Raw genomic sequence first — 121,896 nt, 5'->3', positions numbered from 1 at the left:
AGCAACAAAGAAGAGAATGTAGATGAATAAAGTAGCTTCATATGATTCAGCTGAGACTGTGGAAGGGAAGGATAAAGACTAATGAGACACACAGAAGATTAACCAAGAATATGCATCCTATCTCCTGAGTATGGAAATGAGGCTATCTCTGAGTGACCCCTGTAGCAAGTTAGGATCTTTTGCTCCCTCAATTTTCTACTGTGATGGCCACATATAAGGCATCATGGCAATTAACAAAAAAGCCAATTAATCATGATTTAAACCATAAGAGCTTTCATTATTGACTTGGTAAGTTCAAAGCTGGCCAACTCAGAGTAGTTTTGGAAACCAAAACTGTCACCAAGAATCCAGGGTCTTTATTCTGTTCTGCTATCTTCAACTTGTTGCCTTTCATTCTTAGGTTGATTGCCTCGTGATTCCAAAATGATTGCTGCAGCTCCAAACATTACATCTTCATAGAGTAATATCTAGAAAGAGAAGGAAGCAAGGGGACAATAAACGCTTTCTTCTCCAGCATTTTTCTGTTACGAAATAACTCTTTCCCAGAGGCTCCCTTAGACATCCATTTATACCTCATTGACCAGAACTGGGTTGCATGTCCCCACCCTAGATTAATTAGTGGATAAAGAGATTAAGAGTGCCATGATTTAGTTAGATCCAGCAAGATGTATCTGCTGGGGCTGGGTTCATAATTGCACATCAAAATTGGCCTCCTCGTTGATGGAGCCAGTGTGTTCTTTCTAACAAACTGATGATGCCACTGTTATGCCTGAAATTCTTCTACGGCTCTTTCTTGTCTATAGGGCAAGTAGAAGTTCCATGACTATTTATGCTTCTTCATGTCAGCTCTTCAATTTCACCCCCTCCTAATCTGCCAAGGCATGCTGTTTCAGATCTGTGGAATTAGCTGAGATTCCCGGAATGCCCCATGCTTGTTGCTCCTTCTAGTGCTTTGTATAGATGGTCTCTTCTGGCCTTCCACATTGTCTTCATAGCAACTACAACTTATCTTTCAAATATAAACTTAAATGCCTCCTCCTCAGAAAGCCTTCCAGGGTGTTCCTCCTCGGTTTTCTCAAAAGTGCCCTGTTTATACCCCTTTTATGACATATACAGCCCTGTGGTAATTACTTGTTTCTTCATCTATCTCCTTCACTTGACTGCAAATCCCTAGAACTTAGCCCAGTACCCAGAATGAAGCAGCCACTTAAAAAGTGACGATTAAGTGAAAAATCCCTATGGTTGTGTGCTTTCAACCTCAACCAGGTCTTTATTGGTTTGATTTGTTGCTGGTTAGATCCTGACCGTGGGGACTGTTTCAGACACTCCTCATCCTGCCACAGCATAAAGTCCAGTCTCCGTCTCTCTCATCCTCAGCAGATGATCTTAATGTCTACTTTTTTATAAAAAGAATAATTGCCATTTTATTTTTTTCCAGAGGATAGTTTTCCATCCTTAAGACTGAAAACACCTTACACAGGCTTTCGCAGAGGTCACGGAACAGCACCCGTAGGTCTAACTCAGAGAGGGGTATTGGATCCTTCTGGGCTTCATGACAACGACTCCTGACTACTTTGCCATGAATGGCACAACTCATATCACAATACAGTTTCCATACAGCTGGGAAGCACAGATTTTGAAGACACTCACTTCAGAAATGGCCCTGATGGCTATGGCCTCTACTTTGCTTTTAATGACGAGCTTAATGGCCTTGTCCATGGGCACACATTGGGTGCATTTGTACCGGGAACAGGCTACATGTGGCCTTGGCCCTTTTTGGCACAACCATTGTTTCTTCTTTTGTTTTTCTTTCTTTCTTTCCTTCTTTCTTTCTTTTTTTTTTTTTTTTTTTTTTTTTTTTGAGACAGGGTCTCACTTTGTCACCCAGGCTGGAGTACAGTGGTGTGATCTTGGCTCACTGCAGCCTTGGTGTCCAGGGCTCAAGTGATCCTCCTGCCTCAGCCTCGCACATAGCTGGGACTATAGGTGTGCGCCACCACACCTGGCTATTTTTGTATTTTTGGTACAGACAGGGTTTTGCTGTGTTGGCCAGGCTAGTCTCGAACTCCTGGACTCAAGTGATCTGCCCACTTCAGCCTCCCAAAGTGCTGGGATTATCAGCGTGAGCCACTGTGCCTGGCCGTTGTTTCTTCTTTTCTTTGTCATCTTGGAAGTGAGGACCTGAGAGAGCTTACCTTCTATTTAGAGTTCACTGAGACACTAATTTCAGGGTCTTCAATGTTTCTTCATTAACTTTGACCCTCATTCTCAACATCTAACATTTCTGTTGCTCACTCTCTTCATCTCACTCATCTCAAAGGAAAAGGTCTCTCTTCTCCCTAAGGACCTCACGTCCTCCACCCCCTCCCTGGACCTCTTTCTCCAGAATCTTCTATCTTCCCTTTGATACCTGTTAGCACTCTGGTCTCCTCCCAACCCTAACACACCCATCAGACTGGATACCGTTGCACTGTCTTACATTTCAAAACATTCCTGTCCTGTTGTCAATGCCTCAAACCAAGCCCTTAGAGCAGGGGTTGCTAGAACTGGTAGCTCAAATACCAGATAGTCTATAGGGGTGTTTTACTCAACTTTCACGGTGTTTCTAAAAGTGGGAAATTTCACTTAAAAATGAGGATTCCAGTCTTTTCCATAAAGGTCACACAGGTGACTGGTCTGGGCCACCTTTTCTACATGGCAACAATGATGTGGGCACAGCCTTTAGCTGCTACCTTTGGGTGGGGCATGTGGTCACCAGGTTGTCAGAGTATCCTTCGTGTAAGCATTTGAATTTTCAGTTGCCTAGAGTTGTGGTTTTGTCCCTGTCTTTTTTTTTTTTTTTTTTTTTTGAGATCGAGTCTTGCTCTGTCACCCAAGCTGGAGTGCAGTGGTACAATCTCGGCTCACTGCAACCTCCGCCTTCCGGGTTCAAGCGACTCTCCTGTCTCACCCTACCCAGTACCTGGCACTACAGGCGCGTGCTACCACTCCTGGCTGATTTTTTTTTATTTTTTATTTTTAGTAGAGACGGAGTTTCACTGCGTTAGCCAGGAGGGTCTCGATCTCCTGACCTCGTGATCCGCCTGCCTTGGCCTCCCAAAGTGCTGGGATTACAGGATTGAGCCACTGCGCCCAGCCTTGTCCCTGTCTTTCACCTGGAAGTGCCCTCTTGAAAGTCATCGGTGATTTCTTAGTCACGAGATGCACAGGTGTTTGCTCCATCTCCATTGTCCTTGTACTCTCTGGACCTCCTCACCGTCTCTCTAGAAACGACACCCTGCTTGGCTTCCTTAGAACTTATGTTCCTGGTTCTCTTAGATTCCTAATGCCATTTTTTTTAAGGTACACATGTGAACACAAATTTGCAATAGAAAAGAAAACACGATATAATATAAAATTTTAATAGCTGACAAATACAAAAACATTATATAATAAAGAAAAAGAATGTTTTTACTCAGTAATTGCCTGACACACCTTTATAATTTTTTTTCCTACTAATTTTGGCTTCACGTTCATTGATAACCTTCTCATATGGTGATTCTTAATATCTATCTTTTTTTGTACAGGAATGTTTATTGCAGCATTATTTCTAATACCAAAAGGTGGAAACAACCCTAATATCCATCAACTGACAGATAGATCAACAAAATGTGGCGTATCAGAGCTGTGTGCTGGGGCTCACGGATGTAATCCAAGCCACTGGGGAGGCTGAGGTGGGAGGATTACTTGAAGCCAGGAGTTTGAGACCAACCTGGGCAACATAGAGAGACCCCATCCCCCCAAAACAAAAACCAAAATGTGGCAATATACATGGAATGGAATATTATTTGTCGACGAAATTAAGTAGTGATGCCAGCCACAACATGGGCAAACCTTCAAAACACTATGCCAAGTGAAAGACACAAAAGACCTCAAATGACATCGTTATTCCATCCATGTACAGCATCCAGAACAGGCAAACTCATGAGACAGAAAGTAGATTGGTGGGTACTGGGGGCTGGGAGGCAGGGGATGGAGGGGAAAGGAGTGGTAGCTAATGGGCCTCTTTTTCTCCCCCAGTGTTTTTTATTGTGTTAAAGTTCACATAACATGACATTTATCACTTTTGACCATTTTTGCTGGCTGTGTTCTTTCTGCCTCCTAAATGAAGGCTTCTCCTAAGGTCTGGTCCTGGAATTTTCCAGCTAGGATCCCACTCATCTTCATGGGATGAGTGGAATCATGTGGCTTTTGCCATCCATCCCTTTTTATGAAGAGTTGCCAAATTTCTCTCTGTCCCTGTCTCTCTCTCACGTTCTTTTCACACATCTCCAATGATCTGACGGAACTCTCCTCCTGGATGTGTTTCTAGCACCTTATATACATAATATCTGAAATACAACTTGTCATCTTGCCTCCGTCCCCCTCCCCCTAACCAAACCAGGTCCCTCTCAATTAATTAGCTGTCGATGGAGTTCTATAGTAACCCTTTCCTTTGCACATCCCCTTCCTTTGACCTCCACAGCATTTCTTCAGGCCTTTATAACACCTCGCCTCCCAACCGGTCTCCCTGCCTCCTGCCTCTCATCCAAATGTCCTTCCTTGCACCCTGGAAAAATTATCTTTTTAAAACATTGCTGTGATAATGTCTTTCTCCTGCTCTCTATTCAGCAACTGAGGGAATGGGACATGACGATTAGTCCGGATTCTTGTCCACTTTCATCTCAACAATCCAGTTACATTTTACCCTCAAAGCAATGACAACCCACCTTTCCCACACCACTGTTGCTGCTTAAAGGACTGTTAGTGGATCTCTATCACTCGAAGAAGAATTTCCAAAGGTTCTGACCTTCAACCACCCAGACCCAGCCAGATTTCCGACCTTATCTCCCGCCGCTTTTTGACACCTACCTAACATCACCTGGGCAACTTAAAGAAACCTCATGCTTTTTCTTCCTTTGCTGATGCAGGTCTATTGTTTAGAAGGTCCTCCCAGCATTCATTGAGGCCTTTCTCAAATGTCTTACTGGCAATGCCACCTGTCACACACATTCTCGCATTGTATTTATGCCCAGGTCTTTTCTGGCTCACTATATTGTATGCTGTTTGAGAGTAGGGACTGACTCCTTTTCTATCCTTTGTCCCATCAGAGTGCTCAACATGTGATATTCTTTCCTTCAACAACTATTTATATAAAACTTCCATAATGGCAGGTACTGAGCCAGGGCCTGGCATGCAAAGATGAATGAGGCATAGTCCCTGTCTTGATTCAACCTAATGAGAATGACACATGAACACATGACTATAAAGTTGGCTGAGGCCAGGTGGTGGCTCACGCCTGTAATCCCAGTACTTTGGGAGGCCAAGGCAGGAAGATCACTTGCGACTAGGAGTTCAAGACCAGCCTGGGCAACATAGCAAGACCCCATCTCTACAAAAAATTTTAAAAATTAGCCAGCAGTGGTGGGGCACAACTGTAGCCCCAGCTACTCAGGAGGCTGAGGTAAGAGGATGTCTTGAGCCCAGGAAGTTGAGGCTGTAGTGGGTCATGATTGCACCACTGCACTCCAACCTGGGTAACAGAGTGAGACCCTGTCTCTAAAGAAAAAAAAAAAGTAAAGTAGGATGAGCACAGTAGATGTATACACAAAGCATAGGGAGGATTTATTCATGGAGGATGACTGAGAACAGGAAAGTGAGGCCTCGGAGGAAGTGACATTTGAATTGGGCACTAAAGGAAGAAGGAGCAGAGGTGAGCAGGGGAAATGACTAAAGTAAAATTTAAGCCTCATATATATATATATATATATATATATATGGCTTAAATTATATATATATTTAATATAAAAATATTTATATAAAAACATATTTAGTATATATATTTATACATAAAACATATATATATATATATATATATATTTTTTTTTTAAGGAGACGGGGTCTCACTATGTTGCCCAGGCTGGACTTGAACTCCTGGGCTCAAGCGATCCTCCTACCTCAGCTCCCCAAGAAACTAGGACTGGATGAGTTTGTGTCCTTTGTAGGGACATGGATGCAGCTGGAAACCATCATTCTTAGCAAACTATCACAAGAACAGAAAACCAAACACCGCATGTTCTCACTCATAGGTGGGAACTGAACAATGAGATCACTTGGACTCAGGAAGGGGAACATCACACACAGGGGCCTATCATGGGGAGGGGGGAGGGGGGAGGGATTGCATTGGGAGTTATACCTGATGTAAATGACGAGTTGATGGGTGCAGCACACCAACATGGCACAAGTATACATATGTAACAAACCTGCACGTTATGCACATGTACCCTACAACTTAAAGTATAATAATAATAAATAAATTTAAAAAAATTAAAAAAAAAAAAGAAACTAGGACTACAGGTATGCACCATTGCGCCTGGCTTAAGCCAGCTATATTTATAACTTACTGGCAATTATGATGAAGGTAGCAAAAGTTGAAGGATTAGCTCAAATGCATTTAGATTACATAGGTTTTAGTTTGGTATGAAACAGATGAGAGTTAATACTATCACCCAAGGATAGATTCTACCAAGGGAAATATGTGGGAGAAAAAAACCAACTTAAATTACTCTAATTCTTGGTTGTTGACTCCCTCCAACACATACATTCCTTTGTTGACAAATGAATGTTTTAGATGAGCATTTGTTTATCACAGACATTTAACAAAGAAGGAGAGCAAACTGACAATCAAGATTGGGTGCAGATCAGAAAACCAGTAAACAATGTCTTTTTTTGAGACAGAGTGTCACTCTGTCGCCCAGGCTGGAGTGCAGTGGCAAGATCTTGGTTCACTGCAACCTCCACCTGCCAGGTTCAGGCAATTTTTGTGCCTCAGCCTCCCTGGTAGCTGGGATTACAGAAGTCCACCACCACACCCAGCTAATTTTTGTATTTTTAGTAGAGACGGGGCTTCGCCACGTTACTTCATGGGCCAGGCTGGCTAGTCAATAATGTCTTACACGTATTGCAAGCGTAGGATCTTCCGTCCAGAAATGAAAGATTTTAGAACTCTTCCATTTACTGAATATGACTTGAACAGCATTATCATCTGCCAAGGCTGAAGTCACTGCTAAAATGGCTTCCCTAATATAAGACAATCCCCAGACTCTGTCTCTATCAGAAGAATGACCTTTGATTTCATCTCTAAAATACACAAGCTTTATTTGACTAAGGCAAACGAAAGAGCCAGAAACTTTAAATATAGCTTATTTCATTTGATCATCTTAACTAAAATCTCTTTCTATGTGAGAAAAGACTTCCCCATCAATTTTTTTTAAGGGACATTTAGCTTCAAAAGCTTTTATTGCTTTCTTTTTCTCTATTGTAAGAATATTAAGTCAAGCATTTGTGGGGAGACATGCAACAAAAATGCCAGCATTAAATTAAGTGCTGCTGATTTCCAAAGGGACCATTTCTGCAGTAACAAGTGGTTGCTGCTGTTTTCACACAAACGCCAATAAATAGTCACAGAAACACAGTACATGGGTAGTGATCAAAAAATTATTTCCTCATTTTAAAGCTAGTTCTGAAACAACACAGAATTATTGTGAACACGAATAATTAGACTTGACAAGTAACCAATTTCCGTAGAGTCACAGGATTTTCAGCCTCCTGCCAAGGGAGCCTTATGTTCTGGCATTGGTCATACTTTCTCATCTGCTCCGAAGCCTCAAAGTCATCACCCAAGATCTTGGTAATTTAAGCCCTGACTAGCCAGGTGTGGTGGCTCACATGTGTAATCCCAGCACTTCGGGAGGCTGAGGCGGGAGGATTACTTGAGCTCAAGAGTTGAAGACCAGCCTGGGCCACATAGTGAGACGCTGTCTCAACAAAACATAAAAAATTAGCCAGGTGTGAGGGCATATGCACCTGTAGTCTGAGCAAGGTTGAGGTAGGAGGATCACCTGAACCCAGGAGGTTGAGGCTGCAGTGAGCCGTGATCATACCACTGCACTCCAGCCTGGGCAACAGAATGAGATTCTGTTTCGAAAAAAAAAAGTTAAAAAAAATTTAAGCCATGACTAACTTGAATATTTTATTTTATTTTTATTTACTTATTTATTTTTAAATTTGAGACAGAGTTTTGCTCTTGTTGCCCAGGCTGGAGTGCAGTGGTACGATCTCGGCTTACAGCAACCTCTGCCTCCCAGGTTCAAGTGATTCTACCTCAGCATCCCGAATAGCTGGGATTACAGGCACCCGCCACCATGCCTGGCTAATTTTTGTATTTTTAGTAGAGATGGGGTTTCACTACGTTGGCCAGGCTGGTCTCAAACTCCTGACCTCAGGTGATCCGCCCACCTCAGCTTCCCCGAAGTGCTGGGATTACAAGCATGAGCCCCCACGCCCAGCCGACCAACTTAAATATTGACTGTTCATCTCTCACCATAAACATTCTTATTGTTAAAATTAAGCACTGGGCATCAATTGTTACACACCGATCTGAGCGAAGTAGCCTGTCACAGATGCCTTGTCATCCCAAACCCCAACCCTGTGAAGCAAGTCTAGCTTACCTACTGGCGTGGGAGGGCTGCAGGGAGATGGGCAGGAATGTGACCCAGGTGCTTCTTGGGCTGCCCTTTGAACCACATCCATGGAACTCTTTGCCTACTGGTGATAAGTGCCTCTGCACACTGATAAGCACCATTTAGAAACACCATTCTGACAACCATCACTAGGCCACTGTGAGTGTTGTTGAATTCTAGATTTTTCCCTGGGGCCGATCGTTTTGCAGTAGGTCTCTTGGGCAAATCCCAGTTCTGTAGTTGGAGGACTGTAAATTGTATAGAATTTGGGAGAATTTCTTTTTCTTTTTCTTTTTTTTTTTTTGTTGCTAGATAACAAATTAAACACATCAGAGGATTGAAAAGCCTCTAAGTTGTTTGTTGTTTTATGGGGAGGAGAACAATGGATTCACCAGGCTGAATTCCTAGTGCCTGTTTGCTCTTTGAAGCAGTTTGCAGGTGAGCGATGGTGGCAGTGGCACACACAGGGAACTGAAGTTGGGATGCACAGTGTTTCCCATTCTTCCTCCACTAAAGTAGGACCGCGGGCCTGGGAGATGCCAGGCCTGAAGGATCCAGCTGCCTCTGGCTTCCAAGGCTGGTGTAATGGCTCAGTTCTCACAGAAGTGCTGACAGAATATGACAAATAGAAAACAGATGTGAACTGACCTTCCAAAAATGTATTGCAAGGCTTCTTAATCTTCACAGGAATTCTTCAGAGTGAGAGACGCCACCTGCAGGCAGCAATGCTCATGGCATCTTAAAGGGTTGATGTTTCTGCCTGTGATCCCCTCGCTAGTTGGCCACAACTGTTCTTCTTACCCATTGCCCTCTCAGACATCTTTCTCTTGGTATCCATGTGTGAAATGCATGGATCCCCGACTGGCCAGGGGATCACAGGCAGTGAATCCTTTCCCTCACCTGTCCCCCTACACAGTTTTGGCTTTCATAGTTATAGCCACCTTTTCCTATGCATTGAGGCTGTTCCTCTCCCATCTTTGCCATTGGATCTCTACTTGCTTTGAAATTGTTATCGTCGCTGGGTCCATTGCTTGCTCCAAATACCTGTTTGTTTGTTTTTAAGACAGGATCTCCCTTTGTCGCCCAGGCTGGAGTGTAGTGGCATGATCTCAGCTCACTGCAGCCTCCGCCTCCCGGGTTCAAGAGATTCTCTCACCTCAACCTCCTGAGTAGCTGGGACTACAGGTGCCCACCACCATACCTGGCTAATTTTTGTATTTTTAGTATAGACGAGGTTTCACCATGTTGGCCAGGCTCTCAAACTCCTGATCTCAGGTGATCGGCCCGCCTCAGCCTCCCAAAGTGCTGGGATTACATGCGTGAGCCTCTACACCTGGCCCCAAATACCTTTTTGACACTAAATGTTGCTTTGGAGCTACTGAGTACACTGGAGTTTTGCTCACTGAACAACTTAAGTTAGATCTACTAAGTAGAGGGGTGCAAAGGGCAACAGGGGAATCAACATCCCCTGTTTCTTTCTCTCTTACTGCCTTCCCGGTCCCTGGCTTCTAGGTCAAAGTGCTGTTCCTTATGTAGGCAAGTGTGCGTTCAGCAAGCATGATTCTGTGGCTTTTTTAATTGCTCAGTGTATGTTCCTTGTGAACACCTGCATGCATCCTGCAGGAATTTAGGTAGCATTTCCCAGATTTTTGTCCCCCTATCACTATAATACATTGATGGAGACCTTCTTTCTTGCCAAACTATTGATATCCCAAAAAGAACTGATGGCAACATTTCCACTGAGAAAGAAAGCCATGTAAGTACAAGGCAGTGCGAATTCATTCCCAGTGCCACTGATGAGCAATCAACTACATCACCCCAGTTAATCTCAAATCCATCTGGCTTCAAAGTCTAGGCACTTTTCAGTGGGCCAAGCCAGGTCTCACTTTGGAAGTCAAGGGGATTCTGTGCTTAAGAAGTCAGTGCACTGTCCGACCTCCAGACGTTATATGCCAAGAAAGTCCCATCTTATTTTGAAGCAAACTCAATAAAATGTTCTGGACAGAAGTGGATAGAGTTCGTGGAATCTGAATCTTTTCCTATACCTGTGTCACTTAAGACTAAATAATTTGTCCAATTTTGGGGACAATAAGAAAGGTACTCTTTGGGCATATGGTGGCTCATGCCTGCTAGTCCAGTGCTTTGGGAGGAGGCTAAGATGGGAGGTTCACTTAAGGGCAGGAGTTTCAGACTAGCCTGGGCAACAAAGTGAGACCCCGTATCTACAACAAAATTTTAAAATTTGCCAGTCGCAGTAGCATGTTCCTGTAGTCCCGGCTACTGGGGAGGCTGAGGTAGTAGCATCACTTGAGCCCAGGAGCTTGAGGCTACAGTGAACTACGATTGTGCCACTGCACTCCAGCCTGGGTGACACAGCAAGACCGTATCTCTTTTAAAAAATTAAAATTAAAAAATACAATTAAAATGTTCTCTTTTTCAGAACATGCAATCATTGTTTAGATATTTGAGTTCTGCAAATGAATAAAAAGTATCAAACATGCAATTTGTATGTATTAGCTCAGTAGAGAGTGATGATGATCTTGTGAGATGAGCAATAGCATGTCAATTTTAGAGAGCAGATAAATGAAGTTTATAGATGTCATTTATCTATAAATGGGAGAGCAGGATTCAATTAGACTTGTCTGTAACAGGGGCTACAAAATTTTTGTATTATAGCCCTTTGATGGAAATGTAAGCAGGAGACTTTCTTGAAGCTGTTTGCATAGCTACCTCAAGCCTTTTCTTTTCTTTTCTTTTCTTTTCTTTTCTTTTCTTTTCATGAAGTCTTGCTCTGTTGTCCAGGCTGGAGTGCAGTGGCATGACCTCAGCTTACTGCAACCTCCGCTTCCCAAGTTCAAACAATTCTCCTGCCTCAGCCTCCCGAGTAGCTGGGACCATAGGCGTGCACCATCATGCCTGGCTAATTTTTGTATTTTTAGTAGAGACGGGGTTTCGTCATGTCGGTCAGGTTGGTCTCGAACTCCTGACCTCAACTGATCCGCCCATCTCGGCTTCCCAAAGTGCTGGGATTACAGGTGTGAGTCACTGTGCCCAGCCTCATTTCTTTACTTAGTACATTTTGGGTTAGATTGAGGGAGGGATGGAGATCGGGGGGGTTGAAGATCTCACTGCAAGCTACTTCTTAGGCTGCCATTTCTTCTGTGACTCTAAGATCCACTCTTTCAACTGATATGTTTTACAATGTGAGATCCCAGGAAGAAAATTTTAAAGACAAATCTGCAATTAGTAGTTTTTTTTTTTTTTTCTTTTAGAGACAGGGTCTTACTTTGTTGTCCAGGCTAGAGTGCAGTGGTGTGTTCACAGCTCACTGTAGCCTCAAATTACTGGCTAATATTTTTTTAAAAATTTGTTTGTAGAGACAAAGTCTCACTATGTTGGCCAGACTGGTCTTGACCTCCTGTCCTCAAGTGATCCTCCCACCTTGGCCTCTCTCCGTGCTGGGATAGTAGGCATGAGCCCGGCGCCCAGCCAATTAGTAGACTTTTGGTCAATAGATTTAATGAACCCAAACTTCTACTCTCTGCCAGTGTTTCTAGTTCATTCTGTGTGACCACCCCTAGCACACTTAGGATCCAGCAACATCTGGGTTTTTTTTCTTTCTTTCCAATGTCCTGCTTTCTCACTTCTAGGTCTTTCTTTGCACATGCTCTTCCCTCCCCCTTCCACCGCTGCATTCTTTCCTCCCTATATCCACTCTTCCCCTGGCTAACTCCTATGAAGCCTCAGCTTCAATGTCACTTCCTCCAGGTGGCCCTCCTGCTCTCCCTCCAACGTCATCCTATTCTAACCCTCATCACACCGCCATCTTCAGGAAAGCACTCTGTAGCCCAAGCCTGTGCACTTGAATCTTGACTTGCCTGACTGCACAACTTTGGGCTGCCAACTCTCTCAGAGTTTGACTTTCCTCACCTTTATTTTTATTTTTATTTATTTATTTATTTTGAGATGGAGTCTTGCTCTATCGCCCAGGCTGGAGCGCAATGGCGCGATCTCTGCTCACTGCAACCTTCGCCTCCCGGGTTCAAGAGATTCTCCTGCCTCAGCCTCCCGAGTATCTGGGACTACAGGCACCGGCCACCACGCCCGGCTAATTTTTTTTGTATTTTTAGTAGAGATGGGGTTTCACCAAATTGACCAGTCTGGTCTTGAACTCCTGACCTTGTGATCTGCCTGTCTCGGCCTCCCAAAGTGCTGGGATTACAGGTGTGAGCCATCGCGCCAGCCTTTCCTCACCTTTAAATGAGGACAATAGTGGCACCTGAGCCCTTGAGATAAAGTTCAGGCTCACTGAGAGAATACCTTTCAAGCGCTTAGAGCCAGCCTGACCTGCAGGGAACCTTCCATCCACGTCAACTCTTATGTTGTTTACATTAATAGAAGAGAGACTGTGAGCAAATTGGTTGCCACAGCACCCCAGCACATGGTATAGTGGCTATGAATATTTGCTGGATAAATGAATCTGTAGTTGCACGGACATATTAAGTGTACTGCTCCTGACCCTCATCACCTCGTATCTGGACTCCGAAATAGGCTCCCGTCCCTCAGCCCTGCTTCTACCCTTGCTCCTTTCTAAACCAGTCAGAGGGATCTTTTCCAGGCTGAAGTCAGATCATGTTGCTCTTCGAGTTTCCTGTCTCACTTGGAATGAAAACTAAAGTCCTTGCAATGAACCCCAAACCCTTGCGTGGTTTGGTTCCTAGTATCCACCATGACCTCATCTGCAATCTTCCTCTTGCTCACTTGGCATCAGCCACAGTGGCCACTGGGGTGCTCCCCAGACACACCAGGAAAGCTTTCGCTTCAGAGAGTTTGCCCTGGTCGTTTCTTCTGCCTGGACCATTATTCCCAGAGAAAATGGCCTGCTCACTCCTTCACCTCCTTCATGTCTCTCTCTAATGCCACCTTCTCAATAAGGCCTGCATGGACCACTCCATTTAAAGTTGCAACCCTGTCCACACTCCCCTTCAGTACTCCCAACTCTCTTCCCCTGTTCAAATTTTCTTTTTCCTGTATCATGAAACACCTTCTAACTTAACACTGTAATTAGTTAATTTATTATTATGCTTATTGTTTATTTTCTGACTTTCCCTTCTAAAATGTTAGCACTACAATGGTACGGACATTTGTGTGTTCGTTGACATATTCACAAGCACTTATAACAGTACCTGGGCCTGGCATGGTGGCCCATGCCTATAATCCCAGCACTTTGGGAGGCTGAGGTGGGAGGATTGCTTGAGCCCATGAGTTCGAGACCAGTCTGAGCAACATGGCGAAACCCCATCTCTACAAAAACTACAAAAATTAGCCAGGTGTGGTAACACAGGCCTGCGGTCCCAGCTACTCAGGAGGCTGAGGTGGGAGGATCCCCTGAGCCAGAGAGTCGAGGCTGCAGTGAAATGTGATTGCACCACTGTACTTCAGATTGGGTGACACGGTGAGACCCTATCTCAAAAACCAACTAACAACAACAAAAAAACAGTACTTGGCACACACAAGGTGCTTAATACGTATTGTTAAATAAATGGTTACCTATAGATACACACATGCATGCTTATGCACAGCTATACATAATTTCTGTTTATAGTTACTATGGTTTAATAGGGGCAATTCTTCCAGGTGAGGAAAGCAGACTTTTCCGGTTGCAGTTTCGACATAATGTCCTAGAAAGATTTCATTTAAATAGACTTTTTCAATAACAGAGGCATTGCACAAAGTCCCTTATTGGTGCAGCCTCAACATTTTCTTTGGCGGTTTGGACGCTCTGCCGTCTAGGCTGTGGCCCTGTGCATGTGGTCTTGATGGAATGCCCTGATTAGTTATGAGATGTTCCCGAGCAGCCCGGGGGAATAGCTTGTTAGTTCAAGTCTCACCACGGAAGGTTTCTCATTAGCAGTTCTCTTGAAATTCTTCTTGGGCCGTTTATGTCCTCCGGCGACTCAAAACAGCAAGCTTGCTTATAGTTTCTTTTGTCAATCTGTTTCCTTATCGACTGCTAAAAATAAAGTGGTTGTTTCTTAAATTATGATGACAATGGTCATTTTGACTAAAGGTTTCCATCCTCATTCCAACAATTATGTGGCACATATAATAATTTTTGCCTGACTTCTGTTAAAAATAAACTATGATAGGAGTATGTTAACTGTGTAGAATAAGTTACAAGGCAGTAGATTTGGGCTCATTCTAAGAAGTTTTAATAAGAAGCTGAGAAGAATATAGAATGAGCTGACTCTTAATATATAGAATTTCCTATTCATTGGAGAGGATTTATATGAAAAGCCCAGAAAAGGCAAATCTGTCGAGGTACAAAGAAGATGAGTGGTTGCCTGGAGCTGAAAGTGGGAGTAGGGAGTGACTGCAAATGGCAAAAAGGCTTCTTTAGAGGAGACAAAAATACTCTAAAATCAGATCGTGGTAGTGGCTGCACAACTCTGCAATTTTACTAAAAACCATTGAATTATATGCTAACATGGCTGAATTTTATGGTTTGTGTGTTAGTTTGCTAGGGCTGCCATAATATAGTTTCACAGACTGGGTGGCTTAAACGGGAGAAATTTTCTTACAGTTCTGGAGGCTGAAAGGTGATATATATATATATATATATATATATTTTTTTTTTTTTTTTTTTTTTAGACAGAGTCTCACTCTGTTGCCCAGGCTGGAGTTCAGTGGTACAATCTCGGCTCACTGCAACCTCCGCCTCCCGAGTTCAAGTGATTCTCCTGCTTCAGCCTCCTGAGTAGCTGGGACTACAGGTGAGCACCACTGCGGCTGGCTAATTTTTGTATTTTTGGTAGACGCAGGGTTTCATCACCTTGGCCAGGCTGGTCTCTAACTCCTAGCCTCAAGTGATCCGCCCACCTCAGCCTCCCAAAGTACTGGGATTATAGGTGTAAGCCACCATACCTGGCCAAAAATAACTTATATTAATTGAGCATTAACTAGGTTCTAAGTCCTAGGCTAAATACTTTACAAACATCTCTCAGTTGATCTTCCGAATAACACCATGATGCAAGTATGATTATGACCACTTTAAACACGAGGAAAGTAAGGCACAGAGAGGTTAAATAACTTGCCTGTGATCACAAAGCCAGTGTGCAACAAAGCCAGGATTCAAACCAAGTAACTTGACTCCAAAGCCCACACTCTTAATCCCTATTAAGAGTGAACAATAAGTATACACTGAAGTCGAGGCTGCAGTGAGCTGTGATCACACCACTGCACTCCAGCCTGGGTGACAGAGCAAGACCCGGTCTCAAAAACTACAGTGTCCAGATAGGCCAGGCACTGTAAGTCAGTCGTCTGAGATACATATTATAATCTCAATTGTAAACAAGAGAAAACCGAGCCTCAGAGAAATCCAGTAACCTACTCAAGTTCACACAATCTGGAATTGGGGTTCTCTAAGCCCTAAGTAGTTTCTAAATATTATGACATTTCTAATGATATGCAACTGTGGGTCTTGCTATTTTTGATGGGCAAGCTCTAAGACAGGAAAAGGCCCCCTGACACACAATAGATGCTCCAAAAACAGCTGTGAGAGGAATGAGAACATATTGAAAGGCCTAGTCTGGGTGACAGAGCAAGAGCCGGTCTCAAAAAAAGAAAGAAAAGAAAAAAGAAGAAGCTGAGATCCGGCCACTGCACTCCAGCCTGGGCGACAGAGCGAGACTCCGTCTCAAAAAAAAAAAGAAAAAAAAAAAAAGAAAAGAAAAGAAAAGAAAAAAGAAAAATTGGAAACAATCTAAATGTCTAATAATAAAAGAATCATTATGGTATAATCACAGAATGGAATAATATGCAGTTCTTGTTGATCATGTTTTTAATTATTCTAGATAAAGTTCACAACATATAATATTAAGTGAAAAAAAGCAAAAAATAAAACCAGTTACATGGCCGTTCACAGAAAAAGAAATGTAGATGAACAATAAGTATATGCAAAAATACTCACTCTTACTCAGAATTTTTAAAAATGCAAAGTAAAACAATAAAATGCCGAGCCTGGGCAACATGGTGAAACCTTATCATAGTGGCACACACCTGTGGTTCCAGCTACTCAGGAGGCTGACGTAGGAGAATCACTTGAACCAAGGGGGTGGAGGCTGCACTGAAACACTTTCCTGCCACTGCACTCCAGCCTGAGCCACATAGTGAGACCTTGTTTCAAAACAAACAAAATACTCAAATAAACAAAATTGACGTAATACTTTCATCAATGAGATTCACATTGAGTTGCGCAGGGTGTGGAGAAGCAGGTACTCTAACACACAGTTGTTGAAAGTATTATTTGGTACAAACTTTTGAGAGAAATTTGACAATATTATTAAAAATTTAAGGCCAGGTGTAGTGGCTCACGCCTGTAATCCCAGCACTTTGTGAGGCCGAGGCAGGTGGATCACCAGGTCAGGAGATCAAGACTATCCTGGCTAACATGGTGAAACCCTGTCTCTACTAAAAATACAAAAAATTAGCCAGGCGTGGTGGTGGGCACCTGTAGTCCCAGCTACTAGGGAGGCTGAGGCAGGAGAATGGTGTGAACCCGGGAGGCGGAGCTTGCAGTGAGCGGAGGTTGCGCCACTGCACTCCAGCCTGGGCGACAGAGTGAGACTCCATCTCAAAAAAAAAAAAAAAAGTAAGATGTATACTCTTCTTGACCTAGCAATTTTACTTCTAGAAATTTGTCCTATAGAAATACACAAATATGCAAAGATGGTCATTATACCACTGATTGTAGTAGCAAAATAATTGGAAACAAATGTTTATCAATAGCCAAATGATGAAATAAATTGTAGAACATTCATATAGTAGAACATGGGCAGGTCTTAAATGATGCAGAGTTGTTGTATGTGCTTATTTGCAAAGTTAGCTACATCAGTCAAGATCCAGCCAGGAACACAAAACTCATGTCAGATAATTCAGTAGATGGAATTTAATATGGTGGTCCTCCCGTATTCACAGTTTTGCTTTCCATTTCAGTTTTAGTTACCTGTGGTCAACTGCAGTCCAAAAATATTCCATGGAAAATTCCAGAAAGTTTCATAAAGTTTCAAATTGCACACTGTTCTGAGTAGCAGGATGGAATCTCTTGCAGTTCCACTCCATCCTGCCCAGGGCATGAATCATCCCTGTGTCCAGCAGATCCACGCTGTCTGCATTACCCGCCTGTTAGTCACCTAGTAGTCAGCCCGTTATCAAATTCGCTGTCGTAGTATCCCAGTGCTTGTGTTCAAAGTAAGCCTTATTTTACTTAATAATGGTCCCAAAGTGCAAGAGTAGTGATGCTGGCAATTTGGATATGCCAAAGACAAGCCATAAGTGCTTCTTTTAAATGAAAAGGTGAAAGTTTTTGACTTAATAAGGAAAGAAAAAAAATTGTATGCTGAGGTTGCTAAAGGTCTTCTTTAGTAAGAATGAATCATCTATCCATGAAATTGTGAGCAGTATATTGTAATAATTGTTCTATTTTATTATTAGTTATTGTTAATCTCTTACTGTGCCTAATTTATAAATTAAACTTTATCATAGACATGCATGCATAGGAAAAAAATAGTGCTTATAGAGTTTAGTTCTATCTGAAGTTTCAGGCATCCACTGGGTGTCTAGGAATGTATCCCTCACAGATAAGGGTGGGAACTACTGCATAGGAATCAATTACAAAGGTTTAGAGGCAAAACTATTTGTATCCAGAAAGTGGTAATCTGGGTACATGGGCTGCCCTGCAGGCTTTGACACAGGCAGGTGGTGAGTGAGAAGAGCAGGGCCAAGATTACTCTGTCCAAGGCCATATCTTCCTATCTCTCTCTGCTTCTTTCTGTGTATCAACTTCAATCTCTCTCTGTATACCAGCTTTCTGCTCTTCTCCATGCACATAGCTGTACCAGCTCTAGTTCAAGAATTAGCGATAGCTGAAGATAATCCCAGGAGACAGTCTGATTAATCCAGATTGGGTTAAGCACCCACCCAAGTCCAATCAAAGTAGGGGGAAGGTTCACATAATATAAACATGGCCACAGAACCCACCTTTGTGAGTGGAGGGTTGCAGTTCTCACCAGAGGAACCTAGAACGGAGAGATCCTATCTACTGTTGACAATATGGGTGTCTTAGTTCATTTTCAACTGCCAAACAGACTGGGTAATTTACAAAGAATAACAGACTGGGTAATTTACAAAGAAAAGGCATAGATTTCGCTCATGGTTCTGGAGGCTGGGAAGTCCCAGGGTATGGCACTGGCAGCTGCTTGGCCATCTGGTCAGAGTCTTCCTGTTCTATCATCCCCTCGATGAAAGCAGAAAGGCAAGTGAGTGCAAGAGCCAGAGAGAAAATGAGGGCCAAACTCATCTTTCATCAGGAGTCCACTCCCACAATAACTAACCCACTCCCAAAATAACTAACCCACTCCTGAGATAACAGCTTTAATCCATTCAATGAGGGCTCTGCTCCCAAAGGTCTCACCCAACACTATCATAGTGGCAACCAAATTTTAACACAAGTTTTGGAGGGGACATTTAAACCATAGCAATGAGCAACTGCGTTGGTACTAATGCCATCTAACAGAGCAGGAAATTCACGATGGGGAGAAGTTTGAAATAGGAGATGATAACTTAAGCTTGGAACATGCTCAATTGAGGTGCCTGCAGAACATCCAAATATATAATTTAGGAGGTAACAGAACAGAGAGTCTAGAGCTCAGCATGGGAATTTGTGCTGGAAATCTAGACTTGTGACAATTAGCGTAAAATTGTGTTTGAAACCAAGGGTAAGTAAGGGGAAAAGAAGATGGTTCAGAATAGAACCTTAGGGAATAAGACACATTTACAGAATGAACAGAGGAAGAGGAAATGCTGAAAGAGACTGAGAAGAATTGGGCAAAAGGACTGGAGGAAAAAAAAGAAACAAACAAACAAAAAATCATGGTGAAAGAGACAGAAGAAAGAGAAAGGAAGTTTCAGGTAAAAGAAAGTGGTCAATTTTGTCAAATGCTTCTGAGAGGTCATATAAAATAAGCCCTGAAAACTGCTTGTTTGGATGTGGTCCCAAGAAGATATCTGATAATTTGGGTATCAAGGTGAAGGAAGAAGCCAAATTGCAATGCACTTAGGAGGTTAGGAAATGAATTCCTCATGATATAATTCCCTTGCCACATTCATGAACAGGTAGGTGACAAGCTTTGCATAACATTAAATAGAAGAAATAAACCATTGTGCTTGTATGTCACGGTTCTTCTGCAAATTCCGCCCCCCGTTTTCTTCTTTTTGAGACAGTCTTGCTCTGTTGCCTAGGTTGGAGTGCAGTGGCACGATTTTGGCTCACTGCAACCTCTGCCTCCCACGTTCAAAGGATTCTGCTGCCTTGGCCTCCCAAGTAGCTGGGATTATAGGCGTGCGCTACCACGCCTGGCTAATTTGGGTATTTTTAGTAGGGACGGGGTTTTGCCATGTTGGCCAGGCTGGTCTTAAACTCCTGACCTCAGGTGATCTGCCTGCTTCAGCCTCCCAAAGTGCTGGGATTACAGGTGTGAGCAACCACACCTGGATGCAAATCCCTTTTAACAGGGTAACTTGGACTAATCTCGTCAGTTCAGAACATTTACAAAGGCCAAATCTCAGGTTTTTACTTTGAATTCACAGAGCAAATCACAAAGGTCCCCTTGGGATTGGTGATTCTTATATACTCCCAGTCTAGAGAAACATCAGAACAGGGGCCAGGCAGCTACAGTCCTTGCGCTGCATCTGGCTTGCTGCAAGGTTTTGTATGGTTTGCTTATAAAGAATATTTTTTTACATTTTTTCAATGTTTGACAAAATATCAAATCATATAATGTCGTGTATCACAAAATTTCAGTGTCTATAAATAAATTTTATTGGAACTCAGCACTCATCTATGTCTGACTGCTTTTGTGCTACAATAGCAGAGTTCAATACCTATGACAGAGACCATAAAATGCTTACTATCTGGCCCTTTTCAGAAAAAGTCTGTGGATCCCAACTCTAGACAATTAGACAGGGCAGTCCTGGAACTTTAGGTTGCTCTTTGGAGATGTAAAAATAGCTTAGTTATTGTCACCAAACCTCAACAAAAAGCATACTATATATTTGTTTAATTTCCTAAAATTTTAGGTATAGGAACAACCCTAGCAGAATTAGGCCCACACGAATGGCCCCATTTTAGGCCAAATCTCGGGGTTTTCACTTTTGACATGTAGTGAGCTATGTACTCATTTGTGGTGTCTTGGAACACAACTGGACAAGACTCTGTGCCTGGCATTGGGACAGGCTAGAATAGAGAGAGGAAAAGCCAAGATCTGTAACTAGACTTAGGCCCTGGTGTGGAATAGTTCCAGGACGGGCCCTGGAAGTTAAGTGGCAGGGAACAATAAAATGCCGTGGAGCACTTCCCAGATGAGAGGCCTACCAAGGGCTTTATACACACTTACCAAGATAAACAAGACCAACGGCCTCCTCTTTCACCAAAAAGCTTACCGTCTGAAGAGTGGGAATACAAATCTAGGGTTAAAATCCTAGGTTCACAGCTGGATCTGGGAGATCACCCATTCCAGTCTTCCCTTTCTGGGTGAGTTGAATACCATGAAACAGAGGCAAGCAAGATGCTAAGGTAGTTTAAAGGAGGGTGAGCTTACTTGCCGGCAGGCAATTTCAGCCTGGAAGGAAGGAAATACTTGAACAAAAGAAAGTGGAGAGTGTGAGAGACAAGAAACCTCAGAGTACGTTTAAGGAACAGCATGAAGATCCTACTGGCTGAAATGGAGGGTGTGTATGAACTAATTTTTAACTTACAAATTTACTTTCAATTTCCAGCTGTGCACAACAGGAGGTCTTTTTTAGATTCAACTAAACATGAACTCACAATCTGGACCACACTCAGATACTGCAGCGGATACTCCAAAGGAAGCATAGATTGCCACTGGGCCATGGACATGTCCTCCCAGGACTCCCTGCAGCAGTCCACCCAGCAGCGCTGCTTGGGTTCCCACAGCAAGATCCTTACTGGCCACCAAAGGTTGAGTTCTCGTGCAGAAAGGGAAACAGTTTTGCCAGCCCTTTACCCATGCTCCCCAACACCAGCTCCAGTTTCATTGCTTTCCCCCAAAATAACTCCTGGTAATATTTTTCTGAGAATTTACATGAAATTATGTAGATATAGGTAGACATTTGGTTTATATCTATTTTTTCACTATTAAAACAAGCAACGAACATCCTTATGTACACATGAAAGTATTTCCTATCAGTGAAATTACTTGATCAAATGGTAAATTTTCAATTTTTTTTTAAGAGACAAGGACTCACTATGTTGCCCAGGCTGGAGTACAGTGTCTATCCACAGGTATGATCCCACTACTCATCAGCATGGGAACTCTGACCTGCTTCATTTCTGACCCGGGCTGGCTCACCCCTCCTTAGGTAACCTGGTAGTACCCTGCTCCCAGAGGTCACCATATTAATGCCAAACTTAGTATGGACACCAGATCAGCATAGTGCACTACAGCTTAGAATTCCTAGACTTGAGCGATCCTGCCGCCTCAGCCTCCTGAATAGCGGGGACTACAGGCACGCACCACTGCACTCAGTAACTTTTAAATTTTGATAGGTAATATTAAGTGGCTATTAATCTTAATGCACACCAACAATGTATGAGTACCAATTTCCTTTCACTCTCTGTGACTGAATATTAGACATCTTTAAATTTTGTCTTTACAATGAACCAACAATTGTCTTTTGTTAATTTGCATTTCTCTGATTACTAGTGAGTTCATACACCCTTTTTTTTTTTTTTTTAACTTTTTAAATTAGAGAGGGGGGTCTTGCTATGTTGCCTAGGCTTTTCTCAAACTCCTGGGCTCATGTGATCCTCATGCCTCGGCCTCCCAAAGTGCTGGGATTACAGGCATGAGCTACCATGCCTGGCCATATGCCTTTTCAAATGTTTATTAATCACCATTTATATTTTTTGTATGTGATCATATTCTTTGCCCATTTTTCTATTGAATTGACTTTTTTCATTGATTTGCAGGGGATATATATATATGGCATATATATTAATGTATTGTTTATATACACACGATATTTCTATTTTATTGAGTATTATTAGATATGTAATGGAAACTATTAAAAACTTTTGATCAGTACAGCTTGGTGGCTAAGTGAATGTCAGGGCTTTGGAGTTAGACTTGTGTCTCAGCTCTATGACTTCCTAGTATGTGACCTTGCGCAAAGCACTTAATCTCCCTGAACCTGTTTTGCTAAGTGGGGATGATAGATGTACTCACTGGCTTGTCTTGAGTATGGGACACATAAAGTATTCAGTAAATGGTAACACTTAGCTTTCTTTTTTTAAATTGAGATATAATTCACATACCATAAAGTGTAGAAGTCAGTCATTTTTAGTATATTCACAAGGTTGTGCAAGGATCACCATTATCTAATTCAAGAACTTTTCCATCACCCCTACCTAAAAAAATTCTGTACCCAGTCACTCCCCATCCTCCCTTCCCCACCCATCTCCTGGCAACCACTAATCACTTTCTGTCTCTATGGATTTACCTATTCTGGATGTTTCATATAAGTGGAGTCATACAGTAGGTAGCCTTTGTGTCTGGCATCTTTCATTTGGCATGTTTATAAGGTTCATTCTGCATGTTTAGCACATCATTCATTTTTACTGCTGAGTAATAATCCATTGTACTGATACACCACATTCGATTTATTCATTCATCAGTTGATGGACATTGGGATTGTTTCCAATTTTGGCTATTCTGAATTATGCTGCTATAAATATTCATGCACAAGTTTTTGTGTGGACATGTTTTCAATTCTCCTGGGTATATATCTAGAAGAATTTTGAGGTCATATGGTAACTCTATTTTTTTTTTTTTTTTTTTTTTTTGAGATGGAGTTTCGCTCTGTTGCCCAGGCTGGAGTGCAGTGGCCGGATCTCAGCTCACTGCAAGCTCCGCCTCCTGGGTTTACGCCATTCTCCTGCCTCAGCCTCCTGAGTAGCTGGGACTATAGGCGCCCGCCACCTCGCCCGGCTAGTTTTTTATATTTTTTAGTAGAGACGGGGTTTCACCATGTTAGCCAGGATGGTCTCGATCTCCTGACCTCGTGATCTGCCCTTCTCGGCCTCCCAAAGTGCTGGGATTACAGGCTTGAGCCACCGCGCCTGGCCTATGTTTAACATTTTAAGGAACTCTGAAACTTTTTCTACATCAGCTGCGTCTTTTTACATTTTTACCAAAAATATATGAGAGTTTCAATTTCTCCACATCCTAATCAGCACTTATTATTGTCTGTCTGTTTTATTGCAGCCATTCTAGTGGATGTAAAGTGTTATCATCATTTTGATTTGTATTTCCAAATGATATTAAGCATCTTTTTATATTTTTATTGGCCATTTGAATATCTTGTTTGGAGAAATGTATATTCAAATTTTTTGTCAATTTTTTTTTTTTTTTTTTGAGACAGAGTCTCGCTCTGTTGCCCAGGCTGGAGTGCAGTGGTGCGATCTTGGCTCGTTGCAACCTGCGCCTACCGGGTTTAAACAATTCTCCTGCCTCAGCCTCATGAGTAGCTGTGACCATAGGCGCACACCGCCACTCTCGGCTAATTTTTTTTGTATTTTTAGTAGAGACAGGGTTTCACCGTGTTAGCCAGGATGCTCTCCATCTCCTGACCTCATGATCCACCCACCTCGGCCTCTCAAAGTGCTGGGATTACAGGCGTGAGCCACCGCATCTGGCCAAAGCACAAAAGTTTTTAATGATGAAGATCAATTTGTCTTTTTTTTTTTGAGACAGGGTCTTGTTCTGTTGCCCAGGTTGGAGTGCAGTGGCATGATCCTGACTTGCTGCAACCTCCATCTACTGGGCTCAAGTGATCCTCCCAACTCAGCCTCCCAAGTAGCTGGGACTACAGGTGCACACCACCATGCCCAGTTAATTTTTGTATTGTTTTAGTAGAGACAGGATTTTGCCATGTTGCCCAGGCTGGTCTCGAACTCCTGGGCTCAAACAATACACCCACCCTGTCTCCCAAAGTGCTGGGATTACAGGTTTGAGCCACTGTGTCCGGTCAATTTGTCTATTTTTTTATTTGGTTGAGTGTACTTTAGGTGTTATATTCCTAAGTATTTTATTGTTTTAGATGTTATTATAAATGAAATTGTTTTTTTAATTTTTATTTTCAGATTGTTCATTGCTGGAGTATGGAAATAATTGATTTTTGTATATAATCATTCATCCTGCAACTTTACTGCATCCATTTATTACCTCTATTAGGTTTTTTTTTTTGGTGTGTGTATTCCTTAGGGTTTTCTTTGTACAAGATTATGTCATCTCCAAATAGAGATCACTTTACTTCTTCCTTTCTAATCTGGATGACTTTTATTCCTTTTGCTTGCCAAATTGCTCTGGCTAGAACCTCCCACACAATGTTGAATAGATGTGGAAAGAGTGAACATCCTTATCTTTTTCCTGATCTTATGGGGAAAGAATCCAGTCTTTAACCACTATATATGATGCTTCCCACTGAGGAAGTTCTCTTATATTACTAATTTGTTTAGTGTTTTTTTAATCATAAAGGGGTATTGGATTCTGTCAAATGATTTGTCTGCATTTATTGACATGATCATGTGTATTTTCTGTCCTTTGTTCTATTAATATAGTGTATATGTTAGTTCATTAAGGCTGCCATAACAAACTATCACATATGGGTATTTGGTATTTATTTTCCCACAGTTCTGGAGGTTATAAGTCTGAGATCAAGTTGTGGGCAGGATTAGTTTCCTGAGGCCTCTCTCCTTGGCTTGTAGATGGTTGTCTCCTCCCTGTGTCTTCACATAGTCTTCCTTCCATGAGTGTCTGTGTCTTAGTCTCCTCTTATAAGGACACTAGTCAATTTTCATGCTGCTAATAGAGACATACCAAGATTGGATAATTTATAAAGAAAAAGAGATTTAATGGACTCACAGTTCCACATGGCTGAGGAGGCCTCATGGTGGAAGGTGAAAGATGAGCAAAGGCATGTCTTACATGGTGGCAGGCAAGAGAGCGTGTGCAGGGAAACTACCCTTTATAAAACCATCAGATCTCATGAGACTTATTCACTATCATGAGAACAGCACAGGAGAAACCAGCCCCCATGATTCAGTTACCTCCACTGGGTCACTCTCACAACAAGTGGGAATTATGGGAGCTACAATTCAAAATGAGATTTGGGTGGGGACACAGCCTAACTATATCACCAGTCGTATTGGATTAGGGCCCAACCTAATGATTATAATTACTTCTTTGACACTATCTTCAAAAACAGTCACAGTCTGAGGTACTAGGGGTTAGGGCTCAACATGTGAATTGGAAGAGGGACACAATTCAGCTCATTATAGTATATGTGTACTTATTGATTTGTATATGCCAAACCAACCTTGCATTCCTGAGATAAATCCCACTTGCTAATGGGACTTTTTATCCTTTTTATGTTGCTGGATTTGGTGTGTTAGTATTTCATCAAGGATTTTAGCAGATGGCCAGCATTATTATCCTCTTTATTCTTACCATTCAACATGCTTTTACATGTGCTATGTCATTTACTCTTAAACAGAATTCCGTGAGGTAGGTAGTATGTTTACCACAACAAACTGAGGCTCAGGAAAGTTTATTTTCCCCTAATTATAAACTTGCAGTAGTACATAGTATAAATTGGAATTAAAATTACAGATGGGGAGAACATTTAGGGAGATGAAAGAAAGCAGGATTTGGTGAGAACAAAGAGAAACTTTGTATGGATGGAAGTTTACAGAATCAATTTGAATAGCATCAGTGATCTCAATGATGTAAGAACTGAGATCATCTGCTGATGTGCAGAATAAGAGTAAATAGATTCGTGGTTTCAATTCATGCATGTAATTAAACCAAATAGGAGTGACAATTCTCATTAATTTTGAGAACATGATTTAACCAGATTAACTGGTGGGAGAATGAGCCAAAATTTTAGTAATAGGAATTTGACTACCTCAGTAACAGTAAACCTCAGCTTACAGATTCCTTCTTTCTTGGAAAGTTTGTTTCCCAGTTGATTTCCAGTTTGCACACTCTTCTCTAAGCTTTGGGGGAGCTGTACCATGACTGTTCAGTCAGGAAATGCTGAATTAAAATTGAATCTCTGGTCCCAACAGATTGTGTGACTCTGAAAGTCATTTAATTTCTTCATGACTTTACTCCCTTATCAAATGAGGGAATTAAGTTAGATGATTAGCTCCCAGCTTTATGACTCTATTCATTTAGTGAATAAGCAGACTAGTGATTCAGTAGACTGGAAATTTTCAGACAGCAACAATGAAGAATTTACTAAGGGTAGACTAAGGAATTACTAAAGAGCAATGAAGCCTTGTTGAGAGTAGAGAACAGTTAACTCAGGATAGCCAGTGAAAGTGAGAAAAGTAAACAGCTAGGGTGGAGACTGGGGAAGACTACCTAGAGTTGGGGACTGACATGAGGCACATTACATAAGGCTACTGAAATCTAGGTGGTCAATTGGTTAAAATTTATCTTAAGTAAAAATAACTAAGAATAATTTAAAAGCCAGATCAGAGAGTCCAGACTGGGGCAGGATACAGATGAAACCCATACGTTTAACTGCTTATTTTTACATTAGGATCATAATGTTATTTATCCCAGTTCACTGGACAATGCACTGAAGAGCAAGGACTTTACCCATAAGTCCCTTCAATAAAGTTCCTGAAGGAGTCCTGGCCCTGGTCCCTTACATCATTTACAGGTCATGTTTAATTTCTTTGAACTGTTATATGATACTTCATCATAGGAGGCAATGTTCCGATAATCAAGACATCTGTTTTTCCTTTTCATTTAATTTTTAAACTACTTTTATTCTCTTTCACTCAAAGGAAATGCATTCTTATTTTTTTAAAAGCTAAATATTTAGACACATAATGAAGATAGTTACAGTCCCTATAATTCTTCCTGTTAGGATTGGTGATGATTCATTCCTCCAAGTTACTTTTATTTGCTTACTAACATATTACGTACAAACATTGAATTATAAACACTGTTTTTCAAACTGCCTTCCCTCCCCTACCAACAAAGTGCATTGATCTGCTTTATTCATTTTGACAACCACAGAGGATTCCATTGTATCATGATATATCATAATTTATACAGCTTCTATTGACAGACATTTGCCTTGCTTCCAATTTTTTTCTATTTTTTCATTGTAAATAATGCTGTAGTGAAAATTCTTGTGCATATCTTGCATATTTGGATAAATGTTATAAGTAATACATTCTTTTTTCTTATTTTTTTTCCTTTTCCCTTCTTCCTTCTGTGAAAATAAATAACATATTCCTAAAACTCTACTTGCTTTCAATAAAGAAAAGTAAACAAATGTGAATTTTAAAAGTGAAACTATTGACTCAGAGTCTTTTAGCAGATATTCCTAAATTATCCTCCAAAAACACTGAACTAATTTATAATACCATCATTGTATGAGGGTAGCTGTTTCCTCACTCTCTTGCTATCACTGTCTTTTTTTGTTTTGCTTTGCTTTTTTAAGTCTAGAATTTAAAAAGTAGAGTTAGCAAATAAAAATAGAGTATGTTTAGTTAAATTTGAATTTCAGATAAAAAATGATACTCTATCTCAGGCTAGGCATGGTGGCCCATGCCTGTAATCGCAGCACTTGGGCTGACTGCTTGAGCCCAGGAGTTCAAGACTAGCCTGGGCAATAATATGGTGAAATTCTACAAAATATACAAAAATTAGCTGGGCATGGTGGTGCAGGCCTCTAGTCTGAGGATCACCTGAGCCAGAAAGGTCAAGGCTGCCGTGCTCCAGCTTGGGCAACAGAGTGAGACTCAGACTCAAACAAACAAACAAAAACTATCTCCATCTTCCAGATGGCCTGTTTCTGTTCTCTCTGTTGGTATCATCAGTGGTGTCTTCTCTGTTATTAATTTATCTGCACCATTTATCTCATCCTACATGAATGAGAAATACTTGCTATTTAAATTTGTATATTCTTAAGATTTAGTGAGATGAAGCATAAAATTGGTTATTTTTGTATCCTCTTTAGTGAACTACCTGTTCAAGTCTTTTGCTTTTGCCAGTGGTTCGTTTTCCTTAATGATTTATAATAATTCTTTTAGTCTTAAAGCTTTAGACACATATATGTCCCAGTTTTCCTTTAGGCTATTTTTATTTTTTGTCTCCATCTAGAAGTGTTGCATTTCATGTAATACAACTTGTGCAGTTGTGCCACTATGCCGTTTCTCAAATCACCTGGATGCCTTGTACAAATGCAAATTCCTGAGCTCTGTTCTAGACCTAATCAAATGTCTTTACTATTGTACTCTAAACTATTAAGAAGCTCCCTAAGGGGTTTTCTTTCTCCTTCCCTAACTGCCCCCTTTATTTTTTCCTCTCTCCCATCCATTCTTCCAAACTTCTACTACATTCAATGATCAGCACTGAAGAATTTGCTAGAATTATTAAAATAAAACATACAAGTAAACATGCTAACCATGCAATTGGAAGCTACTGTTATCTTGTGAGACAGTGTGCTGATCCAGTAAGATCAAGATAAGATTGACTTATTCTTCATCAGTTGACTTCAGGGAGAAAACATGGTTTTCTCTGACATTATTTAAAACCCTGTTTATGAAAAATCTCAAGCATACATAAGAGTACAGAAAATAATATAAATTCCCATGTACCTATTATCAAGCTTTAATAATTAGCAACGGTCAATCTTGTTTCATCTGTATTTCCTATTCCCCCTACCATCCCCTTTCCCCAGATTTAGCAACTCTCAGGAGATTCCTAAACTCATTCAAATTTGAGATCCAAAACTTTATGATATCTGGGTTTTGCATTGTACTTTCCAACTCCAATAAAATAATATTTACTTTTTTTTTTTTTTTTCATTTCTTTATCAATTGTTGGCAGGGACTGGGTTGAGGGGAAGCAATTTACTCATTTTTTTTTCCTAGCTGGTACTTGTATGATCTCATTTTCTTTCTTTGTTCTTCTAAGAGACAAGGTCTTGCTCTGTCACCAGGCTGCAATGCAGTGAGTGGCCCACGCATAGCTCACTGCAGTCTCAAAAACTCTTGGGCTCAAGCAATCCTCCTGCCTCAGCCTCCTGAGCAGCTGGGACTACAGGTGGATGCCACCATACCTGGCCAACTTTTCTGTTTTTTTGTGTGTGTGGTTTTTTTTTTTTTTTTTTTTTTTTTGTAGAGACCAGGTCTCACCATGTGACCTAGGCTGGTTTCAAACTCCTGGCCTCAAGAGATCCTTAGCCCCACAAAGTGTTGGGACTACAGGTGTGAGCCACCATGCCCAGTCATTTTCCTTGGTTTCGATCTCAAGAGCTTGAAATCTATTATTATTAAAAAACAAAACAAAACAAAACTGAAGACATTAGTGGTAATGCTAAGGAACAGGTACCTGAAATGTTTTGTAAAGAGATTTCAAATATCTATGCTTTAGCATTCCATCCAATAGAATTAACACTAGAATTTTCTTACATGTTATTAAAGGCTAGCAAGATTTTTATCTGCAGTGTTTTGCATTTATGCTACCTGATGTTCATATTTGATATAGTATTAAGTTACTCCAATTAGTTAAAGGAAGGAGGTTTGAGAAGTATTTAGTCATGAGCAACAGACGATTAAAAATGCTAACACTTTGAACATAAGAATTAAGTATTAATGAGACAGAAAAGCCCATAGCAGATTACTCATCTGAGTCACTGCTGGTTGACTCAACACCAAGCTATAGTTCCTTAATCTCCTATCTGTAAAATATGAATAACAGCACCAACCACCTACATTGGTTAGAAAAAACGAGACTAATACTTTGATCTTCTTTAAAGAAGTGAGCGGCCTAATTAGCTGAGTTTCTTTAATTCTTCTTATTGTCTAGATGAATAAATTATCCCTTGGGAAATAAATATTCTTTCTACTTATAAAAGAATGGGAAAATCTATCATATGGAGATACCACATTTAAAAAATGCATTCATTAGTTGATGGACATTTTGAATTGTCTCCTTTTTGGCAGTCATATATGATGCTATGAACATTGATGTACAAGTTTTTGTGTGAATGTTTTCATTTCTCTTGGGTACATATCCAGGAGTGGAATTGTTGTGTCATTGGATAACTATGCTTAACTTTTTGAAGAACTGCCAAGTTGTTTCCCAAAGTGGCTGAACCATTTTACATTCTCAACAGCAATATATGAGGGTTCCAATTTTTCCATATCCTCACCCAACTTTTTTGGGTATTTTGTTTAAAATTATAGCCACAATGGTGGATGTGAGGTGGTATCTCATTGTGGTTATAAATTCACATTTTCCTAATGATGAATGATGCTGAGCATCTCCTCATATGCTTATTGACCATTTCGATACCTTCCTTCAAGAAATCTGTTCAAATCCTTTGCCCATTAAAAAAATTTTTGTTGAGTTATAGGAGTTCTTTGCAATGTCACAGTGAAATTCCACCAAGATTAAAGCCAACAAAGAAATAAGAGCCAGTAGAGTAAGACTGAGCCATGAGCACATATTTTGAACCCTTGTATGCATATGCATAAAGTCAGACCTACCTACATGGACTTTAGTTTTATGAACCAATACATTCTTGGGGGGCTAACTAGAATAATGATTGCCTGTGCCAACGCCTCAAGTAGAATGGGGCTTTCCCTCATGTCATTTTCCTGATCTATCCCCAGGTCCTATGCTGTAGTGTGGGGAATCTTAGCATGATGAGCCTGGTAGGTAGGCATGGGGATAAAAGGTGCAGAGAAAAATGAATGATGCTTGGCACAATTAAAAGTACCAGTACCAAGCCTCAGAGGGCTCTGGCCGAAATTTCAGACCACAGAGGCCTTTGTACATCCTCCATAATAATTGTAAAAGTCACAACTTTAAAAAATAAAGCCACAAAGTAAAAAGTAACCAATCCATCAGGGCAGACAGATAAGAAAGTATTTTTGTTCCTAGGTTGCCAAGATGGTTCAGCCAACATACCTTTAAAGATTAGGTATTAATGAATGTTAAATTAGATGAGTCCAAAAGTAGAGGACTTGCTGTGTGGATTTGAACAGAAGAGGCTAAAGAGGAGAGGGTGGGAGTAGTGCATGAAGCTAATGCACAGCTGTAGCTGCTTCCCATATGTCTCTATGAAATATTTAACTTTTTTTGTTTGTTTGTTTGAGATGAAGTCTCATTCTGCTACCCAGGCTGGAGTGCAGTGGCGTGATCTCGGCTCATTGCAACCTCTGCCTCCTGAGTTCAAGCAATTCTCCTGCCTCAGCCTCCCAAGTAGTTGGGATTACAGGCATGTACCACCATGCCCGGCTAATTTTTGTATTTTTAGTAGAGATGGGGTTTTACCATGTTGGCCAGGCTGGTCTCGAACTCCTGACCTCAGGTGATCTGCCCACCTTGGATTCCCAAAGTGCTGGTACTACAGGCGTGAGCCACCGTGCCTGGCCCCTAAGAATTAATACATTTGTATGTGAAGAATAATGACACTGTGATAGGCAGAACAAAACTTACGATATAATCTTTACCATCAAAGAGCTTCTATATGCGACAATGAGTGCCAATAAGAGATGTGAGATCACAATACTATAAAGATACTTTAATTGTATTGAGGGTGTTCCAGAAAGTCTTCAAAGAGGAAGAAACAGATCAGGAGGGAGAAATAGGATCAATAAACTACATTTATTGACTACTTACTGGACACATCATATAGAAAAAAGATAGGGTGGGGGCAGGTAAGAACTTGAAGAAATTAAATATATACATTAAGTTTATCACTAATTCTAACTACTAGAGAAGTACAAAATTTGTACAAGTAATACTTTATAATGAAATGCTGATGCCTGTCAAAAGGGTAATAAGCTATACATATACTACAATAAACATTTTTTAAAATTGCGCTTAATATCATAGAATTTCCTTAAAATGGGTTGGTAAAATGGTAAAAATGTATATGCATCCATTCTTACACATGTACTTTCCATTAAAGATTGCTTAAATAGTACAAATTCCTATTGCTGAGAAATTCATGGTCAACAGCTATATATGAAGTTCCTCTAAGAAACGTCATAGCATTTGCAGTAAGTCCATTTCTCCAGTGAAGCCCACCTTATTTTCAGTTTAGCTTACTACCAAGTTCTCATGAGAACTGTTTATATGTCTTTTGCTTGGTCATCTTCTTCAAGTTTTCTGATTTCATTTTTTAAACAATTTATAGTTTCACGACTTGCTTTTAATCTCTCCTTAAGCTCTGCAATCTCAAAGCTTGTTTTTTTCTTAGCAGCTTCTAATTTTTCTCTGGTTTTCACTTCAAGCTCTGCAACTAAAGAAAACAAATATTTTACTAAAGTATTTTTCTCACATGTTTAAGATATATGATAGGGTAATAAATATGGCATTTCCTGGCGACAATGTTTCCATAATGAAATATGGATAACTTAAGAATTACAACATTAAACATGGGTGTAGGTTGGGGTAGGGGAAGAATGTCTGAATTCCCAAGAGAGGATCTAAGATGTTTACTACAACTAAAAATGAAATTCTGATCACCAACTCACAGTTAAAATTTTAAGACATAATGTCCTTTTTTCCATACACATACTAAGATTGAAATAAGGGGGCACACAAACCCAAGATATATCAGCTAATAAGAGGTGACTGGGTGCAGTGGCTTATGCCTGTAATCTTAGTACCTTGGGAGGCTAAGGCAGGTGGATCACTTGAGGCCAGGAGTTCGAAACCAATCTGGCCAACATGGCAAAATCTTGTCTTTACCAAAAATACAAAATTAGCAGGGCGTGGTGGTGCACACCTGTAATCCCAGCTACTCTGGTGGCTGAGGCATGAGAATCACTTGAACTTGGGAGGCAGAGGTTGCAGTGAGCTAAGATGTTGCTAGTGCACTCCAGTCTGGGCGATAGAGTGAGAGTCTGTCTTAAAGGAGGTGGCCGGGGGGGAGGAGAGAAGTGCTAACTACACGTATTCTTAAATTTATATACAGGTGAAACTTTATTTTTATTTTTTTTTTTTTGAGATGGAGTCTCACTCTGTCGCCCAGGCTGGAGTGCAGTGGCACAATCTCGGCTCACTGCAACCTCTGCCTCTAAGGTTCAAGCAATTCTCCTGCCTCAGCCTCCCGAGTAGTTGGGACTACAGGTACATGCTGCCACGCCCGGCTAATTTTTTGTATTTCAGTAGAGAAGGGGTTTTACCATGTTGCCCAGGCTGATTGCGAACTCCTGAGTTCAGGCAATCCACCCTCCTTGGCCTTCCAAAGTGCGGGGTTACAGGCGTGAGCCACTGCACCTGGCCCAGGTGAGACTTTTATAAACAAAATCACACTATCAAAACAAGCAAATACCTTTTTTTTTTCAAAGAGGTAGGAATAACTGCTAAAAGCTGAATCCCAGCTCTGCAACTTACGAGTTGTGACACTGTAAGCTACTTCACCTATGTTCCTCACTTATGAAACAGAAATGATAATGGCAAATACTTCATAATATTATTTGTTGAGAAAATTTTTGAGACAGGATCTTACTCTGTCACCCAGGCTGGAGTGCAGTGGTGTGATCTTGGCTCACTGCAAACTCTGACTCCTGGGTTCAAGTGATCCTCCCACCTCAGCCTCCTAAGCAGCTGGGATTACATGTGTGAGCCACCACACCCAACCTGTTAAGAAGACTTAATGAATTAATTTATGCAAAGTACCCAGAATACTGCCTGGTACAGAAAAAGCCCTATCAACTATTGTTATGAGAACAGAGAAACATTAAATGATATTTGAAACTATCCAGGACAAAGTACTAAAGAAACATTACTGCAAAACAGGACACATCTATTTAAATATGCCACTTGGATATGTAGCATGATGTTTTACAAAGAAAAATATCTTCTTGTGTCTAACATTTCCATCTTGTGGACATTTTTGGTAACTGCTGCTGCTCGCTATTAAAGTATACTTATATTTTGGTGGGAAAAAACCCAACTATGGAATCAGAAAAGACCTGAGTTCAAATAAACCCTTGCTCCCTTATTAGCTGAATACTGACATTTCTAAGGCTCCATCAATCTCTTTGTCTATATGATACAGTTAAAACTAGGTATTTCTCAGAGGATTTACAAGGATTACATTACGAAGTAATTATATGTAAAGCATCTAACACATAAAAAACATGCAATAAATATTAATGAGTTCTCTCCTTATTTTGCTCATTGCTAGCGACTTGCTTTTAGTGACTGCCAAAACAATTCATATTTTACTTCGTAATTCTTTTCATTCTTTTAAAGATTGTATTTATACATAGGTAGTACATACAAAATTACAAATTAAAAGGTTAAAAACAGTAGATAGTGAAAAAATATGCCCTTCTACTACACTTGTTCCCCAGCCTGCCACGATCAATCAGTGCTTCTTCCCAGAGATGATCACTGTTGGGTTCTCTGATATCTTCCCAGAAATAATCACTGTTGGGTTCTCTGATATCTTCCCAGAAATAGTCTGCTGATATACAAAGCATATACCCAAGTGCAGTTTCTTCTTCTTCCCAACACAAGTGGTATCATTCTATACACACTGTTTTGCACCTTGCTGTTTCACTTAACATTATATGTGGAAGCTCATCCTATAACACAGAGCTGTCTTATTCTTTTTAATGACTACAGAGGACCTAATTGAATGGATATACACAATTCATTTAGTCTGCCCCCTATTGATGTACATTCAGAGTATCTCCATTTTTTCTTTTACAAAAAATGCAATAATGTGTATGCTGTGAATAATCATTTTAGTATATTTGTAGGATAAATTCCTAGAAAAGAATATATATGTACTTGTAATTCTGGAATAATGTTAAGCAACTCAAAAGGATCTACCAATTTATAATCCCATCAGCATTGTGTCTGTTTCCCTACTGCATCAACTTTTTGGTCTTACCTAACCTGAAAGGTTAAAAACAGTATTTCAGTGTAGTCTTAATTTGCATTCATCTTATTACTACTGGGGCTGACTCATCTTTTTTATAATGTTTGAGACATTTCTCCCTTTCTACAAATGATCTGTTTTCCCTTTGCTCATTTTCCTATTGGGTTATTGGCCTTTCTTATTGATTCATAAGAGCTATATACAGCTTTATACAGTAGTCCCCCCTCATCCATGGTTTCATTTTCCATGCTTACAGTTACCCACTGTCAACAGCGGTCTGAAAACAGGTGAGTACAGTAGAATAAGATTTTTTGGGGGGTGGGGTGGGGGAAGAGCACACATTTACATAACTGTTATTAGAGTTCATTGTTACAATTCTATTTTATTAATTATCATTGTTAATCTTTTATTGTGCCTAATTTATAAATTAAACTTTATCATAGGTATATATGTACAGGAAAAAACAGTATATAGGGCTTGGTACTATCTGCAGTTTCAGGGATCCACTGGGGTTCTTGGAACGTGTCCTCTCCAGATAAAGGGGGACTACAGTATGTTAAGAAACTAGTCATGTGTGACATGAGTACATTTTCTATGGCTTGTCAGTCTTTAGAGTTTGTTCCCAGTGCTTTTTACTATGCAGAAATTTGTATTCCCCTGTACCCTCTCTCCCCACATCAATTTAAAAAACACACTGAATGATATGCACTTTGTTAGATGCTGGGCTACAGAGGCAGGAAACAGGTAAGAAAAAAATGCACTAATGTCATGAGGTAATCATAGGGAACAACAAGAGTAGATTGGATTCAAATCAAGTAGAAAGGGTGAGTTTTATGAAGGGGGGCTGCTTGGCAGTAGTAACATCTAAACTAAATTTTAAACAATGAGAAAGGAGTTAGGTAAATGAAGTGGGCATACAGGCCCAGGAAGCAGCATAAAAACAAGGAGTCCTGTATAGCTATAAGTGGTAGTTTTAAAACTAGCCAGGGAGACCTGATTAACTCAATTGTCAGAAGGACGGCATTCACTGTAGATGTAACATAGATTCATGTTGTTTGATTCATGATACTTTTATTTTTGACAACTTGTAAGACTGCGAAGGGCACTAGATGTTTGGAAGAAGACATGAGTTAGTTAGCAATGAGATCCTGGGGGAAAACATTTTAAAACTTCTTTTAGCTTGTTCCAGTGTTCTGCTTCCTATGTGTTAAATGCTTACACAAAAAAAGAAAAGTTTCTGTTTTTAATTTCCCAATGAAGTCTCAATTTCGAGAAAACAAATCCAAAGAATTACTACTTTTACAAAGTCAGTTCAAATTACTGGTTAGGAGACAGACTATCAGGCTTTTTACAACTTATTAATTAAGCGGACAGATTTGGGGTTTAAAATGCAGGCTCTACTGGGTAATTTTGGGCAAGTTATCAAATCTTTCTAGAGTCTTTACCTACAAAATGGTGCTAGTCATAGTATCGCCCTCCTAGGATTATTTAGAGTATTCAACAAGTTAAGAAAGGGAAAGTGCTTGACAGGTACATAGTAAACTCTCAGTAAGTGTTCACTATCATTTTTATTACTTCTTGAAGAAGTAACTAAAAACCTAGATCATTAGTGCTTAAATAAACTTCCAATATACTCCATAATAAATATTCTCTATAAAAATACTATTAAATTTTTGGAGCCTAAGTTCTGAGGACTGCCGGGGATCAAGTTCTGATTCTACTACTAACTAGCTGTGTGACCCTGGGCAAGTTTCTTAACCTCCTTGTACCTTGGTTTCCTTTTCTAAATATTACCTAATAAAGTTGTTATAGAATTAAGTGAGTTTATATATACACAGACTCAGAAGAGTACAAATAGTAAGCACTAAGTCGGATATTTTATTATTACTAAATATTGACTATCATATGCCCTCAAATTGTTAAAACTATACATACATTTTTTAGACCTTTGATTAACATTCCCAGATAGCTTTCCTAAAAAGCTAAATTTATACTCACAAAACAATTCATGAGAATGCAAAGTTTACCATATTCTTAATCGGTACAACTATTAAAAATTCCTGGCTGGCACGGTGATTCGTGCCTGTAATGTCAGTACTTTGGGAGGCTGAGGTGGGAGAACTCTGCCTCTACAAAAAAAAAAAAAAATTGCCAGACGTGGTGACACGTAACTGTAGTCCTAGCTACTGCTTGGGAAGCCAAGGCAGGACGATCATGTGAGCCCACGAGTTTGAGGCTGCAGTGAGCTATGATCACACCACTGCAACCCAGCCTGAGTGACAGAGTGAGACCCTGTCTCTAGGGGGAAAAAAAAATCCTTTTGCTAATTTGATAGGACAAATGTAGTCATTCATTACTGTTTGGTTTGCATTCTTAAAGTTATTAGCAGGGCCAAATATTTTATCATTTTATTTACTGGTGATCTCTTATTCTGTCTGTCTGTCCATATCTTCCGCCTATTTATCTACTGAGGTTTAACATGTTTTTCCATTTATCAATTTTAGCATTAAAAAAATTAATTCTTTGCCATATTTTCTGCAAACTTTTCTTCTTTGCCTTTTTGAAATGTAGAAATTAAATATATCTAATAAAGTCTATCCTTCTTTTAATGTGATTTTTCCTAACACTTTAAATTTAGAAAGTCCTCCCTAGCCAGGATAGCCAGTAATCTAATTTTTCGAAAAACAGGCTGACTGATTTTCAAAAAACATTTAAATATATTTAACGAAACTGGAATTTGTTTTGGTAAGTACTATAAAGTGATGATCAAAATTAAGTTTTCCTCCCAAAAGCTTACCAATTATGCCAACACCATTTATGGAATTAGACTTTTCTCCCTTATTGATTTGGTACTGTTAAGAAAATGAACTAAAGATCATACAGAAAATGTAATTTATTGATAAAAACCTCCCAAGGTTATACAGCTCCATACATAAGATTTAACACATCGAAACAGATTTACAGCCTTTTCACAAAATACATTATTTATACCTACTTGTTATACATAAATAAATAATAGTTTTGTCAAAAACAGAAAAATGTGAGCACTTGAATTTTGAAAGAGAATTTTCCACCATGCATGGGCACATTTCATGGTATGAGAGAAAGAAGAGAGTGATCAATAATGAAGCACACTAGTGCTTTTTACCTTTTCAAAGTGATCATATACTTAACTGTTTTTATGTTCATAACATTTTTTGCAGATATAGAAATTAAAGCATACAAATTTTCAATGACTACCCAAGTTGCAAAATTATAAATAGTACCCAGATCTTTTAAGTCCTAACCAAGTGTTTTATGAAAATATAAACAAAACACTGCTATAACCACTAATTGTTAAACAGCAATTCCCTCCCCACTTCATTACCATCCCTCCACCTCTTCTTTTATTGGATCACTCCCTTTCAGCCTACAAATATACTGGTTTATTTCCCCCTGAAAACAATACCCTCTTGACCCCGTATCTTGCTTTGGCTACTGCTTCAAAGACTTCTCCTCCCCTTTACAGCCAGGCTTCAAGACAGAGTTGTCTATATTGTCTGTCTCCAATTTATCTCATCTGATATTCTCTTATCCACTTCAATTGATCTTCTGACCTTACTATTCTCCTTACACTGCTCCTGTTAAGATCATCAAGGAGCTCCATCTTACTCTATCCAATTACTGGGCCCTCATCTTAATTGACCTACCAGCAATATTAGACACTCTCTAGTTCTTGATATACTTTTCTCATTCCGCTTTGAGGACATTACATGCACCTAGTTTTTCTCCCTCCATATTCGCTGTTTGTTCTTCATTCCCTTTGCTGGTTATCTCCTCAATTTTTAAATTTTGGAGTGCCCATGTCTCTCAGTCTTTGGACCTCTTTTCTATCTTTACTTACTCCTTTGATGATACCATTTGGTCTCATAATTTACAATTCTATTAACTTTCAAATTTATGTCTCCAGCCTAGACCTCTCCTCTCTTTGAATGCCAGTGTGCAACATCCTTCTCAACATCTCAACTTACATGTCTTACAGGCATCCCACACCCATCATGTCCAAACTTGCACTTTTTTTTTTGAGACAGAATCTTGCTGTATTGCTCAGTCTGGCATGCAGTGGCATGATAACAGCTCATTAAAGCCTTGCCCTCCTGGGCTCAAGTAATCCTCCCACCTCAGCCTCCTGAGTAGCTGGTGCTACAGGAATGTGCCACCACACTCAGAAGATTTTTAAAAAATTTTTTGTAGAGATGGGGTTTCACTACATTGCTCAGGCTAGTCTTGAAGTCCTGGGCTCAGGCAATCCTCTCACGCTGGCCCCCATAAAGTGCTGCGATTATAGGCATGAGCCATCACACCTGGCCAGTCAAAGCTATACTCTGAATCGCAAAACCATCTGTGTAAAAAGCAATGACTTTTTTGGAGTTCCTCAGGCCCAAAACCATGTAAGTCATCCTTTGCTTGTCTTTCTCCAATACCTCATTATTCAAAGGATCAGCAAATCCTACTGTACCTATTTTCAAAACAGGTCCAAAATCTAATGTCTTCTCCCATTGCTATCACTCTGGTCCAAGCCACCATTCTACCAAATCTGAATTATTGAGACAGCCTCCACACTACAACTTCTCCTTCTATTACATCTGCTTTGCAGAACCAGGGTGATGTTAGTTTGGGGAGGAAGTGGAGCAAGATGGTGGAACAGAAGCCTCTACCAATTGTCCTCCCAACAGGAATACCAAATTTGACACATATCTACACAAAAGAGCACCTTGATAAGAAGGAAAAATCAGGTGAACGATCACAGTACCTGGTTTTATCTTCATATCACTGAAAGAGGTGCCGAAGAGGATAGGAAAGACAGTACTGAATTTCCAACACCACCCCTCCCTCACCCCCAGCAGCGGCTGCACAGTGCGAAGAGAGAATCTGTGCACTTAAGAGAGGGAGAGCACAGTGATTGGGGGACTTTGCATTAGAACACAGTGCTCCCAACACTGGGCAGAACTCAGCTAGCGCCCACAGAAAGAGTATTTACACGCCCTATCCAGAGAACTGCCCATCCCTGTGGTCAAAACTTGAGTTCTGGCAAGCCTCAAGCCTCACCCCCTTGGGATAAAGTGCTCTGGGGTCCTAAATAAACTTGAAAGGCCATCTAGGCCACAAGGACTGCAACTCTTAGGCAAGGCGAGTGCTGTGCTTGACACCAGTAGACTTGGGGGACACCTGGCTTAGTGAGACACCAGCTGGGGCAGCTAAGGGTGCTTGCACCACTCCTCCCCCAGCCCCAGGCAACACAGCTCATGGCTCTGAAAGAGATCCTCTCCCTTCCACTTGAGGAGAGGAAAGTGAAAAAGATGACTTTGTCTTGCAACTTGGATAGCAGCTCAGCCATAGTAGGATAGGGCATTGGGCAGAGTTGTGAGGCCCCAGGCCTTAGCTCCCAGACATTTCCAGACACACCCTGGGCCAGAAGAGAACCCAGTGCCTTGAAGAGAAGGAACCAGTCCTGGTTCCCAAAGCAATCTACAGATTCAATGCAATCCCTATCAAAATACAAATGACATTCTCCACAGAAATAGAAAAAAAAAAACCCTGAAATTTATGTGGAACCACAAAAGATCCAGAATAGCCAAAGTTATCCTCAGCAAAAAGAATAAAACTGGAGGAATCACCCAACTTCAAATTACATTACAGAACTACAGTAACCACAATAGCATGGTACTTGCAGAAAAAGAGACACATAAGCCAACGGAACAGACTAGAGAACCCAGAAACAAATCCACACACCTACAGGGAACTCATTTTTGACAAAGGTGCCAAGAACATACACTTGGGGGAAAAAATGGTCTCTTCAATAAATGGTGCCAGGAAATCTGGATATCCATATGCAGAAGAATGAAACTAGACTCCTATCTCTTGCCATATACAAAAATCAAATTAAAATGGATTAAAGACTAAGATTTCAAACTATTAAACTACTAAAGAAAACACTGGGGAAACTCTCTAAGACATTGGACTGGGCGAAGATTTCTTGTGTAATACCCTATAAACACAGGCAACCAAGGCAAAAATGGATTAACGGGATCACATCAAGTTAAAAAACTTCTGTACCACAAAGGAAACAATCAACAAAGTGAAGAGACAACACACAGAATGGGAGAAAATATCTGCAAACTACCCATCTGTCAAAGAATTAATAATCAGAATATATAAGGAGCTCAAACAACTCCTTAAGAATCTGATTTTAAAATGGGAAAAAGATCTGAATAGACATTTATCAAAAGATGACATACAAATGGCAAACAGGTATATGAAAAGGTGCTCAACATCACTGATCATCAGAAAAATGCAAATTAAAACTACAATGAGATGTCATCTCATGCCTGTTAAAATGGCTTTTATCAAAAAGATAGGCAATAACAAATAGCAAGGATGCAGAGAAAAGGGAATCCTTATACACTGTTGGTAGGAATGTAAATTAGTAAAACCAATATGGTCAACAGTTTGGAGGTTCCTCAAAAAACTAAAAATAGAGCTATATGATCCAGCAATCCCACTGCTAGGTATATATCCAAAAGAAAATAAGTCAGTATATCAAAAAGATATCTGCACTTCCATGTTTATGTTTATCGCAGCACTATTCAAAAGAGCCAAGATTTGAAAGCAACCCAAGTGTCCATCAACAGATGAATGGATAAAGAAAATATGGTACATATACACAATAGAGTACTATTCAGCTATAAAAAAGGAATGAAATCCTATCATTCCAAACAACATGGATGGAACTGAAAGTCATTATGTTAAGTGAAGTAAGCCAGGGACAGAAAGATAAACATCATATATTCTCATTTATTTGTGGGAGCTAAAAATTAAAACAACTAGGCTGGGCACAGTGGCTCATGCCTGTAATCCCAGCACTCTGGGAGGCTGAGGTGGGTGGAATACCTGAGGTCAGGAGTTCGAGACCAGCTTGGCCAACATAGTGAAACCCTGTCTCTACTAAAAATACAAAAAAAAAAATTACTCAGGCGTGATGGTATACGCCTGTAATCCCAGCTACTCGGGAGGCTGAGGCAGAAGAATCACTTGAGCCTGGGAGACAGAGGTTGCAGTGAGCCGAGATCGTGCCACTGCACTCCAGCCAGGCCAACAGAGCGAGGCTCTGTCTCAAAAAACAAACAAAAACTGAACTCATGAGATAGAGAAAACAGAGTAGAATGACAGTTACCAGAGGCTGGGAAGCATAGTGGGTAGGTGGGTGAAGGATGGTTATTGGTACAAAAAATATAAAGAATGAATAAGATTAAGTATTTGATAGCACAACAGGATGACTATAGTCAATAATAATGTAATTGTACATTTAAAAGTAACTAAAAGAGTATATTTGGATTATTTGTAACAAAAAGGGTAAATGCTTGAGGTGATGGATATCTCATTTCCTGGATATAATCTTTAGACATTGTATGCCCGTATCAAAATATCCCATGTACCCAGCAAATACATACACCTACTATATACCCACAGAAACTCATTCCTTTGCTCAAAACTCAAAAATGACTTCACATCTCAGTTTAATAATCTGAAGTCCTCATAGTTACCCACAAGTCCCTACATGACCTAGTCCCCTGTTAACCTCTCTGATCTCATCTCCCACTCCTTGTCCTCTTGTTCACTCTACTCTAGTCACACTGGACTTCTTGCTGTTTTTCAGCCATTCACTTACCTGAGGGCCTTCGTCCTCACTGCTCCCTCTACATATAACATCTTTCCCTTAGATCACTCCTTTACTCCTTTAGGTCTCCAAATGCTCAGAAAGCATTTCCTGACTGATATTTTGGTATTAGTATCTAAAACTCCAACCACCTCCTCCCACCAAAGATGCTCCCTGCCCCACTTTGTCTCCGTAGCACCTAATCACTACCTTATACTTCCTTGTTCTGTTTATTTAATACCTGTTTTCCTCCCACTAGAATGTAGGGCCCATGAGGATAGGGCTTTTTGTCTGATTCGGACACTGCTCCAACCTCAGCACCTAGCACCTAGAACAAAGCTTGGCATGTAACTGGTACTCACTATATATTGTAATGAATGAATGATCAAAGAAATGACTGAACAGTGACATAAATGTTAACACAGGGATGGCAAATAGATTTCATATTAAATGCTAATTGCAAATGACTGAGAATACACGCACGGATTAATGTGTACAGGATTCTGAGACCATATCAGCTTAGAGAGAAAATACAACATGACCGATTATCAATGTGGCATTCAGGTAGTCAATACTTGAGCATTAATCTAAAACTATGTAAAATGACATCGGCAAAAATACAAGATAAACTAGCTCACAGTACATAAAAGTATAATTACGCTCTGCAAGGTCCGTCACACGGATTTTGTTAGCAAAGATTAGTCAACAGAAAATGATAGGCTAAGCAAGACTAATGAAAAACTATACTTAAATGTAATTAGGGAATAAAACAGACAAACAGTACTTCAGAGAATGTGAGAGGCTGTCTTTCACCCTTCTTGAAAGTAGTCCTACTTAGGAACAATTTAAAACATCCTTCTTACATGTTCTACTGTAATACAAACTGTTTTTTAACACCTAAAAAACTTACCTATATCATTTTTTTTAAAGTTTAAAAGGCACTAATCATACAACCCTTTCACCATTACAGAATACATTATTTTTCAGAATTAGGAATGCATGGCACTTACATTCTGTTTCATGCTTATAGGCTCCTAATGTTAGCTGACGAGATGTTGTCAATAATTGTTGCATCATTGCTGTTGGGTCTTGAAATATCTAATGGGATAGAATGAACAAAAACCCAATAACTTCAAAGTTCTCCAACTTCAAATGCTTTTGAAACTATCATTATAGCCGGACACGGTGGCGGGCACCTGTGGTCCCAGCTACTCGGGAGGCTGAGGCAGGAGAATGGCGTGGGCCCGGGAGGCGGAGCTTGCAGTGAGCCGAGATCGCGCCACCGCACTCCAGCCTGGGCGACAGAGCAAGACTCCGTCTCAAAAAAAACAAAAAAAAAAAAAAACAAAAAACCGTCATTATAAAATATTCTTACCATTTCATCATAGAACTCTGAAACCACTGTCTTTTTCCCCAGCATTGCATTGGTATCTGATTGAAACAGCTTTAGCAAATGATACAGGGTTACCTGTGAAATAAAAACAGATGTCACATCTGTGCAATGGTTTTTATCATCACAAGACACTGGCATTTTTCAAACTGAATTAGAGACTGAAGTAAGTATATACATGTCAAATTCATGATCTTGTTTCAACTGCAACTGATTGCAGCAAATCACCCAAATTTTCTGTACCTTTATTTTCCTAGTAGATATATTCATATCTACCTAACATGAATATTCTTTAGAGGCTAATGAAGAATCTGTTCAAGAATCTCTAGAGAGGAAACTATAAAAATAACACAAGATAAAGCTATAGAAATTAAACTGAGAAATCACTAAAAGATGAATTATTTTACTTACACAAGTAGGTTGTGACAACTGCTTTTGAAGATTAGAGTTTACAAATTTACTGTGGGGAATAAAAGATTTGATACTTTTAAAAGGAATGAAAAAGTTCAGTGAGGGCAAGATAATTTCTTTGGGGATCTATAAGATTATTACATAAATGACATAATAAATAAATAAAAAGTTGGTCAGTAATAATTCACTTTGGGAAGAGCAACATGTCTTCAAATACTTTAAAACAAGTATAGTAAGACATCAAGGGAAAAGCTTTGCAGCACAATGTGTGATTATTTTAGCAAAATAAAATCTAGTTGGGAAAACATCAGAGTTCATGTTGAAGTTCTGAAAACCAGAGACCTCAAATAATTTTCCAAAAAGTTAGTTAACATAATTGTAAGAGAATGCTATTCTCCAAAAAAGTCACGAAATAGGGAGCAAGGAACGGTACACTGAAAAAGTCAGAAAATATAAAATTCCTTGCAACTGGATTTAAACAAGCACGATCAACTCCCCATAAAGACAATTTAGCTCAATTAATAGAGTGTCAGATTTCCCTGGACATGGCTCAGCAAACGGAAATATCCCACTTAAAGGACATCTTCCAGGCTCTAGATGATGCACTAACAATGTAGAAAGGGGAGGAGGGAAATGCACAGAATTCTACTAAAATAACAGTAAAGACAGACAATCTGCAAAATAAGAGAGCATGAATTACATATCAAATTATTTAAAGCAAATAATTTAACAAATTTCTCGAACAGACAGAAAGCAGATGAGTCTACCAAGAAGGATAATAAACAATAACAGAGAAAAACCACAACTTGAAAACTTAAGAAAACTGCCTCAGAGGTGGGAGCCAGAGCTCCCAGAAGCCCTACAGTGCTCCAAGCTCAGAGTTGGCAAGTATCAAAGTTAAGAACGCTATGGGGTAGCTGGGCCTCTTGACCTTGCCTTCTCTTTCCACTCATAGGCAAGAAAGCATATTTACCTTTAGTGCCTAGAATTTTTCTCCCCAACAATGAAGTATGAAGAAAAAATAAGGACATTTCAGATGGGCAATGGCTCTGAAAGTTTATTTCTCAGGCATCCTTTCTGAAAAAAATTCCTTCAGCAAAATGTAAAAAGGAAACTTGGAAAGAGGAAGAAAAAGGATCATCTATAATCATTATGCACTGAAAGATACTATCTGAAGTTGAGAAATCCAACATTAGGGATTCAAATATATGAAATGCATGGGAGTGAGTAATTTCTAGATGAATTGAAAACAGGTAACTGTTAAAAAGTAGTTTTCTTGGAAAAGAGGTCAAAGATGGGATAAAGAAGACGTTATGGGCTGAATTGTGACCTCCCTGCAAAAGGTATATTTTGTTTTGAGATGAGGTCTTACCACGTTGCCCCGGCTGGTCTTGAATTCCTGAGCTCAAATGATCCTCCTGCCTCAGCCTCCCAAGTAACTGGGACTACAAATGCAGGCAAAAGATATGAAGCCCTAATTCTCAGTACCTGTGGATGTGACATTATTTGGAAATAGGGTCTTTGTAGGTGTAATTACGATGAAGTCATTAGGGTGGACCATAATCCAATATGACTGGTGTCCTTCTAAGAGAAGAAGACACAGAGACCAGGGAGAAAGATAAGGCCATGTGACAATGGAGGAAGATATTAGAGATATGTTGCCAAAAGCCAAGGAACATCTGGGGCTGGAAGAGGCAAGGAAAGATGCTCCCCTAAAGGCTTTGGAAAAAACACGGCCAACACCTTGATTTCGGACTTGTAGCCTCCAGATCTGTGGGAATCAACTTCTGTTGTTTTAATCCCACAGTTTGTGGTACCAGAAAACTAATACAGAAGACTCACATTTATTTCAAAAATCTTCTCTTAAAATCATGTGCACATCTGACTTTTATAATTAAAAAATTCTTACAATTACATCATAAAACTGTCCTTCCCTAAATTTATTATTCAGACTTCCAGAGGCATTCATGCAGATATAGGCAATAAAAACATTTCAAGACAGATGTCTCTAATTTTGAGTGCTGTTTGAAAATTCTTAGAACAATGAAACTGCCTATACTTGCCTAGAAATCACTATTTCTAGGAATGAAAACTCAATTTGGCATTTTGCTTTTAGAAACAACCATTCTTTTTATAGTAGCTTGATCTGTATAATAGGTTACTGGGTAACAGAAGTAAATCACAAGTTACCTTCCAACCAAGTTGTCTTTCTTACACATTTTAAATAAATCTTCATTTGACATTTTCTGTAAGAGCCAACTATTGAAAAAGTACAATAGTTAAATAATACTAAAAAAAAACTACAATGTTTTTTAGAGAATAAAACTGAGGCCTATGTAGATCTATATGGGAATCTATTCAATAGATTAATCACTACAGCAGTGCAATAGGTTATATTGTTTTACCTTTCTAAGAGTGACTTCAGGAGCTGTCTCATAATGAGGTTACAGGATATAATGATTTCTTTCACAGATTTATTTTCCAACTGGGGATAAGGGGTAACAGATGAGGAGACAGGGAGGTAAGGCAGCATATTCTCAAAATAAAAATGAAAACAGAGCAATCTTACAAAGTTAAAAAGAGTTTCTACTCTAGTAACATCACGGGCTGCTTCTCTCTCCCTCTCAACATCTGCTAAATTCTACGCTCTCTTTTCCCTAATAAACAATTCTCAATAAGGTCAGTGTCTCATTTTTGTATCCTTCTCAGTCCCTTAAACAACATCTTGCAAATAGCAGATATAACATTTAATAATTTCTTGGCTGGTCATGGTGGCTCATGCCTGTAATCCCAGCACCTTGGGAGGGCAAGGCGAGAGGACTGCTTGAGTCCAGGAGTTTGAGATCAGCCTGGGCAACATAGCGAGCCCTCATCTCTACAGAAAATAAAAAATTAGCACAGCGTGGTGGCATGCATCTGTGGTCCCATCTACTGGGGAGGCTGAGGCAGAAGGAGTTTGAGGCCAGAAAGTGGAGGCTGCAGTGAGTTATGTTTATGCCACTGTACTCCAGCCTGGGCAGCAGAGTGTAACTCTGTCTCAAAAGAAAAAAAAAAATTCTTGCCAAACAAAATATAACAAGTGTGTTTTCCTGAAGGCCAACATGGACAGTAGGAGATCTAAAAACTTCATCACATGAAAACACAAAAAATGTTTAAATGAGCTATGGATGCTTACTCATGAGAAAAGGAAACTAATGTAGGAATAGTAATCAGTAAAAGGTTCAGGGAAGTGTAACGAAGTACAGCTTTCTTAAAACTAAAACTACCCCAACCTTGAATAGAATGTTTTACTTAGTGACATAAGTTAATTCTCCACATTGGAGATATGCAAGCCCAAACTAGATTTTCATTTGAGAGATTGCCTAAATAAATTCCTACGTAGGAAGAGAAGAGTAAGTCTACGTCAATGGGTCCCAAATCTCACTGTGCATCAAAATCACCTGGGGTGCTGGCCTCATTCCAAACCTACTGAATCAGACTCTCCAAAAGGTGACGTCTAGGAGTTTGAATTTTTAAAAAGCACTTCACAATAATAAATAAATAAATACACAAGCACTTCAGGTGTTTCTGATGCAGCCAGTTAGGAACCGGTTTGCCGAAATACTGGTCCAGGTGATATTCCGCTCCTTTAAAAATACATACACAGTTTAAAAAATATAATCTGATAATTAAAATGTAAATGTCTGGTGCTAAAAGAATGATATGATTCTAACAAGATAAAATGGTGATGAATGTGAAAGCCTTGAAACTGGAGTTAAAACCCAGTCACATATGTGGAATGTGAGAGCCATTACTGAGTTTTGACCCTACGGGCTTAAGAAAAAAAAAAAGGCCTAGTAGTTTTACTCAAAAGAAAAAATACTAGAAAAAGGTATGAATGCAAATATCTGGGCTCGAAAACTAGCTCTACCATAATTAACTGAGTGTTTTTGAGCAGTGACTTGACCTCTGGCCTTGGTATCCTGATCTCTAAAATGAGGATATCACAACCTAATATCCTTGCTGAAGGATCAATGCAAAAGCCTGGAGGGATTTTTTTTACATTATCAAGTAACAATCTGATAAGAAGAGATCAAAAGATGAAAAAGCCAGTGGCTATAAAAATAAAGACTCATAAATAAGATATAAAATGAAGCACTAGTACTGATGACAGTTTAAAAAAGCAAAACACTGTTTCTTAGGGTTTAACTACCAAAAACTATAAAAACCATTTTACACAGCATGTGGGCTCAACTTGTTTATTACTAATAACCAAATGATAATAATAGTTTTAAGTATTTTTGCTGCAGTAATCATCTGATTTCCATGGTTTCTTTCCAATATATGTTCATATTATATGTTTTCTTTCCATACTTGAAAAAAAAGGATTTTGAAAGGCACTACATTTAAAAATGAAAAACTTAACTCATGGCAAGATACATTGTGCCATAAATTTACATAAAACACATCTGAATGAACCCTATTCATTAAGTATATTGCATTTTCATATTTACAAAGAAATCTATTTTATATTTACAAAGATTAATGCTACTCACAGGTCTTTCATTAGGGTCAATGAAAAATATTTTGATGATTATTTCGAATTCACCCCATCCTGTTTCAGTAATTTCATATGGAGGTTTAGTAACAACTAAAGACAGAAAAAAATAGTAAATTCTCGGTTTAGTTTTCTAGCCATTTTTAACTTTGGATATTGTGAATCAAAAGACTATATTGTACCTCTTAAAGGATTGCCATAGCTTTCATGTAATTTAAACTGGATTTTCTTCACATATGCTGACATATCCTAAAATATAAGGAATTAATTAGTTTTATGATCTACAAATGAAAACTTGGAAAAAAATACACTGAGCATATATACTTAATTTTATAAAACACATACTTCCCTTCAAATTTTATGGAATCTAATTTTCTAAAAAATATGAATTATACCTGGGAAGCTATTTTGCTTTTTTTAAAAAACAAAAACAAAGGAAGGCTGTGTTGAATTCTTTCATAATTTGTAATATATAAAAATACATGTCCCAAATTCACTTTTTTTGGCAAATCTTGTTTTCATAAACCTCTATAGATAATATTCTAAATCAATTTTGATTTTTTTCATTAAAACAACAGTACATATTTGGTACTATTACAGAAATATAAGGCAAATCTATAGTTAATTTCAAAGAACAAAATTATATCACAAAGGCCAGGCACGGTGGCTCACGCCTGTAATCCCAGCACTCTGGGAGGCCAAGGCAGGTGGATCACCTGAGGTCAGGAGTTCGAGATCAGCCTGGCCAACATGGTAAAACGCCATCTCTACTAAAAATACAAAAAATTAGCCAAGCATGGTGGTGGGCGCCTGTAATCCCAGCTACTCAGGAGGCTGAGGCAGGAGAATCACCTGAACCCAGGAGGAGGAGGTTGCAGTAAGCCGAGATCACGACACTGCATTCCAGCCTGGGCAACAAGAGAGAAACTCCATCTCAAACAAACAAACAAACAAAAAATTACATTACATAAAGCTAAGGACAACTAATTTAAAGCAATCTAAGACTGTTGAGTACAAAAACTCCTCATTTTCTTAACTTTATTTTAAAGTACAGAAGTATATTCATTAGTTATGGCAAATAAAGGGGCTTCTGTTGGCGAAGGTGGCTTTTAAAATATATAATTCATTATAGAAGAATAAAAAATGGAAAGCAATAAGTCACATTCAATAGTAATGTTTATTAACCTTTTAATTTACTTTTAGGAATTTTTAAATTACTTATATCTACATTCATATCTAACTTTATTATTTAAAAAACAAACTGGAATCTTACCATAATGATACCTTTTTTTTTCTGTAGAGATGGAGTCTTACTATGTTCCCAGTCTGGTCTCAAACTCTTGGGCTCAAGTGATCCTCCCGCTTGGGCCTCCCAAAGTGCTGAGATTACAGGAATGAGACATTTTGCCTAGCCAGTGGTTTTTAGTTATATTTACAGAGTCTCATAAGAATCACTACAATTAGCCGGGCGCGGTGGCTCAAGCCTGTAATCCCAGCACTTTGGGAGGCCGAGACGGGCGGATCACGAAGTCAGGAGATCGAGACCATCCTGGCTAACAAGGTGAAACCCCGTCTCTACTAAAAAATACAAAAAATTAGCCCGGCGTGGTGGCGGCGCCTGTGGTCCCAGCTACTCGGGAGGCTGAGGCAGGAGAATGGCGGGAACCCGGGAGGCGGAGCTTGCAGTGAGCTGAGATCCGGCCACTGCAGTCCAGCCTGGGCGACAGAGCGAGACTCCGTCTCAAAAAAAAAAGAATCACTACAATTTTAGAACATTTTTATCACACAAAAGAAAGCCATATCCATTAGCACTTACCTCAATACTCCTTCTGCCCCACCCACTAGCAACCACTTATCTATTTTCTTTGTCTATGGATTTGCCCCTTCTGGACATCTCATATAAATAAAAGCATATAATATGTGGCCTTTTTTATATCTAGCTTCTTTTACTTAGCATAATGCTTTCAAGTTTCATCCATGTAGTAGCATCTTTACTTTATCAGTACTTTACTTTTTATTGCCTGATAATATTCAATTGTATGGATATACCACATTTTATTTATCCATTCATCAGTTGATAGATGAATTGTTTCCACTTTTTGGCTATTATGAATTACACTGGTATCAATACTCATATGCAAATTTTTGGGTGGACTTTGAAGGATTTTAAATGGAGGAATAATTTACTCACTCAATAAATATCAGTTAAATACCTACTATATACTGGCTATGTTCCAGGCATTAAAGACTCCACAGTGAAACAAAATTACTAGCAATCGGATGACACAGCAGAGCTGTCTTTCACATATTTTGATGGTCTTATTACCACATTATCACTTTAAGGATTAGCTGCTTATTCCTGAAACTCCTGATTAAATACTATGTTAACTTGAGACATGATGTTAGGAAGATGTACTATATTTATAGTATAATAATTCTTATCTCAATTTTAATTAGGAAACATTTTTGGAAAATTGAATTCTAGTATCACATGAAGATGACGGTTCTCTATTTTTTCAAAAACTTTTTGACAACATTCCTACAATGGACCAATTTTATAATCAGAAAGTTACTATAAAAAATTACAGGTTGTCTTTAAGCAAAACAAATTACAGACAACTTTAAGCAAAACGGTTACAGAAAAAACGAGTGCCTACCTCATTTCTATATGGTTTTACATATACTGTCCACTGATGAGTGTGCCCATCTTCTTCTCTTTTCTTTCCAAAATACCGAGCAACATTACCATAAACTATTGGTTTAACGATAGTAACACCCTAAAAGAAAAATAATTTTAAAATAAATGAACATTGTACCATTAGCTAAATAAGCAGAATAAGAGCTCTGAAAACTTGTTTTAAAGAATGGCAGTCTAACAATCTATAGTTTGCTTATAAAATGGATTTCTCTCAAATCAATTTCAGACACTTATCCTCATTTCATATTAACACAAAAATCACCAGAATAATCACAATGCTCCCTCTTTGAAAATGCTTTTATTTAAATTATCACGTAAAGCGTTTTGAGAGTTTTGTTAAAAGAAATGCAAAAGGCCTTTTACTTAAACACCTGAAAGCTAGGCATTGAAATAAAAATTGCCAATTCTGACTGGCATCACCTGTGGTAATGTCCGTATCACCCAATCTGTGGCAGTGTTTCCCAAAGCATAGTGTAAATATTAAGAGTAATTTGTGAGAGGTAGAATAAAGGTCATTTTTCACTTTTTTACTTATGTGTTTAATCAGTATTAAAAATAATAATAACTGTAACTAGAAATTAAAACCTACAATTTCACCAAGGCGGGTGTTTCACCTGAGGTCAGGGGGTTCAAGACCAGCCTGGCCCACATGGTGAAACCCCGTCTCTACTAAAAATACAAAAATTAGCTGGGTGTGGTGGTGTGCATCTGTAATCCCAGCTACTTGGGAAGCTGAAGCAGGAGAATTGCTTGAACCTGGGAGGTGGAGGTTGCAGTGAGCCGAGATTATACCATTGCACTCCAGCCTGGGCGACACAGCGAGACTCTGTCTTCAAAAACAAAAAAAAAACCCCACCCTACAATTTCAAAAACATTAACGTTTAGAAAAAGACGTTTAAAAAATAAATTGATTTAAATGTAAATGTTACAATAAATATTACAGTTGAATTCAGACATGGCAAAAATGGCCAAGTGTCACTTGGATGACTGAAGCTTGTTTTTTTTTGTTTTTTTTTGTTTTTTTTTTTGAGACGGAGTCTCGCTCTGTCAACTGGGCTGGAGTGCAGTGGCCGGATCTCAGCTCACTGCAAGCTCCGCCTTCCGGGTTTATGCCATTCTCCTGCCTCAGCCTCCCGAGTAGCTGGGACTACAGGCGCCGGCCACCTCGCCCGGCTAGTTTTTTTGTATTTTTTAGTAGAGACGGGGTTTCACCATGTTAGCCAGGATGGTCTGGATCTCCTGACCTCGTGATCCACCCGTCTCGGCCTCCCAAAGTGCTGGGATTACAAGCTTGAGCCACCGCGCCCGGCCTGAAGCTTGTTAAATAATGGCTGATGACATGTTTGCTACATTTGTCCTTAGTTTAACATACATATTTCTTATATCTGATAAGTGCAAAGGCAGTGAGTATTGACAGATTATGACGGAAAGATAAAAAATTTCAAATTAAGTGAAAATATTGAATGTTGCACATGAATCTGAAACCAATGGCTCAGTTACAGAAATGTATCTGAAGGACAAAGAGCAAGATTTTCCACATGTGAAAAGTGCTGAGTGAGTGTAACCAACAACAATAAGAAATGAAGAAAAGCGGCCAGGCACGGTGGCTCACGCCTGTAATCCCAGCACTTTGGGAGGCCAAGGCAGGTGGATCACCTGAGGTCAGGAGTTGGAGACCAGCCTGACCAACACGGTGAAACCCCCGTCTCTACTAAAAATACAAAATTAGCTGGGCATGGTGGCGCATGCCTGTAATCCCAGCTATTCAGGAGGCTGAGGCAGGGGAATCGCTTGTATCCATGAGGTGGAGGTTGCGGTGAGCCGAGATCGCGCCATTGCACTCCAGCCTGGGCAACAAGAGCAACACTTCGTCTCAAAAAAAAAAAAAAAAAAAAAAAAAAAGACACAGATAGGTATTTTTTAAAACCTACTAATTATTATCATTATTTTTTGAAGAAACAGAGTCTTGCTCTGTCGCCCAGGCTAGAGTGCAGTGGCGCGATCTCAGCTCACTGCAACCTCCGCCTCCCAGGTTCAAGCAACTCTCCTGCCTCAGCCTCCCAAGTAGCTGGGATTACAGGCGCCCTCCACCACGCCCGGCTAATTTTTGTAGTTTTAGTAGAGACGGGGTTTCACCATGTTGACCAGCCTGGTCTCGAACTCCTTACCTCAGGTGATCCACCCACCTCGGCCTCCCAAAGTGCTGGGATTACAGGCGTGAGCCACCGCGCCCGGCCATGGTTGATTCTTTTTAAAGAAAAATTTCCTTTCCTCTACAAATAAAAATCAGATGGGGTACAAATAGTTGTTTTATCAGGAGCCAGTGGGCCCTGCCTTAAAAATCAACGTGCAGGGCCGGACGCGGTGGCTCACACGTGTAATCTCACCACTTTGGAAGGCCAAGGTGGGGTGGATCATGTGAGGTCAGAAGTTCAAGACCAGCTGTCAACATGGTGAAACCCTGTCTTTACTAAATATACAAAAATTAGCCGGGCGTGGTGGCGGGCACCTGTGATCCCAGCTACTTGGGGGGCTGAGGCAGGAGAATCGCTTGAACCCGAGAGGCGGAGGTTGCAGTGAGCCGAGATCGCGCCATTGCGCTCCAGCCTGGGCAACAAGAGCGACACTTCGTCTCAAAAAAAAAAAAAAAAAAAAAAAAAAATTAACGTGCCAGGGGATGTGTGAGGGAAATGACACAATGTCAAACATTACGCTAGGCTCTATGATAATTTCACTAAAAACAAAAGAAGTTGACATTTACTGAATGTTCCCCATGTGCCAGGCAGTGTTATGCCCCTGCTTTGGGGCTTTCTGAACACCATGAACTCCGGCAAATTTTCTTAGCCTTCGTATGCCTCGGTGCCTCAGTTACCGCACTTGGAAATACTGCGGGTGAGCGCTCAGCGACTGTTGGCTAGTTATTGTTATCCTCACACCAGGGGGATGGCGTCACCGCTTTACCAATAACCTAGATTGGCAGCGAATGTGCACCAAGCTGAGCTTTCCCAGCCCTAGGACTCGCACGTTTCCTCGGCAGCCACGTCCAGGTTTCCCCAAGCCACCACTGATTTGTTTGGTTTTTGGCGGGGATGGGAGTTGGCAGTGACGCGAGGAAGTTGGGGCCCAATGAACGCCGTTTTTTCACTCAATGGCTCTGACTCGCTCTCCGCCTTGAAACCACGGTTCAAACCCTAGGAGAGAAGGCGCGAAAGGAAACCCAGTGCGACCTCCCCGTGCCGCTCAAGGAGGAGCCGGGGCGGGAGAGCCACCCCGGAAGAGGGGCGGTCCGGGCACTGACCTTTACTCTCCCGCCGGAGTCAGGCCCAAATTCGGCCATTCTCTTGAACATATTGTCCCACGGAAGAAGCCGCCGCCGCCAGGGAAAGAGACCGGGGCTGGCGGGGTCGCCGCTCCCCTCAGAGGCCGCGCTCCTCTCGCGCGGGCCCAGGCGGAGGGTTTCTGGCCGAGGGAGGGCGAGTTACTAAGGCTTGTAACGCTGACTAACCGTCAACTCCTCAGGCCGACAGCGCTCCCAAAGGCCATTCAGCCCCGCGCAGGTGGAGAGCGCAGCGGAAGGAGGGGCGACGGCGGCACCGTGCGCAGGCGCAACGGGCTCGCTTGTGCGCACGCAGTGTACACTGCGCACGCGCCTGGCGGCTGCAGTCACATCGCAAGACCAGTACAGGAGTTCCAAATCAAAAAAAATGAAAGGAAGGAAATAATAAATGAGTTCAGAAAGTTGTCCAGATGTTAAGAATATGAGTTTCCACATTGAAAGATCCTACCAAGCACCCAGCACAAATATTAAAGCATCCATGTCAAAGCATATCATTGTGAATTTTCGGAACATCGAGAATAAAGAGACCCCACACCCTTCCAGGTTATAAAGACTGTGGAATCAGAGTGGCTTCAGATTGCTCAGGTAGATTCTAGGAAGCCATACGGTACTGTCTTCAAAACTCTGAGGGAAAATTACTTACGATTTAGTCTTCAATACTCATCCAACTACCAATCTAGTGTGTGAATAGAGTTTCAGACGTGCTAAATTACTACACATAAAAAATAGTACCTATCTTACTTTTCTCAGTACTTCCAGGAAGATCTTGTAGATCTGATCCACCAAAATGAGGGAAAAGCCAAGAAGGAGGCAATTATGAAATACAGGAAATACAATAAATAATAAACACAGAAAATAATAAGATCCCAAGATGATACTGAAAGAGCCCCGGGGACGATAGCTGTGTACAGGCACAGACGGCAACGCATCCAGATTAGATTGGGTCAGAAATCTTTGGGAGACACTGCTTTAGAAGGATGGAATTGACACAATTCCAGCTGGCGTTGAATCCGAGATTTGACCGAGAGTTTGGGAGTTTAACTCATGACAGGTACACAGAAAACTAAGCGGCTGTAAGAATTATGCAGCCATTAATTCTAGGGAAAACAAAATCTTGCGTAAGAAAAGAAAGTAATTGTATTTATGGTTACATAAATACTGACTATTGATCCCCCGCTCCCCCAAAAATAGAATTACATTTGGAAGGATGGGCTTTGGAGAAAGGTACTATGCTTGATGGGGTTGGAGGAGAAGGAAATAGAGCTTAATCTTTAACTTCCATAGTGGGAAGTCAATATCTTAAAATGGAAAAATCAAGAAGAAGCAATGTAAGTGTAATATTGAAAAGCATGGAGGTAAGTATTTTTAAAAAATAAGCTAAAAGAGTAGAAAATATTGCTGATTGTGATTTTCAGTAATTCCATTTAACAATGTTGAAGATTTTTTTTTTTTTTTTTTTTTTTTTTTTTGATACGGAGTCTCGCTCTGTCACCCAGGCCGCAGTGCAGTGGCACGATCTCGGCTCACTGCAAGCTCTGCCTCCCGGGTTCACGCCATTCTCCTGCTTCAGCCTCCCGAGTAGCTGGGACTACAGGCGCCCACCACCTCGCCCGGCTAATTTTTTGTATTTTTAGTAGAGACAGGGTTTCACCGTGTTAGCCAGGATGGTCTCGATCTCCTGACCTCGTGATCCGTCCGCCTCGGCCTCCCAAAGTGCTGGGATTACAGGCGTGAGACACCACGCCCGGCCGAAGAAAATATTTTTTAAAAGACTTCACTAAATAGAAGTGCAAGGGATGTGCTCAGGGCTTAGTTATAATCAGTGCCACATGAAGAGCTCAATTGTCATATGAATGTCACTGCATTTCAACCAACATAGGAACTGAGTTTCTTTTGAAAATGATCAAACATTGATATTGATTTTTATCTTTTGCCAGAATAAGAGTAGAAATTTGGTTTGGGGGCGTAATTATATTAAAAACAGTTGGTATAACTAAGAAATATTTATCAAAAACTAAAACAAAAATATCCAACAAACATTGCTTTCCCTCTTCAGTCTACTTTGTCTAATCTCTGGCAATTTCCTCAATCAGCCTGTGTTGTTGGGTTATCCTGGCACTTCCTGGACATGTCCTATCTCTGTTTCTCAGCTGTCACTCTTCAACTCTCTCTCCCCTACCTTGACTCATCCTTTGTACACCTCAGGGTATCTCCATATGCATAAACTCATTCTTTTTTAGTTTAATCACATCAGAATGATCCAAGAATTTTGAAGCCTAACGTGGCACCTATGTAGTGGCCCTCTGCTGCCCTCCCATGGCTGCTCTATGTGCTGCATTTACATAGCCAAGACGTGGCTTGGAACCCCGCAAGCTGTTGTACTGGAATCATGTGGCCTGGAAGAGTTAATTTAAAAAAAAAAAAAAAAAAGCCGGGCGCGGTGGCTCACGCCTGTAATACCAGCACTTTGGGAGGCCGAGGCGGACGGATCATGAGGTCAGGAGATCGACCTCCTGACATGGTGAAACCCCGTCTCTACTAAAAATACAAAAATGAGCTAGGCGTGTTTGCGCGTGCCTGTAGTCCCAAGTACTCGGGAGTCTGAGGCAGGAGAATCGCTTGAACCCAGGAGGCGGACGTTGCAGTGAGCCGAGATCGCGCCCCTGCACTCCAGCCTGGCGACAGAGTGAGGCTCTGTCTCAAAAACAGAAAACTTAGAATGATCAGCTTGGAGGGAACATACTAAATAATCAGCAAGAGATTTATTCGATCAACTGATACTTATTGAGTATATACCATGTTCCAGTCACTCTTCTAGGTGTTTAGAATACAGAAGTGGAATGAGTGAAAAATTTCTATTCTTCCTATCAGTACAGTGGTTCAGCATATTATAAAATCAGAGATGTATCATGGTAAGGAGGGTGTCCAGGTGTGGGGTAAGGAAGCAACCCACTGAGGGATGTCAGAGCCTGAGTGGAGAGCACTCAATGTTGGGCAGAGTTGGGAAATTGGTTACATACAGGCAAACCCATCAAATACATAAATGTACTAAGGACACATTTTAAGGATATTGAATGTAATGGATGCTAAGTTTCTTACTGTCAGAGAAGAGAGTTAAAACATGGAAAAGAAGAAAACTAGAGTGAATCCTGTGGTGTGAGATTAGAATTGGAGATACTGGTGTGGATTCATGCTTTTCAATATAAATAGATAGATGTAGAGATAAATATAGTGTAAATACATATATCTTCCAGCTCTGTTCACTGATAGGGCCTGGGAACAGTGACACCCTAGTGCCCAGATCTTGTTTTTAATACTATTATGCACTTTGAGGAATCAGGGCTCCTTGGAGAAATGGCTAGTCCATTTCTGAAAGCAAGGAAGGAAAAAGGTGAGCCTTAGAATATCTTGTGCCAGAAAACAAAAAAGTGCTTGAAGAATAATGGGAATATGTCAAAATGGCACAGAAGCCAACTTGCAGAGGCTCACTGGCCAAATCGAGGACAGTGTGAACATCAAAATAAATAATAGTAATGGACTATAACTCCTTATGATTTGAATAAAATAGAAACCATGGGTCCATATTGATAAAATAAATAAATGCATGATCAGGCACGGTGGTTCACGCCTGTAATCCAGCATTTGAGAGGCCAAGACAGGCAGATTGCTTGAGCTCAGGAGTTCGAGACCAGCCTGGGCAACATGGCAAAACCCCATCTCTACTAAAAATGCAAAAATTAGCCAGGCCTGGTGACGCGTGCCTGTAGTCCCAGCTACTCAGGAGGCTGAGGCGGGAGGATCGCTTGAGCCCAGGAAGCAGAGGTTGCAATAAGCCGAGATCACGCCACTGCACTCCAGCCTAGGTGACAGAGTGAAATCCTGTCTCTAAATAAATAAAAAAACAAACTGAAAATTTGATGAGCAGTAGTCTCAAGGCACCTCTTCCCCAAATACTTTACAGTGAAGATGGCTTGCAGGCATCACCTTAATCAAGTGATCCAAGTGAACATCATCAGTCATGGGGCAAATCAAAACTGCATGCCACCTGAAATGATGCAGTGAGAACATCACTTCTGTGGTATTCCTACCAAAGATGCATAACCTAATGGAATCTAAAGAACACCAGAAAAACCTTAGGAACATTCTATGACATAACTAGTCTGTGGTCTTCAAAAGTGGCAAGGTCATACAAAGTCCAGAAAGAAACAACTGAAGAAATAATCCAGATTGAAAGAGACTTAAAAAACATGAAAACAAAATACAACATGATTTTGAATTAGATGCTTTTGTTACGATGGTCTTATTGGGACAATCTCTGAAATTGAGTGGAATCTGATGATTAGGTGGTAGTAATGTATCAGTGTTAATTTCCTAATTTGGATAATTGTTTTGAGGTTTTATGTAGGAGAATGTCTTTGTAGGAATTACACACCAATATAATCAGGGCCATTGGGTATCATGTTGGCTATTTACTCTCAAAACAGTTCTGAAAAAAATAAAAGATCTTTGTACAGTACTTTTACATTTTTTGAAAGATTGAGATTATTTCAATGTTTTTTTAAAAAGTGGGAAAAGCTCTGTCATTTTGGAAGTTATATTTTGGTGAGAAGAAATAAATAAATAAAATATGTAGTATATAAAATTATTATAGACTTGATCCCTGAGGCACTCTCACATTTAGAAATTAAATAGCAGAGAAAGAGTGAGCAAGAAGGACTGAGAAAGAATAGTCATTGAAGTAGGATGCAAATAAGGAAAAGTCAAGGGAGAAAAAAACTGCTAAAAGTATGAAGTGGTTCACTTTGTCAAATGCTGCTGAGATGAACAAGGTGACCACGGAATTAGCACTGAGGAGTCATGGGAAAAATCCTGGAGGAGCAGTTTCAGCTGGGTAAGGATGGAAGCCAGATTAGAGAGGGTTGAAAAGACAATGGGAGGTGAGATCATGGAGTTGGTAAGTACAGACATCCTTCCCCAGAAGTCTTGCTGTAAAGGGAGCAGAGAATGGAATTGCAGTTGGAGGATTATGTAGGGTCAGTGGAGTATTTGTTGTAAGATGGGAGGTTACTAGGGCAGACTGCAGAATGATGGAGGTGATCCAGCTAAAAGGAACAAACTAGGGATGCAGGAAACAACCTAACTTGGAGTAGTGAGAGGGATGGGAGGGGAACTGCATGTGGAGTCAGTGCTGTTGGTAGGAGCAGAGGCTCTTCATCCTGATAATAGGAGGGAAGGAAGGAAGGATGGGCCTATGGGAAGGTATGACTGCTGCTTTGGTGATGTGGAGGGGAAAACTTGCTATGAAGTTGCTTTTATTTTATAAGTGTAATATGAGGCCAGGTTATCTGCTGAGAGCAGAGGAGGGTGGAGGATAACGGGGCAGAGGAGGAGGCTGAATGTGTGTCTTGAGGTTTTGAAGAGAGAAGAGGAAAAGTAAAATAGTAACAGTCATTTTGGAGACTAGGGACATAAAAATGGAAGGATTGCAGAGAAGTAACTAAAATGGTCAAGTAGACATGAGGGTTCATTTGAGATTTATGGTTATGAATTTAAACTGAGACCTGTCAGCATGCTTATGGATTTTTCTCCAGCAATATCCGACTATTTAAGTGAAGTAAGTGAGGATATAAGAGATAATAAGAGCATCAAATCATATTTTTTCAAATATTTGTATTTTTTTCTTCAGAGGCACTATAGGAGTCTAAATAAAAACAGACAAGGTATGTGTTGCAAAGCCTTTAATTAGAATGTTTGTGTTTTTCAAACATTATGCATAATTTCACATTTGTGATTAGTTAGCAATTATTTCAATACTTGTAAGCTCATCTCCCTCAGATTTAATCATAATACATGAATGAAATTAATCAAATTAAGGAACAGCAATTTAGAAAGAAACACACTTTAAGAAAACAAAATTCTCAACTCAGGCAGTCTGTTTCTAGCATTTGGTATTCTATCCCTTTAAAAATTTCATATCACCCAACAAAAAGTGGTTATTTTTACTGTTTTTGGAGATGACTGAACAGATGAAGGCATCTAATGCTGCTGGTATTTTGCCCAAGATCAACTGAAGATAACCTTTTGTTATATTTTTTACTTAATATTGGACATACTCATATCATTCAAGATTAAGTCTGGGTTATTTCTTTGATAAGAACTGAATGTACTGGAGATGTATTTGATAACCAAGGTTTTAGATAAATTTGCACCAGTATTAGCTCTATTTGCAAACTGAAAACTGTTGTAGGCTTAATATAAAATAACCACATTAGTGAACATTACGTCTCTTAGAAGAAAGGCCATATTTTGCTCCTGCTTCTGTAAAAATATTATTTCTTTGAAGGGGAAATAATGGTAGTGTGATCTTTCACTTAATTACTACTCCCTTAATGTGAGAAAGAGACAAAATGAGCTGAAGAAGGAAAATTCTGCAATTACACTCCACAACCTTGAACATACTGACTGACATCTCTGTTTTGACAGTGATTTCTCCATGCCACCCTGTAGAAAAAGATGAAGCAAATGGTGAAAGGTTAAAACATATCTTCATTGTAATATACATACTTCACACCCCTTGGGGAAACAAAATATTTTATCAATAGACAAAATAGTAAGATAGACTCAGTGATTGCTATTTATTAAATGAAGATATGTATACAAAGTACTTCACTCCTACCCAAATCTCTCAGTAGAGCATAGAATGCTGAACATAAAGATTGAGTAATGTGCGTTGTACAGCAGCAACTGCAAAGTGAATTCCACATTTATTTTATTTTATTTTATTTTATTTTTATTTTTTCGAGACACAGTCTCGCTCTGTTGTCCAGGCTGAAGTGCAATGGTGCAATCCTCTGCAACCTCCACCTCCTGGGTTCAAGCAAATCTCCTGCCTCAGCCTCCCAAGTAGCTGGGATTACAGGCACCTGCCACCACACCCAGCTAGTTTTTTGTATTTTTATTAGAGACGGGTTTTGCCATGTTAGCCAGGCTGGTCCCAAACTCCTGACCTCAGGTGATCCACCCGCCTTGGTCTCCCAAAGTGCTGGGATTATGGATGTGAGCCACTATGCCCGGCCCACATTTACTTATTCTAAAAAGAATTTCAAGATATGACAAGGAACTGGTAGAGTGTGAAGAATCTGAAAACTCTAGAAATCCCCTAAAATAAATTGTGGAGTAAAAGAGTAAGATTCTGGATCACTTAAAGTAGATTGTTTCTTCAAGGTGTAGGTAATACATTATTTAGCATAAGCCAAAAGCTGCAATTTTTAGGTGTCATTAGCATAATTTCGTCTTTGAAAGTCTGCTCTCATTGTATATATCAACAGTAGAGCAAAATAGTTTTCCCTTTTAACACTTAAAACATACCATGCTCTAATGCCTTGTGGATCACTGACAACCCTCTTTGCACAAGTTACAGCATCAGCGATGTTATCTTGCAGCAAAGCTGAAAGACAGGTGGTAAGCAATAAAAACTTTATTAGATATTTTATTTTAAATTTACGTTTAGCCAGCTTTATTCTGTTAGGCTGTGGAAAGAATGCTAAGATATTATTTTCTATAAGTCCATATATGTGTGATTGTTGAGGAAAACTTTCTCTTCATTCTCTCCCATTCAGCATGAAATGAAGTATTTTTTCCTTCATTTACCAAAGTCATTGGAAGCTCTGGAAGTATTAACAAAATGATTAAAGGTCCTCTTTGTACTAGACACTGTAAAAAAACACCTAGTGATATTTTACTCAGCAGTTCTATTACTGAAAATTTATCCAAAAGAAATAAGAAATGCACCCAAAGATGTATACACAAAACTATTCATAGCAATTTCTAAGAGGGAAAAATGGAAACAATCTAAGTGCTCAATAGTAACAGTTGGATCAGTACATTATAGACTATTCATATATTAAAATTCTAGTCATTCTTTTCAAATGATGATACAGATTTGTATTTTTTTCTCATCTGGAAAATGGAGCAAAAGATAATTAAAAATCGATTTGTATTTGCTGACATGCAAATAATTTTGTGTGATAAGAAGCAAATTGTAAAGCAGTGTGTATAATACAATTTAATTTTTGCAAAAGCACACATTACTTACATGTTTGTATGTGGGTATATATATGTATGATGTAATTTAACATTCATACACATGATTGATATACATTCTGGAAGAATATAAACCAGAATTAGGCCGGGCGTGGTGGCTCACGCCTGTAATCCCAGCACTTTGGAAGGCCGAGACGGGCGGATCATGAGGTCAGGAGATCGAGACCATCCTGCCTAACACGGTGAAACCCCGTCTCTACTAACAATACAAAAAAATTAGCTGGGTGTAGTGGCGGGAGCCTGTAGTCCCAGCTGCTCGGGAGGCTGAGGCAGGAGAATAGTCTGAACCCGGGAGGCGGAGCTTGCAGTGAGCTGAGATCGTGCCACTGCACTCCAGCCTGGGTGACAAAGCGAGAATCCGTCTCAAAAAAAACCCCCAAAAAACACAAAAGAATATATACCAGATTTTACCCGTGGTTATAAACCTCTGGGGAGTAAGATTATGGGTGTTATTTTCTTATTTGTATTTTCTAATTTTTATTTAATGACCAAAGATTATATAATATAAATTAATTTTTTTTTTTTTTTTTTTTTTTTTTGAGACGGAGTCTCGCTCTGTCGCCCAGGCTGGAGTGCAGCGACGCGATCTCCACTCACTGCAAGCTCCGCCCCCCGGGTTCACGCCATTCTCCTGCCTCAGCCTCCGGTGTAGCTGGGACTACAGGCGCCCGCCACCGCGCCCGGTTAATTTTTTGTATTTTTAGTAGAGATGGGGTTTCACAGTGTGAGCCAGGATGGTCTCGATCTCCTGACCTCGTGATCCACCCGTCTCAGCCTCCCAAAGTGCTGGGATTATAGGCGTGAGCCACCGCACCCGACCTAAAATTTTTAATTAACTGGATTTTTAAAATAAGATTAATGTTCTCTACTGGGAATTTTAATATTTAAAAATTTAGTAATATCAACTTTGCAAGATTTCTGCAATATTTTTGACACTGAAGATTCCACGTTATTTCTATTTTTATGAGTTCAATAAAACATTTGTTTCACCCTAAATAAATCCTTAAGTTAATTTTTTATTTACAGTAATAGTTCTACAGGAAATGTATTTTTTGAAGATGTAAACTAAAGAATTTAGAAATGGAATGTCATAATGTTCCTAATTCACTTAAAAGTCTCTCAGCAGTAGCCAGGTACAGTGGCTCATGCCTGTAATTCCAGCACTTAAGGAGGCTGAGGTGGGAAGATTGCTTGAGCTCAGGAGTTCAAGACCAGCCTGGGCAACACAGAATTTGCGTGTACTAAAAATTTCAAAAACTAGCCAGGCATGGTGGTGTATGCCTGTAGTCCCAGCTACTTGGGAGGCTGAGGTGGGAGGATCACTTGAGGCTGCAGTGAGCTGTGATGGTGCCACTGCATTATAGCCTGGGGTACGGTGAGACTCTCTCAAAACAAAACAAAACAAAACAAAAAACTCTCAGCAAAACAAAAAACAAAAAACAAAAAAACATAGAAGAAGTGACCATGGCAAAATGTTAACAACTTTTAAAGTGCATAATGGGCATATGGCTGTTTATTATACTAATGTCTCTAATTTTGTATGTATTTAGAACATTTCCTAATAAAAAGTAAAACGATTGAAAAGGGACCATACAATTAAATTATCCCTAAACTTCCCCAAAGTAAGCAGGAGCAATGGCATTGTTTGGGACAAAGCATCAGTAAGGCCATTGACAGTAAATTAATAAGTCATTTCAGAAACTTCTGTATATTAAAAAAAGTCAACCTTTTATGATACCGCTTCTTTAATTTCTTACTCAGGGAATTATGAGGAAAATAATAATGACTTTCTGGAAGTTGAGATGTAGTTTTTCTAGGTCCCTCATGAACCCTTCAAGGCTTTTTCATTTGCATTGAACCTCAATTCTTGTAAGTATAACCAGATTGGTCAAATATTAGCTGGTCTTACCATTGCAGGATATATGACAGGCATTAACTGCTCCTGGGGTTTTGCCATTATTACACCAGTAGTGGCTATTGATCTGAAATATCCCATAATCAGTGCTTTGGTCTCCAGGATTGTAGTTTGTAGCTTGTGTGTTATAATTACTCTCCCATTTGGCCAAACACACCCCTGAAAAGAACTTATTTTTAGTAATAAACAGCAACACTAAGTGACTTACACTCTATAGCAAAATCAGTTCTATTTAGCTACTTCTATTTTACTGATTTGTTTTATAAGTATAAAGATTTACTTAACTTATAAAATATCTTAACACTTTAGTATTAAGATAAGGGACTTGTAAGAGAATCCTTTTGTAATGCAAATTATCTTGTAACACTAATGAACAATATAACATACTTTTAAAAATATTAAAATACATGTTTCTTCCATTGCTTTTACCCTTCCTGTGCTCCCATCCCTCAGGCAACATTCAGCCAAGAACAGAAAAATCAATAGAGCTGTTGAGTAGATTTTGTAAATTCATAGCAGATACATAGGCTGATGGAAAAATGCTTTTTTTAAAAATCGGAAAAACATAAGGATTTTCTGATAGAGAGAAATTTTCTTATGATATCTAAAGGTGAATTTGGATATCAAGTTAGAATCTTGAAAACAAGACTATTCTGTGATTTCATCCCTTCACTCATTCATTCAAAAATAGCTATTGAGGGGAAATGTCTGAATTAAATCTGAAAACTACAGAGATTATTACATTGACAACTATGGACTAAACTGTAAAATAACTTTTCCTCGTGGCACATCTTGAATTGTGTGGGAGAAAATGAAAGATAGTGAAGTAGAGTAGATAAAAATAATAAAATATTTCATGCTGAGTTTCTGGAATCCTATACAAAGAGTGAATGAAGGGAACTAGGTTCCTACTGCCCTTGTGTAGGGAATTCAATATATTCTTTAAAAACATCACTATTAAAAATCCCATGTCAGCCAGGTGCAGTGGTTCACACCTACAATCCTAGCACTTTGGGAGGCTGAGGTGGGCGGATCATTTGAGGCCAAGAGTTCAAGACTAGCCTGGCCAACATGGTGAAACTCCATCTCTACTGAAAATACAAAAAATTAGCTCGGTATGGTGGTGCACACCTGTAGTCGCAGCTACTCGGAAGGCTGAAGCACGAGAATCACTTGAGCCCAGAAGGTGGAGGTTGCAATGAGCTGAGATCATGCCACTGCACTCCAGCCTGGGCCACAGAGTGAGACCGTCTTAAAACAAACAAAAAACAAAACAAACAAACAAAACACAAACAAAAAAACCACATCATGGCAGGGCACTTGAAGACAAGAAAAAATGCTGCATCACTTTAGGCTCTCAGAAGTTCGAAATGGGAAATAACTGGAGTCACACACCAAGGACTTGAGAGAGCTCTGCCAGGTCCTCAAATGTATCTTTCAGTCAGCTTACATGTGCCATTGAATCTCAGGCATCCAGCAAACTTCCTAGCACTAGAACAGTACAACAGGTCCTGTTTTACTTAGAATGGAATTTTCCCCTGCCATGCTCTTACTCCTTTATCGGGTATCTCTGATTATAAAGAATCAAACTGATGTTTTTAGCCATTGTAAGTATATAAAACCACAAAGAAGTAAAACATCTATTCATTCAAAGCCCCTTCTTCTTCCTTCTCTCCTAGTGTCTGTTCCATACATAACTAATTCTCTGGAAGTATAGAGAGTAGACTTACAGTTTGCTAGGCTGATTCCCCTGTAGCCATCCAGTCCCAATCTTTTCAGAGTTCTGGCCAACTCACACCTTTCAAAGATCTTGCCCTGGACCGTGACAGAAAGGAGGACAAGCCCCAGAATAATGACAGCCTTCATGTTGACTGCTAGGTCAGACTGCTAGGTCAGGCTGAGCAGGGTGAGCTGGTCCCAGTATTTATATCTTTTAACTTCCTTCTTCCCCTTGTGTTTTGGTGGCTCCACCCTTTCAGCTGTGTGGAAAACAGGAACTGTGTATTGATCTACTGATTCTAAAGAGATTTTTTAATGCTTGAAGAGAGATACTCTAATTTCCTAAGAATTAGTCTACAGGAAAATAATGAAATGGCATTGTTTAAAGTACTGGCTCTGGAAGAATTGGGGCATAGCACTGTTTACAAGACAAGAACCTTCTTCTGTTTGATTATGAATTTGAGCAATTATAAAGAAAACAATGACTATTTTGTACAGCTTAAAATGAGCTGTGATTTTTGACTGACATTCAATTTCATGAAATTTTTTCTATGCATTCACAGTTTGGTATTTATCTTTTTTACTTAAAATTATTTTACATACATTTTCCACAAAATGGACATGACACATGTGCCTGTTGTCTTACAAGGTGTATAGTGTGACACCACGTTGCTCAGCTAGTTTCTTACTCTAGACTCTTTTTGTTACTATAGTAAATGTTTTATTATTATGAATCAGTGTTTTACTATTATAAATAAGGTCCAAGCGAACAACTTTACCAACTACATTTTTTTTTTTTGTTTTTGATAGGGAGTCTTACTCTGTCGCCAGGCTGGAGTGCAGTGGTGCAATCTCAGCTCACTGCAACCTCCGCCTCCCGGGTTCAAGCAATTATCTAGCCTCAGCCTCCTGGGTAGCTAGGACTACAGACATGTGCCACCACGCCCAGCTAATTTTTGTATTTTTAGTAGAGATGGGGTTTCACCATGTTGGCCAGGATGGTCTCAATCTCTTGACCTCGTGATCCACCCGCCTTGGTCTTCCAAAGTGCTGGGATGACAGGTGTGAGTCACCATGCCCGGCCGAATTTACCAACTACTTTTCACAACACTTTGCCTCCCATTTTCGTATTAGAACATAGGGGGTTATTAGAAAGCAATAGCATTTTTAAAATCAAACTTACCCAAACACATATATCCAACTAAATGCTACCTTGGAAAATAGCAATCTCACGAGGCTGTGCACAGCTTTTAAAACAATGCTACCAGAACTCAAAAAGAACTATGCTTCTGTATCTGCCTATGAAGACAGATTCTGAGCCACACACAGTGTCATCACTTTGTAGTCACCCTTATTTTTCATCAGTGGCCTCTAAAGATTACCAGATTTGGTTTTAAATGACAGTTCAAGGACCCTGTCCAAAAATCAAGAATAAGCTCATTTTTCAGGCTAGGTCTAATTTTGATTCTTCAATAATAAAGAGGGCCAGGTGTGGTGTCTCATGCCTGTAATCCCAGCACTTTGGGAGGCCAAGGCAGGTGGATCACCTGAGGTCAGGAGTTGAAGACCAGCCTGGTCAGCATGCTGAAACCCTGTCTCTACTAAAAATACAAAAATTAGCTGGGCATAGTGGTGGGTGCCTATAATCCCAGCTACTCAGGAGGCTGAGGCAGGAGAATTGCTTGAACCCAGGAGGCAGAGGTTGCAGTGAGTCAAGATTGTGCCATTGCACTCTAGCCTGGGCAACAGAGTGAGACTCTGTCTCAAATAATAATAATAATAATGATAATAATAATAAATAGTGAGACAGATTTTCAAGACCCAAAGAGACAGAAACCAATTAAAAGAGTTAGTCTTCGCTGGGCGCGTGGCTCATGCCTATATTTCCAGCACTATTGGAGGCTGAGGCAGGAGGATTGCTTGAGACCAGGAGTTGGAGACCAACCTGGGCAACATGGAAAAACCCTATGTTTACTAAAAATAAAAATAAAAAAAATTTTTAAATGTGCTTGTAGTCCCAGCTACTTGGGAGGTTGAGGGTCAGATGATCACCTGAACCCGGGAGGTTGAGGCTGCGGTTAGCTGAGATCATGCCACTGCACTCCAGCTGGGCAACTAGAGTGAGACTGTGTCTCAAAAATAAAAAAAAAAGAAGAAGAAGAAGAAAAAAAGAGTTAGCCTTTGGTCTTTGGTCCCCTTTATACCATTCCCAACTCAATACTAAAGATGGTCAGTTATTACATATGCTGGTTTCAGCCTTATGCTGATAAGATTAATTTTTCTTTTCAAATGTCTAAACAGTTATGACCTTATACTTTCTTGGGAGTGGAACAAGCAAATATTTGCTGCCAACCTGAACCAAAGTGACAGCATGTTATCAAGTGACTACTTCAAAGGGATCCCCCTAATTATCTCCCCTGGGGAAGAAGTTAAGGGCAGTTACCCATTTATAATCCTATCATTCCATTTGAGGTAGGTTTAATGAGCAATCTATTTAAAAATAAAATAGCAAGTAAGCATGATTTGAGGGCACAGATTATTTTTCTTCCTCAGAAATTTTGTATGTATTGCATGTTCTTTTTGATGCAATGTATGCATTTTATCTTTTTACGAAAGTTGCTTACAGACCCTAGATTACTGTGTTGTATTACAGTGGACAATAGTTATGATTTACTCATTTGTTTCTCAAGATAGAGAAAAATAATTATTTATGGTGAGTGTTGGGTGCTTCAGGCCTGGGAAAGGGAATCTGACTAAGGGTTTCTCACACTTTTGACTATTCCCCAAAACTAAAGCCATCCTGAAAAGATGAAGATTTGCCATAATGTAAGATATTCTAAACAATGTGCTATAGCCCTCTGTTTTGTTCTGTTTTTAGATAGGATGTAAGGCCAGTTTTGTTTTGTTTTGCTTTGTTTTGTTTTGTTTTGTTGGAGATAGGGTCTTGCTCTGTTGCCCAGGCTAGAGTGCAGGGGCGCAATCTTGGCTCACTGCAGCATGAACTCCTGGGCTCATGCAATCCTCCTGCCTCAGCCTCTCAAGTAGCTGGGACCACAGGCGAGTAGCTGGGACCACAGGCAAGTAGCTGGGACCATAAGCATGTGCCATCACACCTGGCCAACTTTTTAAATTTTTAGTAGAAACACAGTCTTGCTATGTTGTCCAGGCTGGTCTTGAACTCCTGGACTTAAGCAATCCTCCTGCCTCAGCCTCCCAAAGTGCTTGGATTACAAACATGAGCCACTGCACCCAGCTCTGTTAGGCCATTCTTGTGTTGCTATAAAGAAATACTTGAGACTGGGTAATTTATAAGAAAAGAGGTTTAATTGGCTCATGGATCTACAGGCTGTTCAGGAAGCATGGCATCGGCATCTGCTACTGGAGAGGCCCCAGGAAGCTTACAGTTATGGAGGAAGGTGAAGGAGGAACAGGTATTTCACATGGTGGGAGCGGGAGCAAGAGAGTTGCCGGGGGTTGGGGTAGTGCCACACTTTACAACAACCAGATCTCGTGAGAACTCACTCACTATCACCAGGACAGTACCAAGCCATGAGGGATCTGCCCCCATGACCCAAACACCTCCCACCAGGCCCCAGCTCCAACATTGGGGATTATAATTCAACAGGAGATTTGGATGGGGATAAATAACCAAACTGTATCACAGGGTCTCACTCTGTTGCCCAGACTGGAGTGAAACAGTGCAATCATGTTTTTTCAGCTTTGATTTCCCAGGCTCAGGTGACTCTCCCACCTACAGGCATGTACCACCACACACAGCTAATTTTTCATTTTTTGTAGAGACAGGGTCTCGCTATGTTGCCAAGGTTGGTCCTGAACTCCTGGGCTCAAGCAATTCTCCTGCCTTGGCCTCCCAAAGTGCTGGGATTACAAGCATAAGCCACTATGCCCTCTTTTGAAAGTGGTGGGTTGGGCACACAGGTTTCTCTCTGTTCACTTTCCAAATTACATTAAAGTATCAACAAAAGGAATATGAAAAGGTATAAACCAACAAGGGCAAAGGAAAAGCAGACGAGATGATAATAGATGAGAAATGTCAATAAAAGTTTATAATACAGAGTGGCTGAGTAGTAACTAATTTAGGATAATGGAGAGAGCTGACACCTGAGTGCCTGGAAAAAGAGGAATCACTACAGAGCAAACTAACTTGTGCCTTAGATCCTGGAAAAAAACTAGGTAATTCTGAAGGCAGGACTGCACGGCAGTGCTATAAACAGAAAGACAGGTTGGAAATCTGTATATGAAACAGTTAAGCCCCAGATTTTCTCCCCCAGACCAGGAAACCAGGTTGCTGCCTTTCCCCAATCCTAGAAGAAGGATGAGAAGATCAGTCTTTGGAGATGATGAACCAGAGACTCTGGACTTGGGACTCAAGGCATGACTAAAGACAGGGGATAATGCCATAATGAAAACAGAGGCATTAAATACAAATCTGCCTTCTGAAGAGTAAGCCAGTCACCCAGCTCTCAACCTGCCTGAACCGAGCTCCTCGATGTCTGGCTGCCAAAACCACCTCCCAGGCAGGAACCAGTAGGATTCTCTCTGGAGTAAATATCTGAACCAGGAGAAAAGACCTATAGATATTATTATTTGGGGCCCACAGTGAAATGGCCAGTCTCGATCAATTGCTTGTGGTGAGATGTACCCAGGCTTACAGATTTTCTGCTCAGCTCTTTAGTGCTTTATATTACTCTTACACAATCAGTGGATACTTGATGAAAGACACTATTGTGAAATACAGAGACATTAATATCAAAAGAAACATTTCGAGAAGAAGAACTCAAAGGAAACAGAGGCAAAACAAAATAAGACATAAGCTACAACGAATATCTCAGGGAGATAAGAGAAAATAAGAGAAAGAAAGGGAGGGAGAAAGAGAGGAGTGTGTTTTAGGCCTTGAAGGGAACTCTAAGAGAGAGGTTCCGAGAATATTTTAATCGATAGTGGAATTACTAAAGTAAAGGTGATTATTTTGAAGGCTTCCTCATTCATCTGCATATATGAACTCTGTCATATTTGTTGAGGCAGTCATATTACTTTATAGTCATCTTTCTTCTGCACTCATCTCTACCCAGATCTGTGTTCTCTTAAATTCCAATGGAAATAAGTGAACTATTTTCACAGAGCTTCATGAGCAGCATTCAAATAACATATAAGCCGTGTAAAAAGTAACTAGAAAGAATATCTCAGTACAGTGTTCTTTTGGTAGGGTCATTTTTATTGCATAGTTAAAAAAAAAAAAAAGATTTAAAACTCTTGCAAGAATAGCATTTGTATTTCCTGGAAGAAACACAAGTTGCCATGCTTCCAGAATGCTACCTCCTATCCAGGCTATTGTTTGGGAAACAAATTCCACTGAGAGAGAATAAGCTGGGGAGGAACTTTCTGAGGCCACTGGGTATTGACAAGGTAAACTTGGTCATATCTAGGGTGACAGTGGCAGCAGATTCCAAGACTGGTAGCACTCTGCATCTCACTCCCATGTGGGATCCAGGGCAATGGCAAGGGGTCTCTTGGATGGCGCATAGCTGCTGGAGAAATTGAACACAAATTGCCCTGCCTTGGGCATCAACAAAGCTTGGAAAAGGAGCCTCCTGCCTTTGAATGACCACGTCAGCTTGGGCAATAACCACTGTCTGAGCAGTTCAGGTATAACCACGACGGGCTGAAGCTCTAAGGTCTTCCCCAGGTTTTCGGAACTTCGTAGTTTTTTTTTGAGACTCCTAGAAGCTCCTGGACAGGAGAGCAGCTTAAAAAGTTTAACGAAAACTAGCATTGCCTCACCACACGGGGGAAGCGGGGCTTAGAGACATATTTTGTTAGATTTGGGAAGAAAGCAAAGTGATGTTTCTTACATCCATTTATGGTACACCAAATCTATACTAACCACACTATTTGATCTAGACTTGCTTGCTCTGATTAGAATGCGATCAGAAAGCAGAAAATGAGATGATTCCTGCGGGCTCTAGGGATTAAACTATTTTCCTGAAACTAGCTCGTTGTTGTCATGACTCAGGTCACCATTAACTCCAGAGGTAACCCTAGGTCGTTTTCTTTTCTTTTCTTTCTTTTTTTTTTTTAGAGACAGATTCTCACTCTGTCACCCAGGCTGGAGTGCACAACGTAACTCACTACAGCCTTGAACTCCTGGGCTCAAGCCACCCTCCTGCCTCGGTCTCCAGAGTAGCTGGGACTACAGGCACGTACCACACACCTGGCTAATTATTTTAATTTTTGTATAGACGGGGTCTCACTTTGTTGCTCAGTCTGGTCTTGAACTCCTGGGCTCAAGTGATCCTCCCACCTTGGCCTCCCAAAGTGCTGAGCTTGTAGGCATGAACCACTACGCCTGGCCAGTGTTTAGATTTTCAATGGTCCACACTAGTGAGCCAGACCCCTCTGTCTTTATAATCTTGTTTCACTCTAATTTATGTCACTACTATATATTTTTTGTTCCTGCAATCTTGTTTTTGCTATTAGTATTAAGTAATTAAAATATTACCTGTGTCAGTATATCAGAAAAATGAATTTTAAAAACCTCAGAATGTCACTGATGCAGATAAACCTAAATTGTATTAATGGAGAGAAGCATTGGCATGGCTTTTGTTAGAGGGTGCAAATAACCACTTGGTAGTGAAGCAGTGCTGCTTCCTTGAAGTTACTGAGGACGTTGGGATACTGTGGTTAGGACAGCTGCATTTCACTCATGACTCAACTGAGGCTGCCCTGTGGCGTTTGGCTTAGGGGTGCAGAGGACCTAGATTCATTTCTGTTGTGGCAGCATGGCTGCTAGGAGAATATACAGGGAGTGAGAGAGTTGGGATGTAGGGAGCAATACCCTCTGACTCTCCAGGGGACATTAGACGCTGAAAGGTTAAAGTGAAGTAATTACTTTCTCAACTAGTGGAGCTGCTATGTACCAGTCTTGTGAAACAGGACGAGCACCCCTACCAGCTGCCCCCTGCAAGTCCAGGAGCCAGGCCATGGGTCAGAATGACTTTCTGTGGGAGTAGTCCCTATGAGGAGTAGGGCTTGACCCCAATCCAAAGGTGGCATTTCGTTGGCTCCTGAGGCACATGGGTTGCTAAGAAATGGTAACTAATTTAGGATTGGCTAATTCAGACTAGTGTATTTTTTTTCCAAGTATTAGTGATCACAGTGTGTTCTTTTTTGTTTTCTTTCTTCCTGTTGTGATTGGCATGCAATCTGTTCTTTTAGCACTCAATATCCCTGTAATTTGAGGTCCTGCTCATTGCAAAATAGATCAAACAAGTTAGATAATTTCCTTCCCGGGTTTTCTGACACCGTCTAAACTCCAGAAATCATATAACTTTAATTTATGCTATGGTCTTGCTGCTGTTGCATTTTGGGTCAGGTAACTGGTTAATTCTGAAAGGAAATAATACTATTCACCATAATTCACCATACATCACAGGGCTGGGTAATGGGGAATTATTTCTACTATATTGCCAATACTGTGCTACAACAGTCTCTAGCAAAAGCCACATGTTACTATGTTTAAAATCTGTCACTTGATCACTTGGCCTAATAAATAGCACTAGCCTAGTAGGGGTATTGCTAGGCTCTGCCATGCATTTTACCTCCAGCCACAGAGGAGAATTCACCATTTCTGGTATTTGCTGTGCATTTACTCTGTTCTTTGCTTCTCTCTTGCTCTTTCCTCAATCTGCTATGCCCTTCCCCACCTACTCTGCCTATGGAAAGCCTCTTAATTCTACAAAGTCTTCAAGAAGTACAAGCCAGCCAGGGGACTGAAGGAATTGAGGTTAGGTGGGCAGTGTTCTAAATAGAGAAAGTCATATAAGCAAAGGCAGAGAACAAAGAGAGTAGGCCATATCTGAAAGAATCACTGAAAATAGTTTTAAAAAAGTAACAACATTTCAGTTAAAGGGATATTTAGAGTTAAGACTCTTTCAGAGTTATGTTTAAAGTTCAAAAACAGTTTTGTAAAGGCATCCTGGCTTTTAAGTTCTTAAGTTGCTTTTAATATGCTTCTTACAGTTGTTGCCTTTGCCATGGGTCATACTCTCATGCACTTATTGGGAAATAATTTGTTTGACAATGTTTTATCTAGCAGCTATTATCCGCTAGGCAGCACCGCGCAAGGAACTCAGGTTCTGGTAGGAACTAGGCAGATAACATCCTTGCCCTCATAGAGTTTATAGAATAGTCATGCTGATTGAAAACAATTTTAAGTGTGGTGAGTACTTCAGAAATAGAAGCACTGTATTTATAGAAGAAATTAACAAAAGTGATAAACCTGTCTAGGAGGTTCTAGTTGAGACCTGAATGATCAGTTATAGTTAGCCAAATGAGAGAGGTAGGGAAATTGTGGAGAGAGAGTGGGGCTGAAACAGCATGTTCTAAAATCCAGAGGCAAAATGCAAGAACAGGTTGATGAAGAACCTGAAAGAAGTGCTAGAATGTCTAGTAAAGACATTTGGACTTGGCCAGGCGTGGTGGCTCGTGCCTGTAATCCCAGCACTCTGGGAGGCCAAGGCAGGCAGATCATGAGCTCAGGAGATCGAGACCATCCTGGCTAACACTATGAAACTCCGTCTCTACTAAAAAATACAAAAAATTAGCCAGACATGGTGGTGGGTGCCTGTAGTCGCAGCTACTTGGGAGACTGAGGCAGGAGAATGGTATGAACCCAGGACGGGGAGCTTGCAGTGAGCAGAGATTGTGCCACTGCACTCCAGCCTGGGCGACAGAGTGAGACTGCCTCAAAAAAAAAAAAAAAAAAAAAATTTAAAAAAATTTTTAAAAAAAATAAAAAAAAAAAAGACATTTGGACTTTAAATCTGTAAGTGCTAGAATGTCTGGTAAAAGACATTTGCCACTGGATAAAGTGTCAAAGAGAAATGAGATTGAGGTCAGGGTGGGAGAGGCAGGGCCACATCTAGGCACTTAATCCCAAAGACAGTGGGATTTAGGACTTAATCCCAAAGACAATGAGAAACTATTCATGAGTATTAAAGTGGAGAGTAACAGGCTCAAAAATTTTAAAGAAATCACTCTAGACTGGCTTCAGAGACAGTTGCTAGAGAACTGACAAATAATCTAGATGGCAGGTGATGATTGCCTATGGAGAGAACTGAGAGAGCTCAAGAGATATTTAGGAGGTTGAATAGTCAGCCTACTAAACTGGCGATTACTTAGACTATTTGGAGATTAAGAAAAAAGGGAAAGGAAACAATACTAGCTTTTGTTTATCACATACTTACAAAGCGCTAGTCCATTAATAAACATTACCTATAATTCTTACAGGGATTTTATAAGTATTATTTCAATTTTACAAATAAAGAAAGAAAGAAATATAGCTAATAAATGCGAGAGCAGAGATTTGGATTCAGGTTCAGTTACATCCTTTTTTCAGTCTACCATACTACCTTGTAAACATTGAAATGAAAAAGGAATAAATTCTGTTGAGACCCAATTCTCATGCTTTGACAAGCTGTAACATCTTTGCCTACCCCTTGTCTGATTTCAGTTCCGATATAGTTGTGCCAACCCATTATATTCTTTTTAATTTTTATTTTAGTTTATTTTGTTATATTTTGTAGATGGGTCTTGCTATGTGGCCCAGGCTGGAGCGCAGTGGTTATTCACAGGCATGGGTATAGTACACTACAGCCTTGAACTCCTGGGCTCAAGTGATCCTTCCACCTCAGCCTCCTTAGCAGTTGGGACTATAGGCCAGACACCACCACACCTCGTTTATATATTTATTTTAAAGGTATGAGTTTTCTGTAAGAGATTGGTCTAATAGCAGGCAATGCCATTGAACGCTTAGAGGCTATTTAAAAAAATCAATATCCTTGATGTTGAACAATGATAAAATCATTCTGAAGGACTTTTGATTTCTTTCTCAGTGCTCTATTATTTCCATTATCTTTAAGCTTCCAAGGCCAAAGTAATTAGAACTTTGGCTGGATCTCACTTCCCCCTTTCCCATTATAAAGAAAACATTTTTCTTCCCACTTTGGTCAAGTTACAAAGATCTTTCCTCAATTTACACAATAACTGGGCATTCAACATTGAGAAATTATAATGAAATCATCAACTGATTTTTCAGACTTGATGAAATGCAGTCTTGTTTGCAAAGAAACAGAAGTGTTCCCATTTTAACTTCCTCTTTCTAGAAGGGCATTCTGATTTCAGTTCTGTATTAAATAAGATCTTTGGATATAAGTTCTGTATAATCTTTTCATTTTGTATTTTTAAAGTTTTGTTTTTATTTTTACCGTTTTTTTTTTAAGTTAGGTTCTGTATAATCTTTTCATTTGTGCCTATCTAATTGCATGTTTATTAAATTCCCTCTCACTGAACTAGTGATTTCAATCTGTAAATGAGCTCTGGTAACATCACAAAATGTTGATGAAAGAGGGTTGTAAATAGGATAATGGGATCACATATGTGGGTTGCATTTTTCTCCCTCTTGACAAATATTTTACTGCAAAGCAAATAAGTTAAAATACTTAACTTCCTATTAATGATGATTTGTATATACACATTTACTTGAAGAGGATGCTGGTCTCCCTTTTGGCATCACTCTAAGTTGCTTTGGGTACAGCTACACTATCTTATTCTTTTCTCCCCAACTCCCCCAACTCCAGTACACAATAGCTCTGTGAGGTGGCTGCTTGCCAGCATGGAAATACTCAATTTCCACCTCCGTCAAGTAGAAACTGAACCCACAAATGTAGTGCCATTTACACCCAGGCCTTGCAATCAAGTCAGCCTGACCCAAAGAGGATGAAGGCTGGTATCAGTGTCTCACACATCTATTTTGTGTGGGTTTTTTTAGTTCCAGAAACACTGTGTTGAGATCACACATTTATTTTAGAAAATAATTTCTTTGACTGCTGTTTCAAACTGACATGTAATTGAAGAGTAACTTAGTAAATTAGAAATGTTATTTTAAAAATAGGATGCTAAACCTTAATCTGCTAAAAAAAAGAAATGAATTTTTTTAACATCTAGGAAGTAAAGGTATTTTAAGTTTCCACGGTAAGTGTGCCATCTTCTAAAACAGAAAAGTTTTTTTTTTTTTTTTTTTTTTTTGAGACAGAGTCTTGCTCTGTCATCCAGGCTGGAGTACAGTGGCTGGATCTCAGCTCACTGCAAGCTCCGCCTCCCAGGTTCACGCCATTCTCCTGCCTCAGCCTCCGGAGTAGCTGGGACTACAGGCACCCGCCACCTCGCCCGGCTAGTTTTTTGTATTTTTTAGTAGAGACGGGGTTTCACTGTGTTAGCCAGGATGGTCTCGATCTCCTGACCTCGTGATCCGCCCGTCTCGGCCTCCCAAAGTGCTGGGATTACAGGCTTGAGCCACCGCGTCTGGCAACAGTAAAGTTTATACACACACATACACACACTTGACTACTATTTATTTGAGGAAAAAAGGTAGTAAAATAAACCTAAACACATAAAAACTACACTTAGAATTATCATCCCTACGTAAGGAATTCAATCACACGGCAAGTTAAATCTCGCCTGTGGAGTGTAGAATCTATTTTAGACCTAAAGGGTGTGGACTTCATGATAACTTCATGTTGGTACATGGCTTCTTACTAATCCCCTTAACTCCAGGTTTTCTCTCTTCTGACCCACTCCACACCCAGAGCATGCCATTCTTGAACTCAGACGACTTAGTGTTTAACACACACATATGTCATTACATGCCATCTATGACTTCATTTTCTATTGTTGTTTGCTGTTGTATTGTCTTTATAATTACTATCATGAGCTTTTTGAGGGCTTATTATGCTCCTTTAAACCTTTTCTTCTGCCTTACCAGTAAGAAGCCTTCATTTGTACAATGTAGACACTCAACAAATTTGGTAAAATCACTGTATAAAAAATATATCCCACCTACAATTAAATTGTTGCTCTTCTCTTTTGAACATGTGTTTTAAAACAGGATTGTTTTAAAACAGGATTGTTTTAAAACAGGATTGTTTTAAAACAGGATTGTTTTAAAACAGGATTGTTTTAAAACAGGATTGTTTTAAAACAGGATTGTTTTAAAACAGGATGTGTTTTAAAACAGGACTTTACACATGATACAATGAAGTAACACAAAGTTCTAAATAAAAGCCAACCACAAACTACAGAGGGATGTGGGGTTTTTTTATTATTAGAAAATAATTACAAAATATAGCTTAGAGTTAAAAAAAAAAAAAAAAAGAGGGAGAATAATTTTTATTTATTTATTTATTGTTTTTGAGATGGAGTCTCGCTCTGTCATCCAGGCTGGAGTAGAGTGGCACGATCTCAGCAAACCGCAACTTCTGCCTCCTGGATTCAAGTGATTCTCCTGCCTCAGCCTCCCGAGTAGCTCGGATTACAGGCACCCACCACCATGCCCAGCTATTTTGTATTTTTAGTAGAGACAGGGTTTTACCACGTTGGCCAGGATGGTCTCAAACTCCTGACCTCAAATGATCCGCCCACCTCAGCCTCCCAAAGTTCTGGGATTATAGGTGTGATCCACCACGTGAGCCACTGTGCCTGGCCGAGAGAATAATTTTTAAAAATACACAGTTAATTTAGTCCTCTGGAATACATTAGAAATAAAACCATATGTTTGAGGCACAGGATTTCTCATACCAATCTAGGTAGAAACTATTTGAAGGTATGATTCAATACTTCATTTAAAGTTAATAAGGGATTGGGTGCCGTGGCTCACACCTGTAATCCCAGCTCTTTGGGAAGCCAAGGTGGGCAAATTGTGTAAGCCCAGGAGTTCGAGACCAGCCTGGGCAACATGGCAAAACGCCATCTCTACAAAAAATACAAAAAATTAGCTGGGTGTGGTGGCATGTACCTTAGTCCCAGCTACTTGGGAGGCTGAGGCAAGAGGATTGCTTAAGCCCAGGAGGAGCAGAGGTTGCAATATGCTGAGATTGTACCACTGCACTCCAGCCAGGGTGACAGAGTGAGACCCTGTCTCAAAAAAAAAAATAAATAAATAAAGTTAATATGGACCAAAAGAATTCCACTTTCATTGCCAAGAACACTATAATCTTATTATAGAATAAGGTCCTGTGTAACATTGGTTACAAAGTTTAAGAATTTGTCTATTCATTAATTCAATATAATAAAAGCTTTCTTTTTTAATTGAGACAGGGTCTTGCTTTATTGCCCAGACTGGAGTACAGTGGTGTGATCATAGTTCACTGCAGCCTCAACCTCCTGGGCTCAAGGGATCCTCCTGCCTCAACCTCCTGAGTAGCTGGGACTACAGGTGCACCACCAGCACACCCAGCTAATTTCTCATTTTTTGTAGAGATAGGGTCTCACTATGTTGCCCAGACTGGTCTCAAACTCCTGGGCTCAAGCAATCCTCCCATTTCAGCATCCCAAAGTGCTGGGATTACAGGTGTGAGCCACTGCGCCCAGCCAATAATAAACATTGACTGAATATTTTTCTATGTAAGAGGCACGGTATTGATGCTGAGGATACCAAGGTGAAAAAACATGGTTGTTTTCTTCTACAGCACATGCAAACCCACAATTATAATCCAATATAATAGTTTTAATGGTGATAGCCACAAAGTGATGACAGAGCACGGAGGGAACCTGAAGTCTGTCTGGAAGAGATGGTGAACGCTTCATAGCATTTCAGCTGAATGAGAATTGGGGGAAGAATAGAATTTTGTTTAGTGGACAAGTAGGGTAGAAGACTTGTGGTAGAAACTTCCAGTACTCACCCATATCTAGTTCCCTCTCCTTCCAGGCACAGGGGAGAATTATACTTCCCTGTCCCCTTGTAGAGTTAGGCAGAGTGATGTAGATAAATCTAGGCAATGAGCTATGGATAGAAATGTCATTTCTAAGTTGAAACATTTAATTTCTGGTACAAAACACTCCAGTGCTCTTACTTTTCCTTGGCAACTGATGAAGCTGTGTGTTTCAGAAAGTGTAGCTACTTGATGGTGGAACCTCTGGCAGCCTGAGCGTCTGAGTGACTATGTGGAGCAGAGCCACTTGCTAAAGTGTGATAGGCATTTTGGAATGAATAAGGAATAAAATGTGTGCTAAGTCATCGAAATTTTGAAATTGTGTTATTTCAGCATTCCAGGTAGAGGTGAACATATTTAAAAATAAAAGAAAGGAAGAACAGACAAATCTTCCATGCAGAAGAATTTCAAGTACTTTATGTAGATACTCTACCCTAAAGGAAGTATTGAGGCTGTACATAGTGACTTCCTTCCAAAGAATACAGTATGGAAACAAGGTAAAAGAGTAATTTCACAGGAGAGAAACCTGACAAATTCTGCTTCAGTCAGTAGATCAACGTTAACATCAACAGTGATAAGGCGTGTTGATAAGTACGCATCCTTGATATGATGTGATGAAAATGGCATTTGCCTCTGTGGTCTTTCTCTTCAAAACATATAACCCCAGTTTCATCATAAGAAAAACATCAGACAAACCTCAACTGAAGATTATTCTACAAAATACCTAGCGGGTACTCCTCAAAACTGCCAAGCTTATCAAAAACAAGGAAAGTCTGAGAAACTACTACAGCCAAGAGAAACCAGAAGAGATACAACAACAAAATGTTATATGCCACCCTGGATAAGATCCTGTAACAGAAAAGGAGCATTAGGTAAAAACTAAAAAATCTGAATAGAGTTTGAACTTTAGCTAATAATAACATATCAATATTGGTTCATTAATTGTAACAAAGGTACCTTATTGATGTAAGATGTTAGTAGTAGGGGAAAGTGGGTGTGGGGAATACAGAAATGAACTGTCTTATCTTCAGGATTTTTCTGTAAATCTTGAATTATGCTAAAATTAAAAGTTCATTTAAAAATAAACACTGCCTGGGCAACATAGTGAGATTCTGTCTGTTAAAGAAAAAATTGGGTAGGCATGATGTTACATGCCTGTAGTCCTAGTGTAGCAGGACAAGCCACAGACAAAACCCCTCAGACACTGAGTTAAAGAGGGAAGGGGTTTATTCGGCCGGGAGCGTCGGCAAGACTCCTGTCTCAAGAGCTGAGCTCCCCGAGTGAGCAATTCCTGTCCCTTTTAAGGGCTCACAACTCTAAGGGGGTGTGTGTGAGAGGGTCGTGATTGAGCAAGCAGGGGGTATGTGACTGGGGGCTGCATGCACAGGTAATTGGATCAGAACAAAACAGGATAGGGATTTTCACAGTGCTTTTCCATATAATGTCTGTAATCTACAGATAACGTAACCGATTAGGTCAGGGGTCGATCTTTAACTACCAGGCTCAGGGCGCAGCGCTGGGCTGTCTGCCTGTGGATTTCATTTCTGCCTTTTAGTTTTTACTTCTTCCTTCTTTGGAGGCAGAAATTGGGCATAAGACGATATGAGCGGTGGTCTCCTCCCTTACTAGCTACTCTGGAAGCTGAGGTAGGAATATCACTTAAGCCCAGGAGGTAGAGGCTGCAGTGAGCCGTCATTGTGCCACTGCACTCACTCCAGCCTGGGTTGCAGAAGGAATCTCTGTCTCAAAAAAAGAAAAGAGAAAAGAAAGGAAAAAAAGGTGTGTTTCACATGTCCATGTGAAGAAATCACCAAACAGGCTTTGTGTGAGCAACAAGGTTGTTTATTTCACCTGGTTGCAGGCGGGCTGAGTCCGAAAAAGGAGTCAGCAAAGGGTGGTGGGATTATCATTGGTTCTTACAGGTTTGGGGATAGGCGGTGAAGTTGAGAGGAATGTTTTGGAGGCAGGGGTTGAAGCTCACCAAGTACATTCTCAAGGGTGGGGAGTATTACAAAGAAACTTCTTAAGGTTGGGGGAGATTATAAAGAACCTTCTTAAGGGTGGGGGAGATTACAAACTACATCGATCAGTTGGTGGGGGCAGAAATAAATCACAATGGTGGAATGTCATCAGTTAAGGCTATTTCCACTTCTGTGGATCTTCAGTTGCTTCAGGCCATCTGGATGTATACACAAACGTCGCTGGGGATATGATGGCTTAGCTTGGGCTCAGAGGTCTGACAATAAGAAAGAATGTGGTATGCTATGGAAGTTCCTTTCAAAGTAGGAAGTGGAAGTGAAAAGCCTGGCTAGGTAAATGAAGAATCTTTTATGCTATTCAAAGGAGATTCCATTTTTATTGTATAGGTTAGGTGAAGGATCCCTAGAAGATCTATGGATAGGCTTCAGAGGTGTTGCTATACCTCCAAAATTATATAAAATTATATTGCATATTTTTCTCAGAAGAAAGTGAAAAGCTTTATTTATTCTCAAAAGTGTAAGTACCTAAAATATGTTATAATCATTGCTGAAGGCAATGTAAAAACTGAAGTCTTCTGAGTAAAAGAAATGACACAATTGTATTTTTTTGTGTGCTAAAAAGGATCACATAGCTCACTTTTTGCTAGTACAGACTAAAGTGATTTTGTGCGTGGGGGTGGGTGTGTGCGTGTTTGGAGAAGGAAGGCCAAAATTAAAGGCAAGATGATAATAAAGACAGTGATCTTCAAACTTTTGAACGTGGTACATTTTGCAACGGGAGAAAACTGTTGGGATTCACTCAGGTTGGTGGCAGAAAGGGTAAAGGGAAATATTAGGGAAAATTATAGGAAATAGTCACAAACCTTTTAGAAAGCCAAAAGGTTACATAGCTTGTAATAATTGAACAGGCCAAGGCAGCTGGCTCTTACCTTAGAGCATTAGGTCATAGCGTCAATACAAGGGACAACAGAGGCTTCCCCAGTTAAGTCTGTTTACCCTAATTCCATTAACCTTTGAGCCAGATGGCCTTCTCTGGGGAGGTCAGCCAAGGATATTGCCCTCTAATGGTATTTGTCACGCGCGCCCGTGTGAAGAGACCACCAAACAGGCTTTGTGTGAGCAACAAGGCTGTTTATTTCACCTGGGTGCAGGCGGGCTGAGTCCGAAAAGAGAGTCAGCAAAGGGTGGTGGGATTATCACTAGTTCTTACAGGTTTTAGGATAGGTGGTGCAGTTAGGAGCAATGTTCTGTGGGCAGGGGGTGGATCTCACAAAGTACATTAAGAATCTTCATAAGGGTGGGGGAGACTACAAAGTACATCAATCAGTTAGGGTGGGGCAGAAACAAATCACAATGGTGGAATGTCATCAGTTAAAGCTATTTTCACTCCTTTTGTGGATCTTCAGTTGCTTCAGGCCATCTGGATGTATGTGTGCAGGTTACAGGGGATATGATGGTTTTTAGCTTGGGCTCAGAGGCCTGACAGTATTTACCTTAGACCAGGGTACCTGAGCTTTCATCATTCCTAGAACTACTCTCTTAACCATGTTAATTACCCACAAGTGTGTTTACTCAAAGCTTCTGTTGTTAATTGTATACTAAATAAATGCCTGGAATTCGAGCTGCTCAGGGCCGGCCACAGTGACAAACCTCTCTAGGTGTGCAGGTGGCCGGACACTTAGCTGGACTGGCAAAACAGAATATCTGTGTGTCAGTGTACGTTTTATTCATCCATCGTTTGTGTCAGGGTCTGAGGGCAGACCCCCGCAGCTAATTCCCTCACGTGTGAGGAGCAATACCTCAACTGGTGCCCTGTGTAAGGAAACCCGTGGGAGGAAAGCCGTGTGAGGCCAGTCAGGGGTCTGCAGAAACAGACTCCCCGCAGTTGGAGCTCCTCATGAAGCAAGCTGCCCAGGAAGCAAGACCGCCCTCATGAGGAAAGCTGCAAAGGAAGCCTGAAGTAAAAGCGACAGACACCCTGGAAAACAAAGGTGAAGACAGGAACCGCGCGGTCAAGTCAGTAGTAATCAGTAAGTCATTGGTGCCCACTCAAGGTTACCAAGTTCTGGGGGAAGCTGGGTCAAACTGAGTTTTCATCATGGTGAAAGGACACAAAGATAGATGTGTACCCGCCCCCCCCGCTACACCCTTTGTTCTGCTCTCTAATCTTTGCACATACCAGAGATTTCGTAAGTTCTGTGAGTACCTGTTTTTCTGCACGTACCAGAGATTTTGTTTTGCACATACCAGAGATTTCGTAAGTTCTGTGAGTACCTGTTTTTCTGCACGTACCAGAGATTTTGTAAGTTCTGAGGCAAGGTCACAAGACGTGTTTAAGTAAGATAAACTCTTGCTGCCATAAACCTGCTCTCCCGCCTCAAAGGTTGAACCGAAATATCAGAAATGGCGGGAACCAATCATAGTTAGCCAAATCGCCTTGTTCAAACACTAGCCAATCATATATCTGATTTGTATAATAACTCTATGCCCACTTTTCTTAGACTATATAACACTGCTCGGAGCTCAGTTGGGGAGCTCTCCTGCCCGTCTTGTTTCACGAGCGAGTGAGAGTTCCAGGTTCGAACCTGTAATAAAGATCCTTGCTGCTTAGCTTTGACTCTGGACTCTGGTGGTCTTCTTCGGGGAATAAATGCTCTGGGCATAACAAATGGGGGCTCGTCCGGGATTTCCCCCAAGCCCACCAGACCCCCAAGTCAATGGATCTTAATCTGTAGGTAAGCCAGCTTTGTCACTGTCTCTGTCTTTATCTCTGTCTGTCCCCCTGAAATTTCACGAAACCTGTAATCCGTAATCTGTATTGGTCTGTTCTGTAAGTGGCACGGTCTTGGCGGACGCGCTAAAAGACAGCCACTCGGGACTGGTGGGAGACATCCCCCAGTGCCCATCTGGGGGCCTCCATCCTTGGTTGCCCCGTCTGACTCAGGTCGGAAGTCCGACATGTGCTCGCAAAGGCTCATCGTTTGTCACTGTCTGTCCGTTATTGTTAAGTGTTGAGTGTAAGTCCAAAATGAAACATAAAACCTTTTCTTCCCCTTCCAGGACCGGACCTGTCGGATACTTCCCTCTGCTTCACATTCATTTTCGTCCCTCCTTCTCTTTGTAGGAGCAGTCCAAAGATGGGCAACAACCAGAGCACGCCGCTCTCACTCCTTGTTACCAATTTCAAGGATATGAAGGCTCGGGGGCGTAACTTAAGCGTAGAACTAAAGAAAGGAAAGCTAGTTACTTTCTGCCATTCAGAGTGGCCCTCTTTCGGCGTAGGGTGGCCCTCCGAAGGAACTTTCTGTCTCTCTATTATTACTAAGGTAAAAACTAAGATTTTCCTGCCAGGGCAGTCAGGACATCCTGATCAAATTCCTTATATTCTAGTGTGGCAGGATCTTGTGGAAAACCCACCGCCCTGGGTAACTCCATTCATCCCTGAGCCCTGCAAGGTCCTAGTAACGCGACCTACAAGACAAAGGACTCCCTCTGCTCCCTCGCCCCCTGTGCTGCCAGACAGCCAGGACCCCCTAACATTAGAACCCACACTTCCCCCACCATATCTGCACCTTATCCCGCAGGACCCAGTCCCCCAGGGTGGTGCTTCCGTAGAGGGAAACCGAGAAGCGGAAGCAGGCGAGAGCGAAAGTAACCTGGGGGGGCCGGCCGGCCGAACGCAAGGCCGCATACTGCGGGACCAAGCTTCCCGATTACCTGACTCCACCGTAGCCCTGCCTCTCAGAGAAATAGGATCGCTCGATGATACCAGGCTCTCCCGTCTCATGTATTGGCCTTTTCCACTAGTGATTTATACAATTGGAAGTCCCAAAATGCTCGGTTCTCCGATAATCCCAAATATCTAACCTCGTTGTTAGACAGTGTCATGTTTACTCACCAGCCGATCTGGGATGACCGTCATCAGCTCCTCCGAATCCTGTTCACAACGGAGGAGCGGGAAAGAATCCAAGTTGAGGCCAGAAAGCTGGTTCCAGGAGATGACGGCCAGCCAACTGCAAATCCTGACCTCATTAACGCGGCTTTTCCTTTGACCCGGTCCAGATGGGACTACAACACGGCAGAAGGTAGGGGACGACTGCTCATTTATCGCCAGACTCTAATGGCGGGTCTCCGGGCTGCAGCTCGCAAGCCCACCAATTTGGCTAAAGTATATTCTGTGTTACAAGGTAAGACAGAAAGCCCCGCTGTGTATTTAGAGAGATTAATGGAAGCTTTCAGACAGTTTACCCCTATGGACCCGGAAGCACTGGAAAATCAGGCTGCGGTAGTAATGTCCTTTGTAAACCAGGCAGCACCAGATATTAAAAGAAAACTCCAGAAATTAGAAGGTTTAGAAGGAAAGCAGATACAGGACTTCCTTCAGATGGCTCAGTGAGTTTATAATAATAGGGATACTCCAGAAGAAAAACAGTTCAAGGCAACCAAAGAAATGACCAAAGTCTTAGTAGCAGCATTCCCCCAGGCAGGAAATGGCCAAAAGAGAGAGCAGAAAAAGCAAGGCTCTAGGCAAGGATTAAAAAAAAATCAGTGTGCTTATTGCAAGGAACGTGGCCACTGGATTAAAGACTGCCCAAAGAAACGGAGACCAGCTAACCCTACCTCTGTACTCGTTACCCAGGACTCTGACTAGGGAGGACGGGGTTCGGACCCCCTCCCCGAACCCAGGGTAACTTTGCAAGTGGAGGGGTCCCCAGTTCGTTTCTTGGTCGATGCTGGGGCGGAACGCTCAGTCCTAACCAAACCAATTGGAAAAATGTCTAAGAAAACATCCTGGGTGCACGGGGCCACAGGCATCAAAAAATACCCCTGGACAACCCAGAGGACTGTGGACTTAGGAACAGGAAAAGTCTCCCATTCCTTCCTAGTCATCCCAGAGAGCCCCTGCCCTCTACTAGGGAGGGACTTGCTGACAAAAATGGGGGCCCAAATCCACTTTGAGCCAGAAGGGCCCAAGATAACTGATTCCCAAAACAGGCCAATATCTATCCTGACTGTCACCTTAGAAGATGAGTACAGACTCCATCAAGAGCAAAAGCCCCCCGATCAGGAAATTGACTCTTGGCTCCAGCGTTTCCCTGAAGCGTGGGCAGAAACTGGGGGCTTAGGGCTAGCTAAACATCGACCTGCCATATTTGTGGAAGTTAAGCCAGGGACAGACCCGGTTCTGGTTCGGCAATATCCTATGCCCCTGGAGGCAACAGAAGGAATTACGCCCCATATCCGCCGACTCCTAGACCAGGGAGTCCTACGGGCTTGCCACTCATCCTGGAATACTCCACTGTTACCTGTTCGTAAACCCAACAGTACGGACTACAGGCCAGTACAGGATTTAAGAGAAGTTAATAAAAGGGTCATGGACATACATCCCACTGTGCCCAATCCATACACCCTTCTGAGTGCCTTACATCCCGAAAAACAGTGGTATACCATTCTTGATCTAAAAGATGCTTTCTTCAGCCTTCCTCTGGCTCCCAAAAGTCAAGAACTCTTTGCATTTCAATGGACGGATCCTGAGAGGGGCATCAACGGTCAGCTAACATGGACCAGGCTGCCACAAGGGTTCAAGAACTCGCCAACCCTGTTTGATGAAGCCCTTCATGAAGATCTGGGTGAGTACCGGCGGCAACACCCTGAAATAACTCTTTTGCAATATGTTGATGATCTCTTAATAGCGGCCAGGTCCCCGGAAACTTGTGTTCAAGGGACTGAGGACCTCTTGAAGACTCTGGGGGAGCTAGGCTACCGAGCCTCAGCAACAAAGGCTCAGATCTGCAAGTCGGAGGTAACTTATCTGGGGTACCTATTAAAAGAGGGGCAACGCTGGCTAACCAAAGCCCGAAAGGAAACAGTCCTACGTATCCCTAGACCCCAGTCGACACGGCAAGTGAGAGAATTCCTGGGGTCAGCAGGGTTCTGTAGGTTATGGATACCCGGATTTGCTGAGTTAGCCAAGCCCCTATACCAGGCAACAAAGGAACGGCAGCCCTTTAATTGGACGGAAGAGGCTGAGCTGGCCTTTCAACAGATCAAAACTGCCTTGTTGTCAGCCCCCGCGTTAGGGCTCCCTGATGTCTCCAAGCCCTTCCACTTATACGTGGATGAAAGTAAAGGTGTTGGAAAAGCCGTGTTAACGCAGTACCTAGGCCCCTGGCAGAGGCCAGTTGCCTATTTGTCAAAGAAATTAGATTCAGTGGCTGCCGGCTGGCCACCCTGCCTCCGGATAATTGCAGCAACCGCCCTAATGGTCCAGGACGCTGATAAGCTTATCATGGGGCAAGAGTTGCGCATCACCACCCCGCATGCCATTGAAGGCGTCCTCCGGCAGCCGCCGGACCGATGGATAAGTAACGCCTGGCTCACCCACTATCAAGGACTGCTGTTAAACCCCCTCAGAATAACTTTTCTGCCCCCAACCTCTTTAAACCCTGCTTCACTGCTGCCAAATCCAGACTTGGACGCCCCGTCCCATGAGTGCACTGAGATACTGGCTCAAGTGCATGGGGTGCGGGAGGACCTGCAAGATCGTCCGCTTCCCGACACAGAACTCATCTGGTTCACTGATGGCAGCAGCTACGTCCACCAAGGCCAGCGGTATGCAGGAGCGGCTGTAACATCAGAGACTGAGGTAATCTGGGTGGAACCCTTGCCTCCAGGGACATCGGCCCAAAGAGCCAAACTGATAGCACTCACACAGGCCCTCACCCTAGGGGCAGAGAAAAAACTAACAGTATACACGGATAGTCGCTATGCTTTCGCTACTGCACACATACATGGGGCCATCTACAGAGAGAGGGGACTATTAACAGCTGAAGGCAAAGAAATAAAAAACAAACAAGAGATCCTAGCTCTATTAACTGCTTTGTGGAAACCAAAGAAATTGGCTATCGTACATTGCCCTGGGCATCAGAAACCAACTACGCCAATTGCTCGAGGCAACTTCTTAGCCGACCAAACCGCAAGGAGCATAGCAAGAGCTCCCAGTCAGCTCCTCGCACTCCAGCTCCCTGATCCTGGCCCAAGAAATTTGCCATGTTTTCCCAACTATACCAAACAGGATCGTGAATGGATGGACACGCTTCCCCTAAAACAGGTTCAAAATGGGTGGTGGACTGATATAAATGACCAAACCATCCTACCAGAAAAATTAGGACGGCAGGTGTTGGAACATATCCACCGGACAACCCACCTAGGTGCCCGGTGAATGATAGACTTAATCAGGCACGCCAAGTTCAGAATCAGGCGTATTACTGAATTGGCCAGCGATGTCACAACAAATTGCAAAGCCTGCCAACTGAACAACGCTTGCCCCTAAACCCAGACTGCCGCAGGAAATAGGTGTAGAGGAACTAGGCCTGGCGTCTATTGGGAAGTAGACTTTACTGAGATAAAGCCTGGAAAATATGGGTATCAATACTTACTTGTCTTTGTAGATACTTTTTCAGGATGGACAGAAGCGTTCCCAACTAAGAGAGAAACTGCTCAGGTTGTAGCAAAGAAAATTTTGGAGGAAATCCTCCCCAGGTATGGCTTTCCCGTCCAGATAGTGTCAGACAATGGACCAGCCTTCGTTGCTAAGGTAAGTCAGGATTTGGCTTCCATTCTTGGGGCAAATTGGAAATTACATTGTGCTTATAGGTCCCAAAGCTCAGGACAGGTAGAAAGGATGAATCGGACTCTAAAGGAGACCTTAACTAAATTGACCATGGAGACTGGCGCTAATTGGGTAGTACTTCTCCCCTACACTCTGTTCCAGGCCCGAAACACCCCTTACAGACTGGGCCTCACACCATATGAAATCATGTATGGCAGACCCCCACCCCTGGTCCCCAGTCTAAAAGATGACTTACTCAAACCTGAAACTGAAAATGTCTCTGAGCTCTTGTTCTCCTTACAAGCCTTAGAGAAAATTCACCAGGAAATTTGGCCCAGACTACGAGAACTGTACGAAGCAGGACCTCCGCCGACGCCCCATCCGTTCCAGCCGGGAGACTGGGTCCTAGTCAAGCGCCACCGGCAAGAAACTCTTCAACCCAGGTGGAAAGGACCACTGCAAGTACTCCTGACTACTCCCACCGCTCTCAAGGTAGAAGGCATCGCTTCGTGGATCCATTACACACACGTCAAACCAGTGGACCCAACATCCGACCTTCTCGGGCCGTCTGGAGCACCGGTTACATGGACTGTAGACAAAGCTAAGAACAATCCCTTAAAGCTAACCCTGCGCCGTCATCCCCGTAGCCGTAACCATGTCTAGCTTACCTATGCTTTTATGCCTTATGCATCTGACTCTCCTCACTGCCGCACCGTCTAATCCCTATGTCTGGAGGTTCTGGCTCTATGAGAACAAAACTCACCCCGGGGAAACCCCCCAGGCGGGTAAACTGCTAGCTAGTACAGACTGCCCCCCCCTCTGGGTGCAACACTCCAGTTTACCTCAATTTCACTAACTTCCAGATTGCCCAACCAGGGATACCCATGATCTGTTTTGAATATGATCAGACTGAATATAATTGTAAAAATTATTGGTGGCACCAGAATGCAGGCTGCCCATACCACTATTGTAAAATGCACTCAGCCAGGGTATGGGACGAATACCCGAGAAAGTCTAATCTCCTCAGGACTCGCTACCCAACAGGTACTCCCAACATATTCACTTGGATAATAACAGATCCAGAGCACTCCCGGTGGACATCGCCCCAACATGGGGCAGTCTACTACGATGCCAGTAGTAGCTGGCCTAGTAGCCACCTGTACCTGTGGCAGAGTCTAGTCCAGATTCAACCCTTAATCCATACACAAATCCACAGACAAGAAACCAAGCTATCACAAGACTTGCAGCCCTTCTCCTGGCTAACTCTATTACAGGAAGGGCTAGCATTCGCCAACCTCACCGGTTTAGGCGATCTGTCCTCTTGCTTTATGTGTGCAACCCTAGGAAGACCACCATTAACCGCTGTTCCCCTATCCTCCCCTCCCACAAACTATACAGATTTTAATTCATCAACAGTCACGATACCCGATGTGGCCCTGTACCGTGACCCATACCAAGAGAAATATCCCTACTGTTATTCGGCATTTAGCAACAGCCTTTGCAACCAATCGGCTGCATACCCTAATAGTCCCATATATGCTCCCCGTGGTGTGTTCTTCTGGTGTAATATGACTCTGTTAAAGACTCTGTCCAAAAGCATCTCTGATGGACAGTTGTGTATCCCTGTTACCCTAGTTCCCCGAATGACACTGCTAACCCCGGCAGAGTTCATAGGCTGGGCAGGGACCGCCCCAACTGAAACTGCGCGACATAGACGAGCAGTTTTTCTATCACTAATTGCTGGAATATCCTTAACCACCTCTGTCGTCGCAGCGGGGTTAGCAGGAGGGGCCCTACAACACTCCATGATAGAAAACGACAAGCTGTTACAACAATTCTCTGTTGCTATGGAAGACTCCGCCTATTCCCTAGCCTCCCTTCAGCGGCAGCTCTCCTCCCTAGCACAGGTCACCCTTCAAAACCGCAGAGCCTTAGACTTACTCACGGCTGAGAAAGGAGGTACCTGTATGTTCCTCAAAGAAGAATGCTGTTTCTATATAAATGAGTCAGGGTTAGTTGAGCAAAGAGTCCAACGCCTACACAAACTAAGCTTAGAGATGAAAAAGCAACAATTCACTACAGCCGCTAACAATTTGTGGAGCTCTTCAATGTTTTCCCTTCTGGCACCCCTTTTAGGCCCACTAATGTCTTTACTACTTCTATTCACTATAGGCCCCTGTGTGGTAAATAAAATTTTACAATTTGTCAGAGAAAGGTTTGATACCATCCAACTAATGGTCCTCCATAGCCATCACCAGCCTCTCCTGCACCCAGAAAGTGAGGCTACATTATAAGACTCTGGAAATCCAAGATTGGACATCCAGTTACTTATGAGAGGGGGAAATGAAAGGACACAAAGATAGATGTGTACCCGCCCCCCCCCGCTACACCCTTTGTTCTGCTCTCTAATCTTTGCACATACCAGAGATTTCGTAAGTTCTGTGAGTACCTGTTTTTCTGCACGTACCAGAGATTTTGTTTTGCACATACCAGAGATTTCGTAAGTTCTGTGAGTACCTGTTTTTCTGCACGTACCAGAGATTTTGTTTTGCACATACCAGAGATTTCGTAAGTTCTGTGAGTACCTGTTTTTCTGCACGTACCAGAGATTTTGTTTTGCACATACCAGAGATTTCGTAAGTTCTGTGAGTACCTGTTTTTCTGCACGTACCAGAGATTTTGTAAGTTCTGAGGCAAGGTCACAAGACGTGTTTAAGTAAGATAAACTCTTGCTGCCATAAACCTGCTCTCCCGCCTCAAAGGTTGAACCGAAATATCAGAAATGGCGGGAACCAATCATAGTTAGCCAAATCGCCTTGTTCAAACACTAGCCAATCATATATCTGATTTGTATAATAATTCTATGCCCACTTTTCTTAGACTATATAACACTGCTCGGAGCTCAGTGGGGGAGCTCTCCTGCCCGTCTCATTTCATGAGCGAGTGAGAGTTCCAGGTTCGAACCTGTAATAAAGATCCTTGCTGCTTAGCTTTGACTCTGGACTCTGGTGGTCTTCTTCGGGGAATAAACGGTCTGGGCATAACAATGGGACAACAGTTATTAGCGCAGCAGAAACATTATATAAAAGTATTAAAACAGTTGCTTAAGGCTAGCGGAGCCTCAGTTTCGCAGGCTCAATTAAGGGACCTAATCATCCATGTCAGACAAACTGTTGTAATGCAAACTGTTGTGATCCCAAGCCCACGGTTCCCGGAAGAAGGAACGCTAGACGTAGAACTCTGGGAACAAATGGGGAGAAATCTTAAACATCATGTGCAAAGGCAATAGGTCCCAGTAACAGCTTTAATGTTACAGCCTTCAATTAGAGCAGCCCTAGCTCTGTTACACACTGAAGAGCCTAAAAAGAGCCAGGAGGAGAAAATGTCACCTGCCTTATCACTTCCTCTTCCCTCGACCCTAATATCACCGGGCCGAAATAACAAAGAGGAAACGGAGGTTTTACCTGAGCCTCCTCCTCCAATAGATAGGAAAAAAGACAGAGGATATGCTACAGCTATCAGTCCCTGTCTTAAGCAGGCAGCATGAGAAGCAGAGCTCTTAGCCTGCCCAGTAATGCAGAATCAGCAAGGCAATCAGGTGTATGTTTATAAAAAGATAAGAAAAAAGGCATCAGGAGCCGAAAGAAATGCAGCCGAGCAAGGAGTAAATAAAAAGAAAGGCTCGGCAGCCCGGAAGTTCACAGAAACAGAGCCAGCACAGGCAAAAGGCAGCACTTTTACGAGTGTAAAACAGCTACCGCCCAGGGACCTGCCGCTCAGCTCTCTATCTCTGCAGGTGATCCAAGGCAAAATCTCGTGTGCTCCTTGTTTACAAGGGACATCCCAGATTCTAATTGTCTGCTAAAGTTTAAGTGAAATGTAAGAATTTGAAAAACCTCTTTTCTGATAATGGCCACTGTTGTTGTCTCTCTCCTACCCCTGACGTAGCTCTCCAAATCCAGATTAGGTAAAACAGTAACCTCTGAAGGGAGAGAGATTACTGAAGGCCCATGAATTAAAGAGTAATTAAAAGCTAGGCATATAAAACCACACATTACCCTTTAAAGGAGACCTTTAAACCTAACTAAATCATATTTGTTAAATTAGAAGAAAAGTTGTATGTAAGTGTAGTGAAAGCATATTCATGAATGACTGTCTTAACCCACTAATTGCAGATAGTCTTTGATTTGTACTTGCTAAAAGAGGCCTGAATTGAGTTCCCCAACTAGTGAGTCACTGTTTTCAAGACTGTTGGCCAGATTAAAGTCCATAAACTTGATCAGCCGGAAAACTCAATTGCAAGATTTAAGCTATTCTGCCTGTGGCTTTAAGCACATTGTTAAAGTATATTATTTAAGTTTCTGCTTCTAGCGATGCTTTCAGATTTTCTTTATAAACTTCATGTTACTTATTTCAATTTGCCATCTTAATGATTAATGCAGTCAATTGCTAAGTTGTAACCCTGATATCATCAGGATTCCTTTAAGTACATTCGAAGTGGTATTGCACTCCCCCATACCTAATGCTTTAACACTGTTTACTGATGGGTCTGGTAAACATGGAAAAGCGGCAGTGTAGTAGAGACCACACAATTCCATCATTCAATCTGAGTTTACTAGCACTCAGAGAGCTGAGGTTACTCCGTTTATTTATTAACGAACTTTTACAGCATTAAGTTTGCTCTGGAGCCCACTCTGTGTGCTCTTTTTCTCCGACTTCAGCAGTTGCTAGACCAACGTACACATCCTATTTTTATTACACACATTCGAGCCCACAGCTCTCTGCCTGGCCCATTGGCTTATGACAATGATCAAGCAGATCTTCAGGTTATAACATCACTGCTAGACCAAGCTACCCAATTGCATCAATTTTTCCACTAAAATTAGAGAAACTCATCTAAACAGTTTCAACTTACACAGAGACTGGCTAAACAAATTATTCAACAATGCCCAGATTGCCAGCTCACAGGCACAGCTCCTCTTTCAACAGGTGTTAACCCTAGAGGATTGGAACCTAATTAGTTGTGGCAAACAGATGTTACACACATCCCTAAATTTGGGATATATACATGTATCCGTTAATACCAACACTCACCTAATTAGTGCACATTAAAAAGAGAAATAAAGGGAAAGAATGAGTAAGAAAGAGACTAGAAAAGACAGATCAGAGACAGACACAAAAGAAAGACTAAGGAGAGAAATAAAGTAGGAAGAAAGGAAAGATATTAAAGTTATAGATATAAGAAAGCACCTTTAGTAAGGAAGGTTATAAAACATAGAAAGTTAAAGCATGTTGAAGATTGTCTGTGAAAGTTGTGAAGAATGTTATAAAAAGGAATTTATGTAGGCAATGTCGTATAATTTTTTTTTTTTTTTTTTTTTTTTTGAGACGGAGTTTCGCTCTTGTTGCCCAGGCTGGAATGCAATGGTGTGATCTCGGCTCACCGCAATCTCTGCCTCCCAAATTCAAGTGATTCTCTTGCCTCAGCCTCCCTAGTAGCTGGGATTACAGGCATGTGCCACCATGCCCAGCTAATTTGTATTTTTAGTAGAGACAGGATTTCTCCATGTTGGTCAGGCTGGTCTCGAACTCCTGACCTCAGGTTCGGGCCTGTCTCAGCCCTCCCAAAGTGCTGGGATTACAGGCATGAGCCACTGTGCCCGGCTTGTTGTATAATTTTTGTTTTGAAGGTGTAAACAAGTTTTAAGACGTTAATTGTAAAAAAAAAAATTCTTTGTGTAAACATATTGGCTAAAATAAAAAACGGGATCATCCAGTTTTTCTGTGAACTAGACATTAAAATAAAGTACAAGTTTTTCTTAAAACATTAACCTGCTCTTTAAAGATCGTAAAAAGTCTCTTAGCACAGGTGCCACCCCTAGAATTTCCAGTACACCAGCACCAGCCTGGAGACTACATCCTCATCAAAGGATGGAAAAAAGAAAAAAACTCAAGTCAGCCTGAGAAAAACCCTACAGGACCCGCAGCCTCAACAATGTGGCTTCCACAGACAACACAGGTCGCAGGCATTATACTAAAGAAGCAAAAGGCTAAGCCAGATAATTTATTCATTTTTAATTCTCTCACTTTGCCTACTACCTATACCTGCTACACTCTATTAAGCTCATCTCTTAAATCTGCCTTTTTTCAGTCCTGTCATCTAGGCAGACACTCCCTTTCCAGCTTCTAACAATATCTACGTGTCAATGTACGTTTTATTCATCCGTCGTTCGGGTCAGGGTCTGAGGGCAGACCCCTGCAGCTAATGCCCTTAAGTGTGAGAGCAATACCTCAGAAAACTACCACATAACTTACTTTACTCCACCTGTTGCTACTTTTCTGAGGAAAAAGTACTGAGTAATTATGATGAACTGTCACTTAAAAAGTCAAGTTTTGTTGAATTATATACATCGACTTTAGCATTATGCTTATGAATATTAATATCTGAAGCAAAATGCATATGTTAATTATAATTATAAAGATAGCATTGTGACGTAAATCTACACTTATGGGAAATGATCATTACAAAACAAAAAGGCAGGAACCGAAAACCATGGGACTGATAGCAAAACATCCTTTCTGAAAATTAGGGGAATTCTAACTATTTATGTACAGTTAACATTGCACGCAGCCAGACTTCTTTGTAGGATACTAATTTGTAGGACACTAATTTGTAGGATACCTGCCTAGCATCACCAACCTCCTTTACTCTTGGGTTAAAATAATTTAAACAAAGGAATTCTGTGTTTAAAAAGATCTTTGCCTCCCCAGCAGGGTGCATCATCGATGATTTATGCTTCTAGCATGTACTATTCTTTCCTCAGGCAGCCACAGCTACTGCTGCAGCCTCTCCTGTGAGACAGCTGGGCCCAGCCCGCTGAGTCAGAAGTATCTCAGCCAAAGGTACAGATACTGGATTTATTGCTCAGCGTGGGACGCCTGACCTGAGAGAACGCAGGGCCACCGGTGCACCCTGGGAAATTCCAATCGCCATGGCTGGGGGCCAGAGCAAAGGGCAAGCAGTAAACCCTATTAATGTGCTAATTTTAGTTTATGAAAACAAATTTTCAGTAATCCTTAATAACTCACAGACAATTAGGTTTGGGAGACAACTAGGTTGGGAGGAGGAAGTCAGAGCCAATTAAGAATTCCTGAAAAAAATAACAAGAGCAACTCTGTATTTATAATTTAAAATTATTCATGAAATTTCCACTGCCTAATTTCTTGAAATTATGTTTTACATATCTATGTTTCTCCTTACCAGTCTCTCTTGTTAAATCATGGAATTTGAGTGTCTGTTCATTTATTTATGTTTTACTTTTCATTGGTGTTTTATAATTACTAAGTTAACACATTTTAAATGTACAGTTGAAAGAATTTGTACATACTCCTGTGTAACTCCTGTGTTAACCATCTATAAGAGAAATACAGATGTGTAAAACATAATATCAGCATACAGAATATATCCAGTAACCCAAAGTCTCCCTGTGCCTCCTTCCAATCAACACTTCTTCAAAGGTAGGCAGTAGTTTTGTTTCTGTCACCGTTCGTTAGTTTTTTCCTGTTCTGGGTGTCATAATAATGGAATCGGACAGTACGTTTTCTTCATGTCTGCTCATCTCACTCAACATTATGTCTTTGAGATTCTTCCATGTGTTGCCACTTTGTAGCAGTGGCTCATTTTTTTCTGTGTAGTATTACTTTGCATGAATATGCCAAAATTTATAGATTCAACTACTGATGGATTTTTTTCATTCTTTTGGTAACGATGAATAGTTACTATGGATATTCTTATACGTGTTTTTGGTAGACATATGCACTCATGTCTTGTGACTATAGTCCAGGCAATGGAATTATTGGGTCATAGAACAGGTGTTTGTTTAGCTGCAGTAAATTCTGCTAGTTTTCCAAAGTAATTGGGCATATTTAGACTCCTACCAGCAATGATGAAAGTTCTTCTTTCTCCACACCTTTAGTATTGCCCATACTTTTAATTGTAGTCTATCTGGTGTGTAGGAAGTGGTATGTTATTTTTTTTTAACTAGCTCTTTGAGATATAACATATATATATATATAAAACATATATATATATATATATAAAATAAACCGCACATTTAAAGTATACAAGTTGATGTGTTTTTCTTTTATTTATTTTTTTGAGACGGAGTCTTGCACTCTCACCCAGGCTCGAGTGCAGTGGTGCTTGGCTCACTGCAAGGTCCGCATTCTGGTTTCACGCCATTCTCCTGCCTCAGCTCCTGAGTAACTGGGATTACAGGCACCTGCCACCACGCCCGGCTAATTTTTTGTATTTTTAGTAGAGATGGGGTTTCACCGTGTTAGCCAGGATGGTCTCCATCTCCTGACCTTGTGATCCACCTGCCTCGGCCTCCCAAAGTGCTGGGATTACAGGCATGAGTCACCGCACCCGGCCACAAACTGGTGTTTTAAAATATGTATACACACATGAAATGATTACCACCAAAACAATGAACATACCTATTATCTCCAAAAGTTTTCTGTGCCCCTTTGTAATTCCTCCCTTTCTTTAGCCTCACTCCCCCATTCCCAAGCAGTCACTGATATGCTTTCCGTGATGATAGTTTGCATTTTCTAGTTTTATATAACAGAATCACATAGTATCTACTCTTTGTTGTCTAGCTTCTTTAACTCCGCATAATTATTTTAAGATTCACCCATGTCATCGCATGTATCAAAAGTCCATTTTTTTGCTGAGTACTATTCCATTGTACAGCTATATTACTTTGTTATTCCAGTCATTGGTTGATGGACATTTGATTTGTTTCCATTTTTGGGCTATTACAAATAAAGCTGTTACAAACATTCGGGTCACAAGTCCTTTGTAGGGACATCTATTTTCCTTTTCTTGGGTAAATATCTAGGAGTAGAATGTCTGGATCACATAGTAGGTGTATGTTTAACTCTTTAAGAAACAGTTAAACTGTTTCCCAAAGGTTTTACCATTTTACAATCATATGTGTCTCTTATGTAAAACCAGCATATGAGAGTTCAGGTTCTACCATATCCTTGCCAACACATGATATGGTCAGTCCTTTTAATTTTAGCCATTCTAGTAGGTATGCAATAGTATCTCATTTTGCTTTTAATTTGCATTTCACCAATGACTAATTATGTTGAACATTTTTTTCATGGGCTCATTTGCCATATATGTATGTTGTTTGGTAAAATGTTTGTTGCAATATTTTACCCATAAAAAACATTGTTTTCTTATTACTGAGTTTTAAGAGTTCTTTATATATTCTAGATACAAATTCTTTTTTTTTCTTTTTTTTGAGATGGAGTCTCGCTCTGTTGCCCAGGCTGGAGTGCAGTGGTGTAATGGCTCACTGCAACCTCCGCCTCCCCGGTTCAAGCAATTCTCCTGCCTCAGCCTCCCAAGTAGCTGGGATTACAGGTGCCCAGCACCACGCCCAGCTAATTTTTGTATTTTTAGTAGAGACGGGGTTTCACCATGTTGGCCAGGCTGGTCTCGAACTCCTGACCTCAGGTGATCCACCGGCCTCAGCCTCCCAAAGTGCTGGGGTTACAGGTGTGAGCTACCACGCCCAGACTAGATATAAATTCTTTATCAAATATTTGCTTTGTAAATATTTTCTCATAGTCTGTGACCTATGGGTTGTCTTTCAGTCTCTTAACATTGTCTTTTGAAGAATAGCAGTTTTCAATTTTGATGAAGTCCAATTTATTGATTTGTTTTTATGGTTTGTGCTTTTGGTGCTGTATCTAAGAAATTTTTGCCCAACTCAAGGTCCAAAGATTTTCTACTATGTTTAAGAAGTTTTATAGATTTATGTTTCACATTTAGGTTTATGATCCATTTTGAGTTAATTTTTATGTATGATGAAATGGTACAATGTATAGATCCAAGTTCTTTTTTTGCATATGGATATATACACACACAAATATATGCATACATCCAAACACACAATTTACATTTAGTAAACAAGAAGAGACAAAACTGTAGTCTCAAAAAAAAAAATTTATTTCTTGGTGGTGATCTCCATTAAAGACTATCTCCAGATCCATTGCCTCTTCTGTGTTAGGCTATTGGAATGGAACTAAGTTTATCTGATGTGTAGTTGAGCTGTGACTGGCTGTGTTGTGGTTTTAGTTAGTTTCTGTTCACCACTGACTTCAAGTGTTATGGAGTGGAATGAGGGCTTCTCTTCAGCAGAGCCTGGGATCTGAGAACTAACAACATCCTAGAGATCCACCTGTGCTTCACAGCCATGTCACCTGGGGGAATCTCTTCCTGCTTTACAGTCAACCTGTCAGATTATGGGTTGCTGGGAGTTTTCTTTGTTCTTCAGTCTAGCCTCCTGTGTGTGTGTAGAGGTCTCTTGAAGTCTTGCTGCCCACACTCTGGCCTTTGGAGGACAACTTCTCTACTCTCCATGAAGGTCCAGAATGTTTCAGAGGAGTTTCTTAGCTTTCCTACTGAGTCTTTAGGCTTTGGTAGTCGAAAGTTTGCATTGCTTGTGAGGATTCCTGACCTATCTCAATTTCACAGTTGGACATTAGAGTACCTCTGATGGATTGCTCTGCACTCATCTTCCCTGTTCCCTTGCTTCCAGAAAGAACTATGAACTTGCAGAAGACTCCACACACCCCAAGAGGGAATCTCTCTTAACTTTTCTTCTCTCTAACTTTTTATCCCCTACGGTTGTATAATGACCCATGGGAAAAAGTGAATGAGTGGATGCAGACTCGCTCTGTGGCTGGGTATCCTTGGGATTTAATCTGTTTCACTAGCCCATTATTATATATTGGTGAAAAACTAGCTAATTTCTCATTATTCCCATCCATGGTGTTTTTTTCCCCCCAACTTGTTCTTGCTCCAGTGATGAGAGCAGCTGTGGGTCTTATCTTTCCTAGATAAGGGCTACTTTCTGAAGTTTATGGTTTTTTTCTCTCTAGATTCCTTTGTGTCTTTAGTCCCTTCTTTATTTTCTTTCTCTTTTTCTTTCTTATAGAGATAAGAGTCTTGCCAGGCGCGGTGGCTCAAGCCTGTAATCCCAGCACTTTGGGAGGCCGAGATGGGCGGATCACAAGGTCAGGAGATCAAGACCATCCTGGCTAACACGGTGAAACCCCATCTCTACTAAAAAATACAGAAAACTAGCCAGGCGAGGTGGCGGGCGCCTGTAGTCCCAGCTACTCGGGAGCCTGAGGCAGGAGAATGGCGTAAACCCGGGAGGCGGAGCTTGCAGTGAGCTGAGATCCGGCCACTGCACTCCAGCCTGGGCGACAGAGCGAGACTCCGTCTCAAAAAAAAAAAAAAAAAAAAAGAGATAAGAGTCTTGCTGTCTTGCTCAGGCTGATCTGGAACTCCTGGCCTCAGCTGCCCTAGTAGCCACCATACCTGGCCCTTCAGTTCTCTGAAGCATTTTAAAAAATTATGTCTCGCTTGTTTTTATTTTTAGCATGAGATTGACACCCTTTTGTGATTTTCTATAATAGAATCAGAAGAAGAACTGAGATTTGGTCTTAATAATTTGAGAATTGTACCTTTACAGATAAAACTGTTCATGGTTGTATGAGTAACTAACGTTCAGAGAGAAGTGATTGGCCAAGGTATAGAAATGAGGTAGGGGCTATCTTAGTCAACTCAGGGCTGCCATATCAAAATATCATAGACTGGGTGGCTTAAACAACAGAAATCAATTTTCTCACAGTTTTAGAGGCTGGAAGTCTGAGATTGGGACTAGCATCATTAGGTTCTTGTGAGAGCTCTCTTCCTGGCTTTGCAGACTGCCACCTTCTCCCTGTATCTTCCTATGGTGAAGAAAGAGTTCTGATGTCTCTTCTTCTTCTTATAAGGGTACCATTTCTATTAAATCAGAGCTCCACCCTTATGACCTCATTTAACCTTAATCACCTTCTTAAAGACTCCATCTCGAATACAGTCACATAGGGGTAACTAAGACTTTGACATATGAATTTGGGGGTGTAGTGAAGGGGGACACAATTCAGTCCATAGCAGGGTCCTAGCTGAATTATAATCCAACACTTTTGATTTCTAGTCCCTCCAGGGTGAGGACTTACAGGGTAAATGCGGGGCCAAGGGACTCAGTGTCGTGTTGTAATTTAAAAAGCATAGGCTGTAAAGTCCAAAAAACCTGAGCTTAAATTTTGGCTCTGCGCTAAAACCGTAGGAGCTCGTGAAGGGTCTTCAGTGAGCCTCAGTTTCCTAGGAGATGTGAGAGTTTGATGGGATTACATAGATTAAGTTCCTTTGTGTCATGATTGTACTTGCAGGATTTTCACTTTTGGAGGTGACTGAGTGATTGCAGAGAGAGGCTAAAGTCATTGAAAGCTTTTCGTAATTCTGTTCTCTAGAGAAGGGGACATGCCATTCCACTCAGGACCACATGTGGAAGCACCTGGGTTAGTTAGAAGGCATAAGGAGCAGGAGGAAAGCATGGCTCAAAGACTTTATTGTGATTTCTATGAGAAGGAAGGAACAAGACAGAGTAAATAGTTTAAAATTTGCTAGTTTGAATAATTTCCACAGACTCTGGATTATAGGGATGGGCTCTAGTTGTTAGGTATCTGGCCCAGGGGTGATTTAGGGCAGGACAAATATTGGCTTGGTATGTGATAGTTAGATTTAGCCACGACCCCCAAAGGTTTGGGGGTGTGGCTTTGGATTTGTTGTGTTGCATATGAAAGGTGTTCTCCCAGGCAAGTTATTTACTGTGTCTAGGAGTTAACTAGCCCTGGAAGGAGCAGTCCCTCCCCTGCCAGCAGGGCTCCTAAGATGTCAAACCAGACATCTCACAGAAATACAGAAAGTCATTATTAATACATTATCTCAGTTCCTGGCATATTAGTACATGCTTCATGAGTGGTGGTCTCTTCCATAATCCCGCCTGTCTTTCTCTCACATTATCTGAGTTCCTGGCATATTAGTACATGCGTCATGAGTGGTGGTCTCTTCCATAATCCCGCCTGTCTTTCTCTCAATCTCAGCAGCTTCTGGAAGATTTTTCTCTCAGCAATTCTATCTGGATAACCCAGGGTTTTTCCCTGTCATAACTACATCTTGATGGACCATGCCTGGGTAAGGCTGAGAGCCCCATTAAGAGGCAGCCCTTCCAGATTCTGTTAGGGCAGGGGCAGGACTAGAAAAGAAGAGTCATCTGGAAGGGGCCAGCTTTGTTGGGGGTTGATATCTCTATTTTCAGGCTAAAAGACAGGGAGTCTCAATCTGAAGCCCCATGAGTGGTTGATTTGGTGTCACCATGCATCAGCATCCTGGCAACAGAGAAGACAACTAGAAAATCTATTCCCTCTGACTGGGCTGCTCATATTTAGCTACACGCTTCAGCAACAACTGTGTCCAGGCTGGCGAAAGGGCAGTATTGGCCTCTACTCAAGAAAGACTGAGGTCAGGCTGGGCGTGGTGGCTCATGCCTGTAATCCCAGCACTTTGGGAGGCCAAGGTGGGCAGATCACAAGCTCAGGAGTTTGAGACCAGCCTGGCCAATATGGTAAAACACCATCTCTACTAAAAATACAAAAATTAGCCAAGTGTGGTGGTGGGTACCTATAGTCCTAGCTACTTGGAAGGCTGAGGCAGGAGAATCGCTTGAACCCAGGAGACGGATGTTGCAGTGAGCCAAGATCACACCATTGCACTCCAGCCTGAGTGACAGTGAGACTCCGTCTTAAAAAAAAAAAAAAAGATGGAAGTTAGCAACAGTTGAACAGTTGCAATAGTTATAATGAAGAGTTCATTTTTCTGAGTTGTTTGGGCTGTCCAGCTTCAGTATGCAGTAAGAGTAAACAAGATTGATACTCTGGACTGAGTAAACACCACTGGAATCTTTGAACATCAAAGAAAAAGGTACTTGTGGAAGAAAAAACATAATTTTCTGTTAACGTGGCCAAATGAGGCCTTAAGTAGTTAAGCACCTCTGAATGGCAAAGTGGGACACAAAGACAGAGCACCATTCAGAATACAGGATTATGAAACCCATGGAAACTGCATAAATATCTTTTCTTTCCAAAGTCATCCTACCATAAAGAGATTATCTATGGCTGAATTCACACCATCAGAGTTTACAGTTCCTGCAAGCGATATGAACTTGGGTCCACATGCCTCACAGATACTTGCCCAAGCAACCTCTCCAAAATAAAGGTTAAGAAGCTGCACTCATCTCTATGATTCTGGCCAGTTATTCATACACTATGAAACTCAACTTCCTCTTACAGAAGATAAGGATATTAATATCTACTTTGTGGCTTTTTTGAAATCATACCATGATGACTATGGCACATTGAAACAATAAATAAATGATAGCTCTTCCTCTTCCCATTCCCAGTTTGCTCTCCTTTCTAAACAATAAACAAGTTACTATCTCAATTAAACAACCTGCTCCTGCATGACTTTTGGTAAACAATGAAATTAAGGCAGAAATCAATACATTATTTGAAATGAATGAGAACAAAGATACAACATACCAGAACCTCCAGGACACAGGTAAAGCAGTGTTTGGAGGAAAGTTTGTAGCACTAAACACCCATATAAAAAAGTTAAAAAGATCTCAAATTAACAATCTAACATCCCACCTAGAGGAACTAGGGAAACAAGAGCAAACCAACCCCAAAGCTAGCAGAAGACAAGAAATAACCAAAATCAGAGCTGAACTGAAAAAAAAGAGACTCAAAAGCCATTAAAAAGATCAACAAATCTGGGCATTATTTTGGAAAGAATCAACAAGATTGATAGACCACTAGCTAGACTAATGAAGAAAAAAAGAAAATATCCAAATAAACAGAATCAGAATGACAAAGGGGACATTACCACCAACCCCACAGAAATACAAAAAACCCTCAGAGCCTACTATGAACACCTCTATGCACACAAACTAGAAAACCTAGGAGAAATGGTTGATAAATTCCTGGAAACACACAAACTAGAAAATCCAGAAGAAAGGTTGATAAATTCCTGGAAACATATAACCTCCCAAGATTTAACCAGGAAGAAGTTGAATCCCTGAACAGACCAATATTGAGTTCCAAAATTGAACCAGTAATAAAAAGCCTACCAACCAGAAAAGGCCCAGGACCAGATGGATAAAGAACTGGTAACATTCCTACTGAAACTACTCCAAAAACTTGAGGAGGACTCATTCCTAATTCATTATATAAAGACAGCATCATCCTGATACCAAAACTTGGCAGAGACACAACAAAAGAAGAAAACTTCATGCCAATATCCTTGATGATCACAGATGCAAAAATTCTCAACGAAATTCTAGCAAACTGAATCCAACAGCACATCAAAAAGCTAACCCACCATGATCAAGTAGGCTTTATCCCTGGGATGCAAGGTTGGTTCAACATACACAAATTAATAAATGTGATACACTACATAAACAACTAAAAACCACACGATCATTTCAATAGATGCAGAAAAGGCTATTGATAAAATTCAACATTCATTCATGTTAAAAATCCTCCACAAACTAGGCACTGAAGGAACATACCTCCAAATAATAAGAGCTATCCATGGTAAACCCATAGCCAAAATCATACTGAATAGGCAAAAGCTAGAAGCATTTCCCTTGAGAACCACAGCAAGCCAAGGATGCCCACTCTCACCACCTCTATTCACGTAGTACTGAAAGTCCTAGGCAGAGCAATCAGGCAAGAGAAAGAAATAAAAGGCATCCAAATAGGAAGAGAAGAAGTCAAACTATCTCTGCAGACAATATGATCTATACCTAAAAAACCCCATAGTCTCTGCCCAAAAGCTCCTAGATCTGATAACTTCAGCAAAGTTTCAGGATACAAAATCAATGTACAAAAATCAGTAGACTTTCTATGCACCAACAACATCCAAGCAGAGAACCAAATCAAGAACGTAACACCATTCACAATAGCCACAAAAAGAATAAAATACATAGGAATATAGCTAACCAGGGAGATGAAAGAACTTTGCAATGAGAATTACAGAACACTGCTCAAAGAAATCAGAGATGACAAAAATAAAAAACATTCCATGCTCATGGATAGGAAGAATCAATATCGTTAAGATGGTCATACTGCTCAAAGCAATTTACAGATTGAATGTTATGTGTATCAAACTAGCAATAACACTCATCACAGTGAGGAAAAAACATTTAAAAATTCATATGGAACCAAAAAGGAGCCTGAATAGCCAAGGCAATCCTAAGCAAAAAGAAGAAACCTGAGAACCAGGTGTTGTGGTTCATACCTGTAATTCCAGCACTTTGGGAGGCCAAGGTAGGCAGATCATGTGAGCTCAGAAGTTTGAAACCAGTCTGGGCAATCTGGTGAAACTCCATCTCTACAGAAAATACAAAAATCAGCTGGGCATGGTGGCACACACCTGTAGTCTCAGCTACTCAAGAGGCTGAGGTGGGTGGATTACTTGAACCTGGGAGGTGGAGGTTGCAGTGAGCTGAGACTGCGCTATTGCACCTTTGCCTGGGCAACAGAGTGAAACCTTGTCTCAAAAAAAAAAAAAAAAAAAAAAAAGACAAAGCTGGAGGCATCATGTTACCTGACTTAAAACTATACTACAAGGTTGGCCAGGCGTGGTGGCTCACGCCTGTAATTCCAGCACTTTGGGAGGCTGAGGCGGGTGGATCACCTGAAGTTGGGAGTTCGAGACCAGCCTGACCAACATGGAGAAACCCCGTATCTACTAAAAATACAAAAATTAGCCGGGTGTGGTGGCATATGCCTGTAATCCCAGCTACTTGGGAGGCTGAGGCAGGAGAATCGCTTGAACCTGGGAGGCGGAGGTTGCAATGAGTTGAGATTGTGCCACTGCACTCCAGCCTGGGCAACAAGAACAAAACTCTGTCTTTAAAAAAAAACAACAAAAACGATACTGCAAGCCTACAGTAACCAAAACAGCATGGTACTGGTATAAAAACAGACACATAGACCAATGGAACAGAATAGAGAACCCAGAAATAATGTCACACACAACCATCTAATCTTTGACAAACTTGACAAAAACACAATGGGGAGAGGACTCCCTATTCAATAAATGGTGCTGAGATAACTGGACAGCCCTATGCAGAATACTGAAACTGTAGCATTTCTTACACTATATACAAAAATAGACTCAAGATGGATTAACGACTTAAATGTAAAACCAAAAACTATAAAAGCCCTGAAAGATAACATAGGAAATAACATTCTGGGCACAGGACCTGACAAAGATTTCATGATGAAGACATCAAAATCAATTGCAACAAAAACAAACATTAACAAATGGGACCTAATTAAACTGAACAGCTTCTACACAGCAAAATAAACTATCAACAGAGTAAACAGACAACCTACAGCATGAGAGAAAATATTTGCAAGCTATGCATCTGACAAAAGTCTAATATCCAGAGTCTACACAATACTTAAATCTATAAGCAAAAACAGCCCCATTAAAAAGTGGGCAAAGAAGGCTGGGCATGGCAGCTCACACCTGTAATCCCAGCATTTTGGGAGGCCAAGGCTGGCAGATCATGAAGTGAAGAGACCAAGACCATCCTGTCCAACATGGTGAAACCCCATCTCTACTAAAAATACAAAAAATTAGCCGGGCATGGTGGCACACACCTGTAGTCCCAGCCACTCGGGAGGCTGAGGCAGGAGAATTGCTTGAACCCAGGAGGCGGAGGTTGCAGTGAGTTGAGATTGTGCCACAGCCGGGTGCGGTGGCTCACGCCTGTAATCCCAGCGCTTTGGGAGGCCGAGGCGGGCGGATCACAAGGTCAGGAGATCGAGACCACGGTGAAACCCCATCTCTACTAAAAATACAAAAAATTAGCCGGGCGCGGTTGTGGGCGCCTGTAGTCCCAGCTACTTGGGAGGCTGAGGCAGGAGAATGGCGTGAACCCGGGAGGCGGAGCTTGCAGTGAGCCGAGATCGCGCCACTGCACTCCAGCCTGGGCGACAGAGCGAGACTCCGTCTCAAAAAAAAAAAAAAAAAAAAAAAAGAGATTGTGCCACTGCACTCCAACCTGGGAAATGGAGCAAGACTCCATAAAAAAAAAAAAAACTGGGCAAAGGACATGAACAGACACTTTTCAAAAGAAGACATACATGTAGCCAAGAAGTACGTGAAAAAATGTTAATGACCTGTCATTAAATAAATGCAAATCAAAACCACAATGAGATACTATCTCATACCAGTCAGAATGGCTGTTATTAAAAAAGAAAAAATAATAGATGCTGGTGAGATTGCAGAGAAAAGGATATACTTATACACAGCTGGTGGGAATGTAAATTAGTTCAGCTATTGTGGCAAGCACTGCCATAATTCCTCAAAGAACTCAAAACAAAATTATCCCTAGCAATGCAATTATTGGGTATATACCTGATGAGGTTTGGCTGTGTCCCCACCCAAATCTCATCTTGAATTGTAGCTCCCATAATCCCCACCTGTCATGGGAGGGACCAAGTGGGAGGCAATTGAATCATGGGGGCAGGTTTTTCCCATGCTATTTTCCTGAGAGTGAATAAGTCCCATGACATCTGATGGTTTTATAAAGGACAGTTCCCCTGCACATGCTCTCTTGCCTGCCACCATGTAAGATGTGCCTTTGCTCCTCCTTTGCCTTCTGCCACGAATGTGAGGCCTGTCCAGCCATGTGGAACTGTGAGTCCGTTAAACCTGTTTCTTTATAAATAACCCAGTCTCAGGTATGTCTTTATTAGCAGCATAATGGACTAATATGGTAAATTGATACTGGGAGTGGGGCGCTGCTGTAAAGATACCCAAAAATGTGGAAGCAACTTTGGAACTGGGTAACAGGCACAGGTTGGAACACCAAAGGCAAAAGAAAGCAGTAAAGAAGAAATAGAAAAATAAAAAAAAAGATATGAGACATAGAAAACAAAAAGCAAAATGGCATATGTAATTCAATTATATAAATAACAACACTAAATGTAAATGAATAAAAAAATTAATAATTCTTCACAAACTCTTCCAAAGTACAGAAGACAAGGAAATAGTTCCCAACAGGTCTTATAAGGCCAATATTACCCTGATACCAAAACCAGACAAAGACATCACAAGAAAAGAAAGGTACAGACCAATAATTCTTACAAAGATGGATGCAACAGCCTTCAAAAAATACAAGCAAACTGAATGCAGCAACATATAAAAAGAATTATAGACCATGACCTGGTAGGATTCATCCCAGGAAGGCAAGATTGGTTTAACATTTGAATGTCAATCGATGTAATATAACACATCAATAGAATAAAAAGGAAAAATCACATAATTATCTGAACAGATGCAGCGAAAACATCTGAGAAAACATCCAGCCTCCTTTCATGATGAAAATACTCAACAAACTAGAAATTGAAGAGAACATCTTCAACCTGATAAATGATATCCATAAAAACCCACAGATAACATCATACTTAATGGTAAAAAACTAGATGCTAGTTTTTTAGAGAATCCTAGGGAATCCACTAAAACCTCTTATAAACTATTAAACAAGTACAGCAAGGTTGCAGAATACAATATCAATATATAACTTTCAATTCTATTTCTAGATACTTGCAATAAACAACTCAAAAGTGAATATAAGAAAACAATTCCTTTTACAATAGCATAAGAAAGAATAAAATCCTTAGGAATAAATGTAACAAAAACTGCAAAACTTATACTCCAAAAACTGTAAGCCATTGTTGAAAGAAGTTGAAGAAGATCTAAACAACTGTAAAAACATCACATGTTCATGGATCAAAAGACTTACCATTGTTAAGATAGCAACACTCTCCAAACTGATCTACAGAGTCAAATCTCCATCAGCATCCCAGCTAACTTCTTTGCAAAACTGACAAGCTGTTTTTAAAATTGATAAGGCATTGCAAGGTGCCCAGAATAGCAAAAACAAACTTAGAAAAGAACAAAGTAGGAAGACCCACATTCCCTGATTTCAAAATTTACATAAAGCAACAGTATTCAAGACAGTGTGGTACTGGCTAGGATGGCTAGAATTAAAAAGAAGATAAATAAGGAACACTGGCAAGGGTGTGGAAAAACTGGAACTCTCATACACACCTGGTAGGGATATAGAATGGTGCAGTTATTTTGAAAAATAGTCTGGCAGTTTCCCAAGAAGTTAAACATAGAGTTACCCTATGATCCAGAAATTCTACTCGTAGGTTTCAATTCAAGAGAGAAATGAAAACACACATCATGCAAAAACTCATATACAAATGTTCACAGCAGCATGATTCATAATAGCAAAAAAGAGAAATCAACTCAAATGTTCATTATCTGATGAATGCATTTAAACAATATTTCTTAAACGTTTTTAAAAAGTAAACTGGACACAGTGGTGTGTGCCCATAATCCTAGCTCCTCAGGAGGCTGAGGTTGGAGGATTGCCTAAGCCCAGGTGTTCAAAACCAGCCTGGGAAAGTAGCAAGACTCCCCACCTCAGAAAAATGGTCTCACTTGTTCTTTCAAAATTATTTTCATTTCTGTGATGGTTTTCCTTCTTTCTTTTATTTCCTCCTTCAGTCTGTCATTTAGTATTTCATTTCCTTCGATTATCTGACCATCTATATTGTATTCTTGCACTGTGTTCTTTCACAAAAGCAACAATTGCTTCATTGTCTATCGATTTCAGTTCACGGTAAATTATTTGGCAGCCCCAAACATTTGCACGGCCTGGGGCAAGAGTAAAACTGAAACCCCCAGCCGCTTGTCTAAATTTAAAAGGTATAAGTCAAGTTTTGGAACTACTGAATAAAATACATTCTGCTCTCTTATTTTGACCAAAATACCCTTTAAAACAACATAAAAATATGCAGAGATGATCTTTATATGATTGAAATGCAGTCAATATAAAAGAGAACTAAATTTAATTATTACTGCACATGTCTAGGTGTTCTGTTCATGGATAAGCAATATAAGAAACAAATAAAAGAAACAAATATATTTTATAAATTACATTTATTCCATGAATTTTATTTTTTGTCTTCATTTTAGCACAATCACAGTATCAACAAATGTCATACTGTTTTCACATAATTTCTGTTCCATTGAAGGTAACAATCTAAAGGATTACAAAAGAAACATTTTATTCAAAGTATCCCAAATTTCCACAAAGGGGTACAAAATGTGTACACTTTAAACACAAAAGGAAGCAATAAAATCAGGGGGGTACTTAGTGGAAAACAATACTTTATTATGCAAAAATTTTTTGTTTTTGTGTTGAGAGGAAAAATATGACAGGTTAATTAATTTGTCATTTCTGTTTCCTGAAACTTCTGACACTCCAATCCTCGCAGATCCATGCAGCAGTGTCAGTAGCAATCAATCCACAAATCTGAACAACAGTTGGGCACAATTATCTACTGTTTTAAATATATTGGGCAAAGGATTTGGAGAAGCATTTCCCTGGAGTTATTCACAAAAAGTTTAGATTAGTTGTGCTGTGCTGACACTGAGCATCAAATCCCAAAGTGACAGAACTGCCTTTAATAAGTGTTCTTTAATAAGAGTGTTTTTTTTTTTTTTTTTTTTTTTTTGAGACGGAGTCTTGCTTTGTCGCCCAGGCTGGAGTGCAGTGGTGCAGCTCGGCTCACTGCAAGCTCCGCCTCCTGGGTTCACGCCATTCCCCTGCCTCAGCCTCTCAGTAGCTGGGACTACAGGCGCGCACCGTCACGCCCGGCTAATTTTTTGTATTTTTAGTAGAGACAGGGTTTCACCGTGTTAGCCAGGATGGTCTCGATCTCCTGACCTCGTGCCGCCCGCCTCGGCCTCCCAAAGTGCTGGGATTACAGACGTGAGCCACCGCGCCCGGCAAGAGTGTTCTTTAATAAATGTGTGTGCTTGTGATATATGGGTCCCTCTGAAGTGTGGAACTCAGAGCAGAGGCCCCTTTTTTTCTGAGTCGATGAGTGATACTGGTATTTGGTACTTTTCATCTTCTCTATACTATGTTTTTCTGGTTAGTTTTCTTCGTCTGATGCCATGTTTGACTGCTCTTTCTCACATTTTTTTCCCTCTAGTATCCTTATCTACCAGTGCAACGGCAAATACTACAGATCATATATCCTCGTTGGCTCTTTCCAGGAGCCGCTACAATCCCTCCCCAGCCCACTGTGCCAACAGCCCATTCACACTACCTGTTAACACGACTTAACTATTTTTACATTGAGGATCTTCATCTGGTATCCAGTTTTGCTGGGTGTTATGGGTTAAATCGTGGTCCCACGTAAGTAAAAAACATGTTGAAGTCCTAACTCCTAGTACCTCAGAATGTGACTTCATCTGGCAGAGACTGGAGTTATGCAACTGCAAACCAAAGCACACCAAAAATTTCCAGTCAGCCACCAAAAGCTGGGAAGAGGCAAGGAAGGACATTTCTGCAGTTTCCAGAGGAAGTGTAGCCCTGCTTATACCTTGATTTTGAACTTCTAGGTCCCAGAACTGAAGAGACAATGAGTATCTATTGTTTTGTGGTACTTTGTTATGACCACACTAGGAAACTAATACACAGTGTGTTTTACCCATTTCTTGTTGCTCTGGTTCATTTCTAAAAGAAGATGAAACTTTGGATCTAAGATGTCATCAAGTTCATAGTGTCAGCAGTTCTCCACATTTGCAGAATTGTGAGACTAGAATTGTCTACATGATTGCCCTAAAAGAAATGGGTTTCTATTCCATCTACTAACCCACAAAAGATCCTTAATAAATAAATATACATGAGAAGTATTTTCATATATGGAGGCAACTAAACTTCTCCATAGCATAAGTTTGACTGTAATTTGGAAAATGTTTGAATTATTATGAGATCATTTGTGTCCTTGCAAAGTTTTTGCATTCTTTGAAACAGAGGCTCCCTGTAAGTAAACATAACCAAGTCATGGTAAAAGTCTCGGATGTCCTCCCGGTCCCATATGGGGACATAGGCTTATGACGTCAGAAAAACATGAAATTCTGTTTTCCACTGAGGACTCTGGAGGCCTCAACATAGTCACTATTCCATATATTTCTACACTCCCACTACTCTCCACAAGGAGTAGCTCACTGGAGAGTGAATATTTTGTAAAAATGTGTAGTTCTTGGGGTTTCAACTTTCTTTTTTTTTTTTTTTTGATTCGGAGTCTCACTCTGTGGCCCAGGCTGGAGTGCAGTGGTGCGATCTCTGCTCACTGCAAGCTCCCCGTCCTGGGTTCACGCCATTCTCCTGCCTCAGCCTCCCAAGTAGCTGGGACCACAGGTGCCCATCACCATGCCTGGCTAATTTTTTGTATTTTTTAGTAGAGACAGGGTTTCATCATGTCAGCCAGGATGCTCTCAATCTCCTGACCTCGTGATACACCTGCCTCAGCCTCCCAAAGTGCTGGGATTACAGGCGTGAGCCACCATGCCAGGCCCGGGTTTCAACTTTCTATCAGGAAAGGCGAGAAGTGGAAGGTGGCCTTTCAAATGTGGTTTGACCATTCTGAATCTATCATCATGATGCTTGGCTTGTGCAAATCCCAAACATCCATTGATTAATAAGAACATTCTCTGACAGCTACTTTCCCATTTCTCTCCTCCTCTTTACCTGTTTATTATTTTTTAAAAATTAGATAGAGTCTTGCTATATTGCCCAGGCAGGACTTGAACTCCTAGGCTCAAGCAATCCTTCTGCCTCAGCCTCCTGAGTAGCATGGATTACAGGTGCATGTCACCATGCCCAGCTTCTCTGCTCTTCCTTAGAACAATACTCTTATTACTATTATTATTGTGGTTAAAAAACACAGTGTTGTATTTATCATCTTTGTATTAGGCCATTCTTGCGTTGCTATAAAGAAATACCTGAGACTGGGTAATTTATAAAGGAAAGAGGTTTATTTGGCTCACAGTTTGCAGGCTGTATAAGCATGGTGCTGACATCAGCTGGCTTCTGGGGAGGCCTCAGGGAACTTTTACTCATGATGGAAGGCAAAGTGGGAGCTTGCATGTCCCACAGTGAAAGCAGGGGCAAGATTGTGGGGAGAGGTGCCACACACTTTTAAACGACCAGATCTTGTATGAACTCAGATCAAGAGCTCACTTATCACCAAGGGGATGGCCTAAGTCATTCATGAGGGATCTGCCCCCATGACACAAACACCTCCCACCAAGGTCACCTCGAACATTGGGGATTATATTTCGACATGAGATTTGAGTGGGGACAAATGTCCAAACTATATCATTCCATCTCTGCATCCCCCTTCTCATGTCCTCCTAACATTGCAAAATAAGATTATGCTTTCCCAATAGTCTCTCACAGTCTTAACTTGTTCCAGCTTTAACTCAAAAGTCCAAAATCTCAAATAAGACAAGCCAAGTCTTGTCCACCTATGAGGCAGCCTGTAAAATCAAACAAGTTATTTAGTTTCAAGATACAATAGAAGTACCAGCATTGGGTAATCATTGCCATCTCAAAAGGGAGAAATCGGTCAAAAGAAAGGGGCTACAAGCCCCATGCAAGTTAGAAACCCTGCATTAATTCTTAAAGCTTCAAAACATTCTCCTTTGGGCCGGGCGCGGTGGCTCAAGCCTGTAATCCCAGCACTTTGGGAGGCCGAGACGGGCGGATCACAAGGTCAGGAGATCGAGACCATCCTGGCTAACACGGTGAAACCCCGTCTCTACTAAAAATACAAAAAACTAGCCGGGCGAGGTGGCAGGCGCCTGTAGTCCCAGCTACTCAGGAGGCTGAGACAGGAGAATGGCGTAAACCCAGGAGGCGGAGCTTGCAGTGAGCTGAGATCTGGCCACTGCACTCCAGCCCAGGCGACACAGTGAGACTCCATCTCAAAAAAAAAAACAAAAAACAAAAAACATTCTCCTTTGACTTCATGTCCCACATCCAGGGCACACTGATATGAGGGTTGGGCTCCCAAAGCCTTGAGCAGCCCTGCCCCTGTGGCTTTATGGGTTCTGTCCCACAGCTGATCTCACAGGTTGTTGAGTGCATGCAGTTTTTCCAGGCACAGGGGCAAGCTGCCAGTGGATCTACCACTCTGGGTTCTTGAGGACAGTGGTCCCATCCACTAGGCAGTGCCCCAGTGGGAACTCTGTGTAGGCTCCAACTCCACATTTCCCCTCAGTACTGCCCTAGCAGAGGTTCTTTTTGAGGGCTCTGCCCCTGTAGCAGGCTTCTGCCTGGGCACCCAGGCTTTTTCATATATCCTCTGAAATACAGATGAAGGCTGGCACACCTCATTCACTCTTTCACCCTACAGTCTTAACACCATGTGGAAGGCACCAAGGCTTACAGTGGCTTTCACTCTCCAGAGCAGTGGCATGAGCAGTATCTGGGGTCTTTTGAGCCAAGGCTTGAGCCACAGTGGCCAGAATGTAGGGAACAGTGTCCTGAGGCTGTGCAGGGCAATGGGGCCCTGGGCCTGCCCACGAAACCATTCTTCCCTCCTAGCCCTCTGGGCCTGTGATGGGGGTGCTGCCATGAAGGTCTCTGAAATGACTTTGAGGTCTTTTTCCCACTCTCTTTGATATCAGCACTTGGCTCCCTCTTAGTTATGCAAATATCTCTGGCAAAATGTTGCTCCACAGCCTGCTTGAATTTCTCTCTCGAAAAACCTTTTATTCTCTTTGCCACATGGCTAGGCTGCAAAATTTCCAAGTATTCTCTCATCTTTCTATCTTCTTCTCTGCCTTCCAAACTCTTCCAACCTCTGCCTGTTACCCAGTTCCAAAGTCAGTTCCACATTTTCAGGTGTCTTTATAGCAATGCCCTACTCCTCAGTACCAATTTTCTGTATTAGGCCATTCTTGCATTGCTATAAAGAAATATCCAAGACTGGGTAATTTATAAAGTGTAGGGAAAAGAAAGAGAGCTCAGACTGTTACTGTGTCTATGTAGAAAAGGAAGACAAAAGAAACCATTTTGACCTGTACCCTGAACAACTGCTTTGCCCTGAGATGCTGTTAATCTGTAACTTTGCCCCAACCTTGAGCTCACAGAAACATGTGATGCATGGAATCAAGGTTTAAGGGATCTAGGGCTGTGCAGGATATGCCTTGTTAACCAAATGGTTACAGGCAGTATGCTTGGGAAAAGTCATCACCATTCTCTATTCTCGGCAAACCAGGGGCACAATGCACTGCAGAAAGCTGCAGGGACCTCTGCCCTGGAAAGCCAGGTATTATCCAAGGTTTCTCCCTATGTGATAGTCTGAAATATGGCCTTGTGGGAGGGGAAAGACATGACTGTCCCCTGGCCCAACACCCGTGAAGGGTCTGTGCTGAGGAGGATTAGTAAATGAGGAAGGCCTCTTGCAGTTGAGATAAAAGGAAGGGCTCTGTCTCCTGCCTGCCCCTGGGAACTGAATGTCTCGGTATAAAACCCGATTGTATATTTGTTCAATTCTGATATAGGAGAAAAACTGTCCTGTGGTGGGAGGCGAGACATGTTGGCAGCAATGCTGCTTTGTTACTTTTTACTCCACTGAGATGTTTGGGTGGAGACAAGCATAAATCTGGCCTACGTGCACATCCAGGCATAGTACCTTCCCTTGAACTCACTTGTGACACATATTCCTTTGCTCACATGTTTTCTTGCTGACCTTCTCCCCACTATCGCCCTGCTTTCCTGCCGCATTCCCCTTGCTGAGATAGTGAAAATAGTAATCAATAAATACTGAGGGAACTCAGAGATCAGTGCTGGTGCGGGTCCTCCGTATGCTGAGCGCCGGTCCCCTGGGCCCACTTTTCTTTCTCTATACTTTGTCTCTGTGTCTTATTTCTTTTCTCGGTCTCTCGTCCCGCCTGATGAGAAATACCCATAGGTGTGGAGGGGCTGGCCCCCTTCAATAAAGAAAGGAGGTTTCACTGGCTCGTGGTTGTGCAGGCCGTTCAAGCATGGCACCAACATTGCTCAGCTTGTGGGGAGGCCTCAGGGAGCTTTCACTCGTGGTAGGTGAAGTGGGAGCTTGCACATCACATGGTGAAAGCAAAAGTGAGAGAGAGAGAGAGAGAGAGAGAGGTGGAAGAGGTGACACATACTTTTAAATGACCAGATCTCATGCAAACTCAGAGGAAGAGCTCACTTATCACCAGGGGATGGCCCAAGTCATTCATAGGGGATCCACCTCATGATCCAAACACCTCCCACCAGACCCCACCTCCAACACTGGGGATTACATTTCAACATGAGATTTGGTTAGAGACAAATAACCAGACTATAGGCCAGGTGCAGTGGGTTATGCCTGCAATCCCAGCACTTTGGGTCAAGAGATTTGTAATTTCCTTTTCTGGTCAATGTTAGTGCATAAAAACACAAATTATTTTTATGTGTTGACTTTGTATTCTGCAATTTTTTTCAAAGTGTTTATTGTAATTTTTGTGGAAGCTTTAGAATTTTCTAAATATGAGATCATATTGTTAGCAAATAGAGATAATTTTACTTCTTTTCCAATTTGGATGTCTTATATTTCTTTTTCTTGCCAAGTAGCTCTTGCCAGACTTCCCATATTAAATATTAGTGGTGACAGTGCAAATCCTTGCCTTAATCTTAAGAGGAAAAGCTTTCAGTCCTTCTCCATTGAATGTGATGCTGATAGGAAAGAACTCACTATTGCCAGATTGTTAATTGTTTTCTGTTTGTTGTGTAGCTTTTTGCCCCTCTTTCTTCCCTTGCTGTCTCCTTTTGTGTTTGTTGATTTTTTTGTAGTGACATAGTTTGATTTCCTTCTCATTTCCCTTTGTGTATATTCTGTAGATATTTTCTTTGTGGTTACCATTGCAATTACATAAAACATCTTAACATTGTAACATTCTGTTTTATGCTGCTAATAACTTACCTTCATTCATGTGTAAAAACTCTGCTCCTTTACATCCTGGCCCTCTTCATGTTATTAATAACACAAATTTTCTCTTTTTATAATTAGTATCCAGTAATATACATACATAATTACTTCTAATTTTTTTAAATTCAATTTTATTTTATTTCAAGACAGGGTCTCATATCATTCAGGCTGGAGTGCAGTGATGTGATCATGGCTCACTGCAGCCTCAACCTCTTGGGCTCAAGCAATCCTTTTGCCTCACTTACCCAAGTAGCTAGGACTACAGGCATGCACCACCATGCCTGGCTCCTTTTTTTTTTTTTTTTTTTTTTTTTGGAGAGAGATGAGGTCTTGCTATGTTGCCCATGAAGGAAGAGCAAATATAAATTGATAAGAAAAAAAAACAAAAACAAAACAACCACCCTATGAAAAAATGAGTAACAAACAGACACATGACTCAAAAAAGGAAATGCATATGGATTTTAAGCATATAAAAAGTTGCTAGGCCTGCCCAGCACTGCGCGCCCCATGTCAGAGTCCCAGCCCCCTTCGCCTGTGTCCATCATTCCATGCACAAGCACCACCAGCATGTCTGACAAACTGCCTGACACAGTCACTGACATCAGCCTGGACGCCTGGGGACACAAGGCCCTGGACATTGTGGAGGCTGATGTGGTGGGCCTGATGTACATGAGGAAGTTGTTCCTGGCTCCAAGCCACTGAAAGGCACTCACATCACTAGCTGCCTGAAAATGACAATGGAGACCATTGTCCTCATTGAAACCCTCATTACCTCAAGTGCTGAGATGCAGTGGTCCAGCTGCAACATCTTCTCCACCTAGAACCATGTGGCAGCTGCCATAGCCAAGGCTGGCATTCCAGTGTGCACCTGGAAGGGTGAAAGAGATGACAGTACCTGTGGTGCATCGAGCAGGTACTGTATTTCAAAGATAGGCCCCTCAACATGATTCTGGATGATGCTGGTGGCCTCAACCAACCTCATTTACACCAGGTACCCACAGCTTCTGTCAGTCAGCTGAGGCATCTTTGAGGAGACCATGACTGGGTCCACAGGATGATGGCCAGCGGGATCATGAGGATGCCCACCATCAATGTCAGTGACTCCATCAAGAAGAGCAGGTTTGAAAACCTCTATGTCTGCCAGCAGTCCCACATGGATAATATCAAGTGGGCCACAGATGTGATGATTGCTGGCAAGGTAGCTGCGGTGGTGGTCTGTGGTGATGTGGGCAATGGTTGTGTCCAGGCCCTGAAAGGTTTTGGGGCTTGCATAATCATCACCAAAATCAACCCACTCAACACACTGCAGGCTGCTACTGAGGGCTATGAGGTGACTACCATGGAGGAGGCCTGCCAGGATGGCAACATCTTTGACACCACCAGACTTTTTCAATATCATCCTTGGCCAGCACATTGAGCAGATGAAGGATGTTGCCAGTGAATAACATTGGACCCTTTGACATGGAGATCAATGTCAAGTAGCTCAACGAGAATGCTGTGGAGAAGGTGAACATCCAGCCCCAGCTGGATGAGGCAGTGACTGAAGCCCGCCTGTGCAAGCTGAACATGAAGCTGACCAAGCTGACCACGAAGCAGGCCCAGTACCTGGGCATGACCCATGATGGCCCTTCAAGCCTGATCACTACTACTGCTTAAAGGCAGGCCTGCCCTTCACCTTCCAGTTGCTGTCCTTACCCAGGCCCCAGCTTTCCTCCCCAAGAGCAAATGACACCAACCTTGAGATGTGTTTGGCAGTGTCCCCCATTGACTCCCTAAGGTTGATTCCTCAGTTTTTGACCTCTACTGCATCCCTCATATGGTTCCAAGTGTGACAGGGGAAGCTGAGAGGCACCTCCTCAAACCCTGGTCATGATGGGGGTATGAAGGAGACATCCATTGGGAACCAGCTCAGTGGTCTTGGAACTGCTAAGTTAGTCCTTCCTTAGCCTGAAGTTGGCAGTGGGGTCACAAAGCCAATGTACTTTACCATCCAGTGCTTCACTTGGCCTACAGACTTATGCCCGTGGTGCTTGGTTTATAGGTTCACTGGTTCTTCAGCCCATGACAGGTGAGAGAGAGCTATATATATTGAAGGGCAAGGGAGAACTGAAGGGCAAGGAAGAACTGTTCCTGAGAGCCTGGCTTAGTGCTGGGCCTTCCCTTAAACCTCCTTACAATGAGGTTGGTACTTTTAGTCCCCATTTTACAGGGGTTAGAATAGTTAAGTGACAACCAAGAAAGGACAGGGAAGTGACAGCTTGAGGTTGAGAGAGGCCAGAAAAACATAAAAGCAGGCATAGACCTGCCACCATTTTGTAACAAGAATGGTTCTTATCACAACTCTCAGTCAAAAAGAGAGTAATTTGGTTTATAATGTCTATATAGTGTTTGTAATATTAAAATAAAGCAGGAGTTTGGTAAATAAAAATTTGGGTGCCTAAAAGGAAAAAAAGGATGCTTAATGACATTCATAATACAAGAAATGTGAATTAAACTGTAATCTGATGCTACTTTTGGTCTATTACATTGGCAAAAATCAAAAGGCTTGACAAAATCCTATGTTAGCAAGGATATAGAGAAACAGACACTTTCATACATTGCTGGTGGAAGAATGTTCAGTCTCCTCAGGATCATGTTGGCTATGTTGTTATCTGTCAAAACTACACACTTCCTCAGCCAATTCATTTCTAGGATTTTGTCCACTACAGTTTCACATGTGTAAAATGACACGCATAAGGTTCCGCTTCAGCATCATTTATTACAGGAAAACACTGGAAAAAACCTACATGCACTGAAGAGCAAACTGATTACATAAATTATGTCACACATATATACAATGAGATAATATGTAGTCATACACAAAATTAAGGAAGTTAATTATATACAGATATAGTATGTTTGCAATATATATTTAAACATTAAAAAGCAGGGTACAGGGCTGGGTGCAGTGATTCATGTGTGTAATCCTAGCACTTTGGAAGGTCAAGGTAGGCGAATCACTTGAGCCCAGGAGTTTGAGACCCTCCTGGGAAACATGGTGAAACCCCATCTGTACAAAAAAATACAAAAATGAGCCGGTCGTGGTGCCCCATGCCTGTGGTCCCAGTTACTTGAGGCTGAGGCTGGGAGATCACTTGAGATGGGAAGCGGAGGTTGCAGTGAACCAAGATCGTGCCACTACACTCCAGCCTGCATGACAGAGCGAGGCCCTGTGTCAAAAACAAAACAAAACAGACAAAAAAACCCCACCAAAATTACTCAATTCTGATATTTGTACTCATCAGTACAAGTACTGATACAGG

General features: G+C 41.1%; 2 protein-coding genes and 1 pseudogene across 8 annotated transcripts; 1 reads left to right on the top strand and 2 right to left on the bottom strand.

Annotated features, from left to right (window-relative positions):
• Positions 1-250: 250 nt before the first annotated feature.
• On the bottom strand, positions 251-55,863 carry YEATS4 (YEATS domain containing 4). 6 transcript variants are annotated; one of them, XR_012420447.1, is made up of 8 exons: positions 55,586-55,863; positions 52,247-52,366; positions 49,772-49,838; positions 49,588-49,682; positions 45,053-45,101; positions 44,627-44,719; positions 44,262-44,349; positions 32,299-32,957 (listed from the first exon to the last, which is right to left on the bottom strand). XR_012420447.1 is itself a non-coding variant. In XM_074007387.1 (7 exons), exons 1-7 carry the CDS (start codon positions 55,634-55,636, stop codon positions 454-456), a joined length of 528 nt encoding a protein of 175 aa, XP_073863488.1. In that variant the 5' UTR covers positions 55,637-55,863; the 3' UTR covers positions 251-453. The 6 variants fall into 6 exon arrangements, 5 of the variants coding, with proteins under 5 accessions (XP_073863488.1, XP_005571566.1, XP_073863490.1 ...); XM_074007387.1 differs by lacking the exons at positions 32,299-32,957; positions 45,053-45,101 and adding an exon at positions 251-467; XM_005571509.5 differs by lacking the exon at positions 45,053-45,101.
• A 5,484-nt stretch (positions 55,864-61,347) lies between these two features.
• On the bottom strand, positions 61,348-67,541 carry LYZ (lysozyme). Of its 2 annotated transcripts, XM_005571508.4 has the most exons (4): positions 67,373-67,541; positions 65,637-65,801; positions 62,993-63,071; positions 61,348-62,125 (listed from the first exon to the last, which is right to left on the bottom strand). In XM_005571508.4, the coding sequence occupies exons 1-4, from the start codon at positions 67,506-67,508 to the stop codon at positions 62,059-62,061; spliced, it is 447 nt and encodes a 148-aa protein (XP_005571565.1). In that variant the 5' UTR covers positions 67,509-67,541; the 3' UTR covers positions 61,348-62,058. The 2 variants fall into 2 exon arrangements, with proteins under 2 accessions (XP_005571565.1, XP_073863485.1); XM_074007384.1 differs by lacking the exon at positions 65,637-65,801.
• Positions 67,542-118,889: 51,348 nt separating this feature from the next.
• LOC135966269 (adenosylhomocysteinase pseudogene) lies at positions 118,890-120,554 on the top strand (annotated as a pseudogene).
• Positions 120,555-121,896: the final 1,342 nt, after the last annotated feature.

This window comes from Macaca fascicularis, chromosome 11 (genome assembly GCF_037993035.2).
Source record: "Macaca fascicularis isolate 582-1 chromosome 11, T2T-MFA8v1.1".
Classification (NCBI taxonomy): domain Eukaryota; kingdom Metazoa; phylum Chordata; class Mammalia; order Primates; family Cercopithecidae; genus Macaca; species Macaca fascicularis.
The sequence above is the reverse complement of the archived record's forward strand: the minus strand, read 5'-3'. Positions and strand labels throughout refer to the sequence as shown.

What these genes read in the sequence shown, in the direction of transcription:
- YEATS4 (XM_005571509.5), bottom strand. Translation starts at nt 55,636, where the DNA reads ATGTTCAAGAGAATGGCCGAATTTGGGCCTGACTCCGGCGGGAGAGTA. An exon ending in TTGACCCTAATGAAAGACCT is followed by an intron (nt 44,720 to 49,587) that starts GTGAGTAGCATT and finishes TTTATTTCACAG; the next exon opens with GTAACCCTGTATCATTTGCT. An exon ending in CTATAAGCATGAAACAGAAT is followed by an intron (nt 32,958 to 44,261) that starts GTAAGTGCCATG and finishes TGTTTTCTTTAG; the next exon opens with TTGCAGAGCTTGAAGTGAAA.
- LYZ (XM_005571508.4), bottom strand. Translation starts at nt 67,508, where the DNA reads ATGAAGGCTGTCATTATTCTGGGGCTTGTCCTCCTTTCTGTCACGGTC. An exon ending in GGGAATCAGCCTAGCAAACT is followed by an intron (nt 65,802 to 67,372) that starts GTAAGTCTACTC and finishes AGTTCTTTTCAG; the next exon opens with GGGTGTGTTTGGCCAAATGG. An exon ending in CTGTCATATATCCTGCAATG is followed by an intron (nt 63,072 to 65,636) that starts GTAAGACCAGCT and finishes CCTGTCTTTCAG; the next exon opens with CTTTGCTGCAAGATAACATC.